Source organism: Telopea speciosissima, chromosome 3 (assembly GCF_018873765.1).
Source record: "Telopea speciosissima isolate NSW1024214 ecotype Mountain lineage chromosome 3, Tspe_v1, whole genome shotgun sequence".
In the NCBI taxonomy this organism is placed as follows: domain Eukaryota; kingdom Viridiplantae; phylum Streptophyta; class Magnoliopsida; order Proteales; family Proteaceae; genus Telopea; species Telopea speciosissima.
In genome coordinates, this window is record NC_057918.1 from 70,184,531 (window position 1) to 70,308,997 (window position 124,467).

At 42.4% G+C, this 124,467-nt stretch overlaps 2 protein-coding genes across 3 annotated transcripts; both read left to right on the top strand.

Moving 5' to 3' along the window:
* Positions 1 to 28,320: 28,320 nt before the first annotated feature.
* Positions 28,321 to 29,143, top strand: LOC122655480. The gene is made up of 2 exons (XM_043849672.1): positions 28,321 to 28,658; positions 28,774 to 29,143. Exons 1-2 carry the CDS (start codon positions 28,321 to 28,323, stop codon positions 29,141 to 29,143), a joined length of 708 nt encoding a protein of 235 aa, XP_043705607.1.
* A 5,527-nt stretch (positions 29,144 to 34,670) lies between these two features.
* On the top strand, positions 34,671 to 111,316 carry LOC122656367 (E3 ubiquitin-protein ligase PRT1-like). 2 transcript variants are annotated; one of them, XM_043850850.1, is made up of 7 exons: positions 34,671 to 34,832; positions 34,917 to 35,096; positions 59,627 to 59,947; positions 60,052 to 60,243; positions 99,371 to 99,489; positions 109,410 to 109,866; positions 111,207 to 111,316. In XM_043850850.1, exons 1-6 carry the CDS (start codon positions 34,709 to 34,711, stop codon positions 109,860 to 109,862), a joined length of 1,389 nt encoding a protein of 462 aa, XP_043706785.1. In that variant the 5' UTR covers positions 34,671 to 34,708; the 3' UTR covers positions 109,863 to 109,866; positions 111,207 to 111,316. The 2 variants fall into 2 exon arrangements, with proteins under 2 accessions (XP_043706785.1, XP_043706784.1); XM_043850849.1 differs by lacking the exon at positions 111,207 to 111,316 and having other exon boundaries at positions 109,410 to 110,132.
* Positions 111,317 to 124,467: the final 13,151 nt, after the last annotated feature.

The window sequence follows — 124,467 nt, forward strand, 5'->3', positions numbered from 1 at the left end:
ATGTACATATGTCGAAATAGGTACCAATTCGAAGGTCAAGACCCTCAACATCCCATCCACATGTCTAATAAGAGATAAGGACACTTTTTAGAACATCCCAAGCCCAAAAAAATACAGAAATGCCCCCAAATAACCCCAAACGACCCACTCGGTCTGGTTTAAACCGAAAATGAACATATGTCGAAATAGGTATCGATTCAATGGTCACGACCCTCAACATCGCATCCACACGTCTAATAACAGATAGTGACACTATTTAGAAAATCCCAAGCCCAAAAAAGTACAGAAATGCCCCCAAATAACCCCAAACGACCCACCCGATCAGGTCTAAATCGAAAACGTTCATATGTCGAAATAGGTATCGATTCGAAGGTCACGACCCTCAACATCTTATCCACACGTCTAATAAGAGATAAGAACAAACTTTAGAGAATCCCAACCCCAAAAAAGTACAGAAATGCTCCGAAATAACCCCAAACGACCCACCCGATCTGATTTCAACAGAAAATGAACATATGTCAAAATAGGTATCGATTCGAAGGTCACGACCCTCAACATTGCATCCATACATCTATTAAGAGATAAGGACACTTTTTAGAAAATCCCAAACCCCAAAAAGTATAGAAATGCCCCCAAATAACCCTAAACGACCCTCTCGATCTGGTTTAAATAAAAAATGAGCATAACCCTAAATAGGTATCGATTTGAAGGTCAAGACCCTCAACATCGCATCCACACCTCTAATAAGAGATAAGGATACTTTTTAGAAAACCCCTAGCCCAAAAAAATTTAGAAATGCCCCCAAATAACCCCACACGATCCTCCCGGTCTAGTTTAAATCGAAAATGTACATTTGTCAAAATAGGTACCGATTTGAAGGTCACAACCCTCAACATCGCATCCACATGTCTAATAAGAGATAAGGACACTTTTTAGAAAATCCCAAGCCCAAAAAATACTGAAATGCACCCAAATAATCCCAGATGACCCACCCGGTCTGGTTTAGACCAAAAATGAACATAAGACGAAAGAGGTATCGATTCGAAGGTCACGACCCTCAACATCGCATCCACACGTCTAATAAGAGATAAGGACACCTTTTAGAAAATTCCAAGCCCAAAAAAGTACAGAAATGCCCCCAAATAATCCCAAACGACTTACCCGGTCTGCTTTAAACCGAAAATAAACATATGCCAAAATAGGTATCCATTCGAAGGTCACGACCCTCAACATCGCGTCCACATGTCTAATAAGAGATAAGGACACTTTTTAGAAAATCCCAAGCCCAAAAAAGTACAGAAATGCTCCCAAATAACTCCAAATGACCCACCCTGTCTGGTTTAAATAAAAAATGTACATATGTCAAACTAGGTATCGATTCGAAGGTCACGAGCCTCAACATCGCATCCACACGTCTAATTAGATATAAGATCACTATTTAGAAAATCCCAACCCCAAAAAAGTATAGAAATGCGCCAAACTAACCGTAAACGACCCACCCGGTTTGGTTTAAACCAAAAATGTACATAAGTCAAAATTTATCTCGATTCGAAGGTCACGACCCCCAACATCGCATCCACACGTCTAATAAGAGATAAGGACACTTTTTAGAAAATCCAAAGCTCAAAAAAATATGCAAATGCCCCCAAATAACCCCAAACGACCATCCCGGTCTGGTTTAAACCGAAAATGTACATTTGTCGAAATAGGTATCGATTCGAAGGTCACGACCCCCAACATCGGATCCACACATCTAATAAGAGATAAGGACACTTTTTAGAAAATCTCAAGCCCAAAAAAGTATATAAATGCCCCCAAATAACCCGAACGACCCACCCCGTCTAGTTTAAACCAAAAATGTACATATGTCGAAATAGGTACTAATTCGAAGGTCACGACCCTCAACATCCCATCCACATGTCTAAGTAGAGATAAGGACACTTTTTAGAACATCCCAAGCCCATAAAAATACAGAAATGCCCCCAAATAACCCCAAACGACCCAGTCGGTCGGGTTTAAACCGAAAATGAACATATGTCGAAATAGGTATCGATTCAATGGTCACGACCCTCAACATCACATCCACACGCCTAATAACAGATAGTGACACTATTTAGAAAATCCCAAGCCCAAAAAAGTACAGAAATGCCCCCAAATAACCCCAAACGACCCACTCGGTCAGGTCTAAATCGAAAATGTTCATACGTCGAAATAGGTATCGATTCGAAGGTCACGACCCTCAACATCTTATCCACACGTCTAATAAGAGATAAGGACAAACTTTAGAGAATCCCAACCCCAAAAAAGTACAGAAATGCTCCGAAATAACCCCAAACGACCCACCCGATCTGGTTTCAACAGAAAATGAACATATGTCGAAATAGGTATCGATTCGAAGGTCACAACCCTCAACATCGCATCCATACATCTAATAAGAGATAAGGACACTTTTTAGAAAATCCCAAACCCCAAAAAGTATAGAAATGCCCCCAAATAACCCTAAACGACCCTCCCGGTTTGGTTCAAATCGAAAATGAGCATAACCCTAAATAGGTATCGATTCGAAGGTCAAGACCCTCAACATCTCATCCACACCTCTAATAAGAGATAAGGACACTTTTTAGAAAACCCCTAGCCCAAAAAAATATAGAAATGCCCCCAAATAACCCCACACGATCCCCCCGGTCTGGTTTAAACTGAAAATGTATATTTGTCAAAATAGGTACCGATTCGAAGGTCACAACCCTCAACATCGCATCCACATGTCTAATAAGAGATAAGGACACTTTTTAGAAAATCCCAAGCCCAAAAAATACTGAAATGCACCCAAATAACCCCAGATGACCCACCCGGTCTGGTTTAGACCAAAAATGAACATAAGCCGAAAGAGGTATCGATTCGAAGGTCACGACCCTCAACATCGCATCCACACGTCTAATAAGAGATAAGGACAACTTTTAGAAAATTTCAAGCCCAAAAAAGTACAGAAATGCCCGAAATAACCTCAAACGACCCACCCGGTCTGCTTTAAACCGAAAATCCAGTACTACCATTACACATGGACCTACAATTATGTCACCACCACTGCCGTCCTCTTCATCTGCCACTGCTATTCTACTTCATGTCTATACAAGATGTGGACACCTGTGATAACATCCTGGCCGGGCCCCCACTTCAAGACCACCATCCTCTCCGCCTAATTCAGTTGAGACACCACCTATCATCCCCACCATCTCCTCTCGACCTACACCCACACATATCACCTTCTCCAAGTTCAAATGCAGCCCCTTCTATGCCCTCTCCCCGACCGCCCCCATCTTCTCCACCACCCTTGTCTTCACAAGTGATCAAGGAATGATAACATGTGGTAAGGTTGGAAAGGTAAAACCCAATCCAAGATATGCCAATGTCCATGTTGTGGGTGTTCTTCTAGAGTTCTAGTCGATCCAAAATCTATTCGCTCCACTTTGCATCATCCTGGTTACTTTTCAGCCATGGAGGAATAGCTCATTCCTCTGCATCAGAATGCGAGGTTCAAGATTTCGGTTTCGTACCTGGTTGAAGCCGAAATTTTTGGGTATCACCCGAAATTTGTCTGAAGCTTTGCATGCTTTGACTTGCCATTTCATTGGGTCATTTTGGTGGTCAAATGTTCATATTTTGCCCGTAACTTCAGGGAAACTTTAATTTCTAATCACATTAGAACCTTTAGATTGTAAAAAACCACCCAAAGTGGTAGTTTGGTTTTGTATTCTGGGTTGGTAGTGTACGCCGTACCCAACTGTATTTTTCTCAAACATAACATATTCTACACAATTTAGTATTAGAACACACAAAATTCAATGAAAACTTTTAAATTATAGTAGTGGTGTTGTTTAGTAACTATGGTGATACTTAATTGTTCTTGGTGGTGTTTATTCTATGCGAGTTGTAGTTTATGTTTATTTAAGTCATAGGAGGTACATTAGTCATATTTTTAAGTGGTTTGGTCCATTTGGACATACTTGTAATTGCACCAATTATCAATTAGTTATAAATGTTTATTATGGCTCACAATTAGGGTAACTTGTGCTTTCCTAAGCGTGAGCCTACTTCTTCTTCTTCTCCCTTTTTTTCTCTAACCTCTTGTTCTAACATTGTTACATGGTATTAGAGCACCATTAACTAGTAGCAATGGTTCCTTCTTGGTGTTTTTGGTCTTTAGTGTTTCTTTTGTGACTTTTTACAGCAGCTCTTATTTTTCATGGCTTCTCTTGTTTGATTAAACAAGAGATCTTTTATGGCTGGCCCTGCTACTTTACATCTGATGTAATGGAAGAGATGGATCAACTTTTTTTTTTTCATTGAAGATATACTCTACCCTCCTTGCAGCTTCCTATTTAGGTGTTCTTTTATTGTTACACAAGATTTTCAAAGACTCATGATCCTACCATTTGATTCAAGCAAGTCTTTGGCAGTAGTTTCTATTCATCCTCCACTACATTTGATACAAGGTTGGATCTGATCAAACAAGTTGATTGTGAGATATCTCAGTTGCTAATTTTTAGGATCTAGGTTTCTATTTTGGAACCAGATTCGATCTTAGCATCCAATCATTGGTTGAGTCTGATTTTGAAGGTTGATATACTGCTCAAGATGTACACCTGACCAGAAATTTAGGGCAATCAGATCTGATTTGCTCTATTATTGGATTTCTCTTTGCAGGACAGATAATCTCTTCTTACGGTTTCGTCTTCCTCCTTAATCTGCTATGCTATTGAGTTTGGTTCTTTGAAACTACTCTTGTTTTTGACCTACTATTGCCTATGCTGTATTTGTTTATGGTGTGGATTTTATACACATAATTAGCCTGATTTTTTATATCGAAGATTGTGATTTGATTCATTAATTTGGTGCTGAAATTTATTCTACTCTACTTGCAATCTTCATCTATTTATTATGGCCGACTCTAAGCCTTCTTTGGGCACAGGCTGTTAAAGTTTATATCAATGCCAAAGGCAAACTGGATTATTTAACTTCATCCCCACCTTCTTCAACTGATACAAAATATAAATACTGGATGCATGAGAATGATATGTTGCTCATATGGCTGTGGAATAGCACGGAACCATCAGTTGTTGCCAGTGTGATATTCCACGCCACTACTAAGGATTTATGGAATGCCTTGAGGAGAGCTATTCACAAGATAAGAGTTTATCTAGTTTCTATTATTTGTATGAGAAATTTTTTTCCTTCAAACCAAATGGTTAATCAGTTGGTGAATAGTGCCCTTAAGGGGTATATGGGAGGAATTAAATATCTATCAGCTTGTTTCTACTGATCTTGAAGTGTTGAAATCTCAGGGTGCGGAGTTTCAAGTTGCTAAGTTTCTAATTGGTTTAGACCTTGCATTTTATCCTATTAAAACTTAGTTGCTTACAGGAAAAAAGGTGCCTTCCATTAATGTAGTGTCTTGTTGTATTTAGCGGATTGTCTCTCATTCCGTCGCCAAATCTGAATCTTTTCCTTCGACAAGGATAACTATGCATTTGTTACTGGTAGCAGTAGCACTGGTCGTGGACGTGGCTCAAAATACTGTTCACGGGAACATTGTTGAGGGCCCTATGGACAGCTTGCAAGAGAAGAATTTGAGAAGATATCCTACAGATCTCATGGGCCCCATGGCCAGTTGCATGGAGGCAAGATTGAAGACTAATTACTGCTGCGTGGAGAAGTCTTGCAGCTGTTATAAATTAGCTTTTTATCAGATAGATTTAGTCTTTGTTTCTATTTTTGATTTATTAAGTTATATATGGTGTAATCGGATTTAGAAAGCAGTCTAGGATTAGTTTCCTATTTTAGTTGGGTTTTATTTTGTATTTTGTAATCAATTATAGGGGATTATATTCCTAGAAGTTTGTCTTAGGTTTTATAAATTAGTAGTTACCTTTTCTAGGATTCTTTAGTTTCTTAATTAGATTGGTATTGGTTTGCTTTTTAATTGGTTTTTAATTAGGAAAGGTCTAACGAGCTGTAACCGATTATTATATAAATAAGGAGCAAAGCTGAATACAGGGCACGGTTGAAGATTGAAGAAAATAGAGAGCTATGGCTTGAAGCTGTGAGAGGCAGTGGCTGTGGGATGCAACAACGGTGAAAGGCTGTGGGTGAGAGACCCTGGACTGAGAGAGTCCCCTATTCCCTTCTTCTTCTTCTTCTATATCCTTTTATGTTCTTCTTTCATATGTAAACAGAAAAAGAGAGAAAAAAATTCAGTTATTCAATTTTGTTCTTGCTTATTTTATTGATCATGCGCAATCGATCTCCCGCTGGTTTTTTCCTTGGTTCGAGGTCTAGCTTGCATATTTTTCTCTGTTTGAGGTCGAGATCAAGGTTTAGGTGGTCGGGGAGGACAATAGTCTAATCAGCTCTTACACAATGCTCTCATTGTGGTAATCCAATCACATAGTCGATAAATATTGCGCAAAATATTGTAAATCTGTGTGGGCACAACAGTTGGCAAATTCCGTAGTGACTGATGGGGATGTTCTGACACAGTGTCCTCTAATAATACTAACGCTGCCTCTACATTTGGTACTGGTCCATCAGGCACTGTGTCCCGAGATGAATTTAATCAGTTACTTAAGCGTTCCACAGCAGCTTGAGGTTTCCACTTCTTAAACCACTGCCACCTTGCCCACACAGGTCCAACTGCACTTCTCGCCTCTCATACCAGTTGGGTTATAGTCTCTGGGGCATTTAATCATATGACCAGTAAATCTAATGTGCTTTCCTCTCATAAATTTGATTACCCATCCTGGGTGATTCTTGCTAATGGATCATCTACTAAGGTTTCAAGTTATATTGTTGTTTCGTCCACCTTATCTTCGTTATTATCATGATATCATCTATTCTTCATGTACTTAGTTACCCTTGAACCTTTTAATAGTGGGTCAAATTACTAAGACATTGAACTGCTCTGTTTCCTTTATCCGTCTTATTGTGTGCTATAGGATCTTCAGAGAGTGAAGAGATTGGTGGAGGGCATGAGAAAGTTGGTTTATACTATCTTGATGGTGAGAAATGTGGTTTATACTATCTCTGCAGACAGTGAAGAGATTGGTGGAGGGCATGAGAAAGGTGGTTTATACTATCTTGATGACGATTGCGTTTCTACTGTTGCGTCTGTTATTCTAGTGGTGTCTCCACTTTGCATTGGCATTATTGATTAGGGAATTTATGCCTCTCTAAGCTTCAAAACATTTTTCCTGTACAAATCTATCTCCTGTATCGAGTGTGAAGCTTGTGAGCTTGGGAGACACCATCGTATTTTTTTTTGGGTGAATAAAAGAATTCATTACCAAAGAGATAAAAAAAAAAACAAAGAAGAGCCCCCAAGGGGGAATTACAAGAGCAAACAGCTAGTCATAGCCTCGGCTAAGGGAAGCTGGAGCAACAAAAGAGACATTAAAGAGACCCCAGGAAACAACAATAAGCCTGTTCCTTGGGGTGTCAGAACAAAAGGAGGGAGGAGCAAGCAAAAGCTTCGAGTTGATTTCAAAAGAAATGGAATCCCAAATCTGTTGATAAGAACGAGAGTTGGAGGTCCATTTCCTGATATTACGCTCCATCCAAAAATGATTGAGGGCAGCACAAAAAGCCATTTTTCCAACTGTCACAAATAGAGGATCCGGCATAGGTCATATCCACCCAAATCCATTCTCTTGAGAAAGGGAGAATTCTTCTAGGGGCAGACCAGCATTTGCTCAGAATGCCTTTCCAAATGGCATTCGAAGTAGGGCACTCAAAAAATAGGTGGTTCAAGTCTTCCATATTGTTCTAGCAGAGGCAGTAAGCAGGGGAGACTTGGATCTGACGACTACGTTGGAAAACAGTTGGTGAAGACTCTCCAGGCTGTGAAGCAATGGCGGGGGATATGATGCTTGAACCAGAGAAGATTCCTCCAATCAGCCGTCGGGCCTTTCCACCGAATGAGATTCCATGCTGCCTTGGATGAGAACGAGTGTGAGTTGTTTGCTGACCAGGAAACACGATCACCTCTAGCTGGTGGTCTTCTGGAGATGGACTGAAGGTCATTCCAAATTTGGTTAAGCACCGGGGAAGAGGTAGGGAGGGAGCCCAGTCAGCATGATCGAGGATGTCCGCTACCAGAGCAAGCCTATGAAGCCCAGAAGCATAAATAATTCTTGGGGTGACCAAGTGGAGGAGGATCCCCTTAGGGTGCCAGTGATCAAACCAAGGAGAAGTAGAGAGACCATCGCCGATCTGGGAGCGGATGGCATGACGAACAAGGTGACGGGAAGCAATGATCTTGCGCCAAACCCAAGAAGCATCAGAAGAGGTTGAGGTAGTCCAAATGGAGTCTTGTCGAAGAAGACCCGAATAAATCCAGTCAACCCAAATGCTTTTCTTTTTTGTGGTAATCTTCCAGATCAGCTTGATGATACCTGCAATGTTCACTTCCTTGATTATTCTTATACCCAATCCACCTTCCTTTTTGGGAGGCACACCGAACTACAGAAGACCATCTTAAGGGATGAAGAAATCTTGAGGATTCGTTACCCTTCTAGAGGAAGAAGGCTAAAAGAGATTCCAAGGACTTGATAGTAGCTTGGGGAAGACCATAAATGTCAGACCAGTAGATATAAGAAGCTTCTAAAACAGATTTAATAAGCACCAACCTGCCTGCATAAGAGAGAAGCTTGCCTTTCCACAACTGAAGCCTTTTCTGAATAAGGTCCAACATGGGGGTGCAATGATGAGCAGAGATCCTAGCATGAATCAAAGGAAGCCCCAAGTATTTGATTGGCAGCTGGCCCTCTTGGAAACCTGATTTTTCGAGAAAACCTACTTTGTCCAACTCAGGTACCCCAGCCAAAAAAAGGAGGGACTTAGAAGGGTTGATGCAAAGGCCTGAGCACTCATGAAAATGCTGAAGACAAAGCAAAGTGGACTCAAGCGAGACGATGGAGGCCTTGGAAAATATCATCAAGTCATTTGCGAAAGCCAGGTGGGTTAGCTTTAAAGCTTTACACTTGGGCAATAGAGTGATGAGTTGCTGATCTGTGCTGATTTGGATTCCTCTAGAAAGAACTTCCAGAGCTAAAGTGAACAAGTATTGGGAGAGAGGGCACCCTTGGCGAATCCCCACTGAAGGCTGAAGCTCCAAAGTATCCTGCTGGGCTGCCATTAATTAAAACTGAGAACTTTGGGGAGGATATGCAGGAGCTAATCCAATTAACAAAAGCCACAGAGAATCCCATCTTGAGCATTACTTGAACTATAAAGTCCCATCTTAGGGTATCAAAAGCCTTGTGAATGTCAATCTTCAAGAGAATAGAGGGGGCATGACTTTTGCTATCAAAGCCTCTGACTATATCATTGCAAAGAAGAATATTGTCTGAGATGTTCCTGCCAGGAATAAAAGCTGATTGGTTGTCACTATTTACTAACTAGTAAGTCCACAACACTTTTGAGTCTTTGGGCAAGAATCTTGGCAATAAACTTGTAAAGAAGATTGCATAAAGCAATGGGTCTGAAGTCATTCATAGCCGATGCACCTTTCTTTTTAGGAATAAGACAAAGGAAAGTATGATTGACACCTTTGATCTGGCTTGGGTTGAAGAAGAAGTTTTCAATGGCAGCAATAAGATCAGTTTTGATGATATCCTAGGTAGCTAGGAAGAATCCCATTCTAAATCCGTCAGGCCTAGGAGCACCAGATACCTTGAGAGAATGAATAGCTTCCACAATTTCATCTTCTTTTGGGATGGAGCTCAAAGCATCAAGGTATTCAGGAGGAATGAACTTGTTGAGCAAATGACTTGGGATAGGAACATTTCCCTCCTGGGGAGCATTGAAAATGCCTTTGAAATGCTGCACAGCCAAGTCCTTTATGTCCTTTACAGTAGTAGCAAGAGAGCCATCATGGGAAATGAGCTGAATGATGGAGTTTGCATTGACTCGAGCTTTCACTGATCGGTGGAAGTAAGCAGTATTGGAATCACCCAGGTCAAGCCACCTGATTCTAGATTTCTTCTTGAGGAAACTCTCTTCCCGAGATAGCAAGGAGGATAGCTCAAGAGAGGCCTCTTTCTCGGCTTCAGCAAGAAGGCTATTGAGATTGTCTGTCTGCAGCTGAATCTGAATAGAGGCAAGTCTATCTTTACAATCAGCAACTTGTTGAGTAATGTTACCAAAGGTGTTCTTTTTCCAAACCTTGAGGGCAGCCTTGACATTGCGAAGTTTTCTGGAGAAAGCAATGAGGGGGGTTGAGAAAGAAAAAACTGGTTTGTTCCAAGCTTCCAAAACCGTGGGCAAGAAAGAGGGATGAGAGGATCACATATCAAAATACTTAAAAGGTTTGGGACCAAAGGAAGAGTAAGGCTGGATGGCAAGAGAGATGGGGGAATGGTCAGAGATGTCCGGGTTATCAAAGGTTGCATGGGAAGAGGGGAAAGAAGCTAACCAAGCTTCATTGACTAAGACTGTCAACCTTGCAAGAGATGCGATGTAAACCAGCCCTTTTGTTGCTCCAAGTTAGAGGGAAGCTCGACCATCTAAGGTCATTCACACCAATGTCCTCAATACACTCATTGAAAGTGTCCATTGCTTCCAATTCTAAGTGATCTCCGCCTTGTTTTTCAGAACCGAATCTGATGACATTATAGTCACCCCCCAAACCCCAAGGATGGGACTCAATATGGCTGGCAATGGAACGTAAATCAGCCCAAAGGGAAGTCCTTTGAGTAGGACAATTGTGAGCATAGATCACAGTGAATAAAAAGGAAAATTAGCCCAGGCAGTCAGAAAAGCTAAGATGAATGAATTGGAAGGAAGTGGAAAGAAGGGAAATGGAGATTTTGCCAGAATCCCAAAGAATCCAAATTCGGCCATTGGGGTGGTAAGAATAGTTGGAAATAAAGGACCAGCTAGGAGCAATGGACTTAAATTTTTTTTTTCAGAATTTTGTTCTTTAATGTGAGTTTCAAGAAGGCAGCAAAAGGCTGAACGAGAAGAGCGAAGACGGGAACAAACTGTAGCATGCTTCGAGGAAGAATTCTAGCCCCTAGTATTTCAAATAAATCCTTGTATCATTGGGAAAGGGAAAGAAGGGGCAACGAAGACTCCAAGAGCCGAGCCATTACAGACTGAGATCTAGTTTCATTGCGATGCTGACGCCTATAGGAGCAGTCGAAGGGAGGAGCAAAATTTGTCTTGCGAGAAACCAGGGGGCTATGAGCAACAGGGATGTCGGGCGAAGGAGAAGAGGCATCCAGGTTAGGAGAGCTATCTGGGTTAGGGAGAGGAACTGACCCAGGAAAAGACTTAGGTAAAAGAGGACCCGCCCCAAGAACAGACAAGCCCAAGTTAGTTGAGCTCAGGTCATGAGCATAAGTGGCACACGTGTTTACCACATGGGTGTTTGCTGGGGGAGAGACAAAAGAAGTGGGCCCCATTGAAGAAGGTCAATAAAGCCAGGAATGGGGGTTAACTCCTTTGTCCCTCGCACAGATGAAACCAGAGAAAGAGTTGGTGTAGGGGCCGAAGAAGGCAAAGGGGGGATTTCCAGAGGAGCCAGTGACAACAAAGCAGCTGTAGCAGGGGTACCATCGCAAGAGCTTGGAAAGGGAAGGTCAGCTGATGTGGTTTCAGACATACGAGACCTGCTGCGCGGCATAACCTCAAACTAGAGCTTTCCGGGGCAAGTGGAAGGATTCGTATACTTTGTATCAGCTAGAAGGCTGAACCTGTTCTGACCCATAGGGGAGAGCTACTGCCTCGAATTAATAAGACCTTTGTGGCCACCGCAGGCAGCATCGCTTTACTGTGAAGATTCCGGTGACGGGATTGAGTTCTCCTCCTGCCATGAGACTAAGGATGATGCCGATTAGGTTTCAGTTGATGCAAAGGAGCCTCTCCGGTATTCAGAGCCACACCATCGGCATTTAGAGCCACGCCATCGGGGAGAGAAGGGCCATCAGTGACTTGGTCCAAGGGAGTGCAAAGGTTGGAGTCATGCCCGAAGGATTTGCAGGCCAAACATTGCAGCGGCTTCCAATCATAATGCACCTCTTGTTCGAAAGAGTAATCCTCCCCTTCTTTCACCGTGATAAAAGTGGGCAGGGTTCTTGCGTTGAGACTTGTACACAAATCCTCGCAAAGGCCAGCCTATCCTTTCGCATGGTCCTCACATCAAAGAACAAGGGCTTGCCCAAAACAGAACCCAAGGAACTCAAACCATCAGTACACCAGTAATGGAGAGGCAATCCAGGCAAAGAAATCCAGAGAGGCATCGTGGAGAGGTCCATACGCCTGAGTTGCAAGTGACAGTGCTATTGTCGGAGGAATATGGGCTTCTTTCCAACTAGCCAAGGGCCTCCCTCGAGTGCGCAGACCTTGTCAAGGGCAGAGGAGAATTTGAAGATAAAAAACCCATTGTCCAAAAGAAAGGTATCCAGATTTCCCTGAAGTCTCCATTGTTTGGAGAGGGAAACCTTGACGATATGGAAGGGCGGACGGGAGCCGAGAAAGTTTCCAACGAGACAATTCTCCTACAACTTAGCTTCAAATTCCAGAACATCCGGAGGGCAAAGGGCCACCTTGTTCGAGCCTTCCGAAGGAGCAACGAAATGGAGAGGCAGTCCATCAGAAGAAGATGCAGAGGCAGAGTTGAAAAGGACTTCCAAGAGGAGAGGGGTTGGGAAACAGGCGGAGAGGAGGGATGGGGGGAAGAGGAAGGAGCAGCAGGGCTGCAAGAAGGAGACGTCATCCCCAAGAGAGAAGCAAAAGAGGAGAAGCAAGATCAGGCCGACGGAGAAGCAGTGCAGCTTCGAGCAGCGTCAACATGCTCCTACCACTCTGAAGTCATATTCGCGATACCAAGATCTAAGAATAGTTGGAAATGAGACACCATCGTATTACTTTTCCCTTACGAGATGTTTTTTGGAGTCCGTCTTTATTTTCATTACTTTATTATGATATTTGGGATCTTTATTGTGTCCAGAATCTGTTTAGTTTTATGAATTTTGCTACATTTGTTGACGATCATTCATGTCTAACTTGGTAATATTTGTTGACAGATCGTTCAAATTTTGTATGTCTTTCATTTTTTTTATAATTAAATAAAAATTCAATTTGATGCTTCGATTGAAGTTTTTTGCTCTGATAATGTCATAATGCCTTTTTTTTTTTGGTGAATAAAAATTATATTTACAAAGCCCGAGAGGGGCGAGAGGGAGAGAGAGGGGGAGGGGGAATATACAAAGGGGGAAAAAAGAGGGAGGGGGAGATCCTGATCCCAATTAAGGGGGGGAAAGGGGGCGTAACAGAGCACTTTCTAAACCCCAGGAAACAACAATATGCCTGTTCCTTGGGGAATCCAAAAGGGCCTTGTGAGGCAAAAAAATGAGCTTAGAGGAGACATCCCAAAAGATGGCTTTCCAAATCAAGTCAAAAGAGCGAGAGTTGGTCCATCTCCTCAGGTTCCTCTCCATCCAAATGTGATAAAGTGTAGCGCCAAACACAAGCTTGCCAATAGTGTCGTAGGTGGTGCATCCAGGGAAAGTCATAACCAACCAAAGCCACTCTCGTGCGAAGGGGAGGAGACTCCTACTGCGAGGCCAGATGAACGAAAGGGCTTATTTCCAGATGGTGGATGTAAAAGGGCAAGCGAAAAAAAGGTGGTCAATGTCTTCGGAACCATTCCAACAGAAAATGCAAGATAGGGAGACAAGGATTCTTCTGTGAGAGAGGAAGGCTTGGGTTGGGAGGCAAAGGTTAAGGGTTCTCCAGGCAAGGAAGCTGTGGCGGGGGATGTGACCTTTGAACCAGACTAGCTTGTGCCAAAGGACAGTAGGGGCTTGAGGCCTAACTAGGTTCCAGGCAGATTTAAAGCTAAAGAGGCCATTGTTGGAGGGAAGCCAAGAAACCTTGTCCGCAAGACCAAGGCGGGGGGGAGGGAATTCCAGATCATGGAGAGGGGGGGGGGGGGGCTAAGAGGGGAGGGGGGGGACCAAGTGCCATGAGAGATGATGGAGGAAAGAGGGGCTGATGTTGGGATCCTGGAGGAGTAAATTGCCCTAGTTCCAAATAAGTCATAGAGAAATCCAGTGGGGTGCCAGGGGTCAAGCCATAAGGATATAGAGGATCCATCAGCAATAGAGGAGGAAATGGCTGAGAGAGCCAAAGGACGAAGGAGGAGAATTTTGCGCCAGATCCAAGAAGAATCCTTGGGGATGGAGACAGTCCAAATGGAGTCGTTTATGAGGAAATGAGAATAGACCCAATGGACCCAAATGGAGTCATGCTTAGTGGAGATTTTCCAAATAAGCTTCAGAATTCCCGCAGTGTTGGAGTCCCGGATACGGCAAATGCCAAGACTTCCCTCGGATTTGGGAAGGCAGATAGATTTCCATCTGACCGGGTGGAGGAATCTGGAGGATTCTTTCCCTTTCCAGAGGAAAGCAGCAAAAAGGGACTCCATAGCTTTGATGGTTGCTTTAGGAATGACAAAGATGCCGCACCAATAGATGTAAGAGGATTGGAGCACTGATCTAATGCATTCAACCCTACCCGCATAGGAGAGAAGCCTGCCCTTCTAGAGTTGGAGACGCTTGCGGATAATGTCAAGCATGGAGTGCAATGGTAGCTGGAGAGCCTAGCAGGGATAAGAGGAAGGCCAAGGTATTTCACTAGGAGGGAGCCCAGAGAGAAGCCAGTGAGACAGAGGAGGCAGCCTTTGTCAAGCTCTGAGACACCAGAGAGGAAGAGTTTGGATTTAAGGAGGTTTATACGAAGCCCTGAGAGACTCTCGAAGAGGTTAAGGGAGGACATGATGGCAGAGATGGATGAGGGGGAAGCTTTGGAAAAGATCATAAGATCGTCCACAAAGGCCAGGTGGGTGAGGTTTAGATGCTTGCATTTGGGGAGGGGGGAGATAAGATGTAGGTCAGTTTTGGCTAGGATGCTCCTAGAAAGGACTTCTAAAGCCAAGGAAAAGAGAAAGGGAGAAAGAGGGCATCCCTGACGAATTCCAACTTTGGATTGGAAAAAACTGACAGGGGCGTTCACAATAATCGAGAAAGAGGGGGTGGAAATGCATGCTAGAATCCAACGGATGAAAGCTGGGGGAAAACCCATTTGTGAGAGCACATTGCAGATGAAGTCCCATCTAAGGGAGTCAAAACCTTTGTGAAGATCGATCTTCATAAGGGCAGCGGGAGAGTGGGATTTTCGGTCAAAGGCACACACAATTTTAGAGCATAGGATAATGTTATCTGTAATGCTTCTGTCAACGATGAAAGCAGATTGATTGGGGCTGACCAAGGAGGGAATGACTAGCTGGATTCTATTTGCCAGGATTTTGGCAATGAACTTGTAGAGGAGGTTGCAAAGGGAAATGGGTCTAAAATCAGAAAGAGAGGATGCTCCATCTTTGATACCATTTCATACTTCATACTAAACCTCTTATGATCTTACAACACACACGGACTTAAATAAACCTGTTATGATCTTACAACCATAGTTCGAGAACTCATTTCCTTTTGGTATTTCGGGCTGACCGAAATATCCGAAATATTCGAAATTTCGGATTTTTCTGGTATGTTTCGATAGGTCATTTTGGTGGGTTTTCGGCCAAGTTAAGGCCTGAAACTTCATGGAAACCCTATTTTAGGCTATATAAACACATTTAAATGTTCAAATTGCAAAAATAGTCACCCAAAATGGTGTTTTGGATGTGCACCATTGATTGGCAACGTACGGTCGAACCCTAATGTATAACTTAGTTAATTACACATTTACACATACACATTGTACATTAAACAAGTAAATTGACTTGGAACTAAGTTGGAAACATAATGACTCATAAGTTAAGTCATAAATCATAATATTAAGTACATAAGACATCAAGTCAATAACAAGTTAACAAATAACAACTTAAGAGTTAAGATTTAAGAAGATGATATCAAACATTCCAAATCACAATATGTTAATCACCTTCAAAAACCAAGCAAAAGTGCAAAACCAGAGCTGTTTCTCAGTCTCGACCGAGACTGAAGAAACATGTTCATTTATATAAAGCAATTTCTCGAGAAACTCAAAATCTCGCGAAATTTTGAAAAAATCTTGAGATATCTCAAAATTTCGAGAATTTCGATCGAATTTTTGTATTTTTTTTATTCGAGGTGGCATTTCGTTTCGAGGAGGTCGAAATATCCGAAATCTCGATCGAGATTTCGCGAGATTTTGAACTATGCTTACAACACACACGCACTTAAAAATATTTGGAATCCACCGACACACACAGACTTATTACAACCACAAATACCAACTTTAGAATTACAAACTTTAGGCTTTAAAACACAACCACAACTTCAATAAAAGAGACTGACAGCAGACCGACAGCTTGTCACAAAAATCTTCAAAGCTAATCCGAATTAGAAGAGTGTGCACGAGCTTCGAGGTAGTGATCCACTTCATGTTCCACGTGTTGCATCATGATATGATGAATGACAGGGTGGTGGAGATGAATAGTATTGGCATCCCATGCTGTATGAGTGGTATTGATAAGGATATGGGAGGTATGGTGGCGGGGTCCACCTGGTTCTTAGCGCACATGGTGTGCATGAACTGTCTCCAACGCTCCCTACTGGCATCATTGGTGTCGCGTCGAGCAAATAGGTCATCATCAGAAGTTCCAAGGATGGAAAAGGTGGGACTGTAGGCGATAAGATGATGGTCTAAGATGGGCGGTTTAACAAGAGCTGGATGGATATAATCAACAGGGCAGTGGAACAAGATGGTGACAAAGAAATGATCACGGGGTGGGCTAGACAGGAGATTGATCCAATGAGGAATAGGAGCAAATAGCTGGAGAAATCTTGCAAAGTGGGATGGAACAGCAAGACGGAAAAGGATATTGGTCCAGGATGGGACACGGTATACTGAAGAGGTTTGCCGGAGGTAATGGATGAGGGCATTAATGGAGAAACACATAGCAATCTTATGGACTACCAAAAGGTGCAAAAAGAATACTACAAATTCTTTTTCAAAGCTGAAATAGTGGGTGATGGTAAATAGGGTAAGGTAGGGATGATCCGGGTGACAAACTTGCCAATCATAGGTAAGGCCATATTTATGGGTAAGGACGGCAAGAAGGGATTGTTAGGTTTGGGTGTTGTAGCTGGTCATTGTTCTTCCTGAAATATCAGAATAAATTTCAGGGGAGAGAGTGGGTAACAAAGAGGTAAGGTCAGGTGCTGGGGGTGGTAATGGCTGCGCTGAGGGACCTAGATCTTGAGAAGTTGAGGGACGAGACCGGGCTGAAGGCCAGAGGGGCATACAGAGTATGGGAATGGTAGAGTGGATAGGGACCTTGGTGCGGGATAAGAAATCTGCTAAAGCATTTTCTTTTCCCTTGATGTGTTTGACCTTGAATGACCATTGAGAGAACCATTGTGCCCATCTGAGGAGTTGTGGTTCTGGGAGAACCTTTTGCTTGAATTGAAGAATTCTGGGGAAAGATGACATGTCCATTTCAATCCAGAAGGTGTGGCCAATGAGATAAAATTGGAATTTTTCAATGCCTCGGCGAACTGCCAGTATCTCTTTGAAAGTGGAATGGTAATGGCGTTCAGCGGGTTTAAACTGTGCACTTCTGTATCCACACACTTTTCGGGTTCCATTATGAAGTTCTTCAAGCAATACTGCTGCCCATTGGTCATCGCTGGCATCTGTTTGAAGAATGCGGAGCCCATTTGAAGGAATCTGTAGGGAAGGCAGCCGTTGGGCTATCTGCTTGAGTGCCTGGACTGCTTGGGTATGTTCAGAAGACCAGGGAGGTGAGGTCTGTTTGAGGAGCTTGTTGAGTGGTCCAGTGTACCGGGTTTGATTAGGGATAAACTCGGTCATGTAATTAACAATTCCAAGGAATCGTTGGAGCTGAGGTATAGTGAACGGACCATCTGAAAATTCCAGCAGAGATTTGCCAATGTGCAGCTGGAGATCATATGTACCGTTGGTAATGATAACTCCAAGAAAGTTAACTTTAGAGACTCCAATTTCCATCTTCTTGGCAGAGAGCATGATACCATGTTGTATGGTGATGTCAAGAAACTGGGACGAAAGCTGTTGGTATTCTTCCTCGTTTTTGGAAAAGAGGAGAATATCATCTATATAAATGAGAGCATGCTTCTGAATGGGTGCATAACTGTGCATCATCGCCTTCTGGAAGAGAGAGGGAGCAACCTTGAGGCCAAAAGACATAACATTCCAATGAAAATGGTGGCTTGGGATGCAGAATCCAGTTTTAGGACGATCATCTGGGAAGATATCGAGTTCCCAAAATCCTGCTTTTAAGTCGAATTTACTGAAGACTGTGGCTCCAGCAAGTTAAAGCATGAGAGCTGGCCGAGTTGGCAGTGGGAATTTGTCATCAGTCAAGAAAGCATTGAGAGGCTGATAGTTGATGACAAGTCGAAGTTTCCCACGAGTTTGTTTAGCTCGCTTGTTGACATAAAAAGCGTCGCATGCCCAGGGGAATGAAGTTGGTTCAATGACGCCTTGGGCTTGTAAAAGGGTGACTTCTTCTTGAGCCAGCGCAAGATGGTCTGGATTCATTCCAGCATGGCTGGCTTTAGTGGGATTGGCATCCTCATTCTTCTTGAAGGGAAGTTTGATGAAAAACTGGGAGTTCTTCCACAACGGGTGATCACACTTTTCAAGGAATTCCGTATGGAGAGTCAACACAACAGTGAGAAATCAATCGGTGCTTGAGATCTGTAAACGTAATTATGAGAAAAAGGTTGGGGACAGTAGTCCAGGGAAGAAACTGCTTCTTATAGGTCAGACCTTTGGCATTCCATTGTAAAGAAGGAAACTGACTGTGGAGGTCAAAACCGATAAGCGCATCGCGACCAGGGAGAGAGGATCCTAAGACTCTATGGCTGATGGTTAAAGTGGGGAAGATTTTGAACTTGATAGGGGCTTTTGAAATGAGGTCGACGGCAAAGGTTTTGCCATCCGCTGCGGTGAAATATTGTTTATGGGATTTCCAACCAGAAGAGGGTAGCATATGAGGGGCTAAAATGGTCATAGTGGCGCCGGTATCAAAATAGCCTATGATTTTAACCGAGCGGTCCCATGAAGTGGGGACTATGTACAAAGGGGCCAGGGGGGAGAGAAACTCTAGTAGTTGGAAGAGCAGGTAAAGGTAGGGGGGATAAAGGGTAGACGGGTTCAAATCCGTCAGACTCGGAGTCTGGATCAGATTCTGTGTCTGAGAACTATTCTTCCAGTGCAAATAGGAGATCTGGTGAAAAGTCCTCATCAAAAGAGTAAAGAGACTCTATGTCTGCATCTGGATCATCGGTGGCATCAAATTGGGTCAGCATGTGCAAGAGCTTTGCCTTCTTCTGTTTGTCAGGGCAATTTTTGGCAAAATGGCCTTTCTTTCCACAAGAAAAGCACTTATCAGAAGTTTTTCCCCTAAACTTCTTGCGCTTGAAATCCTTGTATCTTTTGCCTTTTTGTTGCCTATGAGAAGGACGAGAACATTGATGCTTATGAGAAGTAGATTTGTTTCTGCGAAAGCGAGCAACATGAGACTGCTTCTTCGTGGGGCAATTGTAGATCTAGTCCTTGCACTTGATCTTTAAATAAGAATTATCACAAGTGTCTTTCAACTTCTCCATAGTCTTTTCCCATGTTTTGAAGAATTGTTGTTGGTCACAAAGCTTCTGGAGGGCAGTTTGAATTTCCTGGTACAATCGACCAAGGGTGACTTGATGCAACTGACTTTCGATATGCAGATTTTTTAGGGCATCCTTTCCCAAAGGGTCGGGAAAAGAATTCAGAAAGACTTGCTTCATTTTTACATCATCAATTCCTCCAAGAATATAGAAACGATCTACCATGCGAGTGAAGTGTTTTTCCAGGTCAGGCTTTTTGAAAGAACAACATTTCATCTGGAAATATTCTTCACAGGCTTTGATCCTGTTGCTGTCAAGGGGGCCGATAAATTCATTATAGAGTTGGAAAACGAACTCATCGGCTCCTAGTTGGACCCGTTGTAACTGGCGGTATGGGCTAAGGGACATGTACCATTCACGGAGAGTGCCGTGTGTCCGGGCTAAAAATTTGGTAATAGCCGTTCGCGGGGTAACACCGTCTTGAAGCATTTCAGCAGTCAACCAAGCATGAAATTCAGAAATTTTATTGGGCCACTGGTGGAATGGGGTGCCATCAAAAGTGAACAATTGCTTTTGATCATGGTTCTGGAAAGGTTGGTAATTTGGAAGGGGAACATGTTGAGGGATATCCTAGGGGGTATTTTCTCCTTCATCTGAAAGGGGTTCAGTAGTAACACCAGTTCCTTGTTGATTCTGGTTCTGGTTCTGGGGATCATCTGCTGTAGCCGGAAAAACAGGGTTCAAATCCTCGGATCCAAGAAAGGATTCAAACAAGTCAGAAACAGAGTCAATGGGTTCTTGTAAAGAAAGTACAGGGACTTTATGCCTAGAGGTAGAGGAAAGCTGTTTGAGGAAGGTACTCAACGAGTTAGAGTTGGTTGCCGGGAGTAATGGAGAACATGCCGGCTGAGTGGACTGTGGTTTGGCTGGGGGAATATAGGGAACAAACGGAGGACGTCGGGGAGTGCTGGGGTGACTGGGTTGGAAAGTAGGTTGGGAATAATATTGATATGGCTTGAAAAATTCCAGTGAACTCTGCTGAGGTTGTCGCTGAGGAGAACCTTGCGACACAGATCTGGAAGAAGTTGATGAAGATCGTGAGGACTTCCTTTGTCCCAACCGTCTCTGGTCCTGCTGTAATTCTTTTAGTAGTTCTATCGGAAAACTGTGATGTGGCGGTGAAGCCGCATATTCAATGACAGGAGGGAAGTCAGGATAATAAGGACCACTAGAGGGATGAAGTGGAGCCTGAGCCCAACTGAGTTGTTCTTCCAATCTTTTCTTTTTTTTTTTCTCTTGTAGAGATGAGAGTAGATGCATAAGCAACATCTTTGACAGTGGTTGCAATATGGATGAGCTCTTGGTGCAGAGCATCAATCTTTCCTTTAAGATATGCAACGTCCAATTCTTGCTTTTGTAAGACCAATGTGTTGTGCTCCTGATGAGCCACAATCTTTTGGAGATATTGATTCTGAACTATGGCATTCTCAGCTTGCCAGTTAAGCTGAGCCTCAACAGAAGTATTCTTGGGTCTCTGCCCATTATGATCAACTGTATTGGGAGGAGTGACTTTCCATCGATGCATGCGCTGGTCTAGGTCTTCATAATCAGCAGCAGTAGGGAAATTCTTGCTGATGGAAGCCGAACCACTTCCACCGCCAGTACCCAGCATATAACAGGGGGTTGGTGGCGTTGGTGGAACAGGAGGTTCTTGAGGAGTACATCGAGAAGGTGGAGGTGCTGGAGGAGCCGGAGGAGAGCAGCAACCTAATGAACAAGGTTTGTTGTTGCCATACTCGACAATAAACTGGTACTTGCCGGGATCATCTCCAAGGGGGCCAACATTTGGGCAACCTTGCTGGTAGCGCTGCAATAAGGGATCTGGAGACTTTTTTTTCTGGGACTTTCGTCGCCTAGGGGGTTCATCATCATCATCAGACTGAGTACAGTCAGGACAATCACAGATATCGAACCATTTGTGGCCTGTAGAGCTTTGAAAGCGGTAGACAGGATTTCCTTGTGCATCAAAGGAAGTGATCGACACTTGGGGCAATCTGGCCGGAATGTCTGTAGGAAAAAGGGGGGTAGCAGGGGCCATGTCTACTGGCTTGGGAAAAGTTACCTGAGTTCTGCCTGCTTCAAGACTCTTGTAAGTGGGATCTATTGATACAAGCGGGGGAGTCGCTATTTCAATAAATCTGGACTCATACGCTGTGATCCATGAGTCTGGGATGAGCGTGACAAGATTGGAATGACTCAACTGTCTAGGAACATGAGTCACAGTAGGCATTCTGTTGAGTCAATATGAAGGAATAGGGCAGAGTCATTACTGGTATGACCAGTATGAAGGTCAAAAGCATGATTTTGAAGACGGTAGCAGATCTGGTAGTGCAAGGTAGCCACTATTGCAAATTCAACTTGGGGTGCTCCAGTGATGTGAACCAAGAACTGCCATGCCGTAGGAAGATTGGGATCCAGCAGAGAAACATTATAGTTGGGGTACAGGGTATAGAAAACTGTACCATCATTCAGAGTGGACTGGACATTGGTAATAGTCGCATGTGGATATTGCTTGAATCTGGTATCCAGGAGATCTAGTTTCATTGCCATAGGGAGTCCTTTGCGACCATGTAGAGTGAGGGTCATCTTGACAGCTCCAAGATGGAGATGGGTGTAACCCAGTGCAAGCCATTGGTGGATGAGATCCGGGGGAATCTCAATTGGAAAATACTATTGAGCTCCAGAGGCGGTAACTTGATTCTGAGAGAAAGGTGAAGCTTGGACATACTCCTTAAGGTCAGAAGTTTTTTTAGGAGCAAGGAGAGTTTTGAACTTTTTTGTAATGGAAGTTGGGTTTTGAGGGAAAACATCATAGGGATTGATGATCGGGAAGTTGGTTGGATGAATTTGTTGATCAGCTGGTGTATAGCTAATCTCATAAAGATAGTCTACTTTAGCTGCATGGGATTGAGGGAATGTAACTGAAGAAGAACTAGGAACAGAGGACCGAGAAGATCTAGAGGACGAGGAGCGGGGTGGTTCCAAAGCCATATGGGAGGTTAGGAGTTAGGAGTCAGTTTCCTAGTCTAAGTTAGTTACTTATTTTAGATTAGGCTTAGTTTCCTTTTCCTTTTATGATTGTAATGGTTTTATTATAAATAAGATACTTGAGGGAGGAAGCAAAACAACACATACGGCTCCTCCCCTTGCGGCTACTCTTCTCCTCTTCTTTCTTCTCTCTTTTCTCCACTCTAAGGTTACTGGTTACAGGTCCTAGGCTTTCTACATGGTATCAAAGCACTAACCAGTTGCCGGTTTGAGAGTCGTTTTTTGTTTTCCGGTTTTGTATGGGTTTCATATACTGAAGATGAGTATTTGATGAAAATCAATCATTACCACTACTGTTTATACTTCGCTGTCGTCTGTTACTCTATCGTTTTCTAGTTACCACTATCATTACTACTGGTTGATAAAAATCCTGTGGCTGCTATCTTGCGATTCCTCATACCAGAAGTGAATCGAACTCCATCAATTTATCTGCTGCTATTTTGTTCGAATCTCTGCTGCTGCCCTAAGCGATGACTCCATCAATGGCTTCTATTAGGCAGCGATTTGTTCTTGAAGTTCAGTGAGGGTTGAAGAAGATTTCTGCGAGCTAACGTTTCCTGTTGGATGCGTGATTTCCGTGAGATAAAGTTTCCAGAAATTCTTCTTCCTGTGTTCTCGGTTGCGAGATTGGTACTTGCTTGGTTCTGCTCCTGCAGCTTGGTGCTAGAGATGGCTTGATCCGGAGGTGCTTACAAATAGAATTTCTGCATATGGTATGTGGTTGTTTTAATTCCTGAATACCAGCATACCTTTGTTTTTCTATTGATGAAGGCAACACCGCCAAGAAGGCCTGGTTATCCCCTTGGTTTTGCCTCTGGTTCACGCTGGAGTGATCTGGTTCTGAGCCCTACCGCCAGATTGGAGTTGCAGGATTTTTTGTTTCTTCTGCAAATATTGCTGGTTTGGTAGAGTATTAGTTGGGTTTGGAGGGCTGTGAGTTAGAAAATTAAATCTGAGACTTTGCGAAGTTTGAATGTGAATCACGGGTGCTGACTCGATCTGAAGAGGCACAACTCCCCGCCTTGGTTCTGGTTTTGTGGAAGGAAGAAGAGGAACTCCTCCTTTCGTTACTTCACCTTTTCTTTCTTATTCTCGATATTACCCCTTTGATTTAAGTATTATTTCATTCATTACCTACCTCCTCTTTACGTACCAATTTTACCCTTTTACCCACTGCTTCTTCAAATTGCTATATCCCCCTTGAAAATTCTGGTGTATTACCAGATTGCCCCTCCTCCTTTAAATTTGGCCTTACTTATGCATATATATGAATTTCACTTAAATTACGGTTCCGCCATTACCTCTTGCTATTGCCTATTGTATACTTGGATGGGTCCATCCCGAACAAAATTGGGTATTTTGACCTGGTTCCAAATCAATTGGAGATTGCATGCTGTAATTACAGAATTGCCATTGGGTATACATATGTGCCATATTATTGCTATGGTGGGCCTCAGATCACATCAATTTGTTTTTTGGCAAATTGGTACTTACATGACATTGAGGTTGGAGTTTGTTTTGAGGTGGAGATTGGAAATTATTGAGATGCTGGTCATATACCAAACTGCCATTGCCCTTTTAATTTCGACATTACTTTAAAATTCTTGAAGTATAGTTGCCCAGGTGGGCCCCGGATACATGTGGGATTTGTACTTCTTTGAAGGTTGGACCTTGCATGGTGGTTGGTGGCTCCAGTGAAGGGAGGTTAGAAACTGATTTTGGGATTTTTATATCTACGGTTGTTATTTGCGGTGCTCTTGTTTATGGAAATTTTTTGTGATGCCCGTGCTTTGCAATGTTGATTATTGGCTGTTGTTTGTTCACGTGTACTGCTACACGTGAGGGGGAGATTGGAATTGGATATTATTATTTGCATATCTGCTCTGCACAAGTCATCAATTGGAGAGTCTTACCTTTCTCAAGAATATTTCAGTGAAGATTTCTCAAGATTTATTTCAGTGAAGGTTTTTACTTTTGAAGGGAAACTTTGAAGTTGCTGCCCTCCATCTTTTAAGCATGCTATGGTGTTTTTTGAAGATCGATAGGAAAATTTCATTTGTGCGATTGAATTGATTCTTACTTTGAAGATCGAGTTCTTTCCTTATATTGAAGATCGAGTCTTCTCTAATAAGAAATCAAGTTTCGCAATTATTGGAGAACATCTGTCATCGTTACCTATCTGCTCTTTTTGGATTGCGGTTGATGTTATCTATTGTCCAGTGCTTGGGTTGATATTTCTATTGGTTTTATCGGAGTTTCCTCTGTGCTCACTGAAGTCTACAACTACTATTCAAGATTGGTGTTAAGTTTGATTTTTTATTCTTTTTAGTCCAAGCTGGAGCCTTTCTTTTGATATCTGTATACTCCAGCTTGAGGTGGAGTGTTGAGAAGTGTACCACGATTGGGGGAGTGTCCCTATTGTGGTTGAGTCCATTATGGTTTCCTTTATTGTTTTATGTCTTTAATTGTTAGGAGTTAGGAGTCAGTTTCCTAGTCTAAGTTAGTTACGTATGTTAGATTAGGCTTAGTTTCCTTTTCCTTTTATGATTGTAATGGTTTTATTATAAATAAGATACTTGAGGGAGGAAGCAAAACAACACATACGGCTTCTACCCTTGCAGCTACTCTTCTCCTCTTCTTTCTTCTGTCTTTTCTCCACTCTAAGGTTACTGGTTACAGGTCCTAGGTTTTCTACAATCCATATTGCAACCACTGTCAAAGATGTTGCTTATGCATCTACTCTCATCTCTACAAGAGAAAAAGAAAAGAAAAGATTGGAAGAACAACTCAGTTGGGCTCAGGCTCCACTTCATCCCTCTAGTGGTCCTTATTATCCTGACTTCCCTCCTGTCATTGAATATGCGGCTTGACCGCCACATCACAGTTTTCCGACAGAACTACTAAAAGAATTACAGCAGGACCAGAGACGGTTGGGATAAAGGAAGTCCTCACGATCTTCATCAACTTCTTCCAGATCTGTGTCACAAGGTTCTCCTCAGCGACAACCTCAGCAGAGTCCACTGGATTTTTTCAGGCCATATCAATCTTATTCTCAACCTGCTTTCCAACCTAGTCACCCCAGCACTCCCCAACCTCCTCCGTTTGTTCCCTATATTCCCCCAGCCAGACCACAATCCACTCAGCCGGCATGTTCTCCATTACTCCCGGCAACCAACTCTAACTCGTTGAGTACCTTCCTCAAACAGCTTTCCTCTACCTCCAGGCATAAGGTCCCTGTACTTTCTTTACAGGAACCCATTGACTCTGTTTTTGACTTGTTTGAATCCTTTCTTGGATCCGAGGATTTGAACCCTGTTTTTCCGGCTACAGCAGATGATCCTCAGAACCAGAACCAGAATCAACAAGGAACTGGTGTTACTACTGAACCCCTTTCAGATGAAGGAGAAAATACCCCCCCAGGATATCCCTCAACATGTTCCCCTTCCAAATTACCAACCTTTCCAGAACCAGGATCCTAAGCAATTGTTTACTTTTGATGGCACCCCATTCCACCAGTGGCCCAATAAAATTTCTGAATTTAATGCTTGGTTGACTGCTGAATTGCTTCAAGAAGGTGTTACCCCGCGAACGGCTATTACCAAATTTTTAGCTCGGACACACGGCACTCTCCGTGAATGGTACATGTCCCTTGGCCCATACCGCCAGTTACAACAGGTCCAACTAGGAGCCGATGAGTTCGTTTTCCAACTCTATAATGAATTTATCGGCCCCCTTAACAGCAACAGGATCAAAGCCTGTGAAGAATATTTCCAGATGAAATGTTGTTCTTTCAAAAAGTCTGACCTGGAAAAACACTTCACTCGCATGGTAGATCGTTTCTATATTCTTGGAGGAATTGATGATGTAAAAATGAAGCAAGTCTTTCTGAATTCTTTTCCCGACCCTTTGGGAAAGGATGCCCTAAAAAATCTGCATATCGAAAGTCTGCAGTTGCATCAAGTCACCCCTTGGTCGATTGTACCAGGAAATTTAAACCGCCCTCCAGAAGCTTTGTGACCAACAACAATTCTTCAAAACATGGGAAAAGACTACTGAGAAGTTGAAAGACACTTGTGATAATTCTTATTTAAAGATCAAGTGCAAGGACCAGATCTACAATTGCCCCACGAAGAAGCAGTCTCATGTTGCTCGCTTTCGCAGAAACAAATCCACTTCTCATAAGCATCAATGTTCTCGTCCTTCTCATAGGCAACAAAAAGGCAAAAGATACAAGTATTTCAAGCGCAAGAAGTTTAGGGGAAAAACTTCTGATAAGTGCTTTTCTTGTGGAAAGAAAGGCCATTTTGCCAAAAATTGCCCTGACAAACAGAAGAAGGCAAAGCTCTTGCACATGCTGACCCAATTTGATGCCACAGATGATCCAGATGCAGACATAGAGTCTCTTTACTCTGTTGATGAGGACTTTTCACCAGATCTCCTATTTGCCCTGGAAGAACAGTTCTCAGATGCAGAATCTAATCCAGACTCCGAGTCTGACGGATTTGAACCCGTCTACCCTTTATCCCCCCCACCTTTACCCGCTCTTCCAACTACTAGAGTTTCTCTCCCCCTGGCCCCTTTGTACATAGTCCCCACTTCATGGGACCGCTCGGTTAAAATCATAGGCTATTTTGATACCGGCGCCACTATGACCATTTTAGCCCCTCATGTGCTACCCTCTTCTGGTTGGAAATCCCATAAACAGTATTTCACCGCAGCGGATGGCAAAACCTTTGCCGTCGACCTCATTTCAAAAGCCCCTATCAAGTTCAAAATCTTCCCCACTTTAACCATCAGCCATAGAGTCTTAGGATCCTCTCTCCCTGGTCGCGATGCGCTTATCGGTTTTGACCTCCACAGTCAGTTTCCTTCTTTACAATGGAATGCCAAAGGTCTGACCTATAAGAAGCAGTTTCTTCCCTGGACTACTGTCCCCAACCTTTTTCTCATAATTACGTTTACAGATCTCAAGCACCGATTGATTTCTCACTGTTGTGTTGACTCTCATACGGAATTCCTTGAAAAGTGTGATCACCCGTTGTGGAAGAACTCCCAGTTTTTCATCAAACTTCCCTTCAAGAAGAATGAGGATGCCAATCCCACTAAAGCCAGCCATGCTGGAATGAATCCAGACCATCTTGCGCTGGCTCAAGAAGAAGTCACCCTTTTACAAGCCCAAGGCGTCATTGAACCAACTTCATTCCCCTGGGCATGCGACGCTTTTTATGTCAACAAGCGAGCTGAACAAACTCGTGGGAAACTTCGACTTGTCATCAACTATCAGCCTCTCAATGCTTTCTTGACTGATGACAAATTCCCACTGCCAACTCGGCCAGCTCTCATGCTTTAACTTGCTGGAGCCACAGTCTTCAGTAAATTCGACTTAAAAGCAGGATTTTGGGAACTCGATATCTTCCCAGATGATCGTCCTAAAACTGGATTCTGCATCCCAAGCCACCATTTTCATTGGAATGTTATGTCTTTTGGCCTCAAGGTTGCTCCCTCTCTCTTCCAGAAGGCGATGATGCACAGTTATGCACCCATTCAGAAGCATGCTCTCATTTATATAGATGATATTCTCCTCTTTTCCAAAAACGAGGAAGAACACCAACAGCTTTCGTCCCAGTTTCTTGACATCACCATACAACATGGTATCATGCTCTCTGCCAAGAAGATGGAAATTGGAGTCTCTAAAGTTAACTTTCTTGGAGTTATCATTACCAACGGTACATATGATCTCCAGCTGCACATTGGCAAATCTCTGCTGGAATTTTCAGATGGTCCGTTCACTATACCTCAGCTCCAACGATTCCTTGGAATTGTTAATTACATGATCGAGTTTATCCCTAATCAAACCCGGTACGTTGGACCACTCAACAAGCTCCTCAAATAGACCTCACCTCCCTGGTCTTCTGAACATACCCAAGCAGTCCAGGCACTAAAGCAGTTAGCCCAACGGCTGCCTTCCCTGTAGATTCCTTCTAATGGGCTCCGCATTCTTCAAACAGATGCCAGCGATGACCAATGGGCAGCAGTATTGCTTGAAGAACTTCATAATGGAACCCGAAAAGTGTGTGGATACAGAAGTGCACAGTTTAAACCAGCTGAACGCCATTACCATTCCACTTTCAAAGAGATATTGGCAGTTCGCCGAGGGATTGAAAAATTCCAATTTTATCTCATTGGCCACACCTTCCAGATTGAAATGGACATGTCATCTTTCCCCAGAATGCTTCAATTCAAGCAGAAGGTTCTCCCAGAACCACAACTCCTCAGATGGGCACAATGGTTCTCTCAATGGTCATTCAAGGTCAAACACATCAAGGGAAAAGAAAATGTTTTAGCAGATTTCTTATCCCGCACCAAGGACCCTATCCACTCTACCATTCCCATACTCTGTATGCCCCTTTGGCCTTCAGCCCGGTCTCGTCCCTCAACTTCTCAAGATCCAGGTCCCTCAGCGCAGCCATTACCACCCCCAGCACTTGACCTTACCTCTTTGTTACCCACTCTCCCCTCTGAAATTTATTCTGATATTTTAGGAAGAACAATGACCAGCTACAACACCCAAACCTATCAATCCCTTCTTGCCGTCCTTACCCATAAATATGGCCTTACCTAGGATTGGCAAGTTTGTCACCCGGATCATCCCTACCTTACCCTATTTACCATCACCCACTATTTCAGCTTTGAAAAAGAATTTGTAGTATTCTTTTGGCACCTTTTGGTAGTCCATAAGATTGCCATGTGTTTCTCCATTCATGCCCTCATGCATTACCTCCGGCAAACCTCTTTAGTATACCGTGTCCCATCCCGGACCAATATCCTTTTCCGTCTTGCTGTTCCATCCCACTGTGCAAGATTTCTCCAGCTATTTGCTCCTATTCCTCATTGGATCAATCTCCTGTCTAGCCGACCCCGTGATCATTTCTTTGTCACCATCCTGTTCCATTGCCCTGTTGATCATATCCATCCAGCTCTTGTTGAACCCCCCATCTTAGACCATCATCTTATCGCCTACAGTCCCACCTTTTCCATCCTTGGAACTTCTGATGATGACCTATTTGCTCGACGCGACACCGATGATGCCACTAGGGAGCGTTGGAGACAGTTCATGCACTCCATGTGGGCTAAGAACTAGGTGAACCCTGCCACCATACCTCCCATCCTTATCAATACCACTCATACAGCATGGGATGTCAATACTATTCATCTCCACCACCCTGTTATTCATCATATCATGATGCAACACGTGGAACATGAAGTGGATCACTACCTCGAAGCTCGTGCACACTCTTCCGATTCGGATTAGCTTTGAAAATTTTTGTGACAAACTTTCGGTCTGCTATCAGTCTCTTTTATGAAAGTTGTGGTTGTGTTTGAAAGCCTAAAGTTTGTAATTCTAAAGTTGGTATTTGGGGTTGTAATAAGTCTGTGTGTGTCGGTGGATTCCAAATATTTTTAAGTTCGTGTGTGTTGTAAGATCATAACAGGTTTATTTAAGTCCGTGTGTGTTGTAAGATCATAAGAGGTTTAGTATGAAGTATGGAAGTATGATTTGATACCAAGTATGAAGTATGAAAGATGAGGCAAAGGAAAGTCTGATTGACCTGGGCAAGCTGGCTGGGATTAAAGAAGAAGCTGCGGATGGCTTTGATGAGATCGTCCTTGATATGATCCCAACAGCTAATAAAGAATCCCATGTTGAAGCCATCAGGACCAAGTGCCTTATTGAATTTATGGGACAAGATAGCCTTGGTAATCTCATCATCAGAAGAGATGGCAAGAAGAGAGTTAGCCAGGGAGGAGGGGACAAATTTGGTGATGAGGCCAGGGGGGATGGGAGAGGAAGGGGGAAATGGGGATTGAAGAGGGAGGTGAAAAAAGAAGCCGCCTCGGCCTTAATGTCAAGGACAGAGGAAAGTGGGGAACCATCCCGAGCAATGACCAGGGTGATGGATTTGGAATTCAATCTGGCTTTCTGAGAACGATGAAAGAATGCCGAATTCGAATCACTAAGCTCCAGCCACCTAATGCGGGCTTTCTGGCGAAGGAAACTTTCTTCCAGAGAGGAAAGGGAGGAGAGCTCATCGGTAAGCTTTCTCTCTTCCTCAGCCAGCAAGGAGTTGTGCGGATCCGTTTGGAGGCGGGATTGCACAGAAGCCAGATCGGAACGGCAGGAAGAGATCCGGGAGGGGAGATTACCAAAGGTGGCAGAACTCCAGATTTGGTGAACCTGAGCTTTCTGGCAAAAGCATTGAGAGGGAGGGAGGGGCAATGGATGGGGGAATTCCAAGCTTGAAGAATGGTAGGGAGATAGAGAGGGTGGGAGGTCCACATGTCAAAGAACTTAAAAGGTTTGGGGCCGAAAGAGGAATATTGCTGGATGAGGAGATGGCAGGGACTGTGATCAGAAAGCCCTTGGAGAAGGAAATTGGCATTGGACTGGGGGGAGGAGATGAACCAGGCTTCATTGATGAGGAACCGATTAAGCTTGCAAGCAATACGGTCGATGCCCCCCCATCCTTGGAATATACTCAAAATGCACTTTCTTCTTTTTTTCTTTGAGCATGGTATTTTACATCAAAATAGTTACTCTTGTACCCCTTAGCAGAATGGTGTAGCTAAATGAAAAAATAGACATCTCTTGAAATTTCCCGTTCTTTATTATTTCATATGAATGTTCCCGAAAGTTTTTTTTTGGGAGGCTATTTTAACTGCTTGTTATTTGATTAGTCGCATGCCTTCCTTTGTTCTTAATAATAAATCTTCTATGAGTATTGTATTTCCCAATTCTCTAGTTTCATTACTACCTCGTGTGTTTGGTTGCTCCTGTTTTGTTATGTTTTATGACAGGGCAGGATAAATATCTCTAAGTGCTTCAAATGTGTTTTTTTTGGATACGTACTCAAAAAGGTCATCGTTGTTATGACGCTCTTACTTGTCAACAGTTTCTGAGTGCTGATATTACGTTCTTTGAAATTACACCATACTTTTCTGCTGAGGGTCGCCACTTGGAAATTGACATTTCCCAGGTACTTCCTCTTCTTGCTGTAGTTCCTTTTACAGAGTCTCGGCTTCCTTTGCAAGTATACCAGCAGTGCTCTAAACCAAGTTGACTTGTGACTGCATCTCCGTCTCTATTGCCCTTTGCCCAATCTGAATCCTTGGCTAGTATTCCTGCTTCTTCATCTACACCTGCTGACTTACTAGTTGCTTTAGGCAAAAGTACTTGTTCTTGCACTCATTGGTCTTTGGTCACTTGTCCGATTGATAATAATTTTGTTTTTGTGTCCCATCTCCCATCTCCCCTTCATAGTTTTGCTTGTCCTTATCTGCATAATCTATACCAAAATCATATCAGGAGGCATTTTCTCATCCTGGGTTGAAGTTGGCTGTGGATGTGGAAATGGATGTCATTTTATTTCGAAAGACAAACCTTGGTTAATCTTCTTCCAGTTAAAGAGGTAATACGGCATTGTTGGGTGTATATTGTCAATTAAAAACCTGATGGATCTGTTGAGGGCCTAATGGCACAATTGGTGGCAAAAGGGTTTACGTAGACTTATGGTATAGACTACTTTGAGACTTTGTGGCTGTTGCTCGGTTAAACTCTGTCAAAGTACTTATTTCTTGTGCTGTTAATCTTGATTGGCCATTATATCTACTCGATGTCAAAAATACTTTTCTCTATGGTGCCTTATTTGAGGAGTTGTATATGGAGCAACCTCTTGAGTATGTTGCTCAGGGGGAGAGTGCTAGTAGAGTTTGTAAACTTCATAAAGCAATTTATGGTCTGAAGCAATCTCCTCGAGCTTGGTTTGATAAATTCTGCAAGGTTGTTACTCAGTGTGGATATACCCATTGTTATTCAGATCATCCAGTCTTTTATTGTCGCGTGATTCCGAGGTGGTAGTACTGGTTGTATATGTTGATGATATAATTATTTTTGGTAATCATTCTTCCGGTATGTGTTGGGCCTTTCCCATGTGTTTTCATTGTAATGGGTCACTTTAATGGGACTATAATATGGGTAGAGGCTAGGTATACAGGATTAATTAAGTTAGTGACTTTATTTCTGTATTTTAATTGCTATTAAGTATTTTAGTTGGGCTTTTTTGAGTCTATTTCCTTTATTATTTCACGTTCCTAATCAATTCGGTTTACCTTATTAGTTAAGGATTGGGTTAGGCCTTTCCTTTTTAGTGTAGGAATTTGTTTTTGAGTCTTCTATATGCGAATTTGATAAATAAAGTTGCTGCTTTTGCTGCTCTTCTTAACATTTGAATATATCGTGTTTGATCAAGATCCCTTGTGTTTGATCAAGGAATCCATTGTGTGCAATCAAGGTAGGTTTGTGTTTGATCCAATCAAACCATCTTGAAGTGTGAAGCCCGGGTGTTATTTTCTGTTGTTCTTATTATTCCAACATCTTCTTCATCCATTTACAAGTAAGTTCAGACCTTGAATTTTCTGCAAATTCCTATTCAACATAGGATTTACACTTTGCATGTTTTTTGAGATTAACCAATCCGACCGTTAGAATCATCTCAAGTTTTGACCTAATGTTCTTGAATTTAATTCATGAATTCAATTTCAGTTTGGTAGTCTTCTGACCTATTGATCTTGAGATATTTGACATTTCCCATTATGCCCCTACCCCTTCTAGTTACTGATTTATGCATTATTGAGCTACTGTTTTATGATTTGTTTGTTATCCATATGCAGAATCGATTGGCAGAATTTAAATCAGTACTACATTATGTTGTCATAACTTCAGATCTAATTGTTGGATTGATTTGAAATCTAATAATCCTGCTCCCCTCTTTTAACTGAGCCTTTGATCAAGGTTTGAGTCATATCTGAATTGCTGATATTCCATTATTGGGTCCCTCTTAAACCTCCTAATTGTCCCTATTATTCTGAGTTACATGAGGTTTTCTAACCTTAATCCTTAGGTGATTAGAATATGAAGTAGGATAATGTATCCCAGAAAAGTGTATACCAATACTTTTTTTGGAGAGAAGATAAAAGAAATTTCATTGATTACCAAAAACAAAGCAACCTGTACACTGTGAAAACCAATGCATTTGTGTCTTCAATGAAAAAAGGGGATATGTTGGATCTCCTTCCCTTAGCAGTCCACTGTCCCATTATTTATCATTTTGTAGAAGAAAAACTGAATAAAGGGCCTACATCCATTTCTGTCATTTCACACTAGAAGCATGTTTCCTCGGCATATAATTCAAAATATTCTGCCCATGATCACCTGTCCTGGTGAATATTCTTACATAGGAACCAAGGGCACCCTTCTTGAGTCTAGAATTAATGACTTATTCCTAATAAGCAACCATCCAAAATTTGATGCCTTTGAACAAAGGCCCCTTTTGAAGTCACCTCTAGTATGTTCTTCTTGATCTCAGGGCCAGTACCTTCAGTCAGATCCTATAAGCATTGATAGGCTGATAGAATGGGTCTTTTGACCTTAGCACCCATTGGAAATTTGTCATTGCCACACTTTTTTTGATTTAGTTGTTGGAACTGGATGCTGTAGGCTGTTCTCAGTAATCTACTTGGTTAATCTTTCTTGCTATATGATTTTTTTCTTCATGAAAATTCCTTCCTTTTGATTTCCTTCTAAAGTTGAGAAAAACTTATATGGCACTTCTTCTTCTAAACATGTTATTACTAAAAACAACTGAAAGTATCAAAGCTATGTTCGGACAGTTACCTAAGTTTTGGCAGACTTGAGAACTGATATGACTTAAAGAAGTCTCTACTCAGAAAAAGAAATAAACAAAGGAGTCTTGAACTCCATGGACCCATTTGAACTCTAGAAAGAATTATAAAGCATTTTACATAATGGAAATTACTATTAATTGGGTCTGCTTAGCTTTTATTTGTTTTGAATGAGGTTCCTTCATTTGTTGTTTCATGGAAGTTTTGAGATTTTCTTTTGGTTGGTGGGTAAACTGTCCGAGGTATTATGCGTTTTATTTTGCAGGGATCTCCTATACAAGCCTATTGTACTTGGTAAGTATTAAGGAAGTAATATGACGACCATAACTTTGATACTTAGTTAGTCCTTCACTAATATCTATGTTTATGTTGTGACAGCTTGTGGCCACATTTCATGTTTCTGGTGTGTGCATCTTGCCATGAATGGCTGGAAAGAATCTCATTGTCCAATTTGTAGGCATCCATATAATAATTTCCCTAGCATCTGCTTGATGCTCCATTTCTTGCTCTTGAAGATGTATCCTGTGGCCTATAAGAGAAGGGAAAAACAAGTGCTAGGTGAGCTTTAACTTTATGGATTTCTTCTGTATGGCTCTCTCGAGTCTTTATGGAGGGGTATTATCCCTTCTTCCCTTGGCTTGTTGGAAACTTTTGCATTTGTACTGCTTTTTGAAAATTTAATTCGTCATGATTTGTAGACAGTAGTACTGGTTGTGAGTTCCCTGAATCATAACATGGGCCATCCTATTAGGAAATCGTTCCTAGAGCAATAGTATAACCATATAAAATGAGATGCTTCCCTTATAGATTATGATGTGTATGGTTTGGCAAATAAGTTAAATTGTGCTTCATAGAAGTGCATTTGATACAAGGAAAGACAGTAGTTTGTATGTGGCAAAGATAAGCAAGTTGTCTTTCTAGTACTTTTAAGTGTAGTGCCAAGTAAAGTTCCGAAAATAACATGCCTTGCTTTTGGTTGGCATTCATATAACGAACACTCCTGAATCAGTTTGACTTAAATATAAAATGGTTGTTCTATTAGCTAAATCTATGCCTTAGAAAGGTGATGTTATAAGTTGTAACTAAATGCCTTTTTATGGTCTCCAATTGACTGAGTGATACCTGTTTCCTTGGAGTGAATGAAACTGTTTTCCACAGTCAAATTTGTGATACATGAGTTCCCCTTTCTTCCCGGTCATTGTTTTTTTTTTTTTGGGTGTAAAGAATTTAATTACTAAAAAGGAAACAAGAATACAAGAGCCCCTTAGGGGCAGCAACAAACAAGCAACTCCAGGCCTAGGCCACAGCTAAGAGGAGGCTGGGCCAACAAAAGAAACAGAAGGGAGACCCCAGGATACAACAATGAGTCTGTACCTTGGGGTGTCAAAACAAGAAGAGGGAGGGGCAGACGACAACTTCGCTTTAATTTTGAAGGAAATGGAATCCCAAATCTGCTGATAAGTACGAGATTTGGAGGTCCATTTCCTGATATTACGCTCCATCCAAATATGATTGAGAGTGGCGCAAAAAGCCATCTTTCCAACCGTGTCACAGATAGAGGAGCCAGCAAATGTCATATCAATCCAAATCCACTCACGAGAGAAAGGAAGAATTCTTCTAGGGGCCGGCCAACACTTGGACAAAATGCCTTTCCAAATGGCTGCCGAGGTATGGCAGTCAAAGAAGAGGTGATCGGAATCTTCCACATTGTTCCAGCCATGGTTCAAAATCTCGCGATATTTCGGCGAAATATCGCTTAATTTCGTATATCTCGAGCTTACCGAGATGCGAAATCAAGTCGAAATGAAAAAATACCATATTTCGTCGATATCTCATGAGATATCGACAATATCTCGATATCTCACGAGATATTGACGAAATATGGTATTTTGGCTTAAAGTGTCACGTGAAGGGGGGCTTTAATACAATATTTCGCAGATTTCGGTCCATATTTCGATCGAGAGCTGCCTTTGCTAAGGAATTTCAGTCTTTTGCCTATTCTTCCACTCTTCCAAGCTCTCATCCAACACTCTAGCCATTGTTCAAGCACATTGTTGTCAGATTTTCACCGGTAAACTCATCATCGGGTCATCTAAGCTCATCATCCAAGCCTTTTTCCACTATTTAAGGTAAATTCTATTCGCATTAGGTTACCTACAGTATGTTGATGATTCCATTTACGTGACACTTGTGGATGACTACACTCGTTTCTTCTCCGATTCTATACCGTGGTCCACATATGTCCTTCAAACAGAGAGCAATGGACGTCGACTCCAGCGAGGCATGAGTGGGATTGATCCAGGGAGGCACAACAACTACTATTAGCAGTTTAGCACTTGTAATTTGTAACTTAAGTTGTGATTTCATTGATCTATGAACTTGCGAGTTGCGAGTCTTGTGACTTACTGACTTTGACACTTAGTGTATTGCCTTTAAGGCTTTAAGCGAGTTATTGAATATTATGGAGTTTATGAGAATCATGGTGCTCATTAATGTGTATTGGCTTTAACTTGATATGTGATGAAGTTAAATACTATTATTAAATATTAACTGCCTAATCTATGTGTATTTAACTATTTATACATTAGGGTCGGCGATCGTATGTCAATCAAGGGTGCAAGCTTAAAACACCAATTTGAATTCACATTTTTACAATTTTATGGTTTAAATGTGTTTATTAAGCTTAAATAAGGCTGTCCATGAAATTTCAGGCCTAGATATGGCCAAATACCCCCCGAGATGGACCCCCGAAATATTGCAGAAAAAATGCAATATTTCGGTCATATTTCACGATATTTCGGGTATCTCGGATATCCCGATAGGCCTGAGATACTGAGATATCGCGAAATATTAAACCTTGGTTCCAACATAGGCAGCACGAGGGAGAGACTGAGATTAGGCAATCGCGAAGGAAAGACTGGGTTGGAAGATAGTGGGTGAAGACCCTCCCGGCTGTGAAGCAATGGCGAGGAATGTGATGCTTGAACCAGATACAGTAAGGAGTGACTCTATTAGAGCTGATTTGGGAGTTGTCCTGATACAAGATAAACTACGAGAAAGTTGTTTGAGGTGGCATAGCCATGTTCAATGGAGGCCTTCGGATGTTCCAATACGGAGGAGTGATTTGTATCAAATTGAGGGAGCTAAAAGAAGTAGGGGCAGGCTTAAAATGATCATAGGAGAAGTGGTGAGGAAAGCATGCATAGTTTAGGCCTTGTTTCGAGTATGACCTCTAATAGAGATGATTGGAGGGCTAAGATCCATGTAGCCGAATCCATTTAGTTGGGATAAAGAGGTTGTTGTTGTGTTGAAGGTGCATTTCCTAATGTTGCTTTTGTATTGATGCCATATCCCATTGAAGGGCAAGGATCAATGTAGCTGGCCTCATTTAATTGGGATAAGGTTGAGTAGTTGTTGTTGTTGTTGTTTCCCTTGTCTCCCATGCTAATAAGCCCGTGGATATTGAGGTTCAACAAGCGGTACTTCCTGGTACTGTATTTGAAGCAGTTGTTCGAATCCTTTATGACATGCAACTGAAACAAGTTCTTGCTAATGGTAAAAAAGGGCTTTGAATGTAGGGATTGTTCTTTTTTTTTTTGGTGAATAAACAAATTCATTACCAAAGAGAAAGAGAATTACAGCAGCCCTCAAATTAGGAGGGAGGGGGGGGAGGAAAAAGAGGAAAATACAAAAAGGCCAAGACACATGGAGAGGAGTCAGAAGCCCGAAGAGAGATAGAGGTAAGCCCCCAAGATACAACAATGAGCCTATTCCTTGGGGTATCAATACAAGTGGAGGGGGGAGACGAGCTAAGTTTAGCTTTAATCTCAAATAAAATGGAATCCTAAATCTGCTGAAGAGAGCGGGATTTGGTCGTCCATTTCCTGAGGTTACGCTCCATCCAAATATGATTGATGACAGCACAAAAAGCCAGCTTTCCGACCGTGTCACAAAGGGTGTGGCCACCATAAGTCATGTCAACCCAAACCCATTCTCTGTCAAAAGGAAGAATCCTACAGTTTCGTGGCCAGCATTTAGTGAGGATGCCTTTCCATATAGAGGAAGAGAAGGGACAAGCAAAGAAGAGATGATTTGAGTCCTCGACCGCATTCCAACAAAGAACACAGCTTGGGGAGACCGCAATGTGCCGGTGCTGAAGAAAGGCCTGCGCTGGAAGAGAATCTGTAAAAACTCTCCAAGTTGTAAAGCAATGGCGGGGGATGTGGAGCTTGAACCAGACCAGCTTCCTCCAAGGGGCTAGAGGGTTGCGGGAGCGAATATGATCCCAAGCGGCTTTGGAACTAAAGGAGCCCGAGCCCGAAGAGTTCGGCAGCCAAGTAACACAATCACCCCTATTATGGGGTCTCCTAGGGATAGAAGGCAAAATATTCCAAATGTTGTTGAGCGCAGGGCTGGAGGAGTACGGCGGAGACGAGCCACTCGGATCAAGAATATCAGCCACCAAAGATGTACGAGAGAGGCCAGAGCCATAGATAGTTCTTGAGTTGACTTGATGAAGAAGAATTCCCAAAGGGTGCCAGTGATCAAGCCAAAGCAAGGTGGAAGCTCCATCGCCAATGCAGGATTGGATGGCTCCTTGAACAGAAGAGCGATTAGATAAGATCTTGCGCCAAACCTAAGAAGCATCAGAAGAGGCTGAGACTGTCCAAATTGAATCGGATCAGAGAAGGCCCGAGTAAATTCAATCCACCCAAATGCTCGTTTGTATAGAAGCAATCTTCCAAATCAGCTTGATTATGCCAACAGAGTTCATCTCCTTTATCCTTTTGATGCCTAAACCTCCTCCTTCCAGCGGAAGACAGACTGAGGCCCAACTAATGGGCCGGAGAAATCTTGTAGAGTCAGAACCTTTCCAAAGGAAGGAGGACATAAGGGATTCCAAAGACTTGATGGTGGAGTGAGGAAGCCCGTAGATCCCAGACCAATAAATGTAGCAAGATTGCAGAACTGATTTGATGAGAACCAATCGCGTCGCGAATGAAAGATGTTTGCCTTTCCAAAGTTGAAGTCTTTTCCTGATGAGATCAAGCATTGGAGTGCAGTGATGAGGAGAGAGCCTGGCCGGAATCAAAGGCAAGCCCAAATACTTGACCGGAAGTTGACCTACAAGGAACCCATATTTTAACTTTAAAGCCTCTTTTTCCAAATCTGAGACTCCAAAAAGGAAGAGGAGGGACTTCGTTGGGTTGATCTGGAGGCCCGAAAGGTCTTGGAAAAGCTTAAGGCAATGCATAATAGCCTCGAAAGAGTCGATGGAGGCTTTGGAGAAAATCATAAGGTCGTCAGCGAATGCCAAATGGGAGAGCTTGAGGGCTTTGCATTTGGGGATAGGAGCAATGAGATGCTGATCCGTGCAGGGCTATGGCGAGATAAGACTTCGAGAGCCAAGGTGAAGATGTAGGGAGAAAGGGGGCAGCCTTGGCGAATGCCCACCGAAGAAGCAAAGTAACCAGCTGGGCTGCCATTGACTAGAACAGAGAACCGAGGTGAAGAAATGCAGCAATGGATCCAATGATGAAGGAAGGAGGGAAACCCATCTTGACCAGCACCTTGTAAATAAAATCCCAACGTAATGAGTCAAAAGCTTTGTGGATGTCAATCTTCATAAGGGCAGCAAGGGAGTGGTTCTTTCTTTCAAAGCCTCAAACAATCTCATTGCACAGCAAAATGTTGTCAGTGATATTTCTACCTGGAATGAAGGCCGATTGGTTTTCACTGACAAGGAGATCCACAACAGTCTTGATTCTAAGAGCAAGGATTTTGGCAATAAATTTGTATAGCAGGTTGCAAAGAGCAATAGGTCTGAAGTCCGACATTGCTGAGGCGCCCTCCTTCTTAGGGATGAGGCAGCGGAAGGTGTGGTTAACTCCTTTGATTTGACTCGGGTTGAGGAAGAAACTTCTAATAGCCTTAATGAGGTCTTCCTTGATGATATCCCAAGAAGATAAAAAGAAGCCCAAGCTGAATCCATCCGGCTCAGGAGCCCCATGCAACTTGAGAGAGTGAATAGCTGTAACAATTTCTGCCTCATTTGGAATAGACCGAAGGGACTCAAGAAGCTCAGTTGGGATGAATTTGTTGAGCAAATTGTTTGGAATTTGACCTTGATCAGCCGATTGACTGCTGAAGAGGTTCTTGAAGTAGTTCACAGCTGTATCCTTAATGTCTTTAACTCTAGAAAGAGGAGAACCATCGGGAGCCACCAAGTGTAAGATCGAGTTGTGATTGGTTCTAGATTTCAAAGAGCGATGAAAATTAGCTGAATTAGAGTCGCCCAACTCCAACCACTTGATCCTAGACTTCTGCCTTAGAAAGCTTTCCTCTTGGGAAAGGAGCTTGGAGAGCTCAATGGAAGTAGCTTTCTCTTCTTCGGCCAAAGGAACATTAAGACTGTCAGTTTGGAGCTGCAACTGAATGGTAGAGAGCTTGTCCTTGCAATCTGAAACAAGTTGGGAAATATTTCCCAAAGTATTGGAGTTCCAATCCTTGAGGGCAGCTTTCACATTCCGAAGCTTCCTAGCAAAAGCAATGAGGGGAGTGGAAAAAGCTTTGACAGGCTTGTCCCAAGCTTCCTTAACAGTGGTTAGGAAAGAGGGATGGGAAGACCACATATCAAAATATTTAAATGGCTTGGGACCCAAGGAGGTATAAGGTTGGATAGAGAGGGAGATGGGGCAGTGGTCTGAAATTCCAGGGGGATCAAAGGAGGCATGGGAAGAGGGAAAGGATGAAAGCCAAGCTTCATTAACAACCACACGATCCAGCTTGCAAGCAATACGAGAAGTACTGGACCTTCTGTTGTTCCAAGTGAAAGTAGGACCAGTCCAACGGAGATCATTTACTCCAATATCCTCTAAGCAATCATTGAATGCAGCCACAGAGTCTGAATCCAAGTGGTCACCACCCTGCTTCTCATGGTCAAATCTGATCACATTGAAATCTCCTCCTAAACCCCAAGGAAGAGCACCAACATGACTAGCAACATTACGAAGATCATCCCAAAGAGAAACCCGCTGGAGAGGGTTGTTTAAAGCATAAATAACAGTGAATAGGAAAGAAGTTTGGCTAACGCAGTCCGTAAAACTCAAATGAGGGAATTGAGCAAAGGAGGAGAGGAGGGAAATTTTAAATTTTGATGGATCCCAAAGAACACAAATATGGCCATTGGGGTGGTGATTATGGTTGGTTAAGAAGGACCAGCCAGGAGCAATGGCATTGAGAATACTTGCTGCATTAGAGTCTTTGAGATGGTTCTCTAAAAGGCAGCAGAAATTGAAGTGATGGACCCTGATAAGAGATCGAACAGAGTCACAGACGCATGCTTGCAAGGGGAATTGAGACCCCGAGTATTTCAAATAAGGCCGAGATTCATTTGGAAGAGGATTGGGTGAGCAACTTAGGCCCATCGAGCTTGGAATTTGGAAAGCACACTACGGGGCACAGAAGAGCTACGGAGGCACCTAAAGTAAGCACAGTCCAGAGTAGGCATTGCAAGCCTGGCAGCAGAAGAAGCAGGGGAATTCAAAAGGGGGTGGTCAGGTAAGGAAGAGAGAGTGGAAGAGTGTTTGGGGGCATGGGACGGGTCTCCCCGAAGACCCGTTTGGTTGAAAAAGGAATTAGTTGAACGAAAAGGTGGGATGGGGCCCATGATAGATGAGGTGGAGGGGGAAGAAGAGTTAAAAGCTAAGAGGGGGGGTGACGACAAAGGGGGGTCCACAGGAGAATTAGCAATAGAAAGGAAAGCAGCAGACAAAACCTGGGAAAGGGGATTAGTAGAGCATCTCGCAAGAGCGACATCAGACTGCAGAGGAGGAACAGGCCCCGGCAAGCAGAGCAACAACTCTCGAGAAGAATCAGGGCTACCTGCAGCAGACGGCGATGCCATTTGTGAGCGAGATCCAGGAGCGACAGATTCAATGATCCTCTTGGGATATGGTTCCAGCTCTGCTTCAGCATCAGAGGATAGAGCTGCATATCGGCTTTGTCCGCTGGGTAAAGGGGGAGATCCCAAGATGCTATGCCGATGGTCCTTGACGGAAGTAGGAGCCCTCGCGAGATTCCGAATTTCTTTCCGGCTGGACTTCAGGTGACGGAATCTGGCCCTGGATCGACCCCTGGAGCTGGATCTAGTTCTTCCTCTGGAAATGGGAAGAGAGTGAACCACTTTGGCGGTGGTCGGAGTCGCCGTTTGGTTGATTTCAACCAGAGGTTGCTCAGCGATGGTTGAAGATGGCTCTGATGGACCACTAGGGGAGCAGAGGGCAAAATCGTGCCCAAACTTCTTACACAGAAGGCAGTGTGGGGGCTTCCAATCGTAATGCACTTCCTGGTCGAACGAAAATTCCTCCCCTTCATTCATTGTGATGAAAGAGGGTAACGGCTCGTCAGCAGCCACTTCAATGCAGATTCGAGCATAGGCCAGGCGCAGTTTCCTCATCGTATTCACATCAGAGAATAAGGGCTTGCCCAGGACAGAACCAACCGTGATTAGTCCTTCAGTGCACCAGTAATGGAGAGGAAGGCCAGGGAGAGAGACCCACAGGGGGATAGTGGAGAGATCAAGCCGCCGGAGCTGAAGATGACAATGCCATTGACGGAGGAAGATCGGTTTCTTACCTACAAGCCAAGGGCCTCCTTCAAGCACACGGACTTTGTCAAGGTCGTTTGAGAACTTGAAGATGAAGAAGCCATTATCAAGAAGGAAGGTTTCAAAGGTGCCTTGGGTTTTCCATTGTTTAGTGAGGGAAAGTTTGACAATGTGGAAAGGAGGTCAAGAGCCAAGGAAATGGCCAACCAAACAAGCTTCCCAAATTTTGGCTTCATCGGTAAGGAAACCGAAAGGAGACTTGGCCGTTTTTGCGCTACCAACAATAGTGGGAGAAACAAAATGCAGAGGGAGACCTTCGGTTGAGGATGAAGCGGACTGGTTTGAACGAAACAGGGAGCTCCATAGAGGAGGAGTAGGGACAGAGTTTGGGTGAGCTTCAGGAACTGGAGGAAAGGTAGAGGGTGGAGGAGGTTCAGAGCTAGGCACAGGAGGGGGATCAGGTAGAGCAGACATCTCGCCGGTAGTGCCAGTCGATTCAGTTTTAGACTTACTTAAGCTTTCTTAGCCTTAATGGTTACTTGAACCTCTTTTCCTTTTGACTCGCTTTTGACTAGTGACCTTCTTAAGAAAAGCAATCATCTGTTCCACATCTGTTAGCAAGACAGAAATTAAGGGTTGTTCTTATTTTGCCTGAGGGATTTGAATTAGCCCCTTCGATTGTTTGGAATTGATTCCAAAGAATTTTTCCATTTTTCATATAAAAAATACAACACAGACACGACTCGTCATTAGTCGTTTGATGTTCTATTTTAGGATGTATAATACGCATATAGATTTATCCCTCATCTTTGTTTCGATAGAAGGATTCGATCAGATCGATTGTTTTTTGAATCTCTATACATGCAATCCCTAGACTATTCTCTTAATTTTTTTTTTGTACATAATTATTGATAAAATTTCGGTTTTTTTGATCTTCTTAAAGACCCTTGGAATAGCTTTTTGGTTGCACAAACCATAGGGAATGATGATTTTGGGTTGTACCAAGTCTGAAACCAAGTTGACTTAAGTCGGCTTGGGATTTCATCAGGCTCGCGGGTGCATAAAAGTCTGGTGCAATTTGGTCTGGTTCAAGAGTCACATCCCTCATCACAGCTTCATTATCTGAAGGGTTTTCTCCTACTGCCTCCCTACACATTCTTTCCTTATCCATCGACAGATTCTAGTCTCTCCCCAATGTTTCCTATGTTGGGATGCCTTTGAAGATGTGGATCACCTCTTCTTCGACTGCCCCTTCTCCTCAGTTTGGAATGGTCTACTGGTCAAATGCCTGGCCTAGGAGAAGAAGAATTTTTCCCTTTGATAGATAATGGATCTGGGTGGACATGACTTTTACTGAGAAATCCTGTTGTGACATGATGGGGAAATTAGCTTTTGTGCTGCTATCTCCCATATCTGGTTGGAGCACAACTTCAAAAGATGGACCCCTAAGTATAGATCCTTTTAGGAGATTTGGAACTCCATGCTCTTTGATGTCAAATCAAAGTTATCTGGGTCTCCTTCCTGGTGTGCTGATTTGGAATAGGCTTAAGTAGAATCTTGGGGTCTTTCCCCTTCTATTTTACAAGCTCATGCCTCCCCCCTCTATGAAGGCAGGGTTTGGCAAGTTATATTGTTCCCTTCTTCCCCCTCTTTTCTTGGGGAGCCCTTGTATTTCTCTTCTTTGCTAATGAATTTGTTATTCACAAACCAAAAACAACTTCAGGCACCTCAATTTTTTTTATATATCTAATTGTTGGAACCGCTTCCTCTAAAAGGCAGACCTTGTAGGAAAGGGAGGAAACAATATGTATATCATACAGGAGCTCTAACATGACGGCCTATCCAAAGGGAGACACGGGTGGATAAATAATTCAACACCTACCTGCTCCCAGGGGGACTCGATACCGTGACCCCTGCCTGCTCTGATACCATGTTGGAACCGCTTCCTCTAAAATGCCGACCTTGTAGGAAAGGGAGGAAACAATATGTATATCATACATGAGCTCTAACACGGCGGACTATCCAAAGGGGGACACAGGTGGATAAATAATTTTTTAACACCTGCCCGCTCCCAGGGGGACTCGATACCGTGACCCTTGCCTGCTCTGATACCATGTTGGAACCGCTTCCTCTAAAAGGCCGACCTTGTACGAAAGGGAGGAAACAATATGTATATCATATATGAGCTCTAACACGGCGGACTATCCAAAGGGGGACACGAGTGGATAAATAATTCAACACTAATACTTGTGGTTTTTTTATGGTTATTGCAACCTTCTAAGACATTATTTCTTGTGTTTTTTTTCATTTAGTAAGTTGTAGAAATAGTTTTTCCATCTCTCTTTACTATCCTCATCATTTAATAATATTTTATCATCTTCACTTTAAATGCATCTAATATGTGGTTTAAAACTCTGTTGGGAACCGTGGGATAGGAATAATGTCTCTTTGTCTTTAGGGTTTTTATTATTTTTCCCTCTTTACTATTTTGCCCTTGGGGTGTAACTCTATTATAAATAAAGAGGACCTCTGTCATTAATGACAAGTCGCATCATTCTCTCAACTCTGATTCCGAACTTGGTATTAGAGCCCAAAACCCTAGGATATCTTTTTTGGTTTTCGTATTGACCTTCTTCACCACCGTTGGAGGTCATAGCCTCCTTGTCTAGCATGGTAGACGACCATCGTACCATGCACCCTTAATTTTTTCCTTCTTTTACCTTGCGCCTCCTCACCGCGCTCTCCTACTGTTGTTGCCGCTTCTCTAAACGCCACCCAAGGTTGCCTCTCTCTTTGTCGTCTCCCCTCTGCCGTGATCTCCACCAGGCCACGACCTCTCTCTGCTGTCGTCCCTCTGCCACGATGACCGCCTAGTCGCTTCTCTCTATCATGCTCCCCTAGCCGCCGTTGCTGCCACTGTCGCGACCTTTAGGTCGCCGCGCCTCTACTGCCAGCCCCTCTAGCCGCTGGTGCTGCCACCGTGATCCGCCAGGTCGCTGTTCCTCCTCCGCCGATCTCTCTTGTCGCCGGCGCTGCCACTGCCGCGACCCGCCAGGTCATCGTGCCTCTCCACCGCCGCTGCCATCGTCGCAACCCACCAGGTCACCATGCCTCCTTCACCAGGCTCTCTTGCCAGTGCTGCTGTGACCTGCTCGGTTGCCACGCCTTCTCCATCGGCCTCTCTGCTGCCGGTATTGACACTCTTTTTCTTTTGGGTATTGTCAAATATTTCTCCTAGTTTCCCTTGATCCTCTTCTCTTGGTTATCATGAGCGACGACAATACTTGTACTACCTCTCTTGAGGTACCCCTTCTCTGGCACCACTGAGGGGCAGCTACTTTGTCGATCAAGTAGCATTGGGAACCACACTCTTCAACCTGGCCCCATCAAACTGAATGGTCAAAACTACCTTACTTGGTCTCGGGCATGCCTTCTCACACTCCGGGGACATGATTACTCTAGCCTCATTACAGGAGATACTCCCAAGCCAGCCGACCCTACAACCGGTTCTACATGGCTGTCTAATGATGCGCTGTTTATGTCCTTCCTGCTTAATTCGATGGAGCCCTCTATTAGTCCCAGTTTTGTTTTGTTTAATTCGGCCAAGGAACTATGGGGTGCGGTTCGTCAGACCTACTCATAAGCAGGAAATTATTATTAGATTTACGAGACACGACGTCAGGTTCGTAATACTACTTAAAGGGAGCTCTCTCTCACTGTCTACTACTCTGCTCTGACCACTCTCTGGCAGCAATTGGACTTCTACCATCCCGTTCTTATGGTCCATCTTGACTTCTTGATTGTTCTGAATCCTGAGTATGACCAAGTTATTGGGGCGTGATAAATTCCCTACACTTCTTCAAGCATATAATTTGGTCCAGTCTAAAGAACATTGACGGACTGTTATGATGCCTCGTGTTGTTCCTATTCAATCTACCTTGCTCACTACACCACCGTCGGCGATCTCTCTAAGGCTTCTACTCCTATATAGGAAACCTTGAAGTATGATTATTGTGGTCGCTCTCTTCACACACGGGAAACTTGTTGGAAGCTCCATGAGTGCCCTAAGGGTGGGCGCAACTCTAAACGGGGCAACACTCGTTCCCAGGCTCATCTCTATGAAGCCTCCAACACTGCCCCAATCACTTCTACTGTAGCCCCCTTCTCTCCGGATCAGATGGTTGCTATCCAAAAATTGGTGACACAACTAACTACTAGTTCTACCTCTTCTCATGTCCTCCTCGAGTCTCTTGTGGTTAATTGATTCTAGAACCATGGACCACATGACTAGTAACTTTGAGGTCTTCTATTCCTACACTCCTTGCTCTGGCTGGGATATGGCACATGTTGTCTGATGGGTCTATGTCCTCCATTTCTGGTGAAGGTTCAATTACCTTTTCTTCCTATCTCTCTTTCTTCTGTGTTACTTGTTCCCAAGTTGTGTGTGAATTTATTGTCTATTTACCACCTAACTACTGAGTTGAATTGTTTTGTTCACTTCTTTTCCATTCATTGTTTGTTTTTGGATCTGGTGACGGGCGCAACGATTGGGTATGTTCGGGTCCGTGATGGTCTCACCCGTCCTCGGCTCATACCCTTCGTTATGATAGTGCATTCTTCACCATTGGCATCGCCGCTTGGAACATCCCAGTTTTCATATTTTATGTTCTATGTTTCCAGATTTAGTTAAAATTTGTGTAGAACAACTTCATTGTGATGTGTGTGAATTTGCTACACACACTAGAGATTCTTATCCTATTAATGATGTTAAAAGTGATGTTCATTTTCTATCATTCGCTCTTATATATGGGGTCCCTCTAGGACTGTTGATCGTAATGGTTTTCGCTGGTTTATTACATTTATTGATAACTACACTCACCTTACATGGGTTTACCTCTTGCACAATAAATATTATGCTTTTTCATGCTTCCAATGTTTCCATGCCATGCTTCGTACCAAATTTAATGCAACTATTCGGGTTCTTAGGATTGATAATGGTACTGAATAACTTGATGGCAACTTTCAACAGTTTCTCCTTTCCCATGGAATTCTTTCCCAAACTAAATGTGTTCGGACCCCAGAACAAAATGGCATCCTTGAACGAAAAAACTGTCACATTCTAGATGTACTCGTGCCTTAATGTTCACTACTGGTGTCCCTAAAACATATTGGGGTGATGTTGTCCTTACTGCTGCCTACCTCATTAATAGGGTTTCATCTAGTGTCCTTAATTTTCAAACACATATTTCTTTCCTACTGGATCCCTCAATTGCATCTTCTCTTCCTCTCAAGATATTTGGGTGTGTTTGTTTTGCCCATAAGTCTTCTTCCTCTCGGTCCAAATTGGACCCTCAGGCTATTCGGTGCATTTTTATGGGTTATTCGGTCTCTCAGAAGGGTTACAAATGTTATCACCTCCCTTCTCGCCGACTTTATGTCACCATGGATGTCACTTTTCATGAGTCTGAACCGTATTTCACGACACCTCTTGAAGGGGAGAGTCTTGAGGAAGAAGAGCTGTCGTTACCCACTCTAGTAATTGGTAGTTTACCTGTACTTGTTACTATTCAGGGGGAGACATCATCAGTCCCACAACCATCATCGGTCCCACAACCACTTGTTGTTCTAGACTTGATAACTTACACTTGGACCAGATCCAGGCGAAAGGAGACCATGGTCAATCATCAGCCATTACCCATTGTGGCGCCTCCATCAAATCTATCCTCACCATTAGGTAACATCTCTCCTGTTATTGATTTTGTACCTGTTTCTGCTAATGCTCCTGATGATTGGTCCATTGCCCTTAGAAAAGGGGTTCGTTCATGTACCCAACATCCCATTAACCACTTAGTTTCTTATGAGTCTTTGTCACCCTCCTATCGAGCTTTTGTTTCCTCTTTGTCTTCTGTGTCAATTCCACAGGATTGGAAGGAATCCATCAAAGATCCAAAGTGGAAGGCTGCCATGATAGAAGAAATGCAGGCCTTGGATAAAAATGGTATCTGGGAACTTACTCCTCGCTCTGCAGGGAAGAAATTAGTAGGCTAGAAATGGGTATTTACAATCAAGCTAAGAGCAGATGGCACTATTGAGAGATACAAGGCGCGTCCGGTTGCAAAGGGTTTCACCTTAACGTTTGGGATCGACTACCAAGAAACCTTCGCCCTTGTAGCAAAGATGAACACAGTAAGAGCGTTACTGTCTTGTGTTGCCTATTTGGGTTGGAATCTCCAACAATTAGATGTCAAGAGTGCCTTCTTGAATGGAGACCTTGAAGAACTTTACATGGATCTGCCTCCTGGTTTCTCATTCCCTTCAGCCATTGGTCATATCTGCAAGTTAAAGAAATCCTTATATGATCTCAAGCAATCTTCCAGGTCCTGGTTTGGTCGATTTCTAAAAGCAATGCAAAAGTTTGGTTATTGCCCGAGTCAGGCCGATGACACCTTGTTTGTGAAAAGGGATGGAACCTGGATCACCGCCCTCATTGTGTATGTTAATGATATAGTGATTACTGGGAACAGTAATGATGAAATCTCTCATTTAAAGTCATTACTTACAGGGGAATTTAAAACCAAGGACTCGGGATTTCTTCAGTATTTTCTTGAGATTGAAGTTGCATGATCAGATAAGGGCATTTTCATCTCTCAACATAAGTATGCCCTAGACCTTCTCCAAGACACCGACATGTTAGGGTGTAAGCCTGCAGACTCCCCTATGGAGGTCAATCTACATGTCCCATACCAAACTTGATATTGCTTATGCTGTGGGCATTGTTAGTCGTTTTCTTCATGATCCCAGGACATCTCACCTAAAGGCAGTAAATCGTATATCCCGGTATTTAAAGTCTGCCCCTGGGAAGGGAATCCTCTTCTCAAATAATGGGAACATTCGCCTGGATATCTTTACTGGTGCCGATCGGGCTGGGTCCATTGATGACAAGCACTCTACCTCTGGTTATTGCTCCTTCCTTGACGGAAATCTTGTCACTTGGCATAATAAGAAACAGTCAATCGTCTCTCGCTCCAGTGCTGAAGCCGAATTTCATGCCATGGCACAGGGAATTTGTGAACTTATGTGGCTTAAGGGAATTTTGAGGGATTTGGGGATCCTTGCTGAAGATCCTATGCGCCTTTACTGTGACAACAACGCTGCTATCAGTATCGCTCATAATCGTGTTCAGCACGACCGCATCAAACATGTGGAGATCGATAGACACTTCATCAAAGAAAAGCTTGAGGAAGGAGTGATCTGCATTCCTTTTGTTAGTTCTGATAATCAGTTAGCTGATGTATTCACCAAGGGCCTAAATTGTAAGATGTTCCACCCATTGGTCTCCAAGTTGGGCATGTATGATATATTTGCACCAACTTGAGGGGGGGAGTATTGAGAACTGTGGGATCGGAATATTCTGTCTTTAGGATTTTTATTATTTTTCCCTCTTCACTATTTTGCCCTTGGAGTGTAACTCTATTATAAATAAGGGTTAAATACACATACCCCCCTAAATGTACCCACTATTCCTCATGCACCCCTAAGGTTCTGACAATTCCACACGCACCCCTTGAAAATTCCACGTACACCCCTTACTTTTCAACCTAAAGCCATTTAAGTCCACGCCGTTAATTTCAGGCGTTAAATGCTAACAGATCTGAAATTGAAGAATGTAATGTACAATTATACCCTTGCTAGGGCATAATTACCACAATGCCCTTATGAGTGGACTGGAGGAAAGACCAAAATGCCCTCATCTTCCCCATATCATCATCATCTTCTTCCCCAAATCTTCCCCAAAACTCCGTCTGACTTCTAATGTCCTGAACTGTCGCCCTCCCAGCTCTCACCCATGGCTCCATAGCAGCCCTCACTGTCGGCGTCACTCCACCGGCATCGTGGAACATAATGCGAATCTTCCAAAGCTGCAAAGTATAAAAAACGGTGGGAAGTCCAATTGAGTTTTTAAATCTCTTCTATGCTCTAGAAGGTGAGGGAGCATTTTGATATCAGAATGTGGGTTCCTGTGGGTGATTGTGAAGTTGCTGATTTTGATGCGTAAAGGGTTTCTAAGTTAATTTTAGAATCTGCAAACTTCACATCATTTGATGGCTCTGATCTCTCACGGCTTCTACTAGAATTTGTGACAAGAAATTTTTTTTCCTTGTTTTAGACGATGTGTGGGCTGAGGATGTGAATAGGGTGTTGCTATGGATAGAAACCCTTCAAAATGGACTCAAGGAAGCCGGATTTTGGTCACGACCAGAAGTGAGAAGGTGGCGAAGGAATTGGGCACACCTTACTTGTTGCAGCCTCTGGACAAGAAATCAATTTATCGTCTATGTGGATGTTTGGCATTCTGGCACAGTGGAGTTTTTGTGAAGGACTATTTCGATAAGGACAGCAAGTTTAAGGAGCACTTCTATAGAGACGATATCTCAAAAAGAGGTGGAACTCCGATCCCTGGCGATTGAGGTGTTCAAATTCTGTTCAGACCCTCCTCCACTCACCGTTTGTGGAGCACAGTGATTTTTAAAACCCTCGATTTAGCATCAAATTTTAGAATGGAGAAGGGATTTCAGAGTTCCTGTTCCATATTTTTTACTTGTTGATGATGATGATGCTCTTTCTAATAAGCATTGTTTTTTTTTTTGGGTGAATAAAAAATTTCATTACCAAAGAAAGAAGAAAAAGAAGAACAGGAGGCCCCAAGAGGGGGAAAGAAAGAAAAGGACAGCCAACCCCAGCTTAGCTGGGGTGGTCCAAAACAACAAAAGAAACATTTTGAAGGCCCCAGGAATCAACAATAAGCCTGTTCATTGGGGTATCTAAGCACTGGGAAGGAGGCACAGAGGATAACTTTGCTGAGATTTCAAAGGAAATGGATTCCCAAATCTGCCGGTAAGATCTAGAGTTGGAGGTCCATTTCCTGACATTACGCTCCATCCAAATATGGTTGAGAGTTGCACAAAAAGCCAGTTTTCCCACGCAGTCACATAAGGTGGAGCCCGCAAAGTACTTGGCAATCCACTGCCATTCTCTGGGAAAAGGGTGTATGCGTCTCTGGGTAGGCCAGCACTTGGAGAGGATGCCTTTCCAGATAGCTTTGGTGGTGGGGCACTCAAAGAAGAGGTGATTCAGATCTTCATCATTGTTCCAGCAAAGGCAACAAGTAGGAGACACTAGGATCTGCCGGCTGCGAAGAAAAGCCTGAGTTGGGAGGCAATTGTTGAAGATTCTCCAGGCAGTGAAGCTGTGCCGAGAGATGTGGTGTTTGAACCAAATAAGCTTGTACCAAGGGACCACCGGGGCATCTAAGCGAATGTAGTTCCAAGCCACTTTGGAAGAAAACACACAGGGCTTGTCTGTTGACCAAGTAACACAGTCTCCACTTGTCCTCTGCCTTCTGGGAATAGATGAGAGATCATTCCAATAAGGAACAAGAGTAGGGATAGCGGGGGGGGGGGGGGGGAGTCCAGCCATCCGTATCAAGGATGTCTGCCACCAAGGAAAGCCTATGGAGACCTGAGGCATATATGGTTCTCGGGGTGACCAAGTGAAGGAGGATACCCCTAGGGTGCCAATTATCCAACCAAAGGTAAGTAGAGCCACCATCTCCAATCTGAGAGCAGATGGCCTGATGAACCAGCTGGCGGCAGGAGAGAATTTTGCGCTAGACCCAAGAGGCTTCAGAAGAAACTAAGGCAGTCCAAATGGAGTTTTGGCGCAGAGGCCCAGAATAGATCCAATCCACCCAAATGCTTTTCTTCTTTGAGGCAACCTTTCAGAGAAGTTTAATGATGCTCGCCGTATTTACTTCTTTGATTCTTTTGATGCCTAAACCTCCTTCTTTCTTTGGGAGGCACACTGCAGCCCAGCTGAGAGGATGAAGGAACCGAGAGGAATCTGTACCCTTCCAGAGAAATGAAGCCATGAGAGCTTCTAAGGACTTGATAATGGAATGGGGAAGGGCAAAGGAACCCGACCAGTAGATGTGCGAAGCCTCTAGAACTGATCTAATAAGAACCAATCTTCCAGCATAGGAGAGAAGCTTGCCTTTCCAAAGCTGAAGTCTTTTCCGGATCAGATCTAACATGGGGCTGCAGTGATGGGCAGTGAGCCTAGTCGGAATGAGGGGGAGCCCTAAGTATTTGACCGGCAGCCTACCTTCTGAGAAGCCAGCTTGACCAAGGAAAGCAGCTTTTTCAGTGTCAGGAACCCTAGCAAAAAAAATTAGAGACTTAGAGGGGTTGATGCGGAGACCCGAGAGCTCTTTAAAGTGTTGCAGACATAAGAGGATAGACTCCAGGGAGGCGATGGAAGCCTTAGAGAAAATCATCAGGTCATCAGCAAAGGCCAAATGAGTAAGCTTGAGGGCTTTATACTTGGGCATAGGGGCAATAAGCTGCTGATCAGTACTAATCTGGATCTCTCTGGAGAGGATTTCCAAGGCTAAGGTGAACAAGTAGGGGGAGAGAGGGCAGCCTTGTCTAATCCCCACAGAAGCTCCAAAGTAGCCGGCTGGGCTGCCATTCACCAAAACTGAGAATTTTGGAGAGGAGATACAGGCAGTAATCCAGTTGGTAAAGATCACAGGAAAACCCATCTTAGACATGACTTGAGAAATGAAGTCCCACCTCAAAGAATCAAAGGCCTTGTGGATGTCAATCTTCAGGAGGAGAGCTGGAGAGTGATTTTTCATGTCAAACCCTCGAATAATGTCATGACAAAGGAGAATGTTGTCGGAGATGTTCCTGCCAGGGATGAAGGCAGTTTGGTTCTCACTAACCAAAAGATCAACAACATTTTTGGGCCTTTCAGCAAGGATCTTGGCAATAAACTTGTAGAGCAGGTTGCAGAGAGCAATAGGCCTGAAGTCGGACATGGCAGTAGCACCTTCCTTTTTCGGGATGAGACATGAAAAGGTGTGATTGGCCCCTTTGATTTGAGCAGGATTGAAGAAGAAGCTTTCAATGGTTGTAATGAGATCATGCTTGATAATATCCCAGGCAGCTGTGAAGAATGCCATACTAAAGCCGTCTGGCCCCGGAGCTCCATTAGCTTTGAGGGAGTGAATAGCTTCAACAATTTCCTCTTCTTTAGGAATGGAACTCAAGGAAGCATAGCAAGCTGGGTCTATGAACTTGTTGATCAGATGGTTAGTTATGGGCTCAGTGACCTCTTGAGATCCGGAGAAGATGGCTTTGAAGTACTGAACAGCCAGGGCTTTAATATCTTTGACTGTGTTGACAATAGAGCCATCCGGATGAGCTAGCTGCACAATGGAATTAGCATTGACTCTAGCTTTCACCAACCTGTGGAAATAGGCTGTATTAGAGTCACCCAAATCAAGCCACTTGATTCTAGATTTTTGTTTGAGGAAGCTTTCTTCTCTAGCCAGCAAAGAGGACAGTTGCCCGGAGACCTCTTTCTCTTCAATAGCATGTAAATCATTTAGAGCATCAGATTGCAGCTGAACCTGAATTGAAGCAAGTTTTTCTTTACACTCAGAGACTTGGATAGAAATGTTGCCGAAGGTGGTGTTGTTCCAAACTTTGAGGGCAGCCTTGCCATTCTTAAACTTCTTGGATAAGGCTATAAGGGGGGTGGAGAAGGCAAAAACAGGCTTATTCCAAGCCTCTTGGACAAGTGGCAAAAAGGTTTCATGAGAGGACCACATATCAAAGTACTTGAAAGGTTTGGGACCAAAGGAGGTGAAGGGCTGAATCTCAAGAGAGATGGGGGAGTGATCAGAGATGTCCGGATTGTCAAATGTAGCATGAGAGGTGGGGAAGGATGTTAACCATTCTTCATTGGCAAGAACTCTATCCAGCTTGCAAGCAATACGGTTAGGACCTGCCCTTTTATTGCTCCAAGTAAGGGGGAAACCAGACCACCTGAGATCATTGACACCTATATCTTCCAGGCATTCATTAAAAGAGTTCAAAGCTTCCAAGTCAGGCTGCTCACCTCCCTGCTATTCATGGCTGTACCGAATGCTGTTGAAGTCACCACCTAGCCCCCATGGATGGGATCCAACTTGAGGGGCCAAGGACCTGAGATCAGTCCAAAGAGAACTCCTTTGAAGGGAGCAATTCAGAGCATAGACCACAGTGAAGTGGAAAGAAAAGTGCCCCGAGCAGTCCGAGAAACTAGTGTGCATAAACTGAGAGGAGGAAGAAGAGAGGGCAATAGAAATTTTTTTCGGGTCCCAAAGGATCCAAATGCGGCCATTGGAGTGATGGGGATAGTTGGAAAGGAGAGACCAACCCGGAGTAATGGAGGAACTGATTTTTTGAGAATTGGGTTCTTTGATATGGGTTTCCAACAAGCAGCAAAAACTGGCATGGGAAGTGTGAATGCAAGAGCGCACAGCAGAATGCTTCGAGGGAGAGTTGAGCCCTCAGGTGTTCCAAATAAAGCCACGGATCATTTGGGGAGGGGGAGAAGAGGCAGCGAAGACTCAAGGAATCGAGTCAGAGCAGCTTGGGATCAAGTTTCACTGTGGTGGCGATGCCTGTAGGAGCTTCCAGTAGGGGGTGCAGGCGAAACAAGGGGTGAGGAATATTGCAGGGAGCCAGATTGATGGAGGAAACAGATTTGCTGGGTATAGAAGAAGACGGGTCATTCTGGAAAGTGGGGGTATCAGTCGGGTGTGGATGACCCGACCCAAAACCGCAGCCAGTGAAAGGAGCGTATGGGACAGGGCCAGGCCCAGGCATGCGAGGACCAGAAGAGGCCAGGTTCAAAAAAGGCCCATCAATCTCGCTTAAAGGAAGAGGGGTAAAGGGGGGGACCCACCAGGGCTAAGGAAGTAGTGGGGACCACCTCGGATGACTCAGCAACAACAGTATTCCTTAAAAGCAACAACTGAGAGGTCAAAGCTTTATCGAGAGTGGGAGAAGAAAGGGGGTGCAGAGCGATGGAAGCAGAAGGGTAAGCTGCAACCTTACCCAGACTTATCTGATCCATCGACGTCAGAGCATTGGGAGCAACACGGCCAACACCAGAGCTGGCAATGGAAAAGATCTGTCGAGGGAGAAGCCGTCATGCGAGATCTGCTGCGAGGGAGAACATCGAACTGGAGAGTTTCAGGGTAAGTGAGTAGATCAGTGTCATCGTCAGGTCCTTAGGGGCGATATCTTCTACTCTCTCAGGTTCTGGCGCTGGGGTCTAGTACGAGATCTCCCACGTGACGAAGGTCTGCTGGCATAAGAGCGAGAAAGGGTATTCTCCGTCGCAGCATGAGAAGGAGGCAAGGCATCTCCAACCACAGTCACACCAGTAGCCTGACCCTCAACTCCAGTCACGCCAGTAGACTGAGCCTCAACCGAAGAGAGCTGAGCCTTTGAAGAGCACAGTTGGGAGTCATGGCCAAAGACTTTGCAGACCAGGCAGTGCGGGGGTTTCCAATCGTAGTGTACCTCCTGCTCGAACGAGTAGTCCTCACCCTCATTCACGGTGATGAAGGAAGGCAGTGGATCCTCCGCAGAAACCTCGACGCATATCCTTGCGTAGGCCAAGCAATCTTTGTGCATGGTGCGAACATCAGAGAACATCGGCTTTCCCAGGACAAAACCGATGGAGCTGAGACCAACCGAGCACCATTAATGGAGAGGTAAGCCAGGAAGGGTAATCCACAGGGGGATCAAGGAGAGGTCCACACGACGGAGCTAGAGCTGCGTGTTCCATTGCCGGAGAAAAATCGGCTTCTTTCCCACCATCTAAGGACCACCCTCAAGGGCACGGGTCTTATCGAGAGAGGAGGAGAACTTGAAGATGAAGAATCCATTGTCCATCAAGAAGGTATCTAAAGAGCCCTAAGGATCCATTGTTTGGAGAGTGACAGCTTGACGATGTGGAAGGGAGGTCTGGGACCAAGGAAGTTGCCAACAAGGCAGTCCTCCCACAACTTAACTTCAAATTCCAGGAGGTCAGCAGGACAAACAGCAATTTTGGAGGAGCCAACCGTGGAAGGGGGAACGAAGTGCAGAGGCAAACCATCAGCGCGAGGGGAGATACCGGCAGCAAGCCGAGAGCTCCAGGAGGCAGGCCAAGAATCAGCAGGGGGGAAGAAGAAGGGAGGGAGGAAGGTACAAGGGCAGGAGAGGAAGGAAGCGGAGCAAGGGGTGGGGGGGACGACATTTCCCAGCCACCAGAAGACAGAGCAGGGAAGATCAGGCCTGCCGGGGAAACCGGTAGGGAAGGGTGGTCAGTGAGAGAAAGGCAGGCATCACCTAGGAGACGCCTTGACAACTCCTTCTCTATCGATTGCCTTCTTCTTAAGCGCTCCAGTATTCTAATAAGCATTGTTACTGTGGGTGATTGGATAATTTTAGGGTGAAGATGAGGGTTCGGCAAAATGTCTTTTCAAATTACAAGGTGGTTAGAAGAAAGGAAAGTTTGGTCAACAAAAATTTTCTTTTAACGACTAACACCTGAAATTAACAGCGTGGACTTAATTGGCTTTAGGTTGAAAAGTAGGGGGTATACGTGGAATTTTCAAGGGGTGCGTGTGGAATTGTCAGAACCTTAGGGGTACATGAGGAATATTGGGTACATTTTATTGGGGGTATGTGTATTTAACCCTGAAATAAAGATGACCTCTGTCATTAATGACAAGTCACATCATTCTCTCAACTCTGATTCCGAACTATCTCTATGCTTCCTTTCCCTCATTTTGGCTAGTTTAAAGATATCTTTCTCCCCTTCCTTTTTTCTCAAATGGTTATAGAGATCCTCATATTTCTTAGTTCTTGCTTGTACTACTATCCTCTTAGCTTCATTTCTACCAAACTTGTATCTTTTTAAATCCTCTTCATCCTTAGTCCATTGCCAAGTTATAAAATTAGATTTCCTAGCCTTAATGGTTAATTGAACTACATTATCCCACCACCCAATTTCCCTAGATGAATGTTGTTTTCTTTTAGATTCTCTTGGAACTTCTTTAGCAACATTCTTAATATAACTAGCCATTTTGTTTCACACCATATTAGCTTCTCCATCAAATTCCCACATTCCCTGTTACTAATTTATCGGCATGGTACTAAAACTCGTTTCGTTTCGGTGTTTCGGTCTGACCGAAATTTCCGAGATACCGAAATTTCGTCGAAATATGATATTTTTCTGTGGGTGTAAAATGCAAAAAATGTCCGAGATTTCCAAAATTTTCGAAACGAGATGACCGAAATTACCGAGATTTCCGAAATTTCCGAAACGAGATGACCGAAATTTCATCGAAATTTCCGAAATATTCGAAATATTGCATTTTTTCATTTTGGACTTGCGTTTCGATTCGGACAGGTCGAGATACTCGAAATATTCGATATCTCGACCGAAATTTCGCGAGTTTTAATACTATGTTTATCGGTAAATGTTTTCAATTTTTCTCTTTTTATGCTTAACCGTTTTATCCTAGGGCAAATAATCTCACATTTCCTGTGATTCAGTGTTTTAAAACGTTTATGACTATTAATCTATGTTGTGTGGTTAAGCTCTCCCCAAGGATAACCTTACAATCTTTACATAATAACTTATCAATCCTTGTTAGAAAGAAACCTAATTGGCTACTATTTTGCCCACTTTTGAAGGTTATTAAATATTCTTCTCTCTTTTCAAAGCATGTGTTTTCTATTGATGAATCATAAGCATGTGTTTGCTATTGATAAATCATAAGCATGTGTTTGCAAGGAAGAGGGAAGGCCCCAAGATCCTAATCTAATCCTATTATATCGATTATTTTATTCCCAATATATCTATTACTTTTATTCCCAAGATATCAAGTTTATAGTTATCTAATTCCTTAGCTTTTTTACCCTTCCATGTAGTCTCTTGTATACAAACTATTTTAATTCTTCTTCTCATTATATCTATCAATTCTAAACTCTTTCCCGTTAAAGTTCCTATGTTCCAAGATGCTATTCTAATCCTACACTTTTAGACTAGTTTCTTTACCTGCACTTGTCCATGGTGCGAGAATCCTTGCCAACTTGTCACTGCAACCAGGCGCTGAAGCGGTGCGTCGCTTACAGGGGATGCCCTAGCCAACCCTTGCTCACTATTCACTACATCCAGATCATAGTACAGCACGTCACTTCTGGGGGATGCCCTAGCATAAGATCGAAAATAATGAACTATTTACAGAAAGGAGAGTCACATGTATAATTCAGTAACTTACCCTCACCCTCTTTTCACGATGAAGGTATAATCACTTCCACTCAAAATATTTTGATTCAACCAGCACCATTATTGACAGTTTGACACCATTTTATTTACTGAAGCTATGTAAATTTGGTTGAAAGAAAAAGCATAAGTAGGTTGGTCATCCATTAATTCTGTCTTACTAATCACTACCATACCACCAAGAGTACTTTTTATGAAACATATGATGTTTTAGTTCTATTGAAATTGTAATTTATAGTTGCGTTTGATTACTTAGTTTTAATGGCACTCTATAATTTATATCATCAGTCTTTGAACATTGCAGAAGAAGAAAAGAAAACCGGCGACTTCTCTCCTCAGATTGATGACCATTTTAGCAGAACACAAATTAATAAAGAACTGTATCTCCTCAGTTATCCTTCACATTCTTCCACCAGTTCTCAGACAGACGTCTACTCGGACAGTTTTTCCACAACCATCAGTGGTAACACTTCTGAATGGGACACCGAAACCACTAAAAAGCTAGCTGGTGAAGAAAATGAACAAAATCGAACTGCAACTTGCAAGCAGGTTTTGGTCTCTGATTTATTATGTGCTGCGTGCAAGAAACTGCTCTTTCGACCTGTAGTTCTTAACTGTGGCCATGGTATTCTTTTGAATTGTAATTTGTCATGGAAACTACTATCACGAAATGCAGCATTGGGAAATCCAAATTAGTGTGTGCTCATTTTGATGTTTCTTTCTCTGCAGTATATTGTGAATCCTGTGTTGCTACTCTTGGGGTTGAATTGCTTAGATGTCAAGTTTGTCAAAGTATCCATCCAAAAGGGTTGCCAAAAGTATGTTTGGAGCTTGATCATTTCTTGGAGGGGCAATTCCCCAAAGAATATGAGCCAAGGAAAGAGGCAGTTCATTCCTGTCAAAGTGGAAGTGCATCAGCTCGTATGTTTCAACTGTGTAATGTGGTTTCTTTTTATAATTGATTGTACTCGATATAATTTCAATTTGGATGATTAGTTGAGATTTAGGTAATGGATGTAAGGTAAGAAAGAAGAAGAAGATAGAATAAGAAGAGAAGAAGAAGAAGATGAAGAAATGGAGAGAAAGAGAATTCGGTGGAAAAGTTGTGTGTCAAAGAGAATGTCTCTCACACACCTATATTACTTCACTAATGAGAATAGAACAAATTACATACTCCTCCCTAGGGAGGTAAAAGGGAAAAAAGAGAATTACAACATAAGGCAACTAGTAAACTAACTAGTCCCTAAAATACCCTTACAACATATAAACTCTAACACTCCCCCTCAAGCTGGAGAATAAATATCATGCATTCCCAGCTTGCATAATAGGGTACCAAACTGGAGAGAAGAAAGCCCTTTGGTAAAGATGTCCGCCAATTGATCACCTGTCTTCACAAAAGGAGTGCAAATACAGCCGGAGTCTATTTTCTCCTTGATGAAATGCCGGTCCACTTCGATGTGCTTAGTTCTATCGTGTTGTACCGGATTGTGAGCAATGCTTATAGCTGCCTTGTTGTCACAATAGAGCCGTATAGTATCATTTGCAGCAAACCCTAACTCTTGAACTAATCGCTTCAGCCATATAAGTTCAAAAACTCCATGTGCCATTGCCCTAAATTCTGCCTCTGCACTGGATCTAGCTACAACAGGTTGTTTCTTGCTTCTCCATGTAACAAAATTACCACCAACAAATGTGCAATAATCAGAAGTAGATCTTCTGTCTGAGATGGATCCAGCCCAATCAGTATCTGTAAAGCCCTCTATCCTCAGGTGATCATGCCTGGCATACAATAGTCCATTCCTTGAGGAGGACTTCAAGTATCTAAGTATACGGTATACAGCATCCAAGTGCCCACTCTTGGGGGCATGCATAAACTGACTCACAACTCCCACTGCATAAGAAATATCTGGGTGAGTCATAGATAGGTAGATGAGTTTCCCCACTAATCTCTGGTACTTCCCTACATCAACTAGAGGGGGACCACAATCTTCTCCTAGTTCGTGATTTTGCTCAATAGGAGAACTTGCTGGTTTGCAGCCCAACATCCTTGTCTCTTTTAACAAGTTAAGAACAAACTTCCTTTGACATATGTTGATGCCTTTCTTGGACCGTGACACTTCAATTCCCAAAAAATACCTCAAGGGACCCAAATCTTTAATCTCAAACTGTTGAGCCAAGTAGGACTTCAGTCTAGCTAACTCAACACTGTCATTACCAGTCACAATAATGTCATTAACATAGACTATAAGGGCTGTAATGGTACCATTACCACTCCGAGTAAATAAAGTATGGTCAGCTTGACTTTGAGAGTATCCATTCTTCAGAATAGCCTGCCTGAACCTCTCAAACCATGCTTTTGGAGATTGTTTGAGACCATATAAAGCCTTCTTGAGGAGACACACCTTGCCTTCAGCTAAAGGGAACTTGAAGCCAGGAGGAGGCTGCATGTATACTTCCTCCTCTAAGTCACCATGGAGGAACGCATTTTTCACATGCAACTGGAATAGGGGCCAATCCCTATTGGCTGCCAATGATAAGAGAGCCCGAATAGAATTGTGTTTAGCTACAGGAGCAAATGTCTCCTAATAATCAATCCCATACACTTGACTATAACCTTTGGCTACCAATCTTGCTTTGTACCTCTCAACTGCACCATCAGACCTATGCTTGATTGTATATACCCACCTGCATCCGACTGGGACTCTTCCCCTGGGAAGATCTACTAATTTCCAAGTACCATTCTTCTCAAGAGCCATCATTTCCTCAGACATGGCTTGCTTCCACTTTGGGTCAGACATAGCTTCAGTGAGATTCCTGGGAATGGAATAAGAAGAAAGAGCAATAGTGAAAGCAAGACTTGTGGGAGAGAGAGCATCATAGGAAACAAATTGGGAAATAGGGTTAGTACAAGCTCTCTTTCCTTTTCTAACAGCAATCGGAAGGTCTAAATCAGAGGGAGGAGAAGGGATATCACCTGAATGAGGTCGGTGGAGCTTAGGATGAGGATCCAAAGAGGGCTCTTGGCAGGTCTTCTGTCCTGTATTATGCAAGCCTTCACCTCTTTTGTATGTAATGTGGTAATCTTTCTGATTACCAAAACCATTTTCAACAACAACAGCCCCTTCTGTTTTATTGCTAGCATCATCACCTAAATGAGTATCAGTATCAACAACAGCCCCTTCTGTTTTATTGCTAGCATCATCACCTAAATGAGTATCAGTATCAACAACAGCCCCTTCTTTGTGTTTCCCAATATCAAACAGAAACGGAGTAGGCAAAGGTGGATAGAAAGGGATAGAAGCAGCCTCTTCATTTCCACTATTCTCCCCCTGAAGAGGATGATGAGAAGAAGTAAAGAAAGGAATAGATTCAAAGAAGGTAACATCTTTGGAGAGAAATGTCCTTCTAGAAGAAGGATGGTAGCACTTATACCCCTTGGTAAAGGAGGAGTATCCAAGAAAAATATATTTGAGTGCTTTGGGGTCAAGCTTGGTCCGAGCACATTTATTGACATGGACATAGCAGACACACCCAAACACCTTAGGAGGAAGAGAGAAAGCAGAAGTCTGAGGAGACAACAAGTCTATAGGGGATTTGGAGCCAAGAAGTTTAGAGGGCATGGGATTGATTAAAAAGGCAGCAGTAAGAAGGGCTGCAGACCAAAAAGTCTTAAGAACATGCATGGCAAACAGGAGACTCCTAGTGATTTCCAACAGATGGCGATTTTTCCTTTCTGCCACCCCATTCTGTTGAGGGGTGTCAACACAGGCAACTTGATGGATAATGCCATGATCAGTAAAAAACTGTTGAAGCCCCCCATACATATACTCCCCCCCTTTATCAGAACGAACAATTTGAATGCGAGTATGAAACTGGGTACAAATGAGCTGATAAAAATTTTTAAAAGCATCATAAACACCACTTTTTTTGTTTCATCAAGTAGGTCCAAGTGGACCTGGAATAGTCGTCAACAAAGGAAACAAAATAACGATAGCCAAACAGAGAAGTAGTGGGAGATGGTCCCCAAACATCAGAGTGCACAATATGGAAAGGAACATCAGATCTATGACCATGATAAGGATAAGGAGAACGACAATGTTTGGCAAATAAACAGGGTTCACACTTAAACACATGGGAAGAAGGAATGGAAGAAAACAGGTGGGGTAATTTTGCCCTCATAATACCAAAAGAAGGGTGACCCAAACGGTGATGCCACAACATAACAGAGTCAACATTACTATTGTCATTATGCCTACATACATATGACTGAGCAATCATAAGAGAAGATGGACCTGTATCAAGAAGGTAGAGCCCCTTTTCTTCACGGCCTCTGCCAATTACCCTCTTTGTCACCAAATCCTGAAAAACACAATGAGATGGAAAGAAAATAATAGAGCAATTCAAGGATTTGGTTAGATGGCTCACAAATAGGAGATTAGTATGAAACTGAGGAACATGTAGAACAGAGTCAAGAGAGAGAGATGAAGTAACACGGACACTACCTTTACCAGAAATGGAAGAATAGGAACCATCAACAACTCTAACCTTTTCCTGACCATAATAGGTAGAATAAGAGTCATAACACTAAGATATGCCGGTCATATGGTCAGTGGTTCCAGAGTCAATGACCCACATAGAGGTAGTAGAAGAGCCAAATGTAGAAGCCTGTAAAGTGGAAGCTGGCAGTACACCAGTGTCTATCTGTAGTCCATATGGAGGTCGCATAGGTGTATCCTCAGTCAACAAGGTGCATGCTCTGGCCCCCCCTCTTCTGCTGCCTGGTATACCAGGGAGATAACCATAAAGTGTCCAACATCTCTCTCGCGTATGTCCAAATTTCCCACAGTGGTCACAGTGGAACCTATCTCTGTCATTTTCTTGGGTTGGACCCTGGCCTCTTCCACCAAGAGCTGACATAATGTAGGAATGAACAAAGAAAAGGAAATGATACTCAAATCCAATGGGGAGTATATTCTCAACCCAAAAAGAAATTTTCAAACACTGGTAATTGCAGTCCAGGTAGCAAACCAAGCTAATACTTCAACAATATCCAATTCCACCATATGCTTCAAAGTGTAATGGCATCATACAACAACACGAGAGACTCAAACAACACACCTCACCAACACCAAGCAGCTGAAAGTATCACATACCATCTAGGTTGGTAGCTCCCTTCTTCACCAATAGCACCTTCTATCCATTATAAAACAACCCATAATCTTGAAACAATATAACTCAGCAAATAAAACCCATCAAATAGGTTCAATACAGTAGTATATCACAAAACAGTCATTATTTCAACAACTGGCAGCATTATAGAGCATCATAGTTTGGAGTAGCAGAGAAAGAGGGCTAGATATCACCAGTTGAGCCTATATAGGCTTGAAAGTAGACTCCAAGGCGACTCCACAGGACCTGATTTCATCTCCAACAGACCTTGGATGAAGGAGAAACAAGAAAAACTTCCCAGAACAGGCGGAGTTACTGTAGCAGCAGCATAAAAAGTGAGTTGCAGACCTTGGGCTTTCCTCCTTTGTAACCAATGTTTTGGGGGCTTGAAAGGGGGCCCTAGGGCGACTCCAATGGGCAAGGTCCAAGTTTCAACAAAGCCAAGATGAGGGAGAACAGGGCTGTTTCAGAAAAAGGAACAGTAATTTCTCGGGTTACTGTTCTGTGAACAGTATTCTGGGTTGTCTTTCATTGATTTGGGCTTCAAACAGCCAAGTCTTCACATGAAGACCTATCTTAGTGCTTCCATAGGCTTCATCAAGAGATATGGCATGATTTCTTCAAAGTTTTCACATATCAGCCTCTTCCTTGGAACCCCTTTGTAACCTAGGGTTCCAAAGAGAGGGAAAGGAGGTAGAGAGCTTGTAGGACGACTCTCAAACCAGAAACGGAGAGCGCTCTGATACCAAGTTGAGATTTAGGTAATGGATGTAAGGTAAGAAAGAAGAAGAAGATAGAAGAAGAAGAGAAGAAGAAGATGAAGAAATGGAGAGAAAGAGAATTCGGTGGAAAAGTTGTATCAAAGAGAATGTCTCTCACACACCTATATTACTTCATTAATGAGAATAGAACAAATTACATACTCCTCCCTAGGGTGGTAAAAGGGAAAAAAGAGAATTACAACATAAGGCAACTAGTAAACTAACTAGTCCCTAAAATACCCTTACAACATATAAACTCTAACATGATTAGCTATACATGGATACATTGTACGTAAATGTTCTTGTTCTTGGTAATTTTGAAATTCAGATTAGTTAACCAGATGCAACATCTGAATAAAATTTTAGAAGATCCTGGTTGTTTTGGAAAATGGGTTCCTAAACGCAAGGTTTAAAGTATCAATATTGGGTATCATATTGGGAGGGTGATTTTAAGAGATGCATCATATTGTATCAGAGAAATGTAAGATACATATGGAAATGGTCGAGAAATTTATGGAAATGCTTAGGATATATGCAAAATACAATTTTGAAGCATAAAACACTATAAATAATAAGTAAAATATATCATGTATAAAAATGATAACAAAGTACAATTAGACATGTGCATTCAATTGATTATATACAAAGGATGAGGTTTCTTACTGTTAACAGCCCTTAGAACTGAATGCTTGAGTGATCAATAGGATCACCAAGCCCTTTATTTATATTAGTTGTAATATGGGTTCAAGGGTAAAATTGTCATAGGGGTAATATTGTCCTTGTACCTATTGCAGAACATTCTTTCTCATATTATAAATAAAGGTTGTCTATAGTCACTCAGACTCAAGCCAGTATTCACGGATTTCTACATGGCATCAGAGCCAAAATCATTTGAGAATAATGGGACATAATTTTTCCTTTTTTTTCTCTTTTTTTCTTTTTCCTTTCTCTCTTTCGTGATATCGATCTAGCAGCGGCACCACCCATCCTCCACTCCACTTCCGCCGGCCTGCACCACCTCCGCTAGCCTTCACCAGCCCTTCCGCCGCCTCTACCAGACCTTCCACTACCTCCCCAGTTCTTCCACCTCCTCCGCCAGCCCGCAACTTCCGCCAACACCTTCCCAGCTTTCCGCTGTCCCTCTCGTCTCCCGCAACCTTCTTCCCTCCTTGCGGTTTCACTAGTTCCCTTTGCCGTTATTTCCCCCCCCCCCTTGGTGGTGAGTTGACTTCCACCAAGGGCTCTTTCTATGCAGTAATTTTTTTTTCCTGCTTATGCTGCTTATGCAGTAATATTTTTCTGCGATTTTTTTTCTCTGTTATTGAGACTCTCTCTTTGACCAGCCACCATGCTTGAAGATTCTGAGATCACATCGGCGTCCTCTGGCCTTGATGGCACATCACAGCGTGATTTTGTTCCATTTTCACCCAGCCCTATTAAATTAAATGGAGCCAATTACCTGTTGTGGTCTCGTTCTTGTTTGTTTGCTATCAGTTCCCGTGGTCTCTCTGGCTACATCACCGGAACCTCTGTCAGGCCTACTGATGCTGGTCCTGCCCAATATAGGTGGATGAATTTTAATTTCTTGGTCATGTCATATCTGGTGAATTCCATGGACCAAGAGATTGCTAGACGCTACCTTCTACTTGACTCGGCTGCCAAGATCTGGAAGACAGCCCAAGACACCTACTCTCAAGTGGGCAATGCCGCCCAGTGTTATGAACTCTGTCAGAAAATCTACTCGACCAAGCAGTTGGAGTTGATCCTCTCTTAGTATTCTAATAAAATGTGCACGATGTGGCAACAACTTGATTTCTTGGGGACCTTCACTGCAACCTGTGATGTTGATGCTACTGCTTTCTGGAAGTGGGAAGATGGCTTACAGGGTTTTTTATTTTTTGGCCGGTCTTAATATCGAGTTTGATCCGATTCGGGCAAATAATTTGAATCATGATCCTCTACCAATACTTGAGCAAGCTTTTGCAATTCTTGCAGCCTAAGATAGCCGTCGGACTGCAATGGTTACTCCTGTCACTCAGGAGCGCCCGGCTCTTATTTCTTGGTCTTCGACTCCTTCCCATGGGAATTCTTCCCGCCCTCCTGGCGGTGATTGTCCTCCTATTAAATGTGATTATTGTGGGAAGGAGTGGCATACCAAGGACCGATGCTGGAAGCTTCATGGTCGCCCTGCAGATACCCGTGGGTGTGGGAGAGTTGGCTCCAATCGTTCCAATAATGCCCGTGCAAATCAAGCATCTACTAATGAGCAGCCCCCTGATCATTCTCTTTCCCAAGTTGTGGAAGAACTTCAGAATCTCCGGAATATGATGACACGGTTGGATGCATCTTCTTCTTCTGGGTCTCCCTCTTTGGCTGCCTTGGCCATTTCCCTGCCATCCGATTCTTCTACCACTTCTTCTACAGGTATTTCATTTGGTGGGAATTGTACCTCGATCATACCCGAATCTTGGGTCATTGATTTTGGTGCAACCGACCATATGATAGGTTCTTCTTCATTTTTTCTCAAATATTTTCCTTTATCTGGTCATAACAAAGTCCGTGCTGCTGATGGGTCTCTTTCCCCAATCTCGGGTAAGGGACCTGTTCAGTGCACCTCTTCTCTTTGTCTCTCTTCTGTGCTCCATGTTCCTATATTCTCTACTAATTTACTGTCCATTAGTAGTATCACTAGGGACTTGAACTGCAAGGTAATATTTTTTCCCACTCATTGTTTGTTCCTAACAGGTCGTACGATTGCATGTGGTAAGGTGGTTGGTGGTTTGTACGTGCTTGATAGTTCGCCGACAGCACTGACATCTCAGGCCTTATCTACTGATTCTACTTCTGATTGCTTGAATTAAATAAGTGGCATCGCCTTTTGGGGCATCTACCTTTGAGTGTCTTATCTACTTTATTTCCTAGTTTATTCAAATAGTGTAATCCAAACAATTTTTCATGTGATGCTTGCATTCTTGCTAAGCAAACTTGGAATGTTTATCCTATTCGTAATAGTCGTAGTGTGACTCCTTTTGGTTTAATACATTCTGATGTATGGGGACCTGCTCGTTGTGTCTATATCTGGCTTTAGATGGTTTGTCACATTTATTGATTTCTATAGCCGTACTACTTGGGTATATCTGATGCTTAGCAAGAGTGATGTGTTTGCATGTTTCCGTTTGTTTCACAAAATGGTTTAAACACAGTTTGATGCAAAGGTGAAAATTATACGATCTGACAATGGCAAGGAGTACATGGATGGAGCCTTTCGCACATATTTGGACACTCATAGTATTATTCATCAGACTTCTTGCAGCGATACTCCAACCCAGAATGGAGTGGCCGAACGCAAGAACAGACATTTATTGGAGGTGGCACGCTCCCTTATGTTTGCCATGAATGTTCCTCCCCAGTTTTGGGGCGAAGCCATTCTTGCAGCCACATATCTGATTAATCAGCTACCTTTACGGTTCTTAATTGGTCGCTGCCCCTTGGATGTTTTATTAGGATCATCCACTTCGTGGTTCCACAAAAAATTTTTGGATGTGTGGTCTTCGCTAGAAACCACCATTCTCATGGGAAGTTTGATCCCAAAGGCCTTCGGTGTATTTTTCTTGGATATTCAGCTACCCAGAAAGGGTATAAATGTTATCACCCTCCTACAAGGAAGCTCTTTGTGACCATGGATGTGGTCTTTCGGGAATCAGAAGCATATTTTACACCGTCGGTACCTCTTCAGGGGAGATTTCAAGTGATGAAGATGTACCTCTGATAGCTCCATTGGATGTACATGTGCCTACCATAGAAGTTGTGTCTGTCGAATTAGAAGATGGAATCACTAGTCAAGAACAAGAACTAGGACAAAATGGGCAGCCTATAATTCAGGGGGAGTCTGGAGAACCAAAAGAGTTGAAGACTTTTTCTCGTGGAACATACTTCCCTCCTCGTGGAACTTGGCACAAAGAGACCACCACCACTGCTCCCACACAATCAGCACCTGCTCCAAGTCCTGGTCATCCATCTGGTAAGCCTATTCTGATCCCAGTCTTGATTTACCTATTGCAATCAGAAAACCGAAGCGGAGTTGTACTCAACATCTAATTTCCAATTTCGTTTCTCATAACTCCCTAACTCCTTCATTCCATGTCTTTGTTTCTTCTTTATATTCCGTTTCTATTCCTAACAACGGGAAGAAGCAATAGCCGAACAGAAATGGAAGGAGGCAATGGATGAAGAAATGCATGCCCTGGAGAAAAATAAAACATGGGATTTGGAGGTCCTTCCACCAGGAAAGAAAACCATCGGTTGCAAATGGGTCTTTGTAGTGAAGCACAAGTCCGATGGGTCAGTAAACAGATACAAAGCCTGGTTGGTTGCCAAAGGGTTTACCTAAACCCATGGAATCGATTACCAAGAGACCTTTGCACCTGTAGCAAAGACGAACACGGTAAGAGTGATTATTTCTTGTGCTGTAAATCAAGGCTGGAATCTCTAACAACTCGATGTCAAGAATGCATTCTTACATGGAGAGTTGGAAGAAGATGTCTACATGGAGATACGTCTAGGTTTTGCTTCCTCAGATTCTCAGGGAAAGGTGTGCAAGTTGAAGAAGGCCTTATATGGCCTAAACCTCCGGGCCTGGTTTGGTCGCTTCCATAAAGCCATGGTTGCTAATGGCTATCAGCAAAGTAATGTTGACCATACGTTGTTTGTTAAAAGAGTAGAACAGCATTTCACAATTCTGATCATTTATGTAGATGACATAGTGATCACTGGAAGTGATGCACAAGAAATTCAGAAGATGAAGACTTATATGGGCACAAAGTTTAAAGTCAAAGATTTGAGCCGATTGCGGTATTTCTTGGGAATAGAGGTTGTCTATTCAGCTAAGGGTATATCTCTTTCCCAGAGAAAGTATACTCTTGATCTGTTGAGTGATACTGGGATGCTTGGTTGTAAACCTCCCGATACCCCTCTGGAGCCTAACACACACTTGAAGAGTAAGGAAGGAGTTATCGTCTACGGTTCCTTGACCGATGCGATTCCCTAGTGCCTCTCACAAGAGGGGAGTGGGACCCACCCGGGGCACCTGACCGAACACTCTGCCCGGGTGGGGTTCACCCTCCTCTTGTGAGAGGCACTAGGGAACCGCACCGGTCAGGGAACCACATACGATAAAAATTCGTTGTAATATGGGTACAAGCGTATAATTGTCATTAGGGGTATTTTGGTCTTGTACTCATTCTAGAATTTTCTATTCTTCATTATAAATAAAGCTGGCCTGTGTCTCATTGACAAAAGTCATTCTCTCCCATTTTTTCTAAGATTTCATCATGGTATCCAGAGCCAAGAGAAATCGACCTAGGGTTTCATGCCATGCATGAGAAACCAATAACAGCCACCTCTCACAAGATCGCAACACCACCACCACTTCCGCCTCTCCACCACCACTTTATCCTCCTCTCTCCCTTCTCGCCTCTCTCTCTCTTCTCACGAGCCTACCGCCCCACCCCACCTCTCTCCCACTTTTTTTCCCTTTTTTTTCCTCTTTTTCATTTTTCGCCTCCCTTTCTTTTTTCCGCAACCACCTACAGCCGCAGGGTTCTCTTTCCCTGCCCCTCTTTTTCCGCCTCCCTTGATGGTGAGTGTATCCCACCAAGGGCTTTTTTCCCCTTCCATTATGTGCTAAATCTCCCTCTTATCTTGGAGATTTTTTTATGTGCTGCTTCTCTGCGTGAAGCCTTGTGATTTTTTTTACCTTTCTCTACGGCAATGTTTGAGGACGAAAATTCTGCCATTTCTTTTGGACAAGGAGGGTCCTCTGTACACCGTGAGAAGGATTCCCTATCTTCTAGACCAACTCTGTTAAACTGCAATGTTTGAGGACGAAAATTCTGCCATTTCTTTTAGACAAGGAGGGTCCTCTGTACACCGTGAGAAGGATTCCCTATCTTCCAGACCAACTCTGTTAAACTTGATGGCAATAATTACCTCATTTGGTCGAGGTCTGTTTCGCTTGCTGTTGGTTCCCATGGATTGAAAGGCCATTTGACAGGTACCTTTGTTTGTCTAACTACTGCAGGGAAGGCCCAAGATAAATGGGAGGAGGAGAAGGAGAATATCATGATGATGATGACAGTGATGACCCCATCTATGTGCCTGATGATATACGCACACCACAGGAGGCTAGGGACTTTCGACTGTCTGTTTCGAGGAGTAAAGTTAGTTTTCGAGATGATCAGCAGAGACAGAAAGTATGATGAAAGTAGGGGGTAGTGGAGGAGCTGGCACATCTGGAGGTTCGATTTAAAAGATCACAAAGTATGAAGGCAGCTCCAACACCTCTATCGGTACCACTACCACCATCAGCTTTAGATCCTAAACTATATAGGAAGAAAGGAAGCACTCAACCCAAAATCAAAGGAGCATGGAAGAATATGAAGGGGTTAGTGAAAGAGTCAATAGCTAAGTAGATGCTATACCATACCATCCCAGCAAACACCGTACAAGGCCCCCATTATAAGACCATGATTGATACAATTGCAGAGGCTGGCCCAGGGTTCAAGGGGCCTACCCCGAATGAGGTAGTGAATGTTTATTTACCTCAACAGAAGTCTGAGATTGATGAGTACATTGGTGAAATGAGGAGCATGTGGGAGACATATGGGGAAACTATAATGGCAGATGGTTGGACTAGGCCTACAAGAAAGTCCATCATCAATTTTATGATCTATTGTAATGGGAGGACAGTTTTCCTCAAATCTGTGGATGCATCCAAAGAGATAAAGGATGCAAAATACATTTATAGATTGTTGAAGGAAGTAGTTGAAAAAGATGTAGGAATAGAGAACGTTGTCCAGATTATAACAGATAACGGAAGCAACTTTAAGGCGGACGATGAGAAGATGATGAATAACAGTAAGTACCAACTCTTCTGGACTCCTTGTGCGCCCCGTTGCATTGATCTAATGCTGAAGGATATGGGGAAGTTAAAGTTGGTGAAGACTGTGGTGGAAAGTGCAAGACAAGTCACCAACTTTGTATACAACCACTCCTACGCACTAAATCTATTGTGGGAAAATGTGGGGGTGACTTGGTGAGGCCAGGCATCACTAGATTCGCCACAAACTACATTTCCCTAAAAAGCTTTGAGATAAAGAAAGCCGGGCTGAGATCTATGCTTGCTTCTGAGGAGTGGTTTGGATGGAAGGGTTCCGATACCCGAAGTGGGAGTGAAGCACAGGCAACCATGTTCTCTGAGGAGTTCTAGACAAAGATAGGCAAAGTGGTGAAAGTTTTGGAGCCAGTAGTTAAAGTTCTACATATAGCAGACTCCGCTATCAAGGGCCTCACCATGCCAGTCCTATATGCTGCCATTGACTTGATGAGGGATAGTATCTACAATGTGGCTCCTCGTAGTAGCAAGCACTTATTGGGTATTATCAATGCTCGCTTGGAGAATCAACTTATGCATCCACTGCATAAGGCTGGTGAGTAATTTTGTTTATGTAACTAATTCATATGTTAGTAATATTACTTATTACCTATGAATTTGACAATATCTCATTTCTATATGTCAATTTTTAGCATACTATTTGAACCCCAAGTATCAATATGATAATAGGCTTGGGTTGGATACTCAACTTATTGACGCTGTGAAACAAGTAGTAAAAAAGTTGGAACGAGATGGTAAACTACAAGCTATATGCAACAATGAGGTGAGTCTTATAATTCATTTGGAATATAATTAGTAAGTAGTAATTACTAATTAGTAATGAGTCATTACTAATTTTCCACATGGGTATAGATGAAGATTTTTAGGGATGCATTAGGGAGTTTTGGAACCGATGTTGCAGTACAAGGCAAAGCACGCGGTGATGCTGGTACTCAATTCAATATCTTATTCTTTTAAATTAAATATGTATTGAAAGTTGACACTTGTGAAAATTTTAACACGTCTTTTTTTGTTGTAAACTTGTAATGCAGCTAAATGGTGGGTGTTGTATGGGGAATCAGCTGAGAATTTAAGAAGAATAGCAATCAAGGTCCTTGCCCAAACATGTTCCGCATCTGGCTGTGAGGGGAACTGGAGTACGTTTTGGCTCATCCACTCCAAGAAGCACAACAGATTGGGTTCCCAACGTCTATCTGACTTAGTGTATGTGCACTAAAACTTGAGGCTGAATTTGCAACACATACGCATAGGACATGAGGGACAAAGGGGCATTATTGACCTCACCAATATCTTTCAGGTTGGCTCAGACGATGTGGACCCTATTATGGATTGGGTGAGAGATAAAGGTGAGCCGGTGTTGGATGAGGAGGGAGGTAGGCCAGACCCCGTGATAGCTTCTGAGATGGGTGTTGATGTTGATGACTATATGGCTAACAAGGGTCACATACACGCACGGGAAGCATCACCCAGACCATTCCGGCCCACATGTGGCAATGCTGATGAGGATGATGACTGGTCCAGGTCCTCAAGTGGTACTGGTAGGAATTAGACTCAGACTGACAGATCTTCACCGACTACTCATACTGGTGGAACTGCAACTGATGGAGGTGATGGTGATGGTGACTCTGATGATGATGATGATGATTATGATGATGATGATGATGACGATGATGGTGGTGGAGGTGGTGGTCAACCATTTGATGGAATGCGAGAGCATTGTGGTAGGCGAGCAGACGGTGCCCGTAGAGCCAGTTTGATTTACCTGAGAAACATAATTTGATCATGCCACACAAGATACAGACCACGGTGCATGTGAGCCCGCACCCATACCCTCACAAGCCCTTATACAACCATACACCAGGAAGCGTAGGGGTAGACAGACACAGGCTGATTATATGGATATTGATGACTTATCTAGCTCTGTTGGCGGATTGAGTATGGGTGATAGGGCTGGGGGATCGAGTGGGCATTGGCGTGCCCCAACTTTTGGCGCACATACCACTCCATCGTCATCGGATTATAGTGCATCACAACCTCACGGTGGATATGGATATGGGCAGTTCAGTGGGGTAGGGAACTATGACTACCAGTCCCAGTCCCAGGGACATACTGGATCATCTTTTGTGGACATCTTTGCATACCCTAGCTATCCAACTCACAAGCCATACATTGCTGCCAGCGAATACTTCACATCATACTGGATCAGCGGGTAGTCATGGTTCTTCTTCATAGATTGGACCGATTGGTAACCCTAACCCATATCCTAGGATAGGTTACCTTCAGTATGTTGACTCCATTTACATGACAATTATGGATGGCTACATTCGTTTCTTCTCCCAAACTATACCGTGGTCCACGTATGTCCTTCAGACAGAGAGCAATGGACGTCGACTCCAGCGGAGCATGAGTGGGATCGATCCAAGAAGGCATAGCAATTATTACTAGGATTTGTTTTATACTTTTATACCAGTTGTGAGTCTTGTGAGTCTTGCACTCTTATTAGTTGTGAACTTGTGACTTTGTGTATTGACTATTGAGTAATGACTAATGACTAATGACTATTGACTATTGAGTATTGAACTATTGACTATTATGGAGTTTATGAGTTATGAGTTATGACCAAGGTACTAAAACTCGGGTCTCGGGGCCAACTCGACTCTTGGAAAAACCGAGACGAGTCGAGATCTCGCCGAGTTGGTGCATTTTTTTTTTTTCAACTCGAAGCCTCAACTTTGGGTCAACCCAAGATCTGGACCCGAGATCCGAGATCTCGCCGAGATATGTCGAGTTTTGTCCAATTAGGTAAGGTATTTAAGTGGTAGGTGGGTTAAAATAATGGGTTGAAACCAAGATCCAACCGAGATCCGAGATCTCGCCGAGATATTGCACTTTTGAGACTCGCAAGCAATCTCGTCTCGAGATTTCAAAAATCCGAGAAACTCGCCGAGATCTCGCGAGTTCTCGAACCTTGGTTATGACTTATGATTTATGAGTTATTTTTGTTTCATTACTTTGTTTAAATTGTTTCTGTCTTTTAGTACCTAATCAATGTGTATTTAACCCCTCGCCCCTCCCCTTGGCTCCCCCTTATGGATCTGGTAGCTCCCTTGCAGCTACCGTTATTGCCCGCCATCGCCCCACCCTAGCTTACTTTCGTAGGAGGTACAAGAGTGTTCCCCCTAGGACTTCGATGCCCTTCCCCCTCTAGTTTTCCATGTCTGCCGATTTTTTCTAGAATGTCAGGGGTCTTAACTCCCTGGCCAAACACCAAGACATTAGAGACCTCATCAAATCTTCTCATTCATCTTTCTGTGCCCTCTTAGAGACTCGTGTCCTGCTTGAGAACGCATCTCGCATTGCGGCATCCGTTGCCCCATCTTAGTCATTCATCTCCAATTACAACCATTCTCCAAATGGCCGTATTTAGATCCTTTGGGACCCTTCCAAAATTAACATCTCCATCTCTTACTCCTCCCCTCAGCTTATTCATCTCCTTCTCTCCCTCCCCAACTCCCCCATTTCCTTCTACATCATGATCATCTATGCCTTCCCTCGGGTTGCTGACCGTGCCTCCCTTTGGGATGAGTTGGCTCTCATTAAGGCTGGGCTTGGTTCTCTTCCTTGGGGGGGTGGGGGGAGATTTCAATGTTGTCAGATTCCAATCTGAGAAAATTGGAGGCCGCCCCCCGGACTTCCAGTCCATCAAGGCCTTCAATGATTGTATTAAGGATATTGGTATTGATGATCTTCGCAAGTTAGGTACCCCCCTTACCTGGCACAATCGTAGGGGGCAACGACCGAATTGCTTGCAAGCTGGATCGCTTCCTCATCAATGAAGCATGGCTCTCCACCTTCCCTCATTCTCATGCTAACTTCCTTCTCCAAGGCCTTTCTGATCACAGCCCTTGCTACCTCCTCATCCAACTTTATTCGTCCTTCGGTCCCAAACCTTTCAAGTTCTTCGACATGTGTACCTCTCATCATCTTTACCTCCCTACCATTCTTAAAGCTTGGAGCTCCCCCGCCCATTGCCCCTCCCTCCCTCTCATTGCATTCGCCAAGAAGCTCCGTATCACAAAATCCAGCCTCAAAATCTGGAACTCGGCCACCTTTGGCAATTTTCCTTCCCGTCTTTCCTCCTGCCGTTCCGACCTTGCCTCCGTGCAATCCCGCATCCAATTAGATCCGCTCAATCTTTTGCTGGCTGAGGAAGAGAGAGCTTTCTGAAGAGCTCTCCTCCCTTTCCTCCTTGGAAGAAAGCTTTTTCCGCCAGAAATCCCTTATTAAATGGCTGGAGCTGGGTGATTCTAACTCGGCTTTCTTTCATCGTTCTCTTAAAGCGAGGTTGAGCTCCAACTCCATCACCCTGCTCATTGGTTGCGATGGATCCCCCCCCCCTTTCCTCTGTCCACGATATTAAGACTGAGGCTGCTTCCTTCTTCTCCTCCCTTTTCAACCCCCTTCTCCCCCCTTTCTCTCCCCTCCCTCCTAGCCTCATCAACAAATTTGTCCCCTCCTCCTTGGCTAGCTCTTTCCTTTCTATCCCTTTGGATGAGGAGATTAACAAGGCTATCTTGTACCATAAATCTAACAAGGCCCCCGGCCCTGATGGTTTCAGCATGGGATTTTTTTTTAGTTACTGGGACCATATCAAGGATGACCTCATCAAAGTCGTCTGCAGTTTCTTCTTTAACCCCAGTCAGCTTGCCTAGGTCAATCAAACTTTTTTTGCCTCATCCCTAAAAAAGATGGAGCATCCTCTCTCTCTGAGTTTAGACCCATTTCTCTCTGCAATCTCCTCTATGAGTTCATTGCCAAAATCCTGGCAAACAGAATCCAGCTAGTCATCCCATCCCTGGTCAGCCCCAACCAATCTGCCTTCATCGCTGGCAGAAGCATTGTGGATAACATTATCCTCTGCTCTGAAATTGTGTGTGGCTTTGACCGAAAATCCCACTCTCCTGCCACCCTCATGAAGATTAACCTTCATAAAGCTTTTGATTCCCTTAGATGGGACTTCATCTGCAATGTGCTCTCTGAGATGGTCTTTCCCCCCCGCTTTCATCCGTTGGATTCTTGCCTGTATCTCCTCTCCTCTTTCTCGGTTATCGTCAACGGTTCCCCCGCTGGTTTTTTCCACTCCAAAGTTGGAATTCGCCAGGGATACCCTCTCTCCCCCTTTCTCTTCTCTTTGGCCCTGGAAGTTCTTTCGAGAAGCATCCAAGCCAAAACCGACCTTCACCTTATCTCCCCGCTCCCTAAATGCAAGCACCTTAATCTCACCCACCTGGCCTTTGCGGATGATCTTCTCCAAAGCTTCCCCCTCTTCCATCTCCGCTATCATGTCCTCCCTTCACCTCTTCGAGAGTCTCTCTGGCCTCCGCATTAACCTCCTTAAATCCAAACTCTTCCTCTCTGGTGTCTCTACCCCCGTCAAAGACTCCCTCCTTTGCATCACAAGCTTTTCTCTGTGCTCCCTCCCAGTGAAATACCTAGGCCTCCCCCTTATCCCTGCTAGACTCTCTAGTCCCCATTGCACCCCCATGCTTGACAATATTCGAAAGCGTCTCCAACTCTGGAAGGGTAGACTTCTTTCCTATGCTGGTAGGCTTGAATGCATCAGATCGGTGCTCCAATCTTTTTACATCTATTGGTGCGGCATCTTTGCCCTTCCTAAAGCCACTACCAAAACTATGGAATCCCTCTTTTGTGCCTTCCTTTAGAAAGGGAAGGAATCCGGAGGATTCCTTCACCCTGTCAGCTGGAAATCCTTCTGCCTTACTAAATCCGAAGGAGGCCTTGGAATTCGCCGTATCCGGGACTCCAATACTGCGGGAATCCTGAAGCTTATTTGGAAAATTTCCTCTACGCACGACTAAATTTGGGTCCAGCGGGTTACTCCCACCTCCTCAAGAATGACTCCATTTGGACCGTCTCCATCCCTGCTAATTCCTCCTGGGTCTGGCGCAAGATCCTCCTCTTTCGCCCTCTGGCTCTTAGAGCCACTTCTTCTTCCATTGTTGATGGGTCCTCCACCTCCCTCTGGCTTGACCCTTGGCACCCCATCGGAATTCTCTATAACTTCTTTAGGGCTAGAGCAATTTACTCCTCCGGCATTCCCAAGTTTGCCTCCCTTTCCTCCATCATCTCTGATGGATCTTGATCCCCCCTCCTCTCCTCTCCCCATCACCCTATCCCTGATCTAGAATTCCCTCCCCCCCTCCCCCTTTCCCCCTTTGCTCATGCAGACAAGGTTATCTAGCTCCCCTCCACAAAAGGCCTCTTTAGCTTTAGATCTGCCTGGAACCTAGTTAGGCACCAAGCCTCCACTGTCCTATGGCACAAGCTAGTCTGGTTCAAAGGTCACATCCCTCGCCATAGCTTCCTTGCCTAGAGAACCCTTACCCTTTGTCTCCCAACCCAAGCATTCCTCACTCATCAAAAAATCCCAGTCCCCCCTTCTTGTATTTTCTGTTGGAATGATTTCAAAGACATTGACCACCTTTTTTTCGCTTGCCCCTTTACCTCTACCATCTGGAAAGAAGCCCTGTCGCTTATCTGGCCTCGTAGCAGAAGACACCTACCGTTCGCTCGAGAATGGCTCTGGCTGATCATGACTTTCCCTGGCTGCACTATCTGCGACACTATAGGCAAGCTTGTGTTTGGCACTACACACTACCACATTTGGATGGAGAGGAACCTTAGGAGATGGACCTCCAACTCTCGTTGAGGTCTATGATGCCTTTAAAAAATTTTATTAGCTCATTTATACTCGGTTTCGTACTCGCATTCAAATTGTTCGTTCTGATAAAGGGGGGGAGTATATGTATGGGGGGCTTCAATAGTTTTTTACTGATAATGGCATTATCCATTAAGTTGCTTGTGTGGACATCCCTCAACAGAATGAGGTGGCTGAAAGGAAAAATCGTCGTTTGTTGGAAGTCACTAGAAGTCTCCTATTTGGCATGCATATTCCAAAAACCTTTTGTTCTGAAGCTGTTAAAAAATGCATTTATCCACCCGTGTCCACCTTTGGATAGTCCGCCGTGTTAGAGCTCCTGTTTGATATACATATTGTTTCCTCCCTTTCCTACAAGGTCGGCCTTTTAGAGGAAGCGGTTCCAACATGGTATCAGAGCAGGCAAGGGTCATGGTATCGAGTTCCCCTGGGAGCGGGCAGGTGTTAAAAAATTATTTATCCACCCGTGTCCCCCTTTAGATAGTCCGCCGTTGTAGAGCTCCTGTATGATATACATATTGTTTCCTCCCTTTCCTACAAGGTCGGCCTTTTAGAGGAAGCAGTTCCAACTTGGTACCAGAGCAGGCAGGGGTCACGGTATCGAGTCCCCCTGGGAGTGGGCAGGTGTTAAAAAATGCATTTATCCACCCGTGTCCACCTTTGGATAGTCCGCCGTGTTAGAACTCCTGTTTGATATACATATTGTTTCCTCCCTTTCCTACAAGGTCGGCCTTTTAGAGGAAATAGTTTCAACTTTCAACAAAAGCTCTTCTTACTGCTTCCTTTTTAATCAATCGCATGCCCACTAAACTTCTGGGCTCCAAATCCCATTTAGACTTGTTGTCTCCTCAGACTTCTGCTTTCTCTCTTCCTCCCAAGGTGTTTGGGTGTGTTTGCTATGTTAATGTCAACAAATGTGTTCGGTCTAAGCTTGATCCCAAGGCACTCGAATGTATTTTCCTTGGATATTCCTCCTCTACCAAGGGGTATAAGTGCTATCACCCCTCTTCTTGGAGGCGATTTTTCTCAAAAGATGTTACCTTCTTTGAATCTATACCTTTCTTTGCTTCTTCTCAACACCCCTCTTCAGGGGAAGAATAGTGGAAATGAAGAGGCTGTCTCTATCCCTTTCCTCCCACCTTTGCCTACTTCTCCATTTTTGTTTGATATTGGGAGACACAAAGAAGGGGTTGTTGATACTGATACTCATTCCAGTGATGATGCTAGCAATGAAAAAGAAGGGGCTATTGGTGAAAATGGTTCTGGTAATGAGAAAGATTACCACACTAAAAATACAAAAGAGGTGAAGGCTTGCATAATACAGGACAGAAGACCTGCCAAGAGCCCTCTTTGGATCCACATCCTAAGATACATCCTCCTCAGTCAGGTAAGATCTCTTCTTGCTTCTGATTTAGACCTTCCCATTGCTACTAGAAAAGGAAAGAGAGCTTGCACTAATCCTGTAGCCCAGTTTGTTTCCTATGATGCTTTTCTCCTACAGGTGTTGCCTTCACTACTGCCCTCTCTTTTATTTCCATCCCAAAAAATGTCACTAAGGCCATGTCTGACCCAAAGTGGAAGCAAGCCATGTTTGAGGAAATGATGGCCCTTGAGAAGAACTGTACTTGGAAACTGGTTGATCTTCCCAGGGGGAGAGTTCCAGTTGGATGCAGATGGGTCTACACAGTCAAGTACTAATCACATGGTACGTTTGAGAGATACAAGGCCCGGTTAGTGGCTAAAGGCTACAATCAGGTGTATGGGATCGATTATCAGGAGACATTTGCTCCTATGGCAAAGCACAACTCAATAAGAGTTCTTTTATCTTTGGCGGCTAATCAAGATTGACCATTGTATCAGTTGGATGTGAAGAACGCTTCCATCCATTGTGATCTAGAAGAGGAAGTGTACATGCAGACTCCACCTGGCTTCAAGTGTCCCTCAGCTGAAGGGAAAGTGTGCCTGCTCAGGAACGCATTATATGGTCTCAAGCAGTCCCTGAAGGCTTGGTTTGAAAGGTTCAGACATGCCATTTTGAAAAATGGGTATTCCCAGAGCCAAGCTGACCATACTTTATTTACCTGGCGAGGTAATGGTACCATCATAGCCCTTATTGTCTATGTTGATGATATTGTAGTGACTGGAAATGACAGGGCTGAGATAGCTAGGCTGAAGACCTACTTGACTCAACAATTTGAGATTAAAGATTTGGGTCCCTTAAAGTACCTCTTGGGTATTGAAGTGTCAAGGTCAAAGAAGGGAATAAATATATGTCAAAGGAAGTTTGTCCAAGACTTGTTGAAAGAGACAGGGATGTTGGGTTGCAAACCTACAAACTCTCCTATTGATCAAAATCATAAGCTAAGAGAAGACTGTGGACCTTCTCTTGTTGATGCAGGGAAATACCAGAGGCTTGTATGGAAATTGATCTATCTCTCTTTGACTCGCCCAGATATCACCTATGCAGTTAGGGTGATGAGTCAGTTTATGCATGCCCCCAAGGGTGGGCACCTGGATGCTGTTTACTGGATCCTCCGATACTTGAAGTCCTCTCCAGGAAAATGTCTCCTAAATGCCAAGAACAATCATTTAAGAATTGAAGGCTACACTAATGCTGATTGGGCTGGTTCAGTTTCTGACAAACGATCTACATCTGGCTATTGTACTTTTGTGGGTGGTAATAGGGTCACATGGAGGAGTAAAAAGCAACCAGCTGTAACTCGGTCAAGTGCAGAGGTAGAATTTAGAGCGATGGCTCATGGAGTATGTGAACTCCTATGGTTGAGACGGCTGGTCCAAGAGTTAGGATTTGATGCTGAGGCACCTACATAGTTCGAGAACTCGCCGAGTTTCTCGGTTTTTCGAAATCCCGAGATGAGACTGACTACGAGTCTCAAAATATCAATATCTCGCCGAGATCTCCGTTTGACATAGGAAAATGCCCATCTAGGTCCTTTATATGAGTGCCAGATCTCGAGATCTTGCTGGAAAATCTTGGTATACAGACACCTATGTATGCCAGGAACCAAGACAGACACTTATTTGTGCCTAATATCATTTAATTCATTTACTTTAGATATTATTCATAAATAAGCAAATACCCCCCTATTTGAATCCAATAAAAATAGTTAAAAAATAAAATTCCAAAAGGAAAAAAAGTCAACCCCCCAGTCCAAGAACATAAACTGGATTTTCGGTGGTAGGTGCAATTTTCAACTTTCTAATGCTGGGGTTTTTCTCAAAGCTAAAAATTCCATAAATCTTAATATGGTAAAACATTGCTAAAAACCAAAAGTGCGGTAAAATATTTGTTTGTTTTGATGCCCAAAAAATTATTTTCATTCAGAGCGATTTTGACAGCATTCGCGCACACCGAATTAAGTTTGACCGGTACATAACTCCTTCAATATAAATCAAATTTTAGCAAGCTTTCCAACAAGTCCAAGATTTTTAACCAAGTCATCTGAAAAATGTATTATATGTAACCAAGCCATCTGAAAAATAAGGATATCCACAGGGATGAGCTCCACTGAGCCCAGTAAGGGAAACACACAAACATATGCATATAGTCCATGATGAATGATCTAAACTATGTATGCTTCTAACAACAGTATTAAGTCACATGAGGTATAAGTACTACTGTAATAGAATGATAACCTAAGTCCCGGAAACATATAACCAGACGTTGGTCACCCAAGCGAAACCATTCTACTACGGTGGAAATCGACCAGTTCCGAAATGAACATATTGGACCCCAGCAGACCCCCAATGACTAACCCTACTGTTTGTTCCCACACCTGTAATGTTCTTCGGTAATGGGACAGTGAATGGCATTCCGGAACATCCCTTCGAACCTACCACGGGTTATCCAACACCTCTCCCCTGTTGGTAAGGGACGTAGTACTGGGCTATGTCAATCCTAACCATATGCAGTCTAACATGATGGCATATGTATCAATAAGAGTATTAATAAGCTGACCATTAACATCATCATAAATCATACAGTTCCAAGTACAGTATCAAGTGCAATGCAGTATGCAAATGCATCCTAATTCACATGCATCTAATGCAAAGAAGTAAAAGCTAACAAACTACATGATCTGAGTTATATTCATGATGCATGGCATGGCATACTTAACAAAATTACAATTAAGTCCACAAATACACCAAATTAAGTTCAAATTTCTCCTACCTGAAATAGTTGGTAATCTAGCCAATTAGAAACCCCAAAATACAAGTAGTCCTCACCAAAAATGGAGTAAAACAGCCTTAATTAGACATTAAAACATCACATATCAGTTAGGGTAGTGATTTAGGTCAAACCCTAAAGAGTTAGTCCAACCAACACATCAAAATGGGCAGCCGGATGCAAACTGCCAGAGGGCTGGACGACCGCCCCTAGGCCTGCAACTCCATCCAGCTACCAAGTCAGAATTGGGGCTTTTGTTCTAGATGCATGGATCCTCACATGCAAGGACCCAATTTCAGGTTTTTGGGTAATTCCAATATAGGTAAGTGGTTTTGTATATATCAAATTCAAAAACACACATTAATTTGGGGATTAATCAAGAATTGATTAAATTCCTAAGCTTGGGGCTGATTAGGGTTGATATCCATTAAGAATTGAGAAGAGGGAAGGGAGATTGGAACAAATCAGACTTGAAGGTAGGTACCAACCTGATGATTGTGTAGAGATGTTGGCAGTTCTCAATCTTATAAGCTTGTGGATGTATTTCTAGTACTTCCCTTCAATTGGACACCAAAACCCTAGCTTTAGGTCTTCTTCTCCCTTCTTCTCTTCCTCTTTTTCTTCTTCTTTCTTTCTTTTCTCTAGACTGAAACGGTTTTGGTCTCTTTAGATGGTAGGATAATGAAATTAGAAGATAAGTTTTGTTTATATACTAAGCCTTAACTAAGGCTTGTTTGCTTAGTTCAGTAAAAACAGTTTTTGAAAATTAATTCTCTAACCTGATTTTATAGAACTAAATGTATTATTACATTTCTCTAAGTCATCTACTAGATGTCATATGACATAATTAAGGAGGGTCAATTAGGGTAGGTCATGGGGAATTGAATTCCACACTGGGGGTGTGGGTCACACTAGTGGAATGACCATTCTGCCCCTATAATTCATTTTAAGTAAATATACAGTATATACTAACAAGATGGGATCCTTACTTGGCATTCGGCCTAAGACATAGAGAGGCTCCATAGGCCATCAATCCAACATGCCAAGCTTATGTGTTGTCTTCCACTAGACACTTCAGACTCATTTAAGGCCAAGGTCGTTGGCCATTCGAAATGCCTTTATAGACGAGTCATGAGATTGGTCTGAATTTCTTAATCGAGACAGCCCACAACTTAGAGGCTAGCATGGGCAATATTGAACCAGAACCTGAAATCACACAGGTTCCAAAAGTTCAAATTTTGCGGGTTTCACATTCCCCCAACCTTATAAGAATTTCGTCCTCGAAATTGACGCAAAAGATAATCCAAACAGTTGAGGTTACTTCAACTGCATCACGATTTACACTCTTATGTTGTTTCCTGTTTTGTGTACCGTACGATCTATTAGTCGATGGCTTTTGTTGACCGGTTTCGGGTCAGACAATATTTTAAACTGAACAAAGACATTATTCTCATTTCCAACTCTCCTAAGGTAACTTGGGGACAAAGTTGGATTTTAGTTTAAGGATGTAGGTAAGAGAACAGGAGGAAGATGGTGGAGAGGAAGAGAAGAAGAAGAGAGCAAGAGAATGGAAGAGTAATATTTCGGTTGTAATGGTTGTGTGTGTGAGAGAGATCTCCACACATCTATATTACTTCAAAGTCATAAATTAAAGTATTACAACTCACTCCCTAGGGAGGTAAAAGGTAAAAAAGAAGAAAATACAGAATTACATAATAAGGTAACTAGTAACAAGACTAATACCAGAACTACCCTTATTACAACTCTATACACATCTAATACTCCCCCTCAAGCTGGAGAATATATATCATGCATTCCCAGCTTGCTTAGGAGAGTACTAAACTGAGGAGAGGCGAGAGCCTTGGTGAAGATGTCTGCAACCTGATCACCGGTCTTCACAAAAGGAGTACAAATACAGCCAGAGTCTATCTTCTCCTTAATGAAGTGTCTATCAACCTCAATGTGCTTAGTTCGGTCATGTTGGACAGGATTGTGAGCAATACTGATGGCAGCCTTGTTGTCACAGTATAGCCTCATAGGCCCTTCAGTGCCAAATCCCAATTCTTGAACTAGTCTCTTCAACCAAATGAGCTCACACACTCCATGAGCCATAGCTCTAAATTCTGCCTCTGCACTAGATCTGGCCACAACATGTTGCTTTTTGCTTCTCCATGTAACTAAGTTACCTCCTACAAAGGTACAATAACCCGAGGTAGATCTCCTGTCTGTAATGGATCCAGGCCAATCGGCATCAGTAAAACCTTCCATTCTTAAGTGACTGTGTTTTACATACAATAGTCCTTTCCCTAGAGAAGACTTCAAATATCTGAGAATGCGATACACTACATCCAAGTGGCCACTCTTGGGGGCATGCATGAATTGGCTCACAACTCCCACTGCGTAAGAGATATCAGGGCGTGTCATAGAAAGATAGATAAGTTTCCCCACAAGACTTTGGTATTTTCCCGCATCAACAAGAGAAGGACCACAATCTTCTCCTAGTTTGTGATTCTGTTCAATAGGTGAATTTGCCGGTTTGCATCCTAACATCCCTGTCTCTGTCAACAAATCAAGAACAAATTTCCGCTAACATATGTTGATTCCTCTCTTGGTCCTTGATACCTCAATGCCTAAGAAGTACTTCAAGGGACCTAGATCTTTGATTTCAAACTATTGAGCCAAGTAGATTTTCAATCTTTTAATCTCAACCAGATCATCTCCAGTGACTACAATATCATCAGCATACACTATGAGGGCTGTAATGGTACCATCTCCTCGCTTGGTAAAGAGAGTGTGATCAGCTTGACTCTGGGAATACCCATCCTTTAGAATAGCCTGTCGGAAGCGCTCAAACCATGCCTTTGGTGACTGTTTGGGACCATATAGAGCCTTTTTGAGGAGACACTTTCCCTTCAGCTGAAGGCATTTTGAAGCCTGGTGGAGTTTGCACGTACACTTCCTCTTCCAAGTCCCCATGAAGGAAGGCATTCTTCACATCTAACTGATATAGTGGCCAATCTTTATTGGTAGCCAAGGATAATAGGACTCTTATAGAGTTGTGCTTAGCCACAAGAGCAAATGTCTCCTGATAGTCAATCCCATAAACTTGACTGTACCCTTGGCTACTAACCTTGCTTTGTATCTCTCAACTGTCCCATCTGACTTATACTTGATTGTGTAGACCCATCTGCATCCAACTAGGACACGTCCCCTTGAAAGGTCCACCAATTGCCAAGTACCATTCTTTTCAAGGGCCATCATCTCCTCGGACATGGCTTGTCTCCACTTTGGGTCAGACATAGCATCAACAACATTCCTGGGAATAGAAGCAGTAGAGAGAGCATAACAAAGGCAAGATCTGTAGGAGAAAGAGCATCATAGGAAACAAACTGGGCTATAGGATTAGTACAGGCTCTTTTCCCTTTTCTAACAGCATTGGGAAGGTCTAAGTCAGATGGAAGGGAAGGAATATCACCTGATTGAGGAGGCTCAGGATGTGGATCTGGATCCAAAGAGGACTCTTGGTAGGTCTTCTTTCTTTCATTATGTAAGCCTTCACCTCTCTTGTAGGTAATATGGTAATCCTTATCCTTACCAATATCATTGTCAACATCCGGATCTGTGTTCACATCTACACCCACAGCCCTGTGCTTACCAATGTCAAGTATAAAGGGAGAGATAGGTAGGGAGGAATGAAGGAGATCAGCAGCCTGTTCACTACCACAATTCTCCCCCTAAAGAGGATGCTGAGAGGGTGCAAAGAAAGGGACAGACTCAAGGAAGGTCACATCTTTGGAGATGAAACACTTGCGAGAAGAGGATGATAGCACTTGTAACCTTTGGTAGTAGAGGAGTACCCAAGAAAGAGACACTTGAGAGCTTTGGGATCAAGTTTAGTGCGATGTGATGTATTAACATGCACATAACAAACACATCCAAAGACTTTAGGAGGAAGAGAGAAAGCAGAGACTGTAGGAGATAGAATGTCCAAGGGAGATTTGTAGTCAAGAAGTTTAGTAGGCATGCGATTGATGAGGAAGGAGGCCGTAAGAAGAGCCGCAGACCAGAAGGTCTTGGGGACATGCATGCCAAACAAGAGACTACGGGTGACCTCCAATAGATGGCAATTTTTCCTTTCAGTAACCCCATTTTGTTGGGGGGGGGGGTGTCAACACACGCAAGCTGATGGATAATGCCATGATCAGTAAAGAAGGTTTGAAGGCCACCAAACATGTATTCCCCCCCTTTATCAGACCGAACAATTTTGATCCGAGTTTCAAACTGGGTAAGGATCATCTGATAAAAATGTTGAAATGCATCACAAACATCACTTTATGTTTCAGAAGAACAGTCCATGTAGCACGAGAAAAATCATCAACAAATGACACGAAATAACGAAAGCCAAATAAAGTAGTAGGGGAAGGTCCCCAAACATCAGTATGCACAATGTGAAAAGGGCCTGCAATTCTATTACTATGATATGGATAAGAGGAACGACAATGTTTGGCTAACATACATGATTCACATTGAAAAACATGAGAAGAAGCAACAGAAGAAAATAAGTGAGCCAACTGTTTCCTCATTACAACAAAAGAAGGGTGGCCAAGACGACGATGCCATAACAAAACAGCTGCCACAGAACTATTATCATTACGGCCACACACATAAGACTGAGCTGTAGACACAAAAGGATCAAAAAGATAAAGGCCTTGCTCTTTACGTCCACTACCAATAATCCTCTTCGTCACCAAATCCTGAAAAGACAGTGAGAAGGGAAAAAGGTGATGCAGCAATTCAAAGATTTTGTCAAGTGACTCACAGATAAAAGATTAACTGTAAGGTTAGGAACATGAAGAACTGAAATAAGAGAAATAGATGAAGTGACAGGAATGCTACCCTTACCAGATATGGAGGATAGGGAGCCATCAGTTATTCTAACCTTATCCTTACCAGAGCAAATGGTATAGGAATCATAATTATGGGACGTACCAGTCATATGGTCAGTGGCACCAGAATCAAGGACCCAAGACTGGGCTGTAGTAGAGGCTGAAGTAGAGACCTGTAAAGCGGAGGATGATGAGGAACTGGCTACAGAAGGTATAGAAGATGTGCTAAGCTGTGATATGACCCGGCGAACCACTGTATCCATAAAGGCAGAGTCATCCTGTGTAGTATCTGCCTCAGTCATCACAGAGTGAGCTCGAGCTCCCCCTCTACGGCCACCACGACCACGTGTGCCAGGAGGACGGCCATGAAGAGACCAGCACCTATCCTTGGTGTAGCCAGTTCTCCCATAATGATCACATTTAAACCGGTCACGACCAACTCCACTAGCACCTACTGTCTCTACTGTATTGGCTACCTCTCGGTCAGGCCCTTGGCCTCTACCACCTCCACGGGTGTCTCAGGAAGAACTGGAGTTGAGGGCTGACCTCTCAATAGAAGATACAGAAGCGGGCTCCATAGCAACACGCCGAGTCTCCTCACTCTGTAAGTAACTACAGACCTCACTAAGAGATGGAAAGGGAGACCGGCCTAAGATCTGAAGCCTGATGGGCTCATAGTCAGGGTTCAGACCACCAAGTAAGGTAAAGGCACGCTCTTTTTCAAGAGTCTGATACACCTTGGCCTCATCCTCTGGGTCCTTCAAGTGGAGATCCCTGTAGTGGTCATATTCTTCCAAAAGGCTAAGGAAGGCATTGTAGTACTCAGAAATGGTCCTATCACCCTACCTCATGGAGTTAATCTTTTGGTGAAGCTGGTAGACCTTGGCGGAGTCACCTACTCGATCAGAAGTTTGTGCAACACTATCCCAGATGGCCTTGGCAGTCTCCTTTCTTATAAACCTTCGCCCAATCTCAGGTGTCATAGAGAAGATCAGCCATGTCATGACTGTAGAATTGTCTGCCTCCCATTGGTCAAAGCCAGGTGAACTAGGCTCTGGAGCCTTAATGGTACCTGTAATGTACCCAAGTTTCCGTTTGCTTCTTAGTGACAGCCTCACGGAGTGTGACCAATCCAAATAATTGGTGCCGTCAAGTTTTACAAAGGAGATCTGTGTAGGCACACTCTCATAAACAACTTGAGGTGCAGTGGGAAGAGGCTGTGAGGTAGCCGAACCAAGTTCAGATGCAGATGTATCACCCATAGTGTATGAGAAAGAGTACTTGACCATAAACAGGTAACAACCAGCAAGGGGAGTGCACACTCAACCCAAGGAAATTATCCCGACACACAAAAACAGAGCTGCCAGCTTGAAGACAAAGATTCCAACACAACAAAGCTTCACTCCCACACTCTTCATGAGATAAAACAGCTTAAACAAGCCCCAATATTTCAAATGCAGATATTCATCATCACTTTTCAATCAAACAAGAGGTCCAATATACCCTAAATGCAAGAACAAGGAAAATGCAGCATTATCGGGTTTACCTGGGTAGAGAACAACACCACGAAACTGAGTAGAACTCAAAGAGGAGTCTCATCCATCAAAGGAGAACACGAAGACTATAACTAGGGTCCTTATACGATCCTAGTGGGCTGGTCCAACAGCCAAACCCATGCTGAAATGGACCTGATCCATGGATTCAACCTGCAACTGGTGGAAATCTGGGCAGAAGAGCAGATCCACAAAACTGAGCTATGCTTGGACAGTACATTCATTCATCAAGGAGGCACACTTGGAGCATATAGAGGACCCTTATACGTTTCTGTTGAGCTATTCCAAGCTCCAAAAACATGCCGAGAATGAGAGAAACATGGCCTTCACTCTTGAGCTGGCGGAAACCCTAACTGCTGCTTGGTTCACTTCAAAACAGCTTCAATGGAGCTCCAAAGTAGCTCAAGAATCATCCTCAATCACCTAAATAGGTTATAGAGAACCTACTTCATACCTCTTTTGCAAAGGATTTACATAGGAACCTCTTCTTTGAAATCCCTTGAGTTCTAGGATCTCAAAGAGAGGGAAAAAGATGAGGAAAATAGAGATGATACGACTCTCAAACCTTTGGCTCTGATACCAAGTTGGATTTTAGTTTAAGGATGTAGGTAAGAGAAGAGGAGGAAGATGGTGGAGAGGAAGAGAAGAAGAAGAGAGCAAGAGAATGGAAGAGTAATATTTCGGTTGTAATGGTTGTGTGTGTGAGAGAGATCTCCACACATCTATATTACTTCAAAGTCATAAATTAAAGTATTACAACTCACTCCCTAGGGAGGTAAAAGGTAAAAAAGAAGAAAATACAGAATTACATAATAAGGTAACTAGTAACAAGACTAGTACCAGAACTACCCTTATTACAACTCTATACACATCTAACAGACAATCCATTACAGGGCTTATTAACCATATCGACAAAGTAAGTATCCAAACCTAAAAATCCAAAGAAAATATTCTCATTCCTATTATTGTTATTGCTATCATTTTTATTTATTTATTTTTTTTTTTTTTTTTGTTTTTAGTGTTCATTTCTATTCTTCTTTTATTTAAATTTTATTCTGTTCGTGATATTTTCATATAATTCGATCATTATATTTTTATCTATATTTCTGAGGTTTGGGTTGTAGTGTATAAGTCTGTACAACTCTTGCTTACAGGGATTCCATTTTGAAGACTTTCACTTCTGGTTATGCAATACCTAACTCAACTGTAGGATGAATTGGAATATTGATGGGATCCCTGGTGTTCACTCCCAAACAGATGAGACATTCGGTGACCCATTACTCCACTCATAGCTATTGTTGAGCAAAGTTTTGCCACATCCTTCAGTTCCAGCTTCTTTCTGTTCTCAGTTGTTCTTGGCTTTTATTGCATTATGTTTAAAGTGAAGGAATTCAGTAATTTTGGGAAGAGCTTGTTATTCTAATGCCTTTAAGGTGTTTGATAGGATGCCTAAACTAGCATTCCTAGGTCTTTCATTATGAAATCCCTAAATTTTCTTATACCTTTCAATACTTGGATTGTTCATAAGCTTTCTTATGTGAAATTTCTTCTTATCTAGGAAGTTCTCCTTCTAATACTTTAGGTTTCTTTAAATTTGATTGGGGTTTTAATGGATCCTAGGCGTTAGGTAAGTCTAGCCTAATGATATCAAATGTTATTATTATTATTATTATTGTTATTTTCTCCTATGGCTTCTTGGGTTGCTTTCATAGGGGATTCAGTCACCTATAGTGCTGTATTTTCTTTGGTCTAGTTCCAATGCACTTTTCATGAAATTAGGTTAATTTCGTATGGTTTCTATTAAAGATTTTTATTGTGCTTTAGTTGGCAGCCCCATTTGATCTTTTGTTAAAGTCTATATATGTTTTTATCTTTACTAAACCTCTTGCATTAGTTGTGGGATGAGTTCTCACATGTCTAGCTCTTTTTTTTTTTTTTGCACATTGTTATTACTACTACTACTATATTATATCATACATATAGTATGTAGGTATATGTATTTATTTATTGTCTATATATATATATTTAATTATATTGTTTTACCCAACTAGATTCAGAGTCTTGGTCAATCGGTCGACTGGTTGGGGTTTCAGTGTTGCCTTTAAATTAAATCGGCTTTTCTCTACTTTATTTCAAACTTTTGATTCTTCCCTCTTTTACTCTCTAACTCTCTCAAGAATTCTCCTAGAAGACTTCTAACACATTTTGGGACATTCAATCCTAAGATCTACCTTCCTAATTTACAAGTAAGTTATCCAAATTCAAATTTTCTCCTCAAATCTTTCAACCTTTTCACTTTTCTTGATCCTAAGTTGGGTTTCTTTTTCTTTTACCTAAACCTTGGGGTAATGTAGACATTTTCTCTTTTCTTTTACATTTCTTTCAAATCTTTTACTTTTGCTTACTTACCCTAGGCACTCAATATATAACTCATTATTGAGACGCAAAGGCATGACAAGTCGAACATTATAATATATCTTAATTATATAAAGTTTTAATATATGTACATATACATATAATATTTTCACGTTTAGTCTTATTTTATATTCTATTTTATATTAATACATGCACATATACATATGTTCTAATTTATTACATTAATACATACCTATTTGCGTTATTTTATATGATATAAGTATATATCTTTAATGTATATTTATTGTATTTTTATTTATTTTTTATTTTCTGTTTTGACCCAGCCGGATGGAATAGCCGGATCGAGTCATAAGATGAGCCGAACATCCGCCCATCGAACCAGTGGCCATCTAAGGATTTTAAACCAGCCGGATGTAACAGCTGGATTCAAACTCAAAACCAGCCAGACGTCCGCCCGGCGGAACTGGGTTATAAAAACCCATTTGGGTCCCACTCCAAATGGCTCCAAACTTGTTTCTTTCTCTTCTCTATTCCTTTCTAACTCCTCCAAAGTCTATTCTAGGGTTCCCTAACACATTTGAGGGCTTTAATCTCAAGATCTAGCCATCAAACCACATGTAAGTGCTCAAAACTTGTAAATTTTTTCATTTTCTTCTTTCTTACAAAAACCTAGCTAAAATTTAACTTTCTTTTTAGGTTTTTAAGCAAATGTATGTTCTTTTACTTCCTTCACATGTATTCCTCTTAGTTCTTTGTTTAGTTTATGTATTTTCTTCATCTTCCTCTCTTCTTTGTTTTTTTTTAAGTTCTAGCTTTGTGTACACGCTTCATTTTTGCCTTTCACTAACTGTACATGCTAAGTCTTATAACTATATATTTTTTTGTTCATTTTAAACCTAATGTGGTGCTAATATAGTGTTGTTCTATTTCAATACTCTTCTTCTTAAGTTCTAACCTTGTCCTATGCCTTGCATGCTTATCTTTTCACTAAATGTGCATGCCAAGCCATTTTATTTTATTTTTTTTGTTTAAGGATGTTATTGGGTTTCTTTTTAAGTCTAATGCTGTATTAATGTACTTTGATTTCATTTCATTACCTTCTCTCCTTATACCACCCTATCTTATTGTTTCTCTCATATGTGTTTGTATCTATTTCTATTTATTTTGGAATCCAAGTGGATTTTATATCTTCCTAATGCATTCTTATATAACTAGTTTACATAGGCCTATTGATAAACATACTACCTTAGTGTCTATTAGGCTTAACAGTCTTTCCTCAAAAAAAAAAAAAATTTAACTAATTTCCTCCCTTAAATTGCAGCATTTGATCACAAATGGCTGCAGTCCGAGGCCGTGGAGGGAGAGGGAGAGGTAGAGGTAGAGGTAGAGGTAGAGGGGGAAGAGGAAGAGGTGCAGCTGCACCTCCAGCTGAATTCAACCCAAGATTATTCCGGAATGTGGCAGAAGAAGAGAGGTATGTAGTCTTGGCTGACCTTATCCCATTCAAGGTCCAGGAAAGATTTGAGAAACAAGGGTGGCTATCTTTACTACAACTGGAGAGGTATTGCTACCCTCGATTGGTCCGATTGTTTTTTAGCAATCTCTCCTACCGGTATGAAGGAGAAGAGTTTATTATTAGTTCCTATGTGAAAGACATGCCCATGTCCTTCAATACTGCTCAGTTGGCTATCATACTGGAGATATCAAATGAGGGAGAACGGAGGTATTGTACCCCTAGTGTTGATACCTCAGAGTTCCTAGCTGATATTGAGCAGGAATGGCTACACTCAATTCTCACCGATGGAAAGTTCTACGACCGGATGAAATCCGAGTTAGATTTGCTTCCCTCAGCTCGAGTATTATCTAGGATTTGTGGGCACAATGTCGTCCCAAAGGCAGGGCACCTTACAGAGTTATCTACTATGCAGATCCTTGCTACTTACTGTCTCTACACAGGATATTAGATCTACCTGCCATACGCCATCATGCGTACCATGGCACACTTGCATGATAACCCAGGGCATGGGAACCTATTGTTTGGAAAGCTGCTTTCGAGGATATTTCCTAAGTTTGGGGTTAACCTAAGGAATGAAGAAACCTCGACAGGGAAGACAGTGAGCATCAACCTGATTACTCTTGTGAAGATGAGCATAGAGCTTCCACCTTTTTCTCCAAAGCTTGGTCATCCCGACTGTACTGACATGGGTCAGACTATTGATGCAGAGGATGCTGCAGCGAGAGAGCATGTAGGAGTATATAGAGATATACCCATACCTCCTCAACCTATTGTATCATTTGATCATGCGGGTGCTTCTTCCTCTACTGTCCCAGCTATTCCTGTAGACGGTACTCCCTGGGGACAGCTCTTTAGCCGGTTCGAGGGCTTAGAGAAACCCATAGCACAGGGATTTGAGGGCATGAGGAGAGACTTCACTCATGTTAGCAGTCGTGTCCAGGCAGAGGAGACTAAGTTGGGTCATTGGAGATCCTTCTTTTCTGGGCAGGGACCACTACCACCACCACAGCAGTAGAGATGACATGCTTCTTAGTTTAGTCTTTAACTTTTAGTTGTTCATTGTAGGACCTTGTACTTTTTCTTTTAAGTTTGTAAGAAGTTGTAACCAATTCAGCACCGGGTGCTAAAAACTTTTGTAACTAACAACTTGTTCTATATATATAAAGTTTTATACCTTTATTTGACTATTCTTTGAGTTTTACAATCAATTTTCTTTTAATTAGTAGCTTTTAGTTAAAGTTTTTATTTCACCCTAAATTGGACTCACCTTTAGATCAATGAGTCCAAGAGCTGCTATACTGTGAACTTGATTGTAAATAGGAGTAGAGCACGATTGCTCTGATACCACTTAAATGTCACACCCCGGCCCTGTTAATAAGGGCCAAGTGTGACTGGATGTCTCTGACATCCAACCAATCCCAAAGATCGCAAGTGCAGTACTCCATTTGCAAACATAACTCACAAATACAGTAATCAGACGCAGCGGAAACAATTTAAATAATAGAGGTAACATCAGTAATAAGAGAAGTCTAAGTGATATTTCATTTATATAAAGGATTTAACTTGTGTTACAGCTATACAGTTTTCAAAAGTATCACAAGGTATAACTGAACAAGAACTATATTATAACTATACAAAAGTGTTATAAACACAAAAGAGTGGGGAGATAGCCTGGACTGTCAGGCTAAGATCAAGAGAATGCGCAATTATCACATGCGCATGAAGCATCGTACGCTTTATATACCAGCGCCGCAAATCTACCACCAGAAGTAACCAAGTCATCTGAAAAATAAGGATATCCACAGGGGTGAGCTCCACTGAGCCCAGTAAGGGAAACACACAAGCATATGCATATAGTCCATGATGAATGATCTAAACTATATATACTTCTAACAACAGTACTAAATCACATGAGGTATAAGTACTACTGTAATAGAATGATAGCTTCGGTTCCGAAAACACATAACCAGACGTCGGTCACCCGAGAGAAACCATTCTACTATGGTGGAAACCCGTCAGTTCTGGAATGAACACATCGGACCCCAGCAGACCCCCAATGACTAACCCTACTGTTTGTTCTCACACCTGTAATGTTCTTCGGTAATGGGACAGTGAATGGCATTCCGGAATCATCCCTTCGGACCTACCACGGGTTATCCAACACCTCTCCCCTGTTGGTAAGGGACGTAATACTGGGCTATGTCAATCCTAACCATATACTGATCTAACATAATGGCATATGTATCAATAAGAGTATTAATAAGCGACCATTAACATCATCATAAATCATATTCCAAGATGTCAAGAGTGCGAATGCGATTCTGCAAATGCATCCTAATTCACACGCATCTAATTATAAGAAGTACAAACTACATGATCTGAGTTATATTGATGATGTATGGTATGGCATACTTAACAAAATTATAATTAAGTCCACAAACACACCAAATTAAGTTCAAATTTCCCTTACCTGAGATAGTTGGTAATCTAGCTAATTAAAAACCCCAAAGTACAAGTAGTCCTCACCAAAAATGGAATAAAACAGCCCTAATTAGACATTAAAACATCACATATCAGTTAAGGTAGTGATCTAGGTCAAACCCTAAAGAGTCAGTCCAACCAACACATCAAAATGGGCAGCCGGATGCAGACTGCCAAAGGGCCGGATGACCGCCCCTAGGCCTGCAACTCCATCCGGCTGCCTAGTCAGAATTGGGGCTTTTGTTCTAGATGCATGGATCCTCACATGCAAGGACCCAATTTCAGGTTTTTGGGTAATTCCAATATAGGTAAGTGGTTTTGTATATATCAAACTCAAAAACACACATTAATTTGGGGATTAATCAAGAATTGATTAAATTCCTAAGCTTGGGGCTGATTTGGGTTGATATCCATTAAGAATTGAGAAGAGGGAAGGGAGATTGGAACAAATCAGACTTGAAGGTAGGTACCAACCTGATGATTGTATAGAGATGTTGGCAGTTCTCAATCTTATAAGCTTGTGGATGTATTTCTAGTACTTCCCTTCAATTGGACCCCAAAACCCTAGCTTTAGGTCTTCTTCTCCCTTCTTCTCTTCCTCTTTTTCTTCTTCTTTCTTTCTTTTCTCAAGACTGAAACGGTTTTGGTCTCTTTAGATGGTAGGATAATGAAATTAGAAGATAAGTTTTGTTTATATACTAAGCCTTAACTAAGGCTTGTTTGCTTAGTTCAGTAAAAACAGTTTCTGAAAATAAATTCTCTAACCTGATTTTATAGAACTAAATGTATTATTACATATCTCTTAGTCATCTACTAGATGTCATATGACATAATTATGGAGGATCAATTAGGGTTGGTCATGGGGAATTGAATTCCACACTGGGGGTGTGGGTCCCACTAGTGGAATGACCATTCTGCCCCTATAATTCATTTTAAGTAAATATACAGTATATATGCTAATAAGATGGGATTCTTACCTTGCATTCGACCTAAGACCGAGAGGCTCCGCAGGCCATCAATCCAACATGCCAAGCTTATGTGTTGTCTTCTGCTAGACACCTCAGACTTATTTAAGGCCAAGGTAGTTGGCCATTCGAAATGCCTTTATAGACGAGTCATGAGATTGGTCTGCATTTCTTAATCGAGACAACCCACAACTTAGAGGCTAGCATGGGCAATATTGAACCAGAACCTGAAATTACATAGGTTCCAAAAGTTCAAATTTTGCGGGTTTCACAGAAGGGCAGCCTAGTCATTTCCAGGTAGGGAATCACAAACCCTAAACTAACTTTCTCATCTCATCTTGGACCAGCCGCCGAGACGAAAAAGGAGCATCACCGGAGCCAAACAACCAGCTGCTGCAGAGGGGCACATGCCAAGCGGAGGACCACGGCAAAGCTTGAAGTAGGCCAAGCGAAGGTGACAGCCACGTCGGAGAGGCACTGGCCTTGCAAAGGGCAACGGCGAAGCGGTTGCCAGCCAAGCATAGGTTGCAGATGGAAGACTATGCAGCTGGTAGAAGCACGGTGTTAGCCGAGCGAGCCAGGCAGATCAGACAAAAGACTGACCGAGAAGAGCTTGCGGCCAAGCAGCAGCAGTCCAAGAGGCTGGCGACGAGCGACGACTAAGAGTTCCGGTGATGAAGAACGTCTGGCGAGAGAGAGAAAGCAAGCAGGGCCATAGGCGAACAGACAAGTCATCAGACCAAGCGAAGAAGGCAACCAGCAAGGGAGGCGACCCAGCAAAGAGCAGTTGACGGAGACGAAAGCCCAAGAAGCATCACGACCAGGAGAGACCCTAATGAGTCTGGAAGCCGACCTAGCGGGAGGACGACTTGCAGGCCGGCAACCCAGGCAAGACAGACGTCGACGATACAATAACCTGAGCGGGCTGTCAACAAGCAGGACAGCAGACAAGCAAGGGTGATGACTACTAGCACTTCACGGGTTCGAATGAGGAGACCAAGCTCAAAACCCCAAAGAAGAAGGGAAGAACGAGAAGGACGAAGAAAGGAAAGGAGAGGAGTCGAAGAAGAAGGGGAAAGAAGGAAGAAAAAAGGGCGAGAGGGGGGGAGAGGAGAAAGAGAGAAGGAGAAGGGGGGAAGGAGGAGCGGCCGGGCTGCTCCTCAGCGGCGTCGCAGGGTTCTCTTCTGTCGTTAGGTTTTCTTGGGAGAGATTATTGTTGGTGAGAATAGTGTTTATTTAGCTTAAATAAGGGTGTACATGAAGTATCAGGCCTTAATATGGCCAAAAACCCACCGAGATGGAGTGCCGAAATATGGCAGAAAAAATACCATATTTCGGCGAAATTTCGGTATATTTCGGATATCTCGACCAGCTCGAGATGGCGAGATATCGTGAGATTTCAAACTATGACTGCACGTGCTTTATGATAGTGGAACAAATTAAGTGTTTTTGATGCAGAGATCTCTGACTGAAATCATAGACGAATTCTACTCTCTTTTATTGAATTCAAGGTGTTTTTGGCGTAGAGATCTCTCCTCCTTTTACTATCACTATTAGCTGCTGCTGTTCTGAAAATTAGCATATGTACTCTTCTTTATTCTCAATCTTTTTCCCTACAAATCTTAAAATGCAATTTGATAATAGATCCCCAAACCTAGGTCTAAAACCATATTTATATTCTACTTGAATTCCTCCTCCTCTGTAGAGGATATTACTGTAGAGCTTTGCTGGGCAGTGCATCCTGCTATCTTCCAACAAAATCAATTTTCAGTAACTGTCCTTTTTCAACAATCCAAGCACCAATCCCCTTCTGCTGTCATCAGTAATGGTATATTTAAGGTCCTTAACTCTACTGGTGCAGTCTTCCTCTTCATTAAGATTGATACAGAGTTCCCCTCAAGTGGGATCGTGAACTTTTTTGATAAATCAGATGGATTTTTAAAATTGTAAGTTGGATACATATGGTCCAGGGAAAATAGAAATTCAAGCAAAAAATTGAATTATAAAACTCAGTGACTGATGTTCCATGTAAACCCCCCCCCCCCCACACACACACAGGGTTGTCTCAGTTTTTTGTGGTAAATAATACATTCCAATCCTAACGTTGAAGTAACTTCTGACTACTATTACTTGAAGAAATCAACTTATAAACAAAAGAGTATAAACTAATAAGAAGAACGAATTGTCCAATGTTGTAATAAGATGAACCTTTAATATCTGGAAACATTTACCAAATATCCAGAGGTCATGATCTTTCAAATCTAGGAGGTTGCCGAAAATAACACCTGATATCATGACAAATACCATCTGTGCATAGCCCAAAAATCTCATTGCTAGAGATACTTCCTATCTGTATGCTGCTGCTAGACTTTGCCACAAAAGAAATGCATTTGGTCTTTACTTGGTTCTGCTTTGTTTTAACACCTTTGGTTCATTTACTAAAGCTGATGTGTTCTTTCAGCTGCAACACTAGATGGAAAGCAAGGTGTGCAGTCATCGTTTTCGCCTAGAAACTTGTTTTCTTGGTGGAGAGAGAATGGGCCAAAAGTTCATGTGGGATTTGGTTGTGATTCTTGTGGGGTATGTGTTAGATATGCCTGTCATTCTTTACATATAATTTGAAACCCATGTTTGGCCAAAATCTTGTTCTGGTCAGCTTCATACTAGGTGCTTGCTTTTTTCAATCTCCCTTTGTCCTTCCTGTAATATGGCATTAATATTAAGTGCTTCTTGTGTAATTGTCTGAATAGAGTAGCATCTGATGCATCATTTCCTTTCATTGCCATAAACTATTTTGGAACCTGATAGGCACTGTATGGATGGATATGATGTTGTTTTTTTTCTGTGGCATTAGTTCAATGTTGTATGGGTAGTATCTCTTACATTAACTACATATTAGTAATTTATTGCTTGCTGAACGGGGAAAATGTTTAGATTTTACTCTTTGGAATGACATAATTGATATTGTAATGCGAAGAGGAGAATCTCCCATGCTTCTGTACAAGGATTAGGAATTCCATCCCAAAAAGAAAAGGGTGTACAGCCGTACGCAGTGCACGAGGCTCCCGCCATGCGGGGTCTGGGGAGGGTCATAATGTTCGCAGTCTTACCCCCGCTTCATGTAGAGGCTGTTTCCCAAGGAATTCCATCCCAAAAGAAACTAGAGTCTAGAAAATATATTTCTAAGACAAATAGGAAAAGGAATGAAAAAAGAAATGCGAAAGATGCTAATTTCTTTTGTATTTTCAGAACACGAAAACTTAATAGATATTGCAGGAAGTATATCAAAACAGATCAGAATTGCACCACACTTTTAATGATTGCCCCACAGATCCTAGCAGATCTAGGTGAAAGAAGATGGATTTCTCTCTATTCTAAGAGTTGGGTTTTAGGTTAGGGAAGCAAGTAAGAAAGGAGGGAGATGTTGGAGGAGGAAGAAGAAGGAGACAAGGGGGAAAAGAGGAGTGTATTTCAGTGGAATATCTTGTATGTTGAGAGACTTCTCAACACACCTAAATAACTTCATTACTAATTAGAAGATAATTACATCCAACTCCCTAGGGAGGTAAAAGATCAAAAAAGAAAAAATAGAAATTACATAAAGAGGAAACTAGACATAAGGCTAGTTCCTAAACTACCCTTATTACATAGCTTCTAATAACTCCCAACATTCCCCCTCAAGCTGGAGAATAAATGCCATGCATTCCCAGCTTGTATAGGAGAGTACCAAACTGAGGAGAGGCAAGTGCCTTGGTGAAGATGTCCGCCAGTTGATCACCAGTTTTCACAAAATGAGTACAAATACAGCCAGAGTCTATCTTCTCCTTGATGAAGTGCCGATCAACTTCAATGTGCTTGGTTCTATCATGTTGCACTGGATTATGAGCAATACTGATGGCTGCCTTATTATCACAATCGAGTCTCATAGGGCCTTCAGTGTCAAATCTCAGTTCCTGAACTAGTATTTCCAACCACATGAGCTCACACACTCCATGAGCCATAGCTCTAAATTTTGCTTCTGCACTGGATCTGGCTACAACAAGTTGTTTTTTGCTTCTCTATGTAACCAAATTTCCTCCCACAAAGGTACAATACCCAGTGGTAGATCTCCTGTTTGTAATGGATCCAGCCCAATCGGCATCAGTGAAACCTTCCACTCTCAAGTAATCATGCCTGGCATACAACAGTCCTTTCCCCGGAGAAGATTTCAAATATCTGAGAATGCGGTACACGGCATCTAAGTGGCCACTCTTGGGGGCATGCATAAGTTGGCTTACCACTCCCACTGTATAAGAAATATCTGGGTGTGTCATAGACAGATAGATAAACTTCCCCACTAGCCTCTGGTACTTTCCCGTAGCAACAAGGGAGGGACCACAATCTTCTCATAGTTTGTGGTTTTGTTCAATAGGAGAATTTGTTGGTTCGCAGCCACACATCCCTGTCTCTATCAACAAGTCAAGAACAAACTTTCATTGACATTTGTTGATTCCTCTCTTGGACCTTGATACTTCAATTCCGAAGAAGTACTTCAAGTGACCTAGATCTTTGATTTCAAAGTGTTGAGCCAAGTAGATCTTCAATTTTTCAATCTCATTTGTACCATCTTCAGTGACCACAATATCATTAACATAAACAATAATGGTTATAATGGTACTATTGCCCCGTTTGGTAAAGAGCATAGTTCGAGAACTCGCGAGATCTCGCCGAGTTTCTCGGTTTTTGAAAAAATCGAGACGATACTGCCTGCGAGTCTCAAAAGTGCAATATCTCGCCGAGATCTCGGATCTCGGTTCAGGTCTCGGTTTCGACCCATTTTTTAACCTACCTACCACTTAAATACCTCACTTAACTCGGCAGAACTCGACATATCTTAGCGAGATCTCGGGTTGACCCATGGAAATGACCCATCTACTATGTATTTACCTGACTCGACGGGAAAAAAAAAAAATGCCCCCAACTCGGCGAGATGTCGACTCGACTCGGTTTTTCCAAGAGCTGAGTTGGTACCGAGACCCGAGTTTTAGTACCTTGGTAAAGAGAGTGTGGTCAACTTGGCTCTGGGAATATCCATTCTTTAGAATAGTCTGTCGTAAGCGCTCAAACCATGCCTTCAGTGACTGTTTGAGACCATATAATGCCTTCTTGCGAAAACATACTTTCCCTTCAGCTAAAGGAATTTTAAAACCTGGTGGAGTTTGCATGTACACTTCCTCTTCCAGGTCACCATGATGGAAGGCATTCTTCATAACTAATTGATATAAAGGCCAATCTTTATTGGTTGCCAATGATAATAGAATTCAGATAGAGTTATGCTTAACCACGGGAACAAATGTTTCCTGATAATCAATTCCATAGACTTGGTTGTACCCCTTAGCCACCAATCTTGCCTTGTACCTTTCAACTGTACCATCAGATTGATACTTGACCGTGTAGACCCGTCTGCATCCAACTGGGACTCGTCCCCCGGGAAGATCCACCAATTGCCAAGTACCATTTTTCTCAAGTGCCATCATCTCTTCAACAATAGCTTGTCTATACTTTAGGTCAGACATAGCCTCAGTAACATTCTTGGGAATAGAAACAGAAGAGTGCAGCAGCATTAAAGGCAAGACCTGTAGGAGAAAGAGCACCATAGTAAACAAACTGGGCTATAGGATTAGTACAAGCTCTTTTTCCTTTTCTAACAGCAATAGGAAGGTCTAAATCAGAAGGGAGAGAAGGAATGGCACCTGACTAAGGAGAATGGATCTCAGGATGTGGATTCAAAGAGGACTCTTGGCAGGTCTTCTTTCCTTTCAAGCATCACCTCTTGTGTGTATAACCACTGGTTTTTCAACCACTTCCTTTGCAACAACTTCTTCACTAACTTCCTTTTCAACAGTATTATCCACATCCACAGTTCTGTGTTTTCCAATGTCAAGCATAAAAAGAGAGATAGGTAGAGGAGAATGAGAGAGAAAATCAGCATCCTGTTCACTTTCACAATTCTCCCCCTGAAGAGGATGCTGAGAAGGGGCAAAGAATGGGACATTTTCAAGGAAGGTGACATCTTTGGTGATATCTTTGGAGAGTAGACACCGACGGGAAGAAGGGTGGTAACATTTATAACCCTTGGTAGTAGAAGAGTACCCAAGGAAGAGACACTTGAGCCTTGGATCAAGTTTAGTGCGAGTGGGTTTGTTCACATGTACGTAACAAACACATCCAAATACTTTGGGAGGAAGAGAGAAAGTAGAAATCTGTGGAGATAAGGTTTCTAAGGGGGATTTGGATTCAAGGAGTTTAGTAGGCATGCGATTGATGAGAAAGAAAGCAGTAAGAAGAGCTTCAGATCAGATGGTCTTGGGAACATGCATGCCAAATAAGAGACTACGAGTGGCCTCTAATAAATGACGATTTTTTCGCTCAATAACCCCATTTTGTCGGGGGGTGTCACACCCCCGCCCGGTTAATAAGGGCATGGTATGACCGGATGCCAACAGACATCCAAACAACCACCAGGATTGCAAGTACAGTACTCCCATTTACAATATATCACAATACAGTAATAAAATGCAGCGGAAGAGGACAAATAACAATAATAACAATGATAGGAAAAAATCTAGGCGATAAACATGTTATATATTGATAGAACTTGTAATTACACAATACATCCTCAAAAGTAAATACAAGTATAAGAGTTACCAAAGCAACTATATGCTTATCTATAACAAAAATAATATATAAACATAAAAAGGAATACGGCCTAGTCCGTCAGGCCACGAGCACTGAAACACGCACTAGTTACACACGCATAAAGCCTTATGCACTTCGAACTCTTGCACTCTATAATCATCATCGGCGTGGAAGTTTAGAACAACAGTTTCCAACTCTGGTACCTCACAATCGACCATACCATCTGAAAAAGGGGGATATCCACGGGGATGAGCTCCACTGAGCCCAGTAAGGGGAAACATACAAACAAATGCAAATAATCCATGATGCATGTCTCAAATCTAATCATGCAACTAACAACAGAGCTAGGTCTCATTAGGTTAAATGCTATTGTAATAGGTATGATATTCTCAGTTCCAGAACCGCACACAAGACATCGGACACCCAAGAATACCACTCTACTACGGTGGAGACCCGCTAGTACCGGAAGTACACATCGATCCCCAGCGAACCCCTAAATGTTAACCCTACTGTACATCCCATTCCGGAATTACACATTGAACCTAGGAGATAGATAAATGGCATTCCGAAATTTTCATCGGACCTACCAAAGGTATGGCATTCCGGAATTTCATCGGACCTACCACGAGTTATCCAACACCTTACCCTTGTTGGCAAGAGTCGTAGCATTGGGTTTATGATATCCTAGCCATATGCACCTTCTAACATGTATGTCATGTAATTTCATAATATATAACATAATCAACAGTTCCATAATCTCCTTTCAATCTCATACATCATTCATAATAATATGCATATGCATTATAGAATTCAACCTAACATCATGCATACATCTAATGCAAAAGAAAAACTATAAATATATATGAAACATAACTCTAAAATGATGAATGAACAAGTGCAGCAAGCATAACTAGAGAAGACATTTATAAACACTCTCAAATTAAAGTCAAATCCCACTTACCTTGAGTTGGATGTTTGCATAAGTAAGTAGATTATCCAACTCCCAAATAAACCTCACCAAAAGAAGATTATAACCTAATATACATAGTACATAACATAAATTAGTTCATGGAATGAACCCAAGCCAAAGCCCTAAACATTTAGGACAAAAATAGGGGTTGCAGGGAAGGACCAGATGCAGACCAACACATGGACCGGACGACCGTAGGAGTCACTGACTCTGAATCCCGTAGGTGTTGCAGAGCCTGGTTTTGAGACCCAACTTCATTGATTTTGCCATGCACGGTTCCAAAATCACAAATTGTTTTAGGGGGAATGAAAAATGGGTTGAATTAACCCAATTGTATGTAGGATCAAAGGCTTGTAAAGCCATTTTGCCTAATTTTCTAGGCATGGGCTGAGATGAGTTATGAACTCAACTGAACCAAAAGGAGAAGAACTAAGGCAGCTCAAGGGTTTGTAGCCTATCTGAATGAGCTTCAATAGAGAAGATAGTAGCAAACCAACCGATCGGTCCTTCCCCAGAGCTTCTCTCTCCAACACCCAAGATTCTCCAAGCCTTCCTTCTTTTCTCTTCTTCTTTCTTCAGAGTAGAATCAGAATCATTTTGGAATAGAAATGAGGTTTTAAGGCTAAGATTTCATTATATAGGCAAGACCTACTAAGGTCCATTTGGTTAGGCCTTAATAGAAGTAGTTTGTGAAATAGATTCTCTAAACTAATTAAAAGATAATTAACTCAAGAATGACTTATGTTAATTCAAGAATAACTTATAGTCAAGCCCGGGAATGATATCCCGAAATGTAGATGAGGGCCCGACCGTAAAGGTATGCGGGCAGCTCAACCCATACCGGTTATGTGGGTCCCACCGTGGAAAAATTACATTTCAACTAATAATACACAAATAAGACATTAGCTTTATATAGCATTACTAACGGGTTCTTACTTATGATCCGGCCTAAGTGATTGACAGGTTTTACATATGCTCCACCCAGCATTTATCGTATACAAAACATATATACGAGGTCTCGTCCAGTTCCTAATTAGCTACATCAGTCGATTCTTCGGGATCCATCATTGGGGAACTGGAAGATTGGTTCGAATCTTCAACTGATAAAGCCCACAACATCGAGGCATATCTGGTTACTGAACCAGAACCAGAAATCATACACTTTCAATTAGACCTGGTTTAGGGGTGGGTTTTACAGGGGGTGTCAACACACGCTAGCTGATGGATAATGTCATTATTAATAAAAAAATGTTTGGAGACCACCAAACATGTACTCACCTTTATCAAACCTAACAATTTTGATTCGGGGATCAAACTGGGTAAGATTCATCTGATAAAAAATTTTAAATGCATTACAAACATCACTTTTATGTTTCATAAGGACAGTCCAAGTAGCACGAGAAAAATCATCAACAAATGAGACAAAGTAATGATAGCCAAATAAAGAGGTAGTAGGGGAAGGTCCCCAAACATCAATATGCACAATATGAAAAGGAGAAGCAAATATATTACCATGGTATAGATAAGATGAACGATAGTGTTTGGCAAACATACATGGTTCACATTGAAAAACATGAGAAGAAGCAATAGAAGAAAATAAGTGAGGTAATTGTTTCCTCATTACAATAAAAGATGGATGGACAAGACGACGATGCCATAACATAACAGAATCCACAGAACTATTATCATTACATCCACACGCATAGGACTAAGCTGTGGGCAAAAAAATTCAAAAAGATAAAGGCCTTGCTCCTCATGACCACTGCCAATAATCCTCTTCGTCACCAAATCCTGAAACAGATAATAAGACGGAAAAAAGGTGACACAACAGTTCAAAGATTTAGTCAAATGACTTACAGATAGAAGATTAAGGGTAAGGTTAGGCACATGAAGGACAGAAGTAAGAGAAATGGATGAGGTAACAGGGATACCCTTACCAGAGATGGAGGAAAGGGAGCCATCAGCTACCCTAACTTTGTTTTTTCCAAATCAAATGGTATAGGAATCATAATAATGGGACGTACCAGTCATGTGGTCAGTAGCACCAGAGTCAACGACCCAAGACTGGGCTACAGTAGAAGCTGAGGTGGAGATCTGTAAGGCTGAGGATGAAGAGGAGATGTGCTCAGTTGTGACATGACCCGGCAAACCACTGCATCTACCAAAGTGGAGTCATCCTGTGTAGCATCTACCTCAGTCATCACATAGCGTGCTCGAGCTCCCCCTCTACGGCCACCACGAGCACCAACTCATGTACTAAGGGGACGGCCATAAAGAGTCCAACATCTATCTTTGGTGTGTCCAGATCTCCCACAATTATCACATTTAAACCTATCTCTGCTACCTCCACTAGCACCACTTGTCTCTACTACTCTGTCTTTCCCATGATTGAGCCCCTGGCCTTTACCACCTCCACGGGTGTCCCGAAAAGAACTAGAATTGAGAGCTGACCTCTCAAGAGATGATGCTGGTGCTGGTTCCATAGCAACACGTCGAGTCTCCTCACTCTGTAAGTAGCTACAAACCTCATCAAGAGATGGAAGAGGAGATCGGCCTAAAATCTGGAGCCTGACTAGTTCATAATCAGGGTTTCAGGCCACCAAGTGAAGACACTCCTTTTCAAGAGTGCGATACACCTTTGCTTCATCCTCTGGATTGGTCAATTGGAGATCCCTGTAGTGGTCATACTCCTCCAAAAGGCTAATATAAGCATTGTAGTACTCAGAGATGGTCCTGTCGCCCTGCCTCATTGAATTAATTTTCTGGTGAAGTTGATAGACCTTGGCAGAGTCACTCACCCTGTCAAAGGTCTGGGAGACACTGTCCCAAATTGCCTTGGTAGTTTCTTTTCGCATAAACTTTCTCCCAATCTCTGGCTTCATGGAGAAGATTAGCCATGTCATGACTGTGGAATTTTTTGTCTCCCATTTCTCATAGGCAGGAGAGCCATTCTCTGGGGCTTTAACAGTACCTGTAATATACCCAAGTTTCCCTTTGCTCCTAAGGGAAAGCTTCACTTAATGTGACCAGTCTAAGTAATTAGTGTTATCAAGCTTCACAATAGAAATCTGTGGGTGTGAGTTCTGATAAACAAGCTGAGGAGCTGTTGAAGTAGGTTGTGAATCAACCGAACCAAGTCCAGAGGTTTCCGAATCAACCATAGTGTAAGGAAAATGGCACTTGACCATAAACAAGAATACCAATAACAAGTGGGGAATACACACTCGACCCAAACAAGGATTTCAGCACAAGAAGAAAATTCCAGCAAGGTAGAAGTTAAGTCAAAGCTGGACTGAACTTTACTCCCAACACTTTCCAGAAGTAAAAACAACTCAAACAAAAGTTCCCACAGCAACAAAAGAGGTGCCCATAATCACTCCACAGCAACAAAAGAAATCCATTGTGCTCTAAAGGCAAGAACAAGAAGATTACAGCAACATTGGGTTTACCTGGGCATAGAAGAAACTCCACGAAACTGAGTTATGCTCAAATGGAATCAACATCCAGCAAGGGAGAGCACAGGAGGCATAAAGGGGACCTAAATACGATTCTAGTGAGCTGCTCCAAGATCCAAATACAAGCCGAGATGCAGACAAACCAGGGACTACAACTGAAAACTGGCGGAAACCCTAGCAGAATCGTGGTTGCCTTCAAAACTTCATACAATCTTCAATGCAGCCCAAAGAACCTCTTCAATCACTGAAATAGGTTGTATAGAACCTATCTCATACTATTTCAGCAAGTTATTCACATAGGAGCCTCTTCCTTCGAATCTCTTGAATTCTTGGATTCCAAAGAGGGGGAAAAAATAGGAACAAGAAAACTGATGTGACTCTCAAACCCTTCGCTCTGATACCAAGTTGGGTAGGTTAGGGAAGCATGTAAGAAAGGAGGGAGATGTTGGAGGAGGAAGAAGGAGACAAGAGGGAAAAGAGGAGTGTATTTCGGTGGAATATCTTGTATGTTGAGAGACTTCTCAACACACCTAACTAACTTCATTACTAATGAGAAGAGAATTACATCCAACTCCCTAGGGAGGTAAAAGATAAAAAAGGAAAAAACAAATTACATAAAGAGGAAACTAGACATAAGGCTAGTTCCTAAACTACCCTTATTACATAGCTTCTAATAACTCTAACACTAAGATGGTGGTGTAACAGGTTAGGTGGTCCGCAGAACAGAACATCCAAGATGGGTTTTAGTGCAAGGTGATTTAAGAGGTTAAAGATGACAGTAGTGATGAATGAAGTAAATAATTGATAATGATCAAAGTAGGGTGCAACTTGGGCTGGGCCTTGGCTTTTGAATATCTCCAACCTGGCCATGCCTGACCTAACCTCGAGTTGGGAATACCTAGCCCAGTCTGGTCCTAATGTCCTATATAAGCGGGCACATGGATTGAAAATCCCTGACCAATCTCCCCCCGCCCCCAACCCCAAAAAAAGGGTACCAGAGCTTGGGCTCAGATTTTTTAGGCCAAGTTGCACAGAAAAGACTTACAAAAGAAGTCAAATCAAGCAGCAAACTGATTCTGTTGGATCCCACTGCGGCTGTGAGTGGGACCCCAATTCCGTTCATAGACCTGGTAGTACCTCCATTTAGCAGACTGGTCTTTTGAGATGGAAATCCAACATAGTATCAAAGCAGGTCCCACCGATCCTGCTGCAGGTCCCAATCCCGCCTCCGTGCATCCCCGGTTCTTTCGTCCATGTGTTTCCTATGTGTGGGATCCCCGTTCCGTTCATATACCTGGCAGTACATCCACTTAACAGACTGGAATCTACTCTATGTTTTTGCCTATTCCCTGCAAAGGGCTTGGAAGTACTGATAGTATGTTGGTTCATCTCTGCAGATGTTACCTATAATTGGAGAGAGATACGGATGCAAAGATTGTGTGGAGAGAATAGGCTTTGATCTGTGTGGAGAATGTTATAATACTTGCTCCAAGCTTCCAGGCAGATTCAATCAACAGCACACACCTGAGCACAAGTTCGAGCTTATTCTACCAGAAAAAATGCAAAACTGGATGCTGAGGGTGCTGGCAACAATATATGATGGTGATTCTGCTTCTGTTCTCTCTGGTGATGCTCCGCCTGTTCCTTTTCATGATGATGCTCTAGAAGTTACAGAATATGTGTCTGTTGCTCCCATCGATTCCCATGATGCCCCAGAGGATCAGGAAGATGCTTTGCCTGTTCCCCTGCTCTTTGATCATGATCCAGAGGTTGCAGATAATGGTTCTGGTTCTCACATCCCTTCTGATGATACTTCAGTGGATCCAGAAAGCACTCATACCACCATCTAAAATTGTAAGTGACCTCAAACATACTTTGAGAGTGTCTGGCTCTAAGGAAGGGAAATTATTATGCGTATGACTGATTTCTCACCCTGAATTTATCCTTGAATTATTGCCCTGGATGACAAAATAAACATGAAGCATTGCACATTGGATTTCTCATTTCCTTTTTCCCTTTCTTACTCAAAACATTTAGTAAACGAAAGCCATACTGTTGTGATTGGTGTAACTTATATATAGATATCAGCCACATAAGCCAAATCAGACCTGCCTCATTACTTTGACAAAACCTGATGATACAAGATGGATGGTATTAGCTATGTTCTAATGTCCAGGATTCTGTGATTGCATTCTAGTGTACTTCTGACATTCTTGCAAGACCTAATTATTTACTTCCGGTAATGTTGATATAGTTAGGTATTTTGCTTTGCTGTTATATATTGATTTTATTTTGGCTCTATAGCTGTATTGTCCTTCATTAATATTTTTTTTAGGGATTAGATTTCAATAATTATTATGTTTGTTGTCAGTTTTGCTTTCTAATATTCGTATACTTCCCTCTACCTTTGTAAATCAAGTTACTATGCTTCTAATTCTTAGTTGGCGTATGTTGAAAGAAGTGATACTAATGAAACAGCAACCCTCTCCCTTATGCATTATTTGGTCTGGATCAGGTGTACAGAGTCTAGCCTACTATTGCTACTCCTTTGGTTGTAGTATTCTCTGTGCCGCAGAGACCCAGAAATGAAGAAGAAAACACCTTTTCTTTTTTTTTTCTTTTTTTTTCTTTTTTTTTTTTTTTTTTTTTTTTTTTTGGGGTGGGTGGGAGTGTTGAGCCAGCACTGCTCTGTCCTTAGTTATGAAATTAGGATGAGATATTCTTATTTTAGTAATCTGGCACCATGGTAACCTTTTCTGCTTTAGCTGGGTTCGGGCTTTCTGGTGTTAATTAAATTGGGTAAGGACTAAATCCGACTTGTATTGTACAGAATCTTTGTGGCAAGGGATCAGCACATTAATATCTTGTCACTATCTAAACATGTATCTGTTTCTCAGATTACTTGTGCATATTGTTCATAGTAATTAGATCTTCCTTATGGTAATTAAGAACATGCTTTCTTAACATACGGTTTTCTTTGTTCGTGTGCTCTTTAAAACTCGAAAAACATTTCTTTGTTAGCTGGAAAGCTAAGCAACTGTGATACTGGAATACCTTCCCCAACCCTCCCCACTTTCTGTCTCTCCAAAACCGGAACCGTAGATCAAGGATGAAAACTGGAGAGGTAATTTTTTGGTTTTGGTTTAGTGTTACAGAAAATGGAGAAAAAACTGGTTGAGCTTTTCATCTTGCAGAAAGGAAGAAAAGGGATTATGGCGGAGGGTTAGAGTCTTTGAAGGACAAGTAGCAAACGATGAATATGAACAGAGGAAAACTTTTGCCACGGAGATTGGCTATTGGCGGTCCATCAGGGAGACGAGATTCTCTAGTATGGCTTACACAAAAATAGATACCTTCACCTTATGCAAGTTGTGTTCATATTATTTGTCTATTTCAACTATTTGTTTTTTCTTCTTGATATTCTATACAGTATGTATCACAAAAATGCCTTTCGCCAAAGAATGTTTGTGGAGTATTTTAATTAATTCCAGGGAATGTTGCTGCCAGGGTGCGTGACCCCTGCATCAGCACGGGGGCAATGGGATCATGTGCACGGGCATCCAAGGGTGGGGTGGTCATTTCACTGCCCCATGTGAGAGGGCGCAGGTGGATACTGCCGGGCAGCATTATTTCCCCTTAATTTTAGTACAGTAAATCTCTTTCAGTTGCATATTTTTTGACCGCTGTGTTAGGAATTAGGACCCGGGGATCTCTATTTCTACCCTCAGACAGTAATACAGTAAATCAGTAAATCTCTTTCTAACCATGGATTCTCCAGTTATAGCACTGTCAATCCTTCCCATCATTCAGATTGCAACAACAGCAACATCATGTTTATACCCAACAGCAGTTGCTTGGGATAGAATCTCTACGCCCATTTTCAAGTCCAGCACGTTGGCACAGGCATTGACATGAGATTCAGAGATGGTTGGTCGATGGAGAGAATGAGAGGGGTTGTTGACTGTCTCAGTCTATATCGACCAGGGAAAAAGGTTTTCTTATTCAAGGAAGAACTTTACAAAGTTAAATTGTGACACAGAAACGGCACCTTGGACGAAGCTAGAAGCTTGGTAAATTTATCATCCAGTGTGTAGAGGGAATAAGGGTTCAGAGAGAAACCTTTTTTGTGTATAAAATGGTAATCAATTTCAATGTGTTTAATACGAAAATGCAATAGAAGATTGATGGTCATGTGAAGCGTATCCATATTATCAGAAAATAAAGTTGGGACGTGCTGTAAGGTAACTTGTAAGTCACGAAGGACGAACGGAACCCATGTAAGCTCAGTTGTGGCAGAAGCAAAAGCCTAATATTTCTTAGGTACTAAGCTATGAAATAGCATAGTTAACCCACGCTTACGAATGAAACGATGTTCAACGACTCCATTTTGTTCAAGATTGTCAAGACAAGGACAAGAAGCTTGAAAAACAATGCCTTGGCTCTGAAGATAATCAAGAAATTCATTCTTAAGAAACCCTCTACCACTGTCACATTGGAAAACTCTAACTGGACAATTAAATTAATGAGCCACATACTTCTCAAAAAGCATATAACAGATGAAATTTTCGTACTTTTGAGTTTTAATAGATCAAAAGAATGCTGCTAGGCAAGCATGGTCTGTGTACCTGCTAGGATCAGCTAGTGATTCTATTTGCTAAAGACAGAATTGTAGAACAGTCTTCAGAGCCTGGAATCAAGACACATTTGGGAATGTTCAACAAAAGATTGGAAAATTTCTCAGAGAGCTGGAAAAAATTCAGAATTGCCCTTCGGAGGAAAATGACCAGAGGAAAGGGAATGGTAGGAGCTTTTGGAAATTGAATTGAAGAGGGAGGAGGCATTGTGGCACCAAAAGTTAAGAGCTTTGTGGTTCTTTGTGGTTGAACAATGGTGATAAAATTACCCGGTTCTTCCATGTCACAACCATGTAGCATCAGAACCGTAATAAAATGCTCAAACTTCGCCTAGCATTTGGACAATGGTCCCAATCTGAAGATGAGATTTTCCAAGAAGTCTTGAACAGGTATAGAAATATTATTATTAACCTTGTTTTGCATCTATAGTGATGATGATCGTAGTGAAAAATAAAGACCAAGGATCTAGGTGTTACCCTTCTATTCCCAAAATAACTGGCTTGATGAAAATACCGAATACACAGGGAAGATGAACACTGAATATCTCCCTCTCTTTTTAGAATGCACTCCTCAACAGAGATTGAGAATAATTAATTGTGATGGGTAGAGGAGGGATTTAACTCTCTTTATATAGTAATTCTTATAGGGTTTCACTCATCATAGTCCCAATAGGAATCTATTTGTTCACACTAAAATCAATCTATATAGAATTCCTAATATAATCCAATGACCCCCTTAATTAGATCAATATTATAATTAACCTGAATTTTAGATTATTTAATATTAGTTCATAATAGGACTATTAAGTCTATTCTAAATAGAATTTTAACACCTAGTACACCACACTTAAGAATTCAACCGTCTACCCAACACTTGAAAGGTTAAAAAAAGACCCATATTTTTACGGTTTGATTCTTCATCATATTCAAACAAGGTGTAAATAAAATTATTTCGCAGAGAATTTTTCTTTGTATACTAAGGATCTTTATGGTCTCAAATGCAGTGGCCCATAACACCTACATGGCAGCATCAAGTGGCTTGTACTTTAGTAAGTTATAGTGTTTGCACAACTTGCACAATATATATACGATTAGTACACATGGTCACCATCAATCTCGAGAGAGTAAATCTTTGGATACAAAACCATCTCTCTCTCTCTCTCTACATATACAAAACTTACAACCTAATGAGTGAGACCACTTTTTTAGGAATTCCCATAGTATTGGCTGCCAAATGAGTGGGCCATCATGTCAACATTTAGCAAATCCAAACTCCAATAGATTGGAATAACTGTTGGGACCAAAAGGGCAGGATTGCATCTTCATGGCACAAATCATTATGGTTTATAAACCTTCATGCCCCCCATGGACTGGCAAATTTAGTCAAATGGGTTGGTATCCCTAAAAGAGGCAGATTTTCATACTGACCAATCAAAGGGCCCAAATTACATCTAAGTTGTGGAATCCCAAGTGTGCACGTGGGAGGAATCCCTAGGTGCAGCAGAGCAGGTCTTGGAAACCTAAGAAACTTAAATATAGAGAGAGAGAGAGAGAGGCCTTGGAACTTAAGAAGGGCACTTTTCAAGATGGGAGGGAGTTGGGATGAGAGAGAAGAATGCGACAAACACACGCATCGTCACGTGTGGTTAGTTCAAAACTTAGAACTAAGAAACCCAACAGGACAAGCGAGAGAGAGATTTCAAAGTGTTTGTTAGATTGTTTAATAATGGCAGTGAGAAGAAAAGCTGGGACGAATAGATTCTCGCAGACACGCATCTCATTATTATAATCATAATAAATGAGAAAACAATGGCATCTTTTTTCAAATAAATTTACGATAAAGATGAAAACGAAGACAGAGACGACGAAGATGAGAATGAGGATGAGTGTGAAGACTCACAAAATCACAAACTATTATTTTCCCCTCTCAATGGATTCTCTCGCCTCCCTCCAAAATTTTATTTATTTTTTAGTTAAATTACACTTTATTCCCTGGTTTTCAAACAAAACTCGGATCACCCCTTAGCTTTTAAAAAAAGCCAAATCACCTTTTCTACAGTGATGGTGTTAGTCTGCTCTTAGTTATTAGTGTGTAAAGACTATTTTACTCTTGAACTAAAACATTAGAATTAAATTTAGAGTACTATCATTCCTTCATCTTCAACATTGATCAAGGGTAGTTTAGAAATTTAAATTTATTTAACGGATTGACATCATCACTTAACAGCTAAAACTAACGGTAAGGACTAATTTGTTATATTGGGGTCTACACCAAGGGGTGATTTGAGTTTTTTCAAAAACCAAGAGTAATCTAAGTTTCATTTAAAAACTAGGGGCGACGTGTAATTTACCCTTATTTTTTTGTTTTGTTTTGTTTTGTTTTCTCTGTCTTGGTGTTGTTATCAATAATCAGACGACTTAGGTAGGTACTTGATTGGACTCTTTCATATCTCTATAATTAGTCTAATCTAATCCACTTCAGGAGGAGAGAGAGAGAAAATCACATATTTCTTCTTTGCATACTAAACACATTCGTAAGATCCAACGTTTACTTAAACTGGAGTTGGCAAGAAGTTTGGTGAATTTGGTGAACTGAATGGATATGGGTAATGAAAATCCAACCTAATTAACAACCTGAAGTAATTATAGCTTACTTGTACATTTGGATTAATCTCATCATGATAACCAAGTATTAATTTCACCCTCTTATTAATTAGTGGAATCCTAAGTGTGCACGTGTGAGGAATCCCTAGGTGCAGAGCAAGTCTTGTGAACCGAAGAAACTTAAATACACTGGTTACTTAACAATTTATTCCCACATGTTAAATTTTTCCAGGGATTTATCATAGAAATTTTTTTCTTTTTCTTTTCTAGCCATATGGAGGGCTTGATTTAACCATCTTGACCATTAGGTATAGACGGTATCCTATGGTTTGGCATATGGTAACTCTCTCTCTCTCTCTCTCTCTCTCTCTCTCTCTCTCTCTCTCTCCATATCTAGATTGATGCAAGGCTCCTCCTAACTGTTGTGGGCATTTCTTACACTTTCACAGAGCAACCAAACAATACTTAGAAACTGAACTTTATGTATGTTCTTCTGCTTCACTTCCTCACATTGTCCTATGCTCATTTTCACACATTAATTTTCTCTCTCAAGTCTCAACAATCAAACACTATAAACAACCAAACATAAGGGAAAAGGTTTGTTCTAGTGGTAATAAAAGAAATGTTTGGCTTGATGGTCCAGTAGTTTTACTTAGACAAGCTTCCGAGAAGGATTCACCAAAAGGGTCTAAAATAAATGTAATTGATATTGGGGGAAGTGTTCGATGTCTGAGAGCGTGGCTCCTGTGCACACGCGGAGCCAATGGGAGAGTGTGTATGGGAATCAAACGAGGCGTCATTTGTGCATTTCATGGGAGTGGGGTGGTCATCCCCCCCCCCCTTAATATTGACTGCTAATTTGTGACCAATGGTATCTTATAGGTGCCCTTAATAATGTATATATTACTTATGGGGGGTGTCTGAATGAAACCTCTATAAGTGTATTAGAACTTGGCACCTTTTAATTGCTCCATGTCTAATTCCCAAAAGTTATTTAAGTTAGGGTTATTCAAAAATAGTTTTAAAATGACATATCATTATGTGTCGTTGTCTTTTTTTTTGTAAACAAAATGTATCATTAGAATTCAAATTTTTTTTTATAAATAAAATGGATCTGCGAAGATATTGGTGTTCCTTATAGTTTGGTTTTAGCTAGGGTTTCTCTTTCTGTTCATCTGTTGGAGTTTGTAGATTCTGGCACTTTTCATTCTTTTTTCTGCTTCTCTTTTCCTTTCTTTTTCTATTCATCCGTGGGTTTGTGTTTTCTCAGTGGATTTGGAGTTTCGCCTACTCTTTGTTGTGTTTTACTTGGTTTGCCTCTTGTTTCTTGAGTTGATTAGATCTTTCTCTTACACTGACATCTCACTTAGTGTCCTGTAGATGCCTATGACCAGATTTGGCTCATGTTTGTTGTTTACTCAATATATAGGCGCGATGTTTTCTTTCTTGAAATCTGCTTAGGGTTTTCTTGCCTTGTGCTTGTTTCTATGATCTATAGTTAGGAATTTGGATTTGGGGCTTGGATGTTTAATTTTGTTGAAATCTTTTTTATTGGAGGAGTTTTTGTTTTCTTTTTGCTCTTTTCCTAGGGGTGTCAACTGGTCCGGTTCTGGGCTATCGGTCCGGTTCTCTAACGGTTCCAGCTCTAAGGTGTCAAGACCAGATCTAGACCAATAAGCTCACCAGTTCCAAATCTGAGATCCAGGACCATTAACTAATGGGTGGTCCGGTTCCAGTTCCTAATCGGGTCCAAACATGCCCTTGTTGAGCAGTCAAATGTAAAGCATTTTTCCTATTGGAATGAGAAATCTCAAGCAAGCTAGAATCTTTCAAAAGCAATTCATTAACTACTGGTGTGTGTCCTCTATGTGCAGCAGATATGAGAGGGGTAGAATACTAGAATTTGAGGTGCCCAGTGTCTTGCTTAGTCATGGGTCATGTTCTAATAGCAACTGCACAACAACTGTCTAATAAAAGTCACTTTAACTAGATGTTAAAATAGCAAGGGTCATCTTTTAACATTTTAAAACAGAAAAAATGGTGCAAGACAAGTTCAAGTGTATGCATTTCTTCCGGTTCCAACGGTTCTGGGGACCAGACCAAATCTGGACCAATAACCTATCACTAAGACCAAATCCGGACCAATAAGCTATTGGATGGGTCAGTTCCGGTTCCTAGTGGGACGGTTTCGGTCTGGTTTTTGGTTCTGGTCCAAAATTGACACCCCTATCTTTTGCAGTGCGTTTGTTGAAGTGTTTTCCAATCACCTTTGATTCTTTTATTGGTTTCTCGCTTGGATCATCTTCCTCCTTAGCGTTCTTGCTCAATTACTAACTTTGTCTAATTGAATTTTTGCTTAACTTATAAAGATTGTGACAACGCTATGGTTTGATACTTTGGTATGTGTTCCATGTTTTAGGGTTCGAGTTTGTTTCCTGTCAGCGATCTTTCATCGGATATGTGTTTGTTGTGATCTATTTTCTTATTTGATTGCTAACTCCCTTTTGATTAAATTTTGGTTCCTTCTTCAAGCTTTACAATGGAGTCAGGGCTTAACGCTTTTGCCAGTGTTACAGTGTCTTTGCTTTGAGGCTGCTATTGCGATCATCGATCATATGTTGCTCCTATGGCTTGTGTAAAGTTGTGATCCCTTTATTTCTTTTTCATTTACAGTTAGGTTATGCTAACCTTTGCCTTAAAGGGTTTGTGGTGTGGACATCGCAGAGCTCTCCTTCGAGTCTACGGATCCTTTTGTGGATAATCATTTTGACTCCTCCTCCAACCAACGATTCTGATCTAACCCTAGATGAGGGTTCCTTCCATGATAACACCATCAACTAGGATCGGGTTCTTGTGGGGAAGTTGTTCACCATGAAGCTTGGGGCTCTAGTGAGAACTAGTCGTCCATCAAATAGGGGCCAATTGTACCTAATTCAACTTGAATCCCCGAGTGATGTTCATTTGGCCCTCAACCGAGGACCATGGCTGGTAAAATAGTGCCACCTTGGCCTTCTTCCCTAGAGTCATAAGGTCCCTCCTCACTTACTTCGATTCCAATGGTTTGATGTATGGATCCATCTTTACAATATGCCTATGGACATTTACACTAAGAAAGTGGCAAAGCAAATTGCCAATAAGATTGGATTTTTCAATTGGCTAGATTACTTGTGTCTTTGAAGGATTTTAATTTATTGTTTTCTTTGAGAGTTTTGATTCCAGTGAAGTGTGCACGTATTTGATTGAGGCTTAGTCACCTTGGTTCTTTCCCTCTATGGATAGAGTTCGTTTAGGCGAATCTACTTGTTTTCTGCTATTATTGTGGCATCATAGGCTATGAAATGTACACTTGTCAAGTGAAACATCGAGAAACTTAAGACCCCAGTTCTACCTTGTTTAAAAACATGACTCTTATTTCTCATATACACTATTTTGTGGTTGTATGTGGTAACTAGATGCGGCTTGGGGGTCCGTCTACCGATTGATTACCAAATGTGTCTAGTGGCGAAGGCTATCATCGTAGAGTGAGAATGCTACTTTCTAAGCCTCAGTTATGTTATTCTAATCATTCTAATCATGGTGCTACAAACTCGCTTTCCCCTTATTTGCAGAACCAATTTAGTAAAGGAGCTAAGTGTTTTGCCTCTATTTTCGAATGGGGAGATAACCTTTGTATCCTTCTTCTGTACCACATGAACCTAGGGCTTCAACACTCGTACATCACCCCCAGATACCAAATGGCTCAAATTCATGATCATCAACATGCTTTATGTCCAAAAAATCATAAAAATTTAGTGTCGAGGCCTAAAGGATGACAGAATCTTCTCTATGAGTGGTTTTTCCCGTGGTATCAATCGATCTCTTAAAACGAACCAGATTGATGGGCTCACCCATTCTAATCCAATATTCTCTTTACATGATGATGGGTAGGCCTCCCGTTATGGACTACTTAACATAGCTAGTCCTTATCGAGTTTGGTTTCGTGTGGGATTTCTCACTAAATTGTGCATGGGGGCCCATCTAAGGATGGTACAAGCTTTACTAGGCCTTGTTTAAAGGAGTGTCCACAAATTAATATTGGATCCTCCATGTGCGCTATTAAATACGGAGACTTCTATGGTCCCATCTTAACTTGATAGTTCTATATGTGGGGCTCTTGGGCTTCACGGCCCAACTGTTTGTGACCCCCTCTTTTGATCTGCACTCCGTACTTCCCTCTTTTGATGTGGGCTCCTTAGCTCCCCCCGTTGGTGAGTTGACACTTACAACTGTGTCAAAAAATAGTCCTTGTTACAGAAGGTACGCCTCTTGCCCCCTATAAAGCCTTCTTCTATGGTGATTGAAGAAATGGAGGTTGTTGATTCCTCCCTTCTAAGGCACTTGAATCTAAAATACCAGTATTATAAGATGTTTATTCTGTTTCTCCATAACTTTAAGTGCCAACGTATATCCCCTAATGTTGGTAGGCTCACTCAAAACCAAAGTTTCTTGAGTAGCATACGCCAAAGCAATGAAAGAAATCCTTAGCCAAGAAGCGGCACTTGCATTTTTCTGCTGTAGAACTTCTTCTGATGTGTGTTCTCAGCTCCAACGGGATGGGTGGCTCCCTATCTTAACCACCCTAGGGGAACTGAGTATATTATGTTGGAATTGTCAAGGCAGTGGTTGGTCCTTAACAATTTTGTACATAGGTAAGCTCTATGCCAATGTCCGACAATGTTTAGTACTTGTTCTTGAATCTTGAGATTTGGGTATTGTGAAACCCTGGTTTATTGAAAATTGTGGATGTGATTATTGGGAAGATTGGTGATTGATTTGAAACCAGTTTGCTCAGCTCTTCCATAATTGCAAGGATGACTTCCATAGGATGAAAAACTGCATGAATTCGATATGCCAATATATTGATCAACTCCAAATCATGTTTGTGGATCCCCTTTTGGCTCCAGTTCAAATCCATTACCTGACAATATTCTATTGACCCCAATGGAAATGGTCCAGCTATATGGCGGTGGTGGTGGTGCTTCAGGAGGTGGTAGTCTAACCATCTCCAACTTTAGGAAAACAATATGGTTGTATGCTGGTGTAATGTTGCATAGTGGGAGGTTCATGGAGAGGTATGGACTTACGACCTATAAAACAAACTTCTCTCCCTCTTCAAACTTTGCAAGCATGAGAATGACCGAATAGAAACTCACATCGATGTTCTATGGGACCGTATAGATGAACTCCAAAGTGTTGCTACCGTTGCCCCTGCCCTTGCCCTGACAGCTGCCACCGTCGCCACTCCTGCTCCTGCTCCTGGCAGAAGAAATACTTATGTAAGCGGTGGGTTGGGCGAGGGTGATGCAGTTACCACGACTGGTGTCACTTCGCCCATAGCACATCACAGCTCCCTAATCATATTGTCCGTCTGTACAAATGGCTCAAATTCATAATCATTAAGATGCTTTATGTCCAAAAAATCGTGAACATTCAGTGTCGAGGACTAAAAGATGACAGAATCTTCTCTATGAGTGGCTTTTCCCGTGGTATCAATTGATCTCCTAAATCGAACCAGATTGATGGGCTCACCCATTCTAATCCAATGTACTCTTTACATGATGATGGGCCGGCCCTCCGTTATGGACTACTTAACATAGCTAGTCCTTATTGAGTTTGGTTTCATCTAGGATTTATCACTGAATTATTCATGGGGGCCCATCTTAGGATGGTTAATCTCTACTAGACCTTGTTTAAAGGAGTGTCCACTAATATGGGCCCATCTTAGCTTGAGAGTTCAATCTATGGGCCTTCCTGTGGGGCTCTGGGGCCGCACGGCCCAGTTGTTTGTGACCCCCTCTTTTGATCTGTACTCTTTACTTCCCTCTTTTGATGTGGCTCCTTAACTCCCCAGCTGGTGAGTTCAGCACTTACAACTATGTCAAAAAATTATTCTTGTCACTGAAGGTACGTCTCTTGCTCCCCTATAAAGCCTTCTTCTATGGTGATTGAAGAAATAGAGGTTGTTGATTCCTCCCTTCTAAGGCACGTGAATCTAAAATGCCAGTATTATAAGATGTTTATTCCGTTTCTCCATTACTTTAAGTGCCAACGTATATCCCCTAAAGTTGGTAGGCTCACTCAAAATCAATGTTTCTTGAGTAGCATGCGCCAAAGCAATAACAGAAATTCTTAGCCAAAAAGCGACATTTGCATTTTTCTGGTGTAGAACTTCTTCTGATGTGTGTTCTCAACTTCAAACGGGATGGATGGCTCCCTATCTTAACCACCCTAGGGGAACTGAGCATATTATGTTGGAATTGTTAAGGCAATCGTGGGTCCTTAAATATTTAGTACTTAGGTAAGCTCTATGCCAATGTCCGACAATGTTTAGTACTTGTTCTTGGTTCTTGAGATTTGGGTATTGTGAAACCCTGATTTATTAAAGCTTGTGGATGTGATTCTTGGGAAGATTGGTGATTAATTTGAAACCGGTTTGCTCAGCTCTTCCATAATTACAGGGATGAGTTCTATAGGGTAGAAAACCGCATGAATTCGGTATGCCAATATATTGATTAACTCCAAACCATATTTGTGGAATCCCCTTTAGCTTCAGTTCAAATTCATTACCTGACGATATTCTATTGACCCCAATGGAAATGGTCCAGCTATATGGCAGTGGTGGGGGTGGTAGTTGTGGTGGTGGTGCTTCAGGAGGTGGTAGTCTAACCTTCTCCAACTTTAGGGAAACAATACAGTTGTATGCTGGTGTAATGTTGCGTAGTGGGAGGTTCATAGAGAGGTATAGGCTTACGACCTATAAAAGAAACTTCTCTCCAGCTTCAAACTTTGCAAGCATAAGTATGACCGAATGGAAACTCACATCAATGTTCTAAGGGACCATATAGATGAACTCCAAAGTGTTGCTACCGTTGCCCCTGCCCTTGCCCTGACGGCTGTTGCCGCCGCCGCTCCTGCTCCTGCTTCTGGGCAGAAGAAATACTTATGCAAGCGGTGGGTTGGGTGGGGGTGATGTAGTTACGGCGACTGGTGCCACTTCGTCCATGGCACATCACAGCTCCTTAATCATATTGCCCGTCTGTACAAATGGATCAAATTCATAATCATTAACTTTCTTTATGTCCAAAAAAGCGTGAACATTCAGTGTCGGGTCCTAAAGGATGACATAATCTTTTCTATGAGTGGCTTTTCCCATGGTATCAATCGATCTCCTAAACCAAATCAGATTGATAGGCTCACCCATTCTAGTCCAATGTTCTCTTTACATGATGATGGGCCGGCCCTCCGTTATGGACTACTTAACATAGCTAGTCCTTATCGAGTTTGGTTTCATCTGGGATTTATCACTTAATTATGCATTGGGGCCCATCTAAGGATGGTTAAGCTCTACTAGATCATGTTTAAAGGAGTATCCACTAATATTGGATCCTCCATGTGCGCTATTAAGTACGGAGACTTCTATCGGCCCATCTTAGCTTGAGAGTTCTATCTGTGGGCCTTCTTGTGGGGCTCTGGGGCCTCAAGGCCCAGCTGTTTGTGACCCCCTCTTTTGATCTGCACTCTCTACTTTCCTCTTTTGATGTGGGCTCCTTCATTCCCCAGCTGGTGAATTCGGTACTTACAACTATGTCAAAAAATAATCTTTGTCACTGAAGGTACGCGTCTTACTCCCCTATAAAATCTTCTTCTATGGTGATTGAAGAAATGGAGGTTGTTGATTCCTCCCTTCTAAGACACGTGAATCTAAAATGCCAGTATTATAAGATGTTTATTCTAATTCTCCCAAATCTTAAGTGTCAACGTATATCCCATAATGTTGGTAGGCTCACTCAAAACCAATGTTTCTTGAGAAGCATACGCCAAAGCAATAAAAGAAATCCTTAGCCAAGAAGTAGCACTTGCATTTTTTTGGCGTAGAACTTCTTCTGATGTGTGTAGTGGTTGGTCCTTAACAATTTAGTACTTAGGTAAGCTCTATGCCAATGTCCGACAATGTTTAGTACTTGTTCTTGGATCTTGAGATTTGCGCATTGTGAAACCTTGGTTTATTGAAGATTGTAGATGGGATTCTTGGGAAGATTGGTCATTGGTTTAAAATCGGTTTGCTTAACTCTTCCATAATTGCAGGGATGAGTTCCATAGGGTGAAAAACCGCATGAATTTGGTACGCCAATATATTGATCAACTCCAAACCATGTTTGTGGAATCCCCTTTTGGCTCCAGTTCAAATCCATTACCTGACGATATTCTATTGACCCCAATGAAAATGGTCCAGCTATTTGGCGGTGGTGGTGGTGCTTCAGGAGGTAGTAGTCTAACCATCTCCAACTTTAGGAAAACAATACGGTTGTATGCTGGTGTAATGTTGCGTAGTGGGAGGTTCATAGAGAGGTATGGGCTTACGACCTATAAAAGAAACTTCGCTCCCACTTCAAACTTTGCAAGCATGAGTATAATCGAATGAAAACTCACATCGATGTTCTATGGGACCATATAGTTGAACTCCAAAGTGCTGCTACCGTTGCCCCTACCCCTGCCCTGACGGCTGCCGTTGCCTCCGCTCCTGCTCCTACTCCTGGGCAGAAGAAATACTTATGCAAGTGGTAGGTTGGGCGGGGTGATGCAGTTACGACGACTGGTGCCACTTTGCCCATGGCACATCACAACTCCCTAATCATATTGTCTGTCTGTACAAATGGCTCAAATTCATAATCGTTAACATGCTTTATGTCTAAAAAATCGTGAACATTCAGTGTCGGGGCCTAAAAGATGACAGAATCTTCTCTATGAGTGGCTTTTCTCGTGGTATCAATCGATCTCCTAAACCGAACCAGATTTATGGGGTCACCCATTCTAATCCAACGTTCTCTTTATATGATGATGGGCTGACCCTCCGTTATGGACTACTCAACATAGCTAGTCCTTATCATGTTGGTTTCGTCTGGGATTTATCACTGAATTATGCATGGGGGCACATCTAAGGATGGTTAAGCTCTACTAGGCCTTGTTTAAAGGAGTGTCCACTAATATTGGATCATCCCTGTACACTATTAAGTACGGAGACTTCTATGGGTCCATCTTAGCTTGATAGTTCCATCTGTGGGCCTTCCTGTGGGGCTCTGGGGCCTCACGGCCCAGCTGTTTGTGACACCCTCTTTTGATCTGCACGCTCTACTTTCCTCTTTTGATGTGGGCTCCTTAACTCCCCAGCTGATGAGTTT

Bases quoted from the DNA above. Each gene is read 5' to 3' on its own strand.
- LOC122655480 (XM_043849672.1), top strand. From the start codon at position 28,321: ATGATGCACAGTTATGCACCCATTCAGAAGCATGCTCTCATTTATATA. The intron at 28,659-28,773 runs GTACGTTGGACC...CCTTCCCTGTAG, and splicing joins TTTATCCCTAATCAAACCCG to ATTCCTTCTAATGGGCTCCG.
- LOC122656367 (XM_043850850.1), top strand. From the start codon at position 34,709: ATGAGGTTCCTTCATTTGTTGTTTCATGGAAGTTTTGAGATTTTCTTT. The intron at 34,833-34,916 runs GTAAGTATTAAG...ATGTTGTGACAG, and splicing joins ATACAAGCCTATTGTACTTG to CTTGTGGCCACATTTCATGT. The intron at 59,948-60,051 runs GTATTCTTTTGA...CTTTCTCTGCAG, and splicing joins AGTTCTTAACTGTGGCCATG to TATATTGTGAATCCTGTGTT.